General features: G+C 47.7%; 2 protein-coding genes across 2 annotated transcripts; both read right to left on the bottom strand.

The window, feature by feature from the left end:
* Nucleotides 1-5,365: 5,365 nt before the first annotated feature.
* TMEM89 (transmembrane protein 89) lies at nucleotides 5,366-10,463 on the bottom strand. The gene is made up of 4 exons (XM_044000855.1): nucleotides 10,417-10,463; nucleotides 7,015-7,098; nucleotides 5,912-6,221; nucleotides 5,366-5,548 (listed from the first exon to the last, which is right to left on the bottom strand). Exons 1-4 carry the CDS (start codon nucleotides 10,461-10,463, stop codon nucleotides 5,366-5,368), a joined length of 624 nt encoding a protein of 207 aa, XP_043856790.1.
* A 9,486-nt stretch (nucleotides 10,464-19,949) lies between these two features.
* CELSR3 (cadherin EGF LAG seven-pass G-type receptor 3) lies at nucleotides 19,950-95,543 on the bottom strand. The gene is given in 56 exon segments (XM_043984976.1): nucleotides 19,950-20,246; nucleotides 20,437-20,573; nucleotides 20,740-20,794; nucleotides 21,029-21,190; nucleotides 22,797-22,898; nucleotides 23,966-24,070; nucleotides 24,209-24,301; nucleotides 27,828-27,897; nucleotides 28,142-28,248; nucleotides 28,442-28,537; nucleotides 28,691-28,768; nucleotides 29,166-29,279; nucleotides 29,501-29,648; nucleotides 29,876-29,958; nucleotides 30,694-30,846; nucleotides 30,985-31,149; nucleotides 31,382-31,545; nucleotides 31,922-32,032; nucleotides 32,261-32,400; nucleotides 32,667-32,849; nucleotides 57,439-58,492; nucleotides 59,180-59,395; nucleotides 59,768-59,941; nucleotides 60,154-60,223; nucleotides 60,225-60,239; nucleotides 60,241-60,271; nucleotides 64,520-64,665; nucleotides 64,792-64,908; nucleotides 65,094-65,205; nucleotides 65,979-66,058; nucleotides 66,458-66,570; nucleotides 68,175-68,709; nucleotides 69,012-69,138; nucleotides 69,534-69,701; nucleotides 70,352-70,520; nucleotides 70,741-70,896; nucleotides 71,057-71,261; nucleotides 72,522-72,731; nucleotides 73,531-73,625; nucleotides 74,367-74,381; nucleotides 74,665-74,766; nucleotides 76,019-76,202; nucleotides 76,623-76,743; nucleotides 76,910-77,051; nucleotides 77,443-77,614; nucleotides 78,296-78,406; nucleotides 79,709-79,894; nucleotides 80,112-80,281; nucleotides 80,537-80,662; nucleotides 81,005-81,168; nucleotides 81,385-81,542; nucleotides 83,805-83,893; nucleotides 84,259-84,374; nucleotides 85,558-85,783; nucleotides 88,269-88,928; nucleotides 91,873-95,543. Coding segments are annotated over 56 exon segments (12,471 nt in total). The 5' UTR covers nucleotides 95,528-95,543; the 3' UTR covers nucleotides 19,950-20,231.
* Between the last annotated feature and the right edge of the window lie 6,760 nt (nucleotides 95,544-102,303).

Raw genomic sequence — 102,303 nt, forward strand, 5'->3', positions numbered from 1 at the left:
TAACCCCCATTGCCCTGCAAAAACAACAACAACAACAACAACAAAACATGGGTTGTAACTACTAAACTCCCTTCCCACCCCAAAATTCTATGTTCTATATAAACACATATGAGTCTATTATCTCTTTCTTTAGAGGGAAAGCCTTCAAATCCTAGAGTGACCCCCAAGGAATCACATGAGCCAGACCCTCAAAGCCACAGAGATGTCAGTGGCAGTAGTAAAGGGGAAGAATTTCTAGACCAAGTCTCCTAGACGTGGAGTCCCTGAATCAATCAAGAGCAGGAACCAAGGAGCAGCAAAGGGAGTCACAATGTAGAGGAATAAACTCAGACCTTTTTTTCACTGCTACTATGAGTAATACAGACCCTGAAATCATTTTCCTCTTTGTCTGATGGACATATAAGGCCCCGGGGGAGGTGAACATCTTTATATAGAAGAGTTGCCTTGACTTTTCACAAGCTTGGCAGTGAATCCTTTCTGCTTACTGTTGAATGAAATAAAACCTGTCCTGTATTTAATGTATTGTTAGCCCTAGTGCTCAAATAGGAGCTGAGAGGGTTTAACACTTTTTTTTTTATAAAAACCTAGACACAGACTATATTTTTTTCATTTTTAAAATTTTTCCCCAATTACATGTAAAAACAATTTAACATTAATTTTCAAATGATGAGTTCTATATTCTCTCCCTCTTTCCCCCTACCTCCTCATTAATAAGGCAAGCAGTTTGACATGGGTTATAGATGTACAGTCATGCAAAACACATTTCTAGGTAAGTCATATTGTGAAAGAAAACACAGACCAAAAAAACCCAAGAAAAATAAAGAAAAAATATCTTAAATTTGCATTCAGGCTCCATCAGATCTCTTTCTGGAAATGGATATAGGCCTAGTAGTGGTATGCAGGGTTTTATAGTTCCAAATTGCTCTTCAGAATGGTTATATCAGTATACAATTTCACCAATAGTGCATTAGTGTTTTTATTTTCCCACATCCCCTCCAACATGTCCCATTGTCCTTTTTTGTCATGTTAGCCAATCTTATAGGTGTGTGGTGGTAGCTCAGAGTTATTTTTATTTGCATTTCTCTAATCAATAGTGATTGAGAGGATTTTTTATGACTATAGATAGCTTTGATTACTTCATCTGAAAACTGTCTGTTCATATCCTTTGACTATCAATTGAAGAATGGCTCTTATATCTATACATTTGACTCAGTTTTCTATATATTTGAGAAATGAGGTCTTTATAAGAGAAACTTACTGTAAATTTTTTCATAGTCATTAACAACTAAGTATTTCCTCCCCCCATCCCATTTTCTGTTTGTCTTACTCTCTCTCTCTCTCTCTCTCTCTCTCTCTCTCCCTCTCTCTCTCTCTCTCTCTCTCTCTCTCTCTCTCTCTCCTTTCACCCTGTCTATTCTCAAAAGTGTTTTGCGGGGGTGGCTAGGTGGCACAGTGGATAAAGCACTGGTCCTGGATTCAAGAGTACCTGAGTTCAAATCCAGCCTCAGACACTTGACATTTACTAGCTGTGTAACCCTAGGCAAGTCACTTAACCCCCATTGTCCTGGAAAAAAAAAAAGTGTTTTGCTTCTGACTTTTATGTCCCTCTATCTGTCCTCCATTCTATCAATACCCCCCCTTTCTCTCATCCCCTTCCCTTCCTATTTTCCTTTCTGGTAAGATATATTTCTATATTCAACTGTGTATGATAATTCTCTCTTTGAGCCAATTCCAATGAGTAAGTTCATACACTTCCCCTTCTTCTCCCATCTTCTCCTCCACTGTAAAATCTTTCATGATAATTTATGCCATTCTACCTCTCCCTTTTCCCTTCTCCCAGTACATTCTTCTTTCTCAGCCCTTAACTTAATTTTTTTAGATAATCATCCCATCATATTCAACTCACACCTTTTTTCTATGTATATTCCTTCTAATTGCCCTAATAATGAGGAGTTATATGTATCATTTCCCTTGTAGAAATACAGTTTTAACTTTATTGAATTATCTATGATTCCTCCTTCCTGTCTACCTTTTTATGCTTCTTTTGAGTCCTGTATTTGAAAGTCAAATTTCCCATTGAGCTCTGGTCTTTTCATCAGCAATGCTTGAAAGTCCTCTATTTCATTAAATATCCATTTTTCCCCTGAAGGATTATATACAGTTTTGCTAAGTAGGTTATTATTAGTTATAATCCTAGCTCTTTTGCCCTTTGGAATATCATATTCCAAGCCCTCTGATCCTTTAATGTAGAAATTGCTACGTCTTGTGTTATCCTGACTGTAGCTCCACAATATCTTAATTGTTTATTTTTTGGCTTCTTGTAATATTTTCTTCTTGACCTGGGAGCTCTGGAATTTACTTATGATATTCCTGGGAGTTTTTATTTTGGGATCTCCTTCAGGAGATTGATTCTTCCCGTTTCTATTTTACCCTCTGGTTCTAGAATATCAGGGCAGTTTTCTTTAACTTCTGAAAGATGAAGTCTTGGTTCTGGAAACCACCACAGAGTCAATTGCCCTCAAGGCCTACTCCAGGTTTGCTGGGGCCTGGTCCACACTGAACAGCCCTCCACTCTTACCCTAGTATAACAGATCTCTCCTGCCAACCTTCTCAGTTGTTTTGGGCTGGAAAATTTCACTCTTTCCTTTTTTGATTTGTTTTGAGGCATTATTTAAAGGTATTTAGAGGGGTTTGGGGAGAGCTCTGACAAGTCCCTGCCTTTTTTCCACCATCTTGGCTCCACTTCCTGATTCTTTTTGACATAGACTATATCCTGATGCTCCAGGGAAAAAGCTGGATGGTAGGATGAGTCAAAGAATGATTCAAGGGGCAGCTAGGTGGTGCAGTGGATAGAGCACTGGCCCTGGATTCAGGAGGACCTGAGTTCAAATCTGGCCTCAGACACTAGACACTTACTAGCTGTGTGACCCTGGGCAAGTCACTTAACCCTCACTGCCCCGCAAAAAAAAAAAGAAAAAGAAAAAAGAAAAGAGAAAAAGAATGATTCATGACAGGTTTCCCCATCCAAGATTGAACCTTATCCTGTAACCCCTGGGTTTTAGTTCTGTATCATGTACATACAAAGATCTTCAGTGGTTATTTCCTACCAAATGAAGTTCCAAATTCTCAGCGCTCCACAATCTGGTTCCAACTAATCCTTCCAACATTATCTCATATTCCTTCCCTCCATGCCCTCTAAACTCCACCCAAATTGTACTACTATCTGCCCCCCGAATATGCCTTCTGTTTTGTGAGCCCTGTGCTGCTTTCTGGGCCTAGGACACCCCCCATCTCTCTCCTTATCTAGAGATGTGCCCAGCAGCTCTCCAACCAATTGTTAAACTGTCAAGGGTGAATTGTAATCAGCAGCTGCTACAAATCAGGGCTTGAATTATTATTTCGTTGATTGCCTAGACCTAAGAAAGTGATGGGGAAAATGTTAACAATGCAGATCAAACTTAAAAATGTTTTCCAAGTACATTTTGGGGGAGGATCCCTGTTGTGAAACATTTACCAGCACAGAAAGTTGTCTCTATCTAGCCTTTTAAAGCCCAACTCAGCTTTTGTCTTCCCCAGGACATCTTCTTATCTGATCTCTCTGGCCAATAAATCAGAATTCTCTCCTAGCATTCTTTTGTTGTTGTTCTATACCTATGATTTCATAAATGTAGGGAACTGCCAAAGTGGAAATTAGCCCGGACCCATCCAGAACAGCAGCCCATCTCTAGAGAACAGAATTAACTGCTTGAAGCAATGAGAAGTTGAATGATTTGCCCAGGGTCACACAGGTGTCAGAGTGGGATTCGAACTCAGCTCTGATTCCAAAGCTGTCCTTTTATCCACTGGGCACACTATTTTTAATAATAATAATTATTAATAATAAGGAGAATTTATATAGCATTTTAAGGTTTGTAAAATACTCTACATATATTAACTGATTTGATCTTCCACAACAAACCTACAGCCAGTTAGATAACCCAGTGAGTGGAACACTGGGCCATGAGTCTGAAAGACCTGAGTTTAAATGCAGCCTTAGGGGCAGTTAAGTGGCGCAGTGGATAGAGTGCCAGCCCTGGAGTCAGGAGGACCTGAGTTCAAATCCAACCTTAGCCACTTGACACTTACTAGCTGTGTGACCCTGGGCAAGTCACTTGGCCCCAGTTGCCTCACCAAAAAAAAAAAAAATCAGCCTTAGACACTTATAGGTTTATGTACTCACTATGCGACCGGGGGCAAGTCAATTAATCTCTCTCAGCCTCAGTTTCCCCACATGGAGATAATAATAGCACCTATCTCCCAGGGCTGTAGTGAGGCTCAAATGAGATATTTGCAAAACAGGTCTAGCCCATAGTAGGGACTTAATAAATGTTTGTTACCTTCCTAGGCGCTGTTATTACCCTTATTTTACAAATGAGGAAACTGAGGCTGAGGAAGGTTAGGTGATTTACCCAAGGTCACACAGTAATTGTGGAGGACAAGATTTGAACTTAGATCCCCCTGTATCCAAGTCATGTACCAGCAGTATTTTCATGAATTTATCAGGTATTATTGTATATTTCATAGTGTGATATGATTATTGGAATTTATGTGAATTCCATCATGGCAGGGACTGTGTCTTACAGAGATCTCACATATTCTCCATCTCTTAGCACAAAATTCTGTATAGATACACTAGTTACTTGCTGCAAAAAGGGGAAGTTTAGAGGATCAAGGCCTGTTCTGCCTCTAAAAAGTAAGTTCTTTTTTCCCTTGCCTATCCTCTTCCTGTCCTTCCCCTATTCTCCCACCCCCAGCCCAGATCCCAAGCTAGAATTTTTCCTTGTCCTCTACATGCTCAAAGAGCAGGGGAGGAGAAACAAAGATGATAGGGAGGAGGGATGGAAAGATAACTGAGTTAGGGGCAGCTAGGTGGCACAGTGGATAAGAGCACCGGCCCTGGATTCAGGCGGACCTGAGTTCAAATCCAGCCTCAGACATTTTACACACTTACTAGCTGTGTGACCCTGGGCAAGTCACTTAACCCCAATTGCCTCACAAAAAAAAATTAAAATTAAAATTAAAAAAGAAAGATAACTGAGATGATAGGAGCTTGGCATCGAGGAGGGAGGGCCCTAAAGACCTACAGACATAATAATAAGGCTGATTAGTCAGGACCAGCCCGAGGAGAGGGGAGGAGTAATCCAGGCCCCAAGGTTGGGAGCAGAATGGATCAATTACTCTGGAGCCTGATTCCAGGAGGTCCTTTGAAAGAGACAAGTGGGCATCTAAGAGAGTCTGCCATACTTGCTGCTTGTGCCTGGGAGGGGAAGCACAAAGGGAGGCCAGAGACCAGGGGTTACCCGCTAGATGCAGAAGGGCTCTTTATTCAGCTGGCAGAAGTTGAGGAAGGGGAATGTTTTGCCAGCTGCTGAAGTTGGCCCTCAATGTAGTTTAGGAGAGCATCTAACATGTGCAGCACATTGTAGAGCAGGGCCCGGTCGGAAAGCGGCGACCCCGAACTGGGGGGCAAAAGGAGCTCTGGAGGCACAATCGACTGCGTTCGGGTGGTCTGGAGGAGGGAGAAAGGGAGGATCAGAAGAGGGAAGGAGCTAGAGACCAAGGAGGCGTAGGGGAGAGCTGAGACTTCAGGGATTTCTCCATGGAAAGCACCTTAGAAACCATCTTTTACAAATGAGGAAACTGAGGTCATGGAGGTTAAAGAGCTCAGAGTCACATAACTAATTAGTACCAAAGTAGGATTTGAACTCAGGTCTTTCTGACTCTGAGTCCAGTGCTCTCTCCACTCCGCTTCTCTAAGACAACCTAGGGAGAGTATGAGACAGACAGAGCAAAGGAGAAAAGATTCAAGCAATGGGTTGAGGGTGGGGGGAAAGCAGAGTAGTGGGGGAGCCAGGATCATATTCACACTTACCAGCATTCGGGAGAAGAAGATTTGGTGTCTCTGGTAGACCAAGTGGGTAGCCACAATCAACACGGTGACTGTGAAGGCTGTCAGGGGGTAGACACTACCCATGGTGCTCAGGCCCATCCATCGGTGAGGGCAGGCCAGACCCCCACTACAGCCCACCAGGACGGGGGGTGGACATCCCCACGGCTGTAGGTCTAGCCCCACCTGGTACCAGACAGGTCTGCTCAAAGCCTGGCTTTGGGGTGGCAGCCGCAGGGTCAGCAGCAGGAACAGAAGCAGATACAGAGGTCCAGGCCCCATCACCAACAATGGCCTGTACCCCAGCCCTCCCCAGACCTCCCCTCAGAACCCTCTGTCTGTCACCTAGCAACCAGGCAAACTTCCCCTACCCCTCCCCTTTCCCATCCTCCCTCAGCATCTATGACCTTGACAGTCCTGGAGAAGAATCATGATAAAGCCCATTTCTCTAGTGCTCTGAAGCCCTCCTCATCGCGGCGCTTTGAGGTGGGTCATGCAAGTGTTAGTAACCCCATTTTACAGATGAGGAAACTGAAGACCACGGTGCAGCGTAGTCACATAGATAGGAAATATGAAAACCAGGATTCTAGCCAAGGCTTCCCAATTCCAAGTCCAGGGCAATTTTCACTCGCCCAAGTGTCCTCCCTTGGCTAGAGGAGGGGAGGGAATCTCCAGTCACTAACACCAACCAGCTGAGAATTTTCTCCATATGTTCCGACCTAAATTCCTCTCACTATCACCTTGTCACGTCCTCACTTGCTCAAAGAATGACCCTTCCCATGACTGGTCAGACAACTATGCCCAAGCTAATAGCCCAATGACTAGTCTCCAACCTCCACTCCCTCCCATGGTTTCCTCAGCCCCCTCCCACTAACTGCTACCCTCAGGTCACCCTTTCTGTTCACCACCCCTCCATCATGAACTAATTTCCTTCCAACTATTTTGCTGGGCCCCTTCCACAGTCTGTTTTCCCAGCCCCTCCCCCACACTGATCACTTCCCTGCCCACTAAATGCTCCAGTGGCCAACCCACTGTGGATCACTTTTCCAACCAACCCCCCACTGACCTTCCTCCATCCTCCCACTGACCATTTCCATAACCGTATGGACACATTAAGTCCACTGCTTGACTTCATCTCAAAGGTATCTTTCAGCTCTAATGATCTAATGATCCTAGGCAGGCATCAAGACCAAAAAGGGACAGACCCCAGAGCCACCCCACTTCACTCCCCACTTTATTCTGAGCCACGATAACTTGGACACACCCAACAAGACACCTGGGACTCTTCCTTATTCCCTGGTCAGAGACAGTGCTGTGTCCATCCCCCCTTGAACACTAACCTCCCACACAAGACCTCCACAGGGTCGCAGCTCACTGGGGACAGAAGGGAAGGCACCTGCCTGTGCCTGTGGTGGCACTGAGAATGGCCACCTGTGTCCTCCTTGGTTAATTAATTCATCTATTTGGTTAATTAACTCATCAAACTGGTTAACTAATTCATCAACCAATCAACAAGGACTTAAACAATCTCATACCTGTTCTGTTCTAGGCACCGAGCTAGGCACTGGGGTGCAAATACAAAGGAGCTTACAAGTGTAATGAGGTAGACAGGAGATGACCTGAGTTGTCCTAGGGCTGAGGAGTGAGCTAATGATTTTCACCACTTGGAGGCAGCAAGGAGCAAGGGAAGGAGCTCTACACTTGAAATCAGAGGATGTGGGTATAAATCCTGGTTGGCTCACTTATTAGCTTTGTGACCTTGAGCTTTTCCCTTCCCCTCTGGTCCAACTTCTTTCTCTGTAAAACCGGGGTGGGGAGGGGAGTGGAGAGGTTGGAGTTGATGGGCTCTAAGATCTCTTCCAGGTCTGATGGTCTTTGGCTGATTGATGCCCTGCACAGGAACAGTTTGGCTGATAATGATGGAAAACCTGGTGACTGATCCACAATCCCAACCCCAAACAGCAATAGAGCTCCAGGCCCATGGATTGGTGGCAGGGGAATTGGAGTGAGTTCCGGTTATTCCCTGCCAAGAACAAGGACTCTTTCTTCACAGGAGGGACATCATGGAAGAAGAAATTAGGGGAAAGAGCTACCAGAGGTGCATTGTGGGAGAGGGAAAAGATAGAGAGTGTCTAAGGGAGGCCCCATGAAGAAGGTCACAGAGCCAATGTTCTACAAACAGTGTTGCTATTGTTCAGTCATTTTTTCATTGGTTTCCAACTCTTCATGACCCCATTTGGGGTTTTCTTGGCAAAAATATTGGAGTGGATCACCATTTCCTTCTCCATTTATTTTACAGATGAGGAAACTGAGGCAAATAGGATAAGGTATCCTGCTCAGAATCACATAGCCAGCAAGCATCTAAGGCCAGATTTAAACTCAGGTCCTTCTGAGTCCAAGTCTGGTGTACCACCCACCCCACCCTTTTAAGTTTGATCAGCATTATTAACATTTAAAAATCACCAATTTCCAGGCAGTTTCAATGTTCACATGGAAAGTTTAGCAGTAGGCTTTCCAGAGCTGGCTCCAGGACACCCCAGGATATAAGGGTATAAGAGGTCTTGAACTCAAGGGACCCCTATAGCCAGAAAAAAGTTCTTTCTTAACTAAAGGGTCAGAATAAAATGTAGATTTGATTCTATTGCTGTGTAATCCTCCAGCTCTCTCCCTCCTCAGATTTCTCCTAGCCTTTTGCCTAAACATCTCCTTTGCATTTAAGCCACTCTCCTTTATATTATATCTTGGTGTTCACCTTCCTCTTACCCTTTCTAACTGCAAAGCTTCTCTTAAACCAGGGTTTGTGTTATATTTCAATAACTCAGTAGCAAGCATGAATGAGGCTCTGAACATACTAGACACTTGATTGAAAGTTAGTTGAAGTGGGGCAGCTAGGTGGCGCAGTGGATAGAGCACTGGCCCTGGAGTCAGGAGTACCTGAGTTCAAATCTGGCCTCAGACACTTAACACTTACTAGCTGTGTGACCCTGGGCAAGTCACTTAACCCCAATTGCCTCACTAAAAAAAAAAAAAAAAAAAAAAAAAAGTTAGTTGAAGTCAACAATTAAAAATGCCTGTTACTGTAATTTGGAACAATGCTCCATGGTCACCAAGCTGTGTATACCCTTGTGATATGAACTAAATCTATACTCCCAAAGAGACCAAAGAAAGAGGGAAAGTATCTATATGTACAAAAATATTTATAGCAGTTTTATTTGTGGAGGCAAAGAATTAGAAACTGAAGGTGTCCATCAACTGGGAAACAGCTAACTAAATAATGATTTATGAATATTGAAATACTATTGTGCCATAAGAAATTATGAAAGACAGAATTCATACAGAAAGGAAAATATGTATGAACTGATACAGAGTGAAGCACAGAGGACCAGAACAATCTGTCCAATAACAACCACTTAAGAGTTCTGATCAATGCAAAGACCAACCATGACTTCAGAAGACTCATAAGGAGCCATGCCACCCATCTCTTGACAGAGATGTTATGGATTCAGAATTAGATATACATTTTTCACATGAATAATTTGGATTTGTTTTCCTTGACTACATATTGATCACAAAGATTTTGTTTTTCTTTTAAATGAGAGTGGGTGATTGGGAGGGAGAGAAAATAAAGACTTGTTGGAAAACAGGGATGCTGGTGTGGGCCTGGGGTTGGAGCAGCCACCAGATAGGGAGATGCAAGTTCTCTTCTAGGTTACAGAAGGGAGCTAGAGGAAAGCCAGCTAGCCAGAGCGGCGGGGATGTTCTGATTGACCGCGGCCCATTGAAACGGAACTAATCTCATTCCCCGCTCCTCTTTGGCTGGATGTGACTGGAATTCATTTCTAAGCCTCATTCTTTTTTGGTTTTGTTTTTGTTAAGCCTCATTCTTTTTTTTCCGTTCTAAGTTGTGTTTTATTCCTCTAATTTTTAAATATCTGTGGATGACACCAACGTGTATTTCCTGCTTTCGGCAGGAGCGAGCAGTGCACAACCCTGGAAGCCGGGCACAAAGACAGTAAAAGGGCTAGGATCACGACCCCCAGCCGGCGGGTAGAGAATCTCTGTCTCTCTCCCTGTCTCTGTCTGTCTCTGTCTCTTTCTCTGTCTCTCTGTCTGTCTCTGTTTCTCTATCTCTTTGTCTCTGTCTCTGTCTCTCTCTCACACACACACGGCATAATCACGATCCATTCTTATATTTCATAACTAAACTCCCAAGCTCAGTGTTAAAAGGATTCTCCTGGGACTTTTTTCGTATCTGCCACTGGCCTCAGTCCACAAATTCAGTCTGGTGTCAAGAACACTAGGAGCAGCTGGCCCAGGGCGGGAGGGGGGGTGGTGCCGGGAGGGAGGGGGGGGGGCGGTGCGACTGGAGCTAAATCCTTTCTCTTCCTAGCTGAGAAGAAAGGGAGGAGGAGGGACTGGAGGAGAAGATCCTTTCTCCAAGCTGATCTCAGCTTGCTTGGTCTATAAAGCTTTCAGTCCCGCCCCCTTACTGGTTGGGAGGGGCACATGAGGCGAGCACAAACCTCGCCTGCTCCATAGCGACACCTAGCGTTGTCCCCCCCCCCCCAGCAAAGAGCGTTTGCCTAACAGGTGCATAATAAATGTTGGTGAATGAATGAAATGCATGATTTCCCAAGGGAGGAAGGTGCTCATCTGAGCTATGACGTTATCAGTATGGATGGAGCCAAGTCTTTGGGTTCAACCGCTGGCAAATGGAGGTGGGGGTTGCCCAAAGGCTGGTGAAAGGGGCTAAGGGGGAGGGCAAAGGTCTAGCTCTCACAGAGAGAAGCAGAAAGTGGATATTGGAATATTAAGGGTAAAGGTCATGCCGTGGGCTTCCCCCCTGTGATGTGAAGAAATGGAGTAGTCTTTTCTGTAAACAGTGTCAGATTGGATTATTCCTTTTTTTATGTCGCAGCCCCTTAGAGTGCAAAGGAACCTTACAAGATGGAATCTCGGAGTTGGGGGGTAGGGGTGGGGGAAGGGCCTTTAGAACACAGTCAAAATCCGAAGAGTCTTTAGACTGTAGAATGTCGGACCTGGGAGAAGCCTGAAACTTCATCTAGTCCGTCCCTCTCCTCTTAAAATAAAAACCTGAGGCCCGGAAAGGGGGATAACTTGCCCACCCTCATATAGGGAGTGGTAGAGGATTAACTCAAACCCCATCCTCTGACTTGGAAAGAACCCAAATCCAGTGTTCTTTTTACTCTAGCTCTTTCAGATTTACCCAATCTTCATCTAACAACTATTTTTCCAGATCAGATCTGTGATCTAGTCTGAATAGGCAGTTCCTAGTAAGGACCAGGACACCTTCTCTGCAACCTCTGGTCTCGTGGCAAGGAAATATGAAGTGCCAAGGGTTGCACAGCCAAGACCAGCTCTCTGTTCACTGAACCCGCGAGGCCCTTCCCTGCAAGTATTCTGGTCCCTGTTTGAGCAATGGGAAAACTGAAGCTTTGAGAATTTAGATAACTTGCCCATGGTGGCTCCCATGGGGAAATCATAGAATTGTGGGGTTGCCATCTCAACCATCCTGCACCTAAAGAAACCCTTCTTGAGTATCTCCAGTGAAAGAGAACTAGGGGCCTCCCAAGGCAGCCCCCTCCACTTCTGAACTGCTCTAATGGGAGATTATTGCCTTAAATCAAGCCTAAACTATCATCTCTGCAACTCCCACTCATTAGTCCTTATCCTGACCTCTAGGGTCATCCAGCCCAACCCCCTCCCCATATTAACAATGAGGACATAGAGACCCTGAGAGGTTTGACTTGGCCAGTCTTAAAATTGCTAAACAGTACAGTAAGGATTTCAGGGCAGCTAGGTGGTGTCATAGTGCATAGAGTGCCTCGAGTCAGGAAGACTCATCTTTGTAAATTCAAATCCAGCCTCAGACACGCACTAGTTGTGTGACCTTGGGCAAGTCACTTCACCCTGTTTGCCTCAGTTTCCTCATCTGTAAAATGAGCTGGAGAAGGAAATGGCAAGCCACCCCAGTATCTTTACCAAGACAACCCCACATGGGATCACGAAGAGTCAGACACAACTGAAATGACTCAACAACAAAAATAGAATTTGAGACCAGATCCTCTCCAAATCTAGTACTCTTTCCACTGTACAGCACTTCAACTAACTGACAAAAGTTATGTCCCCCCATAACCACATCTTCTCTTCCCCAGAATAAATCTGTCCCATTCCTTTAGTAGCTTCTCATAGGGTATATTTTCCACTCCTCTCACCATGCTCTCTTCTGAACACACTCCAGCTTGTCTATGTCCTACCTAAAATGTGGTGCACCCCCCCCCCAGCTGAATACACCACTCCAGATGTGGCCCAACCAGAACAGAGCATTGGAGAGCTATTCATTACCTCTCTTGTTCTAGACACTGTGGACTGTCCCTTCACACTCTCCACCTGGGATAGAGTTACTTTTTCTGACTGTGATGTCAAACCACTGGTTCATATTGAGGCTGTGATCCTCAAACTAGACTTTTCACAAAAACTGTTTTCAGTTACAACTCTTTCATCCTGTATTTCAGTTGATTTGTTTGAGCCTAAGTGTAGATCTTAGTATTTGTCCTCATTAAATTTCATCTCATTCAATTTGGCCCATGGTTCTAACCTTTCAAATCATTTTGGATTCTGACTCTGTAATCCATATTAGCTAAGATTTCAAGCTTTCTGTAATCTACAAATATGACAAATATGCCTTCTTTGACTATTCAAGTCATTGATAAAAAGGCAGAATAGCAAGGGCAGATCTCTGAGACACTCTACTAGAGTTGTCCCTCCAAGTTAGCATTGACTCATTACACAACTGCTCATGAGAACATTGGACATTGACCAAAAGTGGTTGGTCAGGGCAGCTAGGTGGCGCAGTGGATAGAGCACTGGCCCTGGATTCAGGAGGACCTGAGTTCAAATTCAGATTCAGACACATGACACTTACTATAAGAACACTGGCCCTGGATTCAGGAGGACCCGAGTTCAAATCCAGACTCAGACACATGACACTAGCTGTGTGACCCTGGGCAAGTCACTTAACCCTCATTGCTCTGCAAAAAGCAACAATGACAACAACAAAAGTGGTTAGTCAACCAATTCTAAATCTATAAAACTACATTCTCACCTAGCCCATCTCTCTTAAGCTTGTCCATAATGATAGAAAAAAGACTGTCAAAAGCCAAAAGTGATAGAAAGAAGGAAACACATTCTCCTCAACAACTAATGATCAAAGAGGGATGTTGGTTGAAACACCCAGTTGTTCCACTGGCTATCTGGAGGTTTCCTGATCTGATTGGTTAAGATTAAGACTGGGATCAAAGAATGGAAAAATGAACTTGGGCTGAGTTACCTAAGAGGACAATGTGTTCCATGTAGATAATGTATGCAATGGGGGAGGGAGTATTTTAGCAAATGAAATGTTATTTTCATTCAGGGGCCAGCAGCATTCTATAAGGTATGAACTTTAGGCTTAGAGAATCATGAGAACTGAGGCAGGAATGGGGAACTCTCCCTCCATACTAGTTTAGCAAATTCATGTTATTATCCAACATGAATATGGTAAAACTTTTTATTCAATTTTTATTATTCATTATCCTAGTGTGGATATTTCCTAGGATCATAAACTGGAAGTAGTCTAAGAGATCATCTAATTAACCAGGAGAAGTGGGAAAAGCACTGAATTTGAAGTCCAAAACCTAAGTTCAAATCCTAACTCTAATAATTACTAGCTGTGGCATCCTAATCAAATTACTTCCCCACTCTGGGCCTTGGTTTCCTTACTGTAAAATGGAAATAAACATTCTTACACTACCTTTGTTCAAAGGAAAACTACCAATAAATTTTATTTTTTAAACAAACTTGGCAAAGATCAACAATCATTTTGATATACAAAAAGAACAGAAAGTATTGTATATGAGATGATGAAGCTCTGTTATACACAGCCTGGTGGGGGGTTTTGACGCAATTGCTCTAAAACTATCCAGCTTGTTTGTGTCTCTTAGTGGACTGCCTCCTACTCTGTTCTATTTAAATGTTCCATTAATTCTTTTCTTTCTTTTCATGTTGGGGTTTTTTGTTTTTTGCCATCTCTATCACTACTTCTCTTTCCCCCAAAAATGTCTGAACACCCTTCCTTGTAATAAATATAAATATCAAACAGAACAAATCTACACATTGGCCATATCTGAAAAGGTACAACTCATTCTGTTTCTGTGTAGCCTATCCCCAATCAAGTTAGGAAGTATGAAACACCAACCATCTTCTGGAAACCTGGCTGTTCCATTGCATTGATCAGAGCTGGGTCTTTCAAAATGGTTTTTCTTTACAGTGGTGTAATTGTTGTATAAATTGTCCACCCGATTGTACTCATTGCACTCTGCATCAGTTCATACAAGTTTTTCCAGGCTTCCTTAGATTTTTAACAGCATAATATTCCAATACATTTATAATTTGTTTAGTCAGTCCCCAATTGATAAGAACTCACTTCATTTCCAGTTCTTTGATATGTATAATTTAAAATTCTAAATGTGGGTCCTAATCTGTTCCCCCAGATTTGGGGGAAACTAACTAAAATCACTGATAAAACAGTTTAGGTTTTTAAGGGTTTATTGAAAAATAGTAAAAGAAGAGAAAGATTGAGAATAGAATTCCTTCAACCTGGCAATCCTATCTTTTCTCAACTCCTCTGTTTTCCTCTGCCGCCACCACCACCACAGTGAAGTCAGGAACTCAGGAGACAGAGCTCTCCACGCAGGCCCTCCTTCCTCCTTCCTGTCTCCTCCCAGAAAATGGGAGGCTCCTCAAGTTGATTGGCTGGTAGCCTTGATAGACAGTACCCATGAGCAAATGTCACTTCCTGACGCCAAGGAAAAGCCACATGGCCTTGCCCTCAGAGGCATTCTCCTCGTGGTGGAGCTTTCCTATAGTAAGTCTCCAACAGGTGGCATCATTCCAATCATTATAGATATAACAAAAAAATGCTACGATGAATATTTTTGACATATGGATCTCTTCCCCTCTTACTTTTCTCTCTTTGTGTTATAATGGCTGGTGGTGATATCATTGGGCCAAAGGGCAAGTGTAGTTTAGTGACTTTGGGGGTACAATTCTACATTGTTTCCAGGACTGAACCAATTCACAGCTCCAGCACCAGGGCATTAGTAAAGTTCTCCCACAGCCCCTGCAACAACTACCATTTTCCTTTCATGTTATCTTTGCTGATGGAATCAGTATGATATAAAACCTCAGAGTTGTTTTAATTTGCATTTCTCATTCTCATTATTATTTCGAAGGATTTTTTCCTAAGGTTGTTGAAAAAGTGGATTTCTTCCCTTGAGAATTACATATTTCTAGTTGACCATCTGTCAACTAGTGAATGGCTTTTGGTTATATATCTCAAATACCTTATATTTATCAGAGAAGTTTACTGCAAAGATTTTTTTCTAGTTAACTGTTTCCGTCCTAGTTTTAACTACATTGATTTTGTCAAAAAAAAGTTTTTAACTTTATGCAAAAATTTTCTCATTTTATGTCCTGTGATTATCTCTATCCTTTGATTAAGAATTCATCTGAGTGGGCAGTTAGGTGGCACAGTGAAAAAAGCACCGACCCTGGATTCAAAAGGTCCTGAGTTCAAATCTGGCCTTAGCCACTTGACACTTACTAGCTGTGTGACCCTGGGCAAGTCACTTAACTCTCATTGCCCCACCCCAAAAAATTCATTTGTATTCATAGTTGTGAGTGATAATTCCTTTCCTGCTCCTCTAATTTGTTTATACTAACTTTTATATTTAAGTTTTTGTACCCATTTGAAGCTTATTGTGGCATATGATGTGAGATGCTAGTCTAAATTAATTTTCTGCCAGATTGCTTTCCAGCAGCTTTTCTCAAATAGTGGGTTGGGGTCCTTGTATTTATTTAAAAAAAAAAACATGCTATAAGCCCCCCTTTTAAAATAAGTAAACCCCTGGTAATTTGATTCAATAAATTAATTTAGATAGTATTGTCATTTTTATTATATTGGCTTGGCCTCTCTATGAGCAGTTAACATTTCTCTCATCACTTAAGTCTATATTTCCAAAGTGTTTTGTAGTCATTTTCATATAGTTCCTATATGAACCTGGGTAGGTAGAATCCTATTTTATATATTATATAGTTACTTTTAAATGTACTTTTTTTTCTATCTCTTCTTTCTGGGTTTTGTTAGTAATATGTGGGTTTATTTTCTAGCCTGTTTCTTTACTGAAGTTTGTTTCAATTAATTTTTAGTTGAATCTTTAGAGTTCTCAAAGTAAACCATCATATCATTAACAAAAGATTACAATTTTGTTTATTGTCTATGCTTAATCCCTGTTTATTTTTTATATATTGTTATACTTCCAGAATTATATCAAATAACACTATTGATATTAGACATTCATTGTCACATTATCAATACCTTACCCCTGACCTTACTGGAAAGGCATCTAGAATTTCTCCATTACAGATAATGCTAGCCCTTTATTCTAGATAGAAACTATTCTATTGAGGAAGATCCTATACTTTTCCATGGTTTTGTCATTGGAGTGCTGCACTTTGTCAAAAACCTTTTCTGCATTTATTTATGTAATCTGTTGGGTTTTATTGTTTTGATATTAATAGGATCTCTTTTGTTTATAATTTTCCTAATACTGATAATCCTGCATTCCTGCTATAAATCCAAGTTGCTCATCTTTGTAGTATGTTGTTTTTGCTAGTTTTATTCAATATTTTTATGTTGGTATTCATTAGAGATATTGCTTGGTAGTTTTTCCCCCATACTTTACCTATTTGTTTCATAGAAGGAATTTCACTTGGCAAATTTGTTTTTTGTTGTTGTTTTTTAATTTTTATTTATTTTTTGGTGAGGCAATTGGGGTTAAGTGACTTGCCCAGGGTCACACAGCTAGTAAGTGTTAAGTGTCTGAGGCCGGATTTGAACTCAGGTCCTCCTGACTCCAGGGGCGGTGCTCTACCCACTGCGCCACCAAGCTGCCCCATCACTTGGCAAATTTTTAAGCATTCAAGAAATGGGAGTTATTCAGCCAATTCTCCTTTTATGGATGAGGAAACAGAGGCTCCGAAAGAGAAAATGACTGGTCAAAAGTCATATAACTAGCTAAGGGTGGAGTCATAATTTGAAACCGTGTCCTCTTCCATTCCTATAGTCTGTAAACTCTTTCCTTTTCTTGTGGCTTACTTAGACTTTCTTTGGAAGCTGGGGGGTGGAGGGTTCAAGAAAATAGAATATTCCCAAGCTCCCATTTCTAGAGCACTTTTCTCACAATATTTTTGTGAGGTAGGTAGTGTGAGGATTATTGTCCTTGTTTTGTTCAATTAGAGGCACTGGAAATGCAAAGACAAAAAAAAAAAAAAAGAAATGGTCCTTGCTGCCTAGGACTGATATTCTACTGAAGGAATGGAATATGAAAATAGTTAAGTTAGATAAATAAAATCCACGGTGATCTGAGAAGAGACAGAGAGATGCAGAAAGAGAAAGTATAAGTGAGGGAAGTCAGGAAGGCTTCCCATAGGACCGGACCTCTAAAGCTGAGTGAGCCTAGAAGGAAGCCAAGGATTCTGATCCTTGGCAGTGAGGAGGAAGGCATTCAGAGCATGGGGTTTTCACCTGTATGAAGGCACAGAGATGATTTGGAGAAACAACTACTAGACCAGAGTGACTGACGAGAGTGTATGCTGGCCATAAATAGGAAACAAAGCAGGAAAGGTAATTTGCAGCTAAAATGTGTAAGGCTTTGAGTGCCGGCCTAGTGAATTCCAATTTTATCATAAAAAGAATGAAGGTGAAAGAAAATTTTTGAATAAGGGAGTGATAGGGTCAGACTTTTGTCTTGGGATTATTATTTTGGCAGCTATGTGGAGGATGGCTTGAAGAAAGGAAAGAAATGGATACAAGGAGACTAATTGGAAAAGGTAAAAGGTAATGAGGGACAGAATTGGGGTGACAGCTGAGTGACACATGAGAAATGTTGTGGCAGCTCAAATGACTCCAAGCCAACAGGGCATGGAGCTGATGATGTGGAACTTGAGTTCAGAACAGAGATGAAGGCTGGACAGGTCATCTGTGGGGATCAGTGAACCTATGGGATTGATGAGGGTATAGATCAAGAGAAAAGAGCCCAAGGCAGACAAGACCAGACAACCTTAGGCAATACACGGAGTAGGGGGAAAAGGAGAGTTACAGAAAACGAGAAATAGGTGATGACCTAAAAAACCAAGACACTGTGGAAACAGCCCCAGAGAGATACAGTGATTTGCCCAAATTCACACAAGTAGTAAGTGGAAGAGCTGAGATGGAGCTCAGGTTTTCAGAATCCAAATCCAGGGCTCTTTCTACCACCATTCAAAGCTGCTCTGCTGAGCTCCATGAACTGACAATTCTGAGCTATGCTCTTTCAAAGTGTGGTTTTTATAGATAACTTCCTTTTTCCTAATTGCTTCTAAAGTCCTTTTTTTAAAATCTCACCCAATCAAAAAAAGTTACAATATATTTGCCCAGTAGAATTGTATCATTATAATAAAAAAGGATACTATCTAAATTCAGTGACAGTTTCAGTGCTAAACCAGACAAACTCCAAAGGGGCTACTTTATAAATAGAAACAAAATAATAAAATCAATTTAAAAAAACAAAAATTTAGACCCTTAAGGTAAATAACAAAAAAAAAGTAGAAATGGAGAGAGAATACTTTGAGACCTCCAATTAGAACCATAAAGCAGCAATCACCAAAAACTACTTAGCACTGGTTAAAAAAACAGAAAATTAGATCAGTGGAACAGATTAAGGAAGAATCAGAAACAACTGAACTTAATAACCCAGTGTTTAAGAAACTCTAGAATATAAAATTCTTGGGGAAGAATTCCCTATTTGACAAGGACTTCTGGGAAAATTCACAAACATTCTGGCAGAAAATAGGTTTAGACCAATAACTTACAACATACCATATATACCAAAATATTTACAAGACCACTTTTGGTAGTAACAAATAAATGGAAACAAAGTAGACCCCCATGAAAGAGGGATGGCTAAATGAGTTGTGGTACAAACTAATGGAAGATTACTGCATCATAAGAAGTGATAAATATGAGGAATTCAGGGAATCATGAGACAACTTCTAGGAACAGACAAAGAGTCAAGTAAGCAGACCCAGGAATGTCTTCATACACAGTGACTACAACAATGTAAATAGAAAGACAACAACGACAACAAAGTGATATTGTGGAATCATGATAACCAAAAAGGGAAGAGTAAAGCCTGAACACTATAGGCCTCTGGAGTGTAAGCTTCAGGAACAAGATCCCAAAGGAGCCAGGACCCAAGAGATGCAGGAGCCCAGGAGTGGAGGTAGAGTGCTGAGAAAGAAGAATGGAAGACCCAAGGCAGAGTCTAGCAAGCAAAGCCCAACTACTGTCCTGGTTGGCCCTGGTCTCACTGAACCTTGGTGGGGCCTGGCCAGGGCCCATGTCTGAAGGAAAGGTGGACTCTGGCCCTGGAATGGCTGGGTACCCAGATGACCCTAGAGTGGGCATTATGGGGAGACTCAATTGCCTTTGGAGAAAGTCAAGAGTCAGGTTCTGTTGTACCAGAGTTATTCTGGGTGCCCTTTGTGAAAGATGTCGTCTAAAGAGCTCTACTCGGGAGGCAGAGAACCTCGGTTTGAAGCCTGGCTTTCTATCATTCACTCACTACCCATGTGACCTTGGGAAAATCATTCAAGCTCCTGTTTCAGTTTCCTCATGAAAGAAGGTAAAATAAAATGGAGAGGCTGATGATTCCTCACTGATGCCCCAAACCCTGACAAACCCCAGATGTTCCCAGGCCACTTCTCCCTCCATCTCCAAACCATCCCATAGCTTCTAGGTACAGAATAAATCCTGAGCTCGTAGGGTAACAGATGGAGTTTCACTGACTTCCATCTCTCCCCCCTTTGTAGGCTGGCCAAGACCCTGGAGCATGCATGGAACTAGGCCAAGACCAAAGCTGAATACTTTATTCTCATAAAGACATATAAAACCTGTCCCCAGCCACTCAACAGCAATGTGCAGTTGGGCTGGGCCAGAGTAAGGACACTTCCATCTAGCCGCATGTCTTGGCTCGATGTCCCCCACATCCAGACTCCAAAGTCTCCATCCTGAAGTGCTGAAGAGGAGGGTGATGCTCCGTGAGGATGGAAGAGGACATCTCTCTCCACAGAGCAAGTTATGAATCTCCCCATACCCCCATCAAGGGGTGTGTAGGTCACACAGCAACAGCAGCTTGGAGGGGTGTCACATTCTAGTGGCCTGCAGGGATGGTCACAGAGAACAAGACCTCAATTCCTGAAAAGAGCTATTTATTCCACTGCTTCACACACCCTTCTCCCTAGCCCAGGCCTGAGGGGCCACAACATCCTCCCCCCTCCTCCTAACAGAGTCCTAAGGCTGTGTGGGGCCTCATGCCAGGAGGGAGTCCCAGGTAGAACAGTACACTCACCAGGTTAATCTGTGTCGTTTGTTGTCTTGATCGCATAAGGGCAAAGGTGACAGCATCATGGATGGAAACAAAGAGGTGGCCCTTGGTAATGGAGTCTCCAAAGAAGTTCCCAGACTCAAATTGGGTGATCATAGTGCCTGGTGTGGGGAGAGGGAGAAATGCCATGGCCCCCAAGGGCAGACCCTCCCTGCCCCCTAGGTAGGACTAGCATGCCCCCAACCCCAGGGCCAACCCCCCAGAGGAGACAAAATAACTCCCTCTCCCACCCTGCCTAGGGTTAGATCCACAATCCCACACACGCACCATGACAGCCAGCCAAATACACATTCACCTCAACCTCCTGGAAATCACGGAAAATCTACAACGGAATCAGAGCCCCCCATTCAGGAGAGAATTGACTACTCAGGCCAGACGCTCCTATGTGCCTCCCAATTCCAAACCACACAAACCTCATTGGTCTCCATTATACATCCCCATCACCCAGCCCTCAGTACCTCATCATCCCCCCAGATTCACCATCTTAGGGTCTCACAACCCTCTCCCCTCCTCCCCAAATCAATCGAATCCCCCTTTGACCCTGAATTGGCCTCACATTCTTCAAGGTCTTGATACACACAGTATCCACAAAGTTGAAGGCCCCCAAATCCAAAATAAGTGTGTGGAAGTGGGGCTGGGGGAGGCCCAGTGTCTCCAGGGTGAGCATGGACCCTTTGTCATTGACCACTGCCTTATGTGGCTGGTCCACAACACCATCCTAGTAGAGAATCAGATACAAAGGAGGGGTGACTTGAGAAGGGCAAACAAGTTAATCAATATTACCTAGCACCCCTCCACACACACACAGAATTATGAAGAGTTGGAAGACACCCTAGAGACCATCCAGCCCAAAGTCCTGCCTGAATGAATTTCTCCTCAGCAACATGCCTGACACACGGCCTTCCAGCCTTAGCTTGAAGACCTCCAGGGCAGGAGGGCACTATCACCTTTTTTTGTTTTTTATTTTTTGTTTTGTTTTGTTTTGTTTTGTTTTTTTGCGGGGCAATGGGGGTTAAGTGACTTGCCCAGGGTCACACAGCTAGTGTTAGGTGTCTGAGGCCGGATTTGAACTCAGGTCCTCCTGACTCCAGGGCCGGTGCTTTACCCACTGCGCCATCTAGCTGCCCCGGGCACTATCACCTTAAAGGCAGCTCATCTCCCATTTTGCCAAGCCTTGGTTTGCTTCTCTAGAAATCCCACCCACTGGTCCTACTTCTACCCTCTGAGAACAAGGAGGCCAGGTCTAATCCCTCTTCCATATGACATCCCTTCCAATTCTTGGAGACAGTTCTCCCATCCCCCCATTTTCTCCAGTTCCTTCAGAAGACCCTTGTAGGATGGGGTTCTGACTCCTAAGAAATCCACTGATTTCAGGAAGGTCCATGACCTTGGATTAGAAAAAATTCACATCTTTATTTTCACTAACCTCTAATTAAAAAGTTAACATTTATTTCAATTGTGAATTTTCTTTTTTTTAAATAGTGTTTTTTTTTAATTTAGTTTTTGCAGGGCAATGAGGGTTAAGTGACTTGTCCAGGGTCACACAGCTAGTAAGTGTCAAGTGTCTGAGGCCAGATTTGAACTCAGGTCCTCCTGAATCTAGGGCCAGTGCTCTATCCACTGCGCCACCTAGCTGCCCCTCTCAGATGTTTTTGATGTGTGTGGATCAGCCATGTTGATTTTTTCCTTCCTTTTTTGGAGGGAGGTGGGGCTTAATAAACGCCATTTGTTACATGGGATGGGTCTTGAGGAAACAGAGAGGAGAGGGAGCCTGGGAGGAATCACAGTTGATGTAAAAGAATGAAAAACACGAATAAAAAACTCATTTAAAAAAATTATTTCATGCAGAGGCTTCAGCGGACAACCAAAGGAACCTGCAATCCCCCTAAATGGTGAAGGAATCCAAGAGGCTCCAGGAGATGTTCTCTGGGCCTCTTGCCCTCCTGGTTGCCCCAACTCTGGACATTCTCCAGCTTATCAAGGTCCTTCCTAAGATGGAGTGGCCCAAACCCAGCACTGCAGACGTGGCCCACCCTAGACATAGGAGAGGGAACAATCCCTTCCCTAGCCCCGAGCCCTCTACCTTCTCTTGATGCAAGGCAGACAACGATCACATTAGCTTTTCTGACTGCTCCATCACACTGGTGCCTCCCACGGACCTTAGAGGCCACTCGAATCCCCGTCCCACCTCCATTTTGTCATTGTGAAGTTACTTTCTTTAGCCCAGGCATAAGCCTTTACATTTACCTCTTAAGTCCTTCCCCACCCTGATTCATTCACACATCCCCATTCTGAGCTCCCCACCTCAGTTCCCTCCTCCAAACCTGGACACTGGGCTCCTTGGCATTCCCAATCTCCATTTCCTCAAATTTAAAGTTCATACTATTAGGTTCTGAGGAATCTAAGGGCACTTTTTGGGCAGCAACCTGTGGAAAGGGAAGAAGACAGGAAGCTTGATGTCCTAATGATTTTGTGATGTAGCAAAACTAGAGGAACCCAGGGTGGGGCAGCTAGAAAGGCCTGGGTTCAGGTCCTGCCCCTGATCCACACTGGCTGCCTAACCCTTGGCAAACCTCTTCATCTCTCCATGCTCCCAGGACTCTCTCTAAGAGTATGAGGTGCTGAGCAGGTATGAGCCTGCATTAGTAAAGGAAGTATCCTTAGGAAGCTCCTTTTACCAATTAAGTCAAAGGTCCAGTCCCTATCCTTACTGTTTTAAATTACCCATTAACTTAGCTAAGGGCCTGTATATAGGGAGCCAAGTTCTGCTGACCTCTCTCTGGGCTAATGAAGTTACTATTTCAGAAAGACGTGCTAAAGGCACTGGGGTGAGTCGTGTTTGGGAGTGGAGTTAAAGAAAGCTGCAACAAAACAGAAACACTGAGAAAGAGACTGGAGTAGGGGAATTCAGATGTGTGGCAAAGGAGTGAGCTACCACAGGAGGTCTGAGCCAGTAAAGGTCAGATTGGTAGAGTTATTCTTTTTTTTTTTTTGTGAGGCAATTGGGGTTACATGACTTGCCCAGGGTCACACAGCTAGTAAGTGTTATGTGTCTGAGGCCGGATTTGAACTCAGGTCCTCCTGACTCCTGGGCCGGTGCTCTATCCACTGCGCCATCTAGCTGCCCCTGGTAGAGTTATTCTTACAAGAGAAGGGGGGATCTGAACACAGTTCTAGCAGCAGAAGGAATTTCAGAAGGCATGAGGAAACTGAGATCCAAAGAGGTTATGATTTGCTTAAGGTAGTAAGTGGAAGAACTTGGATTTGAAGGCAGATCTTTTGAATCTAAATTCCACACTTTCTCTACTACACCATGTAGGAAAGACTCAAGGGTTGGGGCTGTGGAGGTCGAGGACCAGGGAGGGTCATTGAAGCAGAAATCAAAGGTGGAAGTCATGTGTTCAAAAGCTAAGGGGAGAGAAATGGGGGATCAGAGGGACAGAGTTGATGGGGGTGGGGGAAGAAAAGAATCTGAGCTGAAGCTAGGTCCTACTTTCTTCTGTCGGTTTTCTTCCTTCTGCAATCTCTTTGTCTTCCATTTTTGCTTCTTGATCAGTTTCTTCTTCTTGGCGATGAGGTGGTCCACATCCAGACCAATCTGGAAGCAAAGAGGAATGGAAGGATGGAGAAGAACCTGTGGGCCTGAGGTGGGAGGGTGGCAGGCTCTGGGAGCCCTGTCCTATGGGAGATGTGTGGATGGGCATGGGAAAGGCTCCCCAATCCTGACCCATCTCACCTTGTCCTTGAGGGCCTGCCTGTAGAACTCAGCGTTGGCAAAGTACAAGGTGGCTGAACAGCTGAAAATCTTCACTCCTGGAACTTCCTTGGCCTAGAACCCAAACAGAAAAGTGGCCGGATGGAAAGACAGCCCTGGAATCCTGAGCTCTCCATTCTTTTCCCTCAAATGCTCTACTAATCCCATGGTACCAACCAGCCATGACTTCCAACTCTGCCTCCATCTCCATCTACCCAGTTGCTCCCCTCATCACTAGTCTTATACTTATGAACATCACACCTAGAACCAGAAGGGAACCTAAGAGATCATCTAGTCCAACTCCCCTCATTGTATAGACTGAGAAAACAAAGGCCCACAGAGAAGTGATTTGTCCAACCTCAGACAGCTGGTAAGAAAGTCAGAATTGGAGCATGTGTCCTTAGACTCAGGCTCTTTCTACCACACCACAGGGATATCTCTCCTGGATACTTCTGCTTGGGTACCTGCCACCATCCTCTCCATCACACTTGTTCAAATCTTCCCAAGTTATCTTGGACCCTCTCCTCTTCCTCACAGCCAATCAATCAGTTGTCAGATCTGTTTTCTTTCCCAGGACTTCCTCAATCTCTTCCTTTCTCCCCTCCCAATGGCACCACCATAGTTCTTCTTGCCTGGCCTACTTTAATAGCCTTTAAACTGGTCCATTTCCTTCCAGGCTCTCCCTTCTCTAAGGCATCCTTCCATAGTTTCTAGACTGTCAGAACAACTATGACCACACCATTCCTTACTCAAAAACCTTCAGTGGCTCACTATTACTTATAGGATAAAATACTAACTCTTTTTTTTTTTAATTTCCAAAAGCAAAGAATGATTAACAAAATTAATTTATTAAATATATTTTCATATAAAATATATGCACACAATGTATATACATGTATAAATGTGTGTACATGTAATATTTACATATATAATACACACGTACATATATGCATACATACTACACATTTCTTCCACTAAAATCTTTCTCCAATGCTTAACTATGATATGAACGTGAACTTGGATTCTCACAGACTTATGTCATTGACTTGGATCTTGAAGGAAATGTTTTCAGTCCAGATATAACAACAAACCCTGTTTTGTCCAAGAAATAGCCTAAAAACCTGGACAGTATGAACACCAAAGTCTAGCCACCTGGTGATGATATTTTTAAGTCATAAACATTCTTAGAAAAAATACAAAGTTGTGAAGTTTGAGGGAATATCCACATTGATAAATGAGTGATAAAATGTTAAAACCACAGATTTTAAAGGAGATTATATGTAATTATATGTTATATGCATAAAACAAATAATTTTTAAAATGTAAACATTTATATATAATCTTCAAAAATCTGTGATTATATCTATATAGATTGTTCTTCTGTCATTTCAGTCATGTCCAATTTTTGTGATCCCATTTGGGATTTCCTTGACAAAGATATTGGAGTTATTTGCTATTTCTGTCTCCAGATGATTTTTACAGATGAGGAACTGAGGCAACAGGGTAAAGTAACTTGCCTAGGGTCACAACAGCCAGCAAGTGTCTGGGGCAAAATACTCTTTTATTTTTATTTTGGTGAGGCAATTGGGGTTGTGACTTGCCCAGGGTCACACAAGTAGTAAGTGTTAAGTGTCTGAGGCCAGATTTGAACTTAGGTCCTCCTGACTCCAGGGCCAGTGCTCTATCCACTTTGCCACCTAGCTGCCCCAAAATACTAACTCTTAAAACTGCCCTTCACAGCCTGGGTCCCACCAATTCTACCAGCCTTGTCTCTCACAGCTTGCACATGTCTCCTCTGCTTTGGTCAGATCACTCATTATCTACTCACACTCAGCTAGAATGTATTCTTCCCTACTGAAATCTTCCTAGTGAATCTTCCTGCCTTTAAGGCCCACTTCAGTCACACCTCCTCAAAGAAATCTTCTCTCATCCGTGGAGCCCACAGTGACTCTCCCCTTCTGAGTTCCTTTAGAATCTGAAACCTGAGCCACAGAACTTGGTCTTTGTCTGGATCAGGGTCCTTCCCTGCCACCCCAGCCTAGCCCACACAAAGCATGAGCTCCTCCAGGACCAGGTCTACCTCTCACAGGTCTGTCTCTCCCACATCATCATCTTCATCACCATCATCATAGGAGCTAACACTTAAAGAGTACTTACTATGTGCCAGGCACTGTGCTAAGTGCTTCCTAATTATTATCTCATTTGAGCCTCACAACAGTCCTGGGAGTAAGGTTATATTATTTTCTCCATTTTACAGATGTGGAAACTGAGGCAAACATCGGTTAAGTGACTGGCCCAGGGTCACACAGCTAGGAGGTGTCTGAGGTCAGATTTGAACTTAGGTCTTCCTGACTCCAGGCTGAGTGCACTATCCATTGGGCCACCAGCTGCCTCAAGGCTGGACACAAAAGTGGTGCCAATAAATGCTTATTGGATGGGCAGTTGGGCAGGCAAATGAGTGGACGGACAAGTAGGCCTGAACAGAAGGTTGATGAGAAGATTGGTAGGTGGGTGGGGAGATGAATAGGTATGCTGGTAAGTAGACAGATGGGTGAATGGATGGATAGGTGAATGAACTTAGGGAAAAGAGGCTGGGCTCAAAAAGTCAATTAAGGAAGGGAAATCATCCCCAAATCAAACACACGATTTCCAAACAGGGTTCTGGGAAGACCAGAGGTTAGGTGTGCCCACCTCATAGCTCAACTTTGGCTCCCAAAAGGCTCCTGTACCACTTCACCCAATGCCCCCATCTGAGGATAGGAGGGGAAGCAGTGTCCTCCACACAAAGCACACTCCTAACATCTCTTCTCCTCTCTCTCCCCTGCCTTTTCCCCACCTTTTCCCACCCACTATTCCTGTCAGTCTCTCCTCCCTTCCCTCAAAGGGCTCCTCTTGCTCAGGCCAGGAAGCCAGTCATCCCTGCTCGCAGCTGCTCTGCTCTCCCTCCCGGCACTCTGCCAGTCTGGTCCATTCTGGAATTTCTCTCTCTGGTCCCCATTGCTGGGGCCAGTTCTGTAGTTCACATGAGGGACCATGGGCACACCACAGCTTCTCTGGGTCTCTTTTCTCACTGGGTACTAACGCCTGTCCTCCCTCTCTCACAGGGATGCTATAACAAATTTTAAAGTGCTATTCGTGGCAACTGTTAGTCCTCCTGCTAATGATGGTCACCTCCCTAACTGCACTGTCCTCCTTGACAATGCTTCTGCCCCCAGCATCTACATCCACTAGTTATCGTCATGACTATAGCTCTTCCCATTTCTTCAACATCTTAGGACATGCAAAGTAGTTTCCTCAAAACAATCCCATGAGGCACAGAAGTAGCCCCATTTTGCAGAAAAAGAAACTCAAGAGATGGGAAAGACCTTACCCAAAGCAACCCAGCAAGTAAGTGACGGAGACAGGATTCAAGTCTACCTTCTGACTCATCCCATCCTCTTCTCCACTGCATTACACTGTCTCTCACCACATTTAACAGAGAAACCTCCCTTCCCTGGCCTCCTGCCACTTCTGAGGAAGGACAAGCTACTACCCACAGGGCCCAGAAGATCCTGGCAGTCCCCCTACCCCTGGGCCTACCCCATGGCCCTTCCCAGATCACCTCCTTGTATTGAGTCACATCTCTGTAAATGTCCGTGTCTGGCACCTGCCCCAGGATAGAGTAATGTGGTCTGTAGTAGAGATAACAAGGAGAGATGGAGATAAGTAGAGATCAAGGAAGACACAGGTATCAGAATCTGTTGGAATTCCTCATTCCACACCCCAACACACACACACACACACACACACACACACACGAGCGAGGCCCAGATACCCTTACCACTGGATTCTGTTGGGGAGGGGGATGTGGAGTGAGGAGAGGAACAAAGACACTAGCACGGCCTGCCCCACTACACCTCTCACATACGCACTCACAACTGGGTGCGGAAGATGACAGAAATCAGGGAAAAGGCTACAGCAACAGCCAGACCAATGTCCAGGTTCAACAAGATGGTGGCCACAAAGGTCACCAACCAGATCATCTGTGGGGAAGGAAGTTGAGAGGTCAGGAAGCTTCCTCCCTCTCCTTCCTCTTCCCCTTCTGCCCTTCCCCACTTCCATCTTTTGTATCCCACCTTCCTAATTCCCTTCCTCCTTCTCCTTCCCTCCTATTTTCCAGCTTGCCCTCATACCTTCCTCTTCCCACCCCCTCCCCATCCTTCCCAGGCCCCTCACCAGGTCCACCCTGTTCGCCTTCCATAGATAACAAATATCAGAAAACTGGATGAACATGCCCTTGAGGTTGACAATGATAATAGCAGCCAGAATAGCCTGGGGAGTAGAAGGAAGAAGGGGACATGGGGTTAGCCCAGGCAATTCAAGCAGCCCCCATCAGTCCTCAGAAACCCCAAAGCTGATTCCACCAACCCTGCATCCAACACCCAAGTCCCCACGCCAGAAGGAGAGCCAGGGAATGAGACTTACTTTGGGAAGGGCATAAAAAAGCTCCCCCAGCTTGACAATGACAATCAGGATGAGGAGTGAGGAGACAGCCCCAGCAATCTGAGCATGGATGAGAAGGGTGGAGACGGGACCCCTAAAGCCCTCCTCTCATTACTTCCTCAACTGGCTAAACCCCCACCCCCACTTTGCATGTCACCCCACATCCTTCTCATATCTGTGTGTTCTCCCTCCTTCCCAACTTGCCTTTTTCTCAAATTTCATTTTATTAAAATGAACAATCATTTCTTTTCTCTCCCTCCAGCCCCCTCCCATCCCCCCAAAAACAAAAACAAAAGCTCTCTGACAAATGTGCCCAAATAAACAAGTTCCCGAGTTGGCCATGCACCAACTGTCTCTTCCAGGTTCCCCGGCATCCTTCCCGCACCCTCAATGTTTCTCCCACCTGTACCACCCATGTCTCCTTATTCCCACTCTGCCCAACATATTCCCCTACTACCTGTGTGTTCCCCCCTGAACCTTCTTGCACCAAACTCCGGGACATGGAGCAGCTTATAGGGAAACAGTGAAAAAAGCTGCCAACGAAGTTACTGAGGCCAAGAGCAATCAGTTCCTAGGGAGATTTTGGGCATGGGGGGGGGGTGTAAATTAGATTCAATGGCAATTCCCATTGAGATCACTCCTCCCAGCAATCAGGCCCTTCCATCCTTCTGGGTATCCCCAGCCAATATGCTCTTCCAGTCACATAGAGCAGGCTCCCCTACCTTGGACAGGCTCCTGGTCCCCCCAACCCCTCCAAACCTTCCCCCCCCAACCCCCGGTCCCATGACACACCTGGTTGTTATCCACCTCATAGCCATACTTCATTCCAAAGATCTTGCCAAGGGAGATGGCAATAGCAAAACCAACCACAGCGATGGCAAATGCATTCCCCACTAACTTTCCAAAAAGGTGGTGGTCAGGCAACCGAGGAAGCACCAGTCTTGGGGGAAGGAAGCACAGGACCTTCCATCTTCAAGCCTTTTCTGTCATTCACCCCCAAACCAAACCCAAACCAACAAAGACCGAGGGAGGTAGAGCCAAAGACAGGGTGTTTCTCCATTTCATCCCCATACCCAGCTTTGGGTTGTGGCCCCAAAAAGGAAAAAAAGGATAGGGCAGGCTCAGGGCTTTGGGAAAATCCACCCAGGGCCCTTGCTGGTCCCTCACCCTGCAGGGATGTCACCCACGATGCCCACCCCAAACTTGTCTTGCAGGCCGACTCCATAAGAGATCGCTGTGGCTCCGATGAGCTGGGATGGAGGGAAGAAGAAGGAAGCAGAGAGCATCACAGATCTAGAGTTGGAAGGAACTTTAGAGGCTATCCAGTCCAACCCCCTCATTTTACAGTTGAGGAAACTGAGGCCCAGTGAAACTAAGTGACTGGCCCAAGGTCCCATAAGTAGTCAGCATCAGAGGTGGGACTTGAACCTAGGTTGTGAGTCTAGAACAAGCATTCTTTCTACTGTACCATGCTGCCTCTATCATATCAGTATGGAATCTCCCTTTCTCCTGTTGGGGGAGATCTTGGATCTCCAAAGGTCAGAAGAAAGCTCTTCCCCTCTGGACAGAGTGCAATTTACCACCAGGTCAACAGCCCTGTCCTATGTCCTCCAGACGAACCTTTGTCCCTCCCACATTCCTACCCCCCTTACCCTGAACCATGCCCAAGATGAGAATAAATCCCCCCCCAATCACTCCCATTTCTATTGTACTAGGAGGATTAAAATGTACTGTTCCCATTTTACAGATGAGGAAAATAAGCCTCAGGGAGGGAAAGCAATTTGTCCAGAGGCAAAGTACCAGTAAAGAGGAAGTAAAGCTACTTTGTCAGAGCCAAGATCTGAACCCGGATCATCAGCCTCTGAGTCCAGAGCCTATGCTTTTACATCATGCTCCTCTTCTTCCACACCTCTGGTGCCCCCCATTCCCCAAGGATTTCTGTCAGGATGGGTTAGGGTAGTGCCTCCTCCCTGTGCCCACCATACCATGATGAGTTCACCCGGTATAGGCATGGGCAGCTTCCGGCCCAGTTTTTGGTTCATAATCTTCATGGCCAGGAGCAGGATGGAAGCTATGAAAGCAGTGACTATGGTGCCCACATTGCTTTTTGGCAGCTTCCAGAAGATATCCAACAGTGCCTGTGGGATGCAATGGGGTTGTGAAGGGGCCCCAAGAGCCCAGGGACTTCCCTCCTGTTCCCCCCACCCCTATCCCAAGGCCTCCTCTTTCCTGGGCCCAAGTATGACCCCCTCCCCTGCTTCCTCCCAGTGACTTACATAGATCAAGGACAGGGGCCCCGAAAAGTCTTCAGGATTGAGGCCAAACACATGCTTGAGCTGGGACACAAGCACGTGGACAGAGGCGGCCGTGGTATAGCCACGAACCAGTGGTTCTGACAGGTAGGTCACCATGAAGCCAAACTGTAACAGGCCCAGTCCTATCTAGGTACAGAGAGACAAACAAGCAAGGGATGAAAAGAAGGGATGGTTGGGGACAGACAGATGGACTAATGGTCAGGAACACGGACACAAAGAGTCACAGGTCCATAACCAATGATCAAGGCATTGCCAGACAAGTGAACAATCTTGGGGGGGAAGGGAAGGTCAGAGAGTCAGGCAACAAAGTTAAGGAGACAAGAGCAGCAGGTACATAGAATGCCCCCTCCAACTTCACCTGGAAAGCACCAACTAGAAGGCTCAGGGCTGAGGCCACTTGCACGCGGGCATCATCTCTGGCTGTCACATTCACTGTACTATTTCCCAAGTCTGGGAAAGCATCATTGGGAACCAGGGCCTCAGTCACACTGCCCACCATCACCGACATAACAGCAAAGGTCCCTGCAGACCAGAGACTACAATGGGACCTTGATCCCAGGAATCTCAATGACTGCACTTGACCCTCAGGAAGCCTTCACGCTCACAGGGGAGCTAGGGTTCTGGAAACCCACTGTCGGACATCCCAGCAGAGGGACACAGGCCAAAAGAGAGGAGCAAAACATGGTGGGCCTCTAAGAGAAGAACTCCTAATCATGCATCTCTCCTCATTCTTTGGCTCATGTGTGAGCCTCATCTCCCACCACAGACCCCAAAGGCATGGCCTAAGGCCTGCTCCCATTCTTCCGCACAATGTGCTCTCTCAGGGCCATGGAGTAGGAAGAGCTCATTACTGATTAGGCGAGGGACAACTCCTTCTGGGTTTGGGGACCCTACTTACCCACAGAAATGTGCCGGGAGGTACCAAATAAAAAGTAGACAAAGACAGGGTAGAAAGAGCTATAGAGGCCAAAGACAGGAGGCAGCCCAGCTAGGAGGGCATAGGCCAGTCCTGGGGAAGGCAAGAAGAACATCACTGTCAGGCCCATCCCCACCCACCTACAACCAATGCAGCAGCACATTGCCAGCCACTCCGTACACCTCCACCTCCACCTCCACAGGGTGTTATGGTCCCTTCACACTGCCAACTCTTTCCTCCACCCAACCTGCTGTAGAGCACTTTGAGGCTCACAGACCAATGGGAATAAAGCTGCCAAGCCATCTGCCCACCCCAACTCGCCCTGTGGCAGCTGGACGATGCCCACACTGAGGCCAGACAGCAGGTCCCCCAGGAGAAACTCGCGTGCTGGGTACTTGGGCAGCCAGGTCAGGATGGGCAGGAAGCGGCGTAGGACAGCCCAGGCTACAGCTTTTGAACATCTGTCAGGAAGAAAGGGGTTCAGGATGAAGGGGGAATCACTGCCTCTCCCCATTCCTTCAGTGCCTGCTCTGGGTCTCCCCAAGGCAGGGTGGACAGAAAAATCAATATCTGAAGGCAGACATCATTGGTCAAGTGGAAAAGTGAGGGAATGGTTGGAGAGATAAGTAAATGAATGGCAAGGATAAATCAACAGTCAGTGCCTGGACAGGCAAAGTGGCAAATGGTACTGCTCAACTCTCTCCCCTCCCCACCATCCCTCTCCAACCTGGGTGGAGTACACCATCGGGAAGCCTTTGGGCTCTGGCTCCTCTGCCCCATCTCCTCCAGCGCCTGCTCATTTAGTACCCGTCGGTCCACATGATAGTCACATTGCAGGGGACCCGGCTCCACCTCCGGCTTCTCCATAGACAGATCCTGAGAAGCCAATAAGGCCTGTGTGTCCCTAGGCCTGGGGTCAAGGATAAAAGGATGATTTAATAATAAAAATATTTATCATTTCTAATAGCACAGCAATAAAAAAAGATGAACACAGGAAAGCATGAGAAAGCTTATGTGAACTGATGCAAAGTGAAGTGGGCAGAACTGGGGAAAATATAGATGCAATGTAAATGAAAGAACCACCACCAAAACCAAAGGCTGGGACCCTGTGATGACTAAGCTTGGTTCCTGAGGACAAGCTACAAGAATGCATCTTTCCTCTCTTGGCCTCCCCCCTTCCCTGACCTACCCCACCCCCCATCCCACCCCACCCCTATTCTTCTTGGCAGAAAGAGGGGGTGGGACACAGGCAGAGAAGAACACAATATGGGACTCACACTTTTTTTTGATATGTTGATTTGTCTGAACAGTTTGTCTCGGTTTTCTTTGTTATAAGGGAAGACTCTCACCAGGAGGGGAGGGGAGGGGAAGGATGAAGTAGATGACGGGAAATGTAGGGGATGTAAAAAGATATCAATAAAATTTACTTTAAAATAATTCACCTTAAGGTTGACAAAGTCCTTTAGCCCCACAAAGTTAGCTGAGGGCAGCTGCTGTTTAGTTTTTCTATCTCCAGCACCTACCACAGTATGGTGCCCTTCACCGAGGAGGCAGCTGATAAATGCTTATTAAAATGAACCCCCTCCCTTAAGGGAGGGAAGTTAAGGATTACATTCCCATTTTACAGATGAGGAAACTGAGGCTCTGGAAGGTAAATGACTTTGCCAGGGTTCCAGACCTAACAAATAAAGAGCTAGCACTGGAATCTAGGTCTCCTTGCTCTAAGGGTTTGGGCAGTTGGTGATACAGGACACAGAAGCGCTTGCTAGGTCTGTGACCCTGGGCAAGTCATTTAACTTCCGCTGCCTCAGTTCCCTTATCTGTAAAAAAAGGATAATAACCACACCTACCTTGAAAGATATTTGTGAGGATACAGTGCTCTGTAACCCCCTGAAGTGCTTATCCACATGCCATTATTATTATTATTATTACTATACCATAAAATTGCAGTGTCACAGAGTGGGAGGGGGGGCAGAAGTACTCAGTCAGCAGAGTGATCAAGCCCTCCCCCCTCCCTCCTCCCCTCAGGGAGAACCCCAGATAACCCCAGTGGTATAACCTCCAGACTTCCCTCTCACCCACGCCACCCCCCTTCCCCTGAGTCTGGCAAAGACACGGACTTTGGCTAGGATGGAGCTTCCTTGGGAACAAAGTCCTTCACAGACAGTAGGATGAGCTGCTTCTCTGAACCCCTGACCCACAGCCTGTCACACCCCTTCTTTCCCATTTTCTTCAGGCTCAGCCGAGTCCCTTTTCATCAGCCATCATTCATAATCTTCTTCCCCCAGACCTGCCCATGGTCCCACCTCTCAATTCTTATCCCCAACACTCCAAATACCAATTGTGCCCTCTCCTCAGCCATATCCCTCAGTCTTTCCCCTCTACACCCAGATACAAGTGGAAGCCCATACTACCCAGCCTTGTGTCCAGCTGTGCCCTCCACTTCCCCTTCCCCCAGGCTAGACACTGACCACACAGGGGCTCTGCCCCATCTCTAGTCTAAGTGTGTGCATAGGAGTAGGGGGTCCCCAGTCCCCCGACAGAAGAACTTAGATCAGAGGAACCCAGCGACCTCTTCTGTGTCCAGCCCTTTAAAGGGCTGAAGAAGCCAAGGACCTAGAGAGGAAGATCTGCTCTAGACAACTGCCACTCAGGAGGCTTTCCCTACCCACAGCCTGGAGAGGTGAGTAAAAGAAGCCCAAGAGCACTGTCTGCTTCTCACGCTGAGCCTAAGTGAAGACGGTGCTAAGGAAGGGAGGTGACATAGCAGAGGAGAGTCAATGCCAAGTCCATATGACTGACCCGGGGCCTGAGACAGAATAGAGGTGGATCTCACCTGAGAAGGGAAGGCCCTGCTGGATGCTCCTGGCCCAGAGGCTGAGCTTGGGCTGTGAGGACTAGGTCCACACAGAGACTGAAAAGGCTCAGCTGCTCAGAGAAAGGTCTCAGGAGAGATCTTTGAATCCCTCATCCCAACCCCTGCTCGGTGAGTCATTATCATTCTTAAAGGGCCCCTGCTACCACTGAGAGCCCCAGGCCTCTAGGCCATCCCCCCACTCAGGTAGAAGAGGGAGGGGAGGAGACTTAGACCCCTCCCCCTCCCACCTCTCTCCCCATGTTAACAAATCCTTGAGACCAAGGGAGGCAAATGTCCATCTAGTTCCTCTAGAGAAAGGGGTTGTTAGCATTCTTTCACCTTCTTGCCTGAACTACTTGCATTATGGTCTTAGCGGGTCTCCCTCCAACCCACTCTGGCCAGCCTGCCAAAGCCACCTTCTGGACCTTCAATGACCTTCTACCTACAGGATACAGCCAAACTCCTCAGTCAGGCAGTAGAGACTTCTCAAGGTACCGAGCCACCTTTCCGTCTTGACTTCACACTATTTCCATCATGCTTTCTAGGCAAACTGCAGCCCCTGCTCCCACAAACACCATTCCCTAAACCTAGAATATCCCGCAGTCACAACCATGCACTCTGGGATCCCAAAACACACCGGAGCCAAGGAGAGCCTGAATGCTCAGTGCCCCCTCTCGGCCACCCCACCCCCACTCTGTGACAAGGGGAAGGGGATTTGTATCCCCTGCCAGAAAGCTCAACACACCTGCAGCAAGGAAGAAAGGAGCCACAGCAACACCAGGAGTCCCCAAACCACCTGCTGCTCAGACTGGGAGGAACTGGGACCAGGAACAAAGGAACGATACCCTTCCTTTACAAGAAAGACTGGGGGGTGGGGGGAATGGGGGATGGGAGGAGCAAGGTTTCTCCGGAGGTGATTTCCTGAAGGTTTACAGGCTGGGAAGGGCCTGACCCTCAGCTCCCTATCAGAGATACCCAGGATGGGCCACGTCTCAACTATCAAGATCATTATCAGGCACTGTCACTCACTGTCACTCACTATCTTATAATTAGCCATTGGGGAGTAAGGTCCCCTGGAGGATCCAAGAATGGGGAGAACTGGAACCTCCCCTCCTGCTGAGTATTTAAGGGCCCAGAGCCCTCTCAGAGACCAAGCCCAGTTGTGGGGGGAGAAGGTAGTATTTTTTAGATACCTTTAGTATCTCTACTGCTGCTTCTCTAGACTAAGGATGAATCTCTGGGGGCCAAGAGAACAGAGTCCCACCCCAACTCCCCCCTCCTTTCCCATGCCCCACCTCAATTAAACAGCAGCTCAAAGGGAGAAGATGGAGGAAGGAGTGGAGGGGGGCATAGGGGAGCAGAACCAGGATCCTTTCCTTTGGGCTTCATCCTCCCCATCTCTGGCCTCTCCAGCTGTCCCCACTCAGTCTCTTCTGACTTCCCACTTCCTTCAATCACCCCCAGCCCCAGTTGTCAGAGTCTGGCCCACTAAAACTTCAATTCAACACAACAAAAATGTGTTAAGCTGTATATGAGCATCCCACGCGCATTTGGCTGGAATTTAAGAGTGAATGATTGGGTAGATGGCTAGCTCAAGGGCTGTGACTGGTTCCCCACAGGCTCTCTGAAAGTAGAGAACCCACTATGAAGTTTAATCTGCATTGGTGACCTTTTTCTCCATCACTTTCTTAAGTCTAGAAAAAAGAGATATATATCTCTATCTATCTATCTAAGGTGTTACACAGCTCTAGGTGGACATTTCATGGCAAAAAGAAAAGTTCAAATCAGTCTACCAGGAGGCAAAACTCTGTTCCTTAACTTATTTGAGAGGCTGAGTAATTGGGATAAGAAGTCAGATGATATGGGGAAGAATGTATTAACCTTGGGGTCTCAGGAGTTGTTCCAATGGGAAGGTTTTCTCTGGAGTTAATCTCATCAGAGTATCCTGATGGAGCAAGAGATCTTGAAGACAATGGGGGCTTCCTTCAGGATAGAATCAGTGTTGTATAAAATACACACCGAGGGTCTGTCTCTATACAATCATGTAGCTGGTTCTTTGCCCTCTAAGATTACTTTTTTTTCCCCTGGAGAAAAGATGTTTCTCCCAAACTCAACAGTACACAGGTTTGATCCATCTCCTCCACAACTTCAGTGGGGCCATGATAGCTCTTTTCAAGGATTTGAAAACCGGTTTTATGAAAAATGGATGCTCCTTGTTCTACTCATCTGCTCTACCAGAGGGCAGAACTAGGCACAGTATGTGTATGTGGCAGAGAGGCAGACTTCAGCTTAGGCAAAGCCTCCTCAAAAGCAGCCCTAGGCAAAAGTGAAAAAGGACTGGTTGCCTTTGAAGACTGGGAATTACCCACCACTGGGAAGCTTCCTATTCAAGCACAGATTTGGAATAGAAAACTTCCACCTCAGAGATTTTGTGAGAGCTAAGCTAGCTAGGTGGGAAGACAGGTAGATGTAGATGGGGGGGGGGGGGGGAAGGGTGCTGGATAGAGCATCATTAAATGCTTACCACATGCTAAGTTCTAGAGATACAAACAAGCAGACAGTCCCTGCCCTCAGGAAGTTTAAATTCTAACATATAAATCAAAGCTGGAAGCTTGGGGAGGGGAAAGTAAGGCAAGTGTGCGAAAGCCTGTTCCAGGAAGAATATGGGCAAAATCTTATCAAGGAGATGCCCAGGTTACTGGTGTCTGAGTAAAGACAATATTACAAGGGGGCAGCTAGATGGCGCAGTGGATAAAGCACAGGCCCTGGAGTCAGAAGGACCTGAGTTCAAATTCAGCCTCAGACACTTGACACTTACTAGCTGTGTGACCCTGGGCAAGTCACTTAACCCTCATTGCCCTGCAAAAAAAAAAGGGTGATACTTGTTCTTGTTTGTTTGCCCTGAGGGCAGAAATAGGCACAGTGGTTGCTCGTGGCTGAGGCAGTCTTCAGCTTAGGCAAAGCCTCCTCAAAAGCAGCCCTATACAAAAATGAAATGGAGGGTAAGAATGAGGGGCTGAGGACGACACAGAGGTCACAAACTTGGGGGGAATGAAGGAATGGTAGTACCTCCAACAGAAAGAGAGAAGAGGGACAAGTTTTGGCAAAAAGTTTTATACATTTTGAGTTTGAGATGCTTACAGGACATCCAGCTCGAAGGGTCAGATATAGTTGGTGAACAGAGACGAGAGCTCAGGAGATAGATTGAGGTTCGATATCTCGTTCTGGGAGTCATCTGCATATATTTAATAATTAAAGCCACAGGAGCTTCTCTGTTCCCCAAGCAAGAGAGGATAGTTAGAAGAAGTCCTAGGAAGTCTTGGGGCATGCCCACAATTAGGGGGCATGACATGAATGAAAATCCAGCAAAGGAGATTGAGAAAAAGGAGTCTCAGACAGGTAGAAAGAGAGCCAAGAGAAAGCAGGGTCACAAAACCCAGAGAGTATGTTTAGGAAGAGAGGATTGCTAACATTGTCAAGAACTTCAGAAAGGCCAAGAAGCATGAAACTTTAGAAAAGGCCATTAGATTGGGCAATTAAGAGAACCCTAGCAATTTTGAAAGGAAGATTTCATGAAAGAAAATGCTGTGTAAGTTGGACTTTAAAGGATAGGCAGGAGTTTGACAAATGGAGGGGAAGAGGCAGAGGGCATTCCAGGTATGGGAAATGACACTAACAAAGACATCGAGTTGAGAAGTCTAGGACATATTAGTGAAACAGAGAAGTCCAATGGGTCTGGTGGTGAAGTATGTGGCAGGAATACTGTGAAACAAGGCTAGAAAGGTAGGTTGGCTCTGGTGGAGCCTTGAATGCCAGACCAAAGAATTTGAATTTTATCCTACAAGCAACAAGGACTCATTGAAACTTTCTGACCAGAGAAGTAATGTGTTCAGACCAGTGGATGATGAGAAAGATACCTCTAGCAGGTAGTTCAGGATGGACCAAAAGGGGAAAAGATAGAGAGATCAGGTAGGAGCCAATGATTAGGAGGGAGTCCCAGCAAGAAGCAATGAGCTAATGATGATAATAATAGATTCCCTTTTTATAGAGTTTCACAGTTTCCAAATTAATCTCCTTACAACAGTCTTGTAATGACTAAGAGATTGGAGAGGAGGCGATGGGATGGATGGTGGGAAATGAGGGAGGTAGTGTGGTGCATAGGAAAGCACACTGTGCTTGAAGATATAGTACTTGGGCCCATCCCTTAACATTTAATAATGAACAATTCCTAGTTGTATGACTTTAAACAAGCCCCTTCCCTTCTTGAAACCCCAATTTTCCAATCAGTAAAATGAGGATCATGACACACTACCTACCTCATCTGGTTGTTTTGAAGAAAATTTGGGGGAAGGTGGTCACCTTTAGAAATATGAATTATTGGGGGCAGCTAGTTGGCACAGTGGATAGAGCATTGGCCCTGTATTCAGGAGGACCTGAGTTCAAATCCCGCCTCAGACACTTGACACTTAACTAGCTGTATGACCTTGGGCAAGTCACTTAACCCCAAGTGCCTCACACACACACAAAAAAGAAAATGTGAATTATTTAGTTACTCAGCTGTTGTTTTTTCCAGTCCTGTCTGCCTCTTCATGACTGATCTGGGGTTTTCTTAGCCAAGGTACCGGAGTGGTTTGCCGTCTCCTTCTCTAGTTCATTTGATAGATGAGGAAACTGAGGCAAATGGGGTTAGTGACTTGTCCAGGGTCACACAGCTAGGAGGTGTCTGAGGCTGGATTTGAACTCAGGTCTTCCTGATTCTAAGACCAGCATTCTGCTAAGGTGAAAACTTTACTCTCCTGCTATCTGACTTTAACGTCTCATCCTCAAAATAAAAATAACTAACAACTGACATTTATATAGCACTTTAAATGCACTTCTTATTCCATTTGAACTTCAACAACCCTTTGAAATATTACCCCAATTTTACAGACAGTAAATGTGAGGCAGGATTTGAACCCAAGGCCAGTGTTCTTTTCACTATGCCACATTCTCAGCCATTCCCAACTCGCCATTCACTGCTCCCCCCTTCCACTCTGCCCTCTGTGACCCACTTTATCCTTTACTAAACTTGCTTTCACTTTTCTTTCACACTCCTTTGATCTTCTTGTGCTCATGGAAACTGGGTCTTCTCCTAAAGACACCTTATCCCTCACCATCTTCTCCATTAGGAGTCACTACTTTTCTCATGTCCTTCAGTACTTTGGGTCAGGAAGAGAAGTGGACATACTCACCACTCCCTCCTCTCAGACCCCCGCCCCAGCTTCTCTTCAGAGATTTCAATATCTATTTTGAAGACCCTTCTAGCTCCCTGAACTCTCCTTCCTTGGCTCCTTTGGCATCCACTCTATATCAGCCACCAACAGAAATGGCCCCACTTCAGATCTCACCAATGCCATGAAAACTGTTCAATTTCGATGAATCTTCAACTCTGAAATTCTCTTCTTTAATCAAAACCTCCTGAACCTTCTACTTCTCCTATTACCCCACTCCTCCTAAATCTCTTCCTTATTTTCACTAAAACCTCTAGTCCTTCACTTCTTCCCTGTTCTCCTAACCTATCACTCCTGATATGAACCCCACATCCTTCCCTTCAGCTTTGACCCTATAATTAGCCATTTCTTTTTTTTTATTTTAATTTTTTTTGCGGGCCAGTGAGGTTTAAGTGACTTGCCCAGAGTCACACAACTAGTAAGTGTCAAGTGTCTGAGGCTGGATTTACTCAGGTCCTCCTGAATCCAGGGCCAATACTCTATCCACTGCACCACCTAGCTGCCTCCATATAATTAGCCATTTCTACAAGCCATTGCCCTCTACCTTTGAATGCTTTGCCCCTTGCCTAGTATTTCTGCCATCTGTGCCTTGCTAATCGTTAATCCTGAGTTACCCCCATGGGGCTGAACTCTACAAGAGAAAATCACTAAGCTTTGCAAACTGGGTCTATCACAATCCTCTTATCTAATAATAAACAGATCCTCACTGCTGGATGGCAATCTTTTTATTCTTCCCTGATTGATTTCTTATCACACCCTCTAGCATCTGACATTAATTGCTACCCTTTGCTCCTAGATATTCTCATCTCTAAATCTCTGTGATACTGCTCTCTCTTGGCCCTCCTCCTACCCTTTCACCAATGCCCAGTTTCCTTTACTGAATCATCATCTATGTCATGCCTCTATCTGTGGGTGTACCCCACAGAAGGTACTATTCTGAACCTCCTCTTCTCTCAAGATTCTTCCAGTGGTGTCAAAACAGAAATAGATCCCTGAAGCCTCATTTCAACTTAGAAAACTACAAATTAACATTATCTGTGTTGCATCATATTTTTATTTATTTTGTTAAACACCAGGCTTTGAAGGACCATGAGTTTGACACCTCCTGCCATAAACTACCAATCCCTATCCCCCTCAAAGTGGAGGACTTTGCCCCCTTTTTTCACTGAAAAAAAAACCCAGAACCCATGCATTACTAACCTCTTTTCCCCTATTCCATACCTCAAAAACTCCCCTCCCTCCTCCTCCTCCCCTCCCCCCCCCATCTCTCTCTTTCCCTCCTCTTTTGTTCCTATCTCTGGAAAAAGGTGGCCCTTGGTACACAGGCTCTAAGTCAAAGGACCTGGGTTTCAATTTTGCCTCTGTCAAATCACTTCCTGTATGACCTTATAGACAGGGCACTGGACTTCATGAAGTCTTAAGTTCAAATCCAGCCCCAGACAGTAGCTGTGTTGACTCTAGGCAAGTACCTAACCTCTGTCTGCCTGTTTCCTCTAATAGCACCTACCTCACCTGGTTGTTTTGAGGATCAAATGAGAGCTAAGTGCTAAAGCATTTTGCATAGTGCCTAACACCTAGTAGGCACTTCATAAACAGTTGTTCCCTGCCCTCCCTTGCCCCCCACCTTAACCTTTTCTCTGAAACTCAATTTCTTCATCTCTAAAATGAGGAGGTTAGACTAGATAGTCCCTTTCCTGTTCTAAATGAGTAACCCTAGGATCTTTACCAAGCCCAGCTCCTTAACTTGTGCTACCGATCAATCAATCAATAAGCATTTATTATGTGCTAGGCTATAGGTATGATTCCATTCCTTCCCATTTCCTCCCCCAATCATTTCCTCTCCATTTTAATTTCTCCTTCTCCACTGGCTCCTTCTCTGCCACCTACAAACATACCCAATACTTAAAAGAAAAAAAAAAACCGGGGGCACCTAGGTGGCGCAGTGGATAAAGCAATGCCCCTGGATTCAGGAGGACCTGAGTTCAAACCTGACCTCAGACACTTGACACTTGCTAGCTGTGTGACCCTGGGCAAGTCACTTAACCCTCATTGCCCCACAAAAACAAAAGCCAATAATAATTTACATTTATCCCAATTAAATATACTTTGCCCTGAAAAAACAAACAAAGCAAACCTTCATTTGACCCTGCCACTCGCTCAGCCTACCGTCTTCTCTTTCTTATCCCTTTGGTAAGGCTAGCTCCCAAGCCTAGAACACACCCCATCCAAACTGCCCCCTTCTTCCTAGTTTTCTGCAAGGCTCAGGTGCAACATCCTTTGGGAATGAAGCCTTTACAGAACCCCTAATTGTTGGCATTTTCTCTCACCTCAGATTACTTTGTATTAACTCATCTGTGGCTACCTTGTATCCCTTCTCCCCAAATGTACCCTCTTTGTGGGCAGGAACAGTTTACATTTTTGTCTGTGTATCCCCAGTGACTAGCACACAGTAGATACTTAGTAAAGAATAATGTTTCCAAAAATTGAACTGTATTCCCCCAGCCCACAGGGCTCTCTTTCTCTTGAGCTTCTTGAGTCCTTAGTTTATGGCTTAGCTTCAGTCCTTAACTGATTCTTCCTTCCTCCTATTAGAGCTCTTTCATCAGGACAAGACCCCAGAGAAAGAAGGAAGAGACTGGGAGGGCATAACTCAGTGGCCACCTGCTGACTATTCAGCTTAAAATAATTTGGTGGCTTATAGTACTATAGTACTATACAGGTGGTTCCCAACAAGGTTCCCCACAAAGAACACAGGAACAACCTCTGGAGTCCAAGGACAGATCAGTGATGGACCAAAGGCAGGAATCCCCTACTACCACATGGTCAAGTTACCATCTAGCCTCTGCTGGGGGATCTCAAGCAATAGGGAACCTACCACCCAGGGAGGCAGCCCAGTGGACTTTGGGATAGCCCTCGTTCCTGTGCTAAATAAGGGCTGGAGTCAGGACGCTGATCTTGGGGGGTCGGGGGTCGGGGTAAAGGGAATCCTGAGCAGAGGATGAAAGCCTGTGTGGGGGAATCCACCCTCCTTGGATCAGCACGGGGTACCAGAAGTGCAGCAGCCCCTGTCCTCTTGTCTCTGTCCCTCTCCACCCCGCAACAAGGTTCTTCCACCACAGACAATCCACATAAGTCTGAGCATCTCAAGGCCTGGATTGGACCTGCCTCCCACATTCCCCCAAATCAGAACCACAGGCTTGGGGGGGAGGGGAAGGGAACCACAGGAAAGACCTGAGTTTGAGGAGTTAAGAAAAACCTAGAAGAATCACTTGGGTAGTCAAAGGTCAGGCGTAAGGTCAAAGGTCAGAATAGGACCGCAACGCGCGGTGGGCTGGGGTCCAAAGTCAGGACCGGGTCTGAGACTGGGGGGGGGGGTCATAGGTAAAGGTTGGGTTATCAGGATTGGGAGTCAGAGGTTACAAATATAGAGGGCAAGGTTGGAATCGGCTGGGGTCAGAGGTCACATAAGCAGTTCTGGGGAGAAGAGTAGGAATCCACTCGGGGGTCCAGGCGGAGAAGGCGCTTAGCGGTCAAAGTTCAAGTTTAGGTGACCAGGACTCGAGGGTCAGAAACCAAGTCACTTTGGAGTCGGAGCCAGAAAGATCAGCCCAGTCGGACCCACAGGGCCAGAGCTGCACCAGCGCTGCGGGCACCACTCACCCCGGCGGCTCCTGAGGCCCCATAGCTGGGCAGAGTCCAGGTTCAAGGTTCAGAATTGTCCCCGCCGGCTCGGCTCGGCTTCGTTTCACTTGGGCTCCTAGCCGGCCAAGGAGGGGGCGGGTCCCGACGGTGTGCCATGCGCGCTCCCAACGGCCAATCAGCGCGCCACACAAGAGGACGTCTACCAATCAGAGCTAGAGTCTGGGGCGGGTCCTTTGACGCAAGGGGAAGCGGGGCTGACAGGAGGGAGCTTTAACTCCTTCCTCTCCGGAAGCCCTCTTTGGATCAGACTCGGAAGGCGAGGGGCTGAATGGCAAGTCGGGAGTCGACAACAACTCCGGGCTCCTCCCAACCCAGGTCGTGGTCGTCCCCATTTGTCCCTCCCAGAGACCCGTAGTCGAAGAACCCTTGTGGTTCCAACACGTGCTCGCTACCAAGCCACCTTTCGCCTTAGGGTAGCCACCCACACCCCCAGCTTCCCTTTAAACCTTTTTCTGAGCGTCCTTCACGTGGATAGCTGTGTCCTCAATTTTAAAAAACATTTTAGGGGCAACTAGGTGGCGCAGAGGATAAAGCACCAGCCCTGGATTGAGGAGTACCTGGGTTCAAATGTGGCCTCAGGTACTGAACACTTACTATCTGTGTGACCCTGGGCAAGTCACTTAACCCTCATTATCCCGCGCAAAAAAAAAAAGAAAGAAAGAAATACTTTAACAACTATATTTCCATATATATTGGTTTTCTTTGTAATCCTATACACTTTATTTTACGCATTTAAAAACATTATTCTGAGATAGAGAGCCCTTAGGCTTCACCAGACTGCCAGAGGGGTCCCTGGAAAAAAGAGAAAAGAAAAGAAAAAATATTAAGAACCCTTAAGGGGCAGCTGGGTGACAGTGGATGGAGTGCAGGGCATCTTCAGGAGTTCAAATCTGCCCTCAAACACTTCCTGGCTGTGTGACCCTGGACAGGCCACTTCACCCTGTTTGCCTCAGTTTCCTCATCTGTAAAATGAACTGGAGGAGGAAATAGCAAGCCATTCCAGTATCTCTGCCAAGAAAACCCCAAATGGGGTCACAACGGAAACAATGAACAACAATAAGAACCCTTGCTCTAAATCAATTATCTGGGGAAAGGATTCAACATTTTTCTCCAGACAAGTGTGGGAGACCAAATTCTGATCAGGAAAATCAAGAAAAAGTCACAGTGAGTCATTTTTCTAAGTCCAGAGCAGCTTGGGAGGACAGATAGAGAAGTCTTTGTATGGCACTGCAATGGGGGCTGGCCAGTGATAGTTGCTGCAGCTGGCAGGGCTGGAAACATTCCAGCACTCAGGAATGAAAGGTAACTGAGAGAACACCAGAGCAGGAAGCACTGGAATCCCTGAGGATCCCTAAAGGAGCACTGGAACAGGAATGGGTTTACATGTAAATGGAAAAATATAAAAGTTTAAAAACAACAACAACAAGAGGCTGGGAAAAAATGAGGAAAAAAGTGAAGAACTTGGCCATAAAGAGCTAATAAGGTGACAGGGAAGCTCAAGACACAAACACAGAAGACAATGATTTGAAAACATCTACAAGCAAAGCCTCAAAGAGAAATGCAGATTGGGCTCAAGTCTACATCACTTATCCAGAGTTTGGAAGGAGGCCTGGAGAGTTAGCTGGGAGGAGGACTTCATAAGAGTACCTCCCTTATGCCCAACTGATTAGTCCTCCACCCGCTTCAGTCCCCTTTGGAGCACCAAACACTACCACCACCACCACCTCCACCACCACCACCATCCTTTACTCTATATCTACACACACCTACCAATGATTAGAAAACTGTAGGTCTTCCCCAGGAAGCAGTCTCCTGAAAGAACACAAGCTACTGTCACTCCTGGGAATTTAAGATGGACAGGGAAAGGCAAACCCACCAATGGAAGCAGGGGATGGAAGCCCTCTGGAGCCCTGGGGTCTGGTCCAGACTCTAGCATTGGTCAGCTGGATGACCTTCGAAAATGTCCTTTTCAGACTTTGGCTGTTGGAATGTAGAGGCTAGGCTAGGAATGCAGCTTAGCTGGTAGGTTAAACCCTGCTGCAGAGAAAATTGTCCCCCCGGGCTTAGTGATTCCTCTTGGTGCTTTTCTCCACTCACTTATCTGCTTGGAAGAAGAGACTCAGGGTTTGAACAAACAGGAATCCCCAATTTAAGAACTGTTTGGTAATTACTGGGGAAATAGCCATTACTGGAACTGTGAAGATTGTGACATGAATAGAATATTCACTATTTTTTTTTAATTTAATTTAATTTTTTTTTAGTGAGGCAATTGGGGTTAAGCGACTTGCCCAGAGTCACACAGCTAGTAAGTGTTAAGTGTCTGAGGCCAGATTTGAACTCAGGTACTCCTGACTCCAGGGCTGGTGCTCTATCCACTGCGCCACCTAGCTGCCCCCAGAATATTCACTATTAACTAGGAAAAGGTAGCTGGATGAGGGCTTCAAGTTCCTAACTGGGAAGAGACATTCAAAGGAAAGAGTAAGCCCAGGAGTGGGCTGTTTGTGCTAGAGCTCAGCAGTTTGTGGCTGAGGTTCTCCTGCCAAGAACATGAGGGGCCTCAGTAGCCAGGACTGAGGGAACAAGACAAGGGGAGGCATTCTGCTGGTTCTGGGGCAAAAGTTCTGCCTTTTCCAAAAGAGCCAGAGAAAAGCCTCCCCTTTAGGCTTTAAACTAAGAAAGTAGGACAGCTCCCACTCTCCCCATTGAAAGAGATAGTGCACAGTAGTCCAACAGAGCAGCAGCTGGCAGATCATCACATGTTCAGTGGAGACCAGAGACCAGCAGCTCCTGGTGAGCACAGTGCAGCAACAATCTTGAGAGACATTTGGGCATTGTTAGAGGGCTGGATACAGGGACACCTTGACCTCATTTTCCCTCCCTATATTCGCACACACCCACACACACCCTGTTCCCTTTGTTGAGTGTTCCCCATGGGTGTGCATTCTTTCCACTGATGCAATGTGTATTATAGGCCCCTAGATTTATGGGAGACATATTTCATTGCTACTTTTCTTGCTATGCAATTTTGCTAAGTGCCTGGGCTTTGAATTAATCGTGTCCCCTGGCCACCACATTAATATCTGGGGTAATAATGATATAAGTTATTTGCAAAAGGCTTTACAAATATCTTCACATTTTATTCTCACAACCACCTGGGGAAGTAGATGCTATTGTTATCCCCATTTTACAGATGAAGAAACTGAGGCAGACAGAGGTTATTTACTTGCTATTAGGTGACTTGCCCAGGGTCCCACAGTTTTTTAAAGGCCTCTTGCCAGGTCTGAGCTGAGGTCTTCCTAGCTTCAGATCCATCAGCTCCCACACCCCACCACCTAGCTGCTTGCCTAGGTAAACGCCTTAGTGGGAGTTTATTAACTAATTTCAGGGGCTACAGACCCACAAAAAGTAGTGCCATGAACCTGAAGTAACCATCAAATTTCCTTGTGAGTAATGCTGGGAGGTTGCCCCCAGACACTGCACTAGTTTCTTCTTCTGTAAACATGTGGAATAGCCTAGATTATCTTTAAAATCCTTTCTAATTCTGATATTCTATGATTGATTAGAAACAGCCTTCTCTACCCCCTGCCCCACAGCTCCATGAGAATTTGGCCTAAATAAGGAGAGCAGAAGAGATCATTCCCAGGCCAAGCCTTGCCAGTCAGATGAGGCATGGAGCTAGGTAGTCAATCAGTCACCATCAGGCCTCTTGGCCTAGAGCTACAGTTATAGCTGCAGCCAGATCAGAACAGAGGCATCTAGGCCAAACCTGATCAGGGGAAGGGGTCCTAGATCTCTGAGGGATAAATTTGCCAGTGTCTCTAGGGGTGGGAATTCAGACCAGAGTTACCCTAGGGAAAGAAAGGAAGGGCAGGAGGTTGATTTGCGGAGTACAGGTAAGGTCAGCAATGTTCATGGAATGGGTGTTGCCTCTTGGCCAGGCCCCAGGTCCTCTGGCCAACGCCCTATCTTCTGCCTATTCCTAGAGGCAGAGATAGGGTATAAATCTGTGACCCTAGGGACTTGGAATACCCACACTTTTCCCCTTGCAATGTTTTCAGAAGGCCCCCTCCTCCTCTTGCTTTTATCCAGTGGTTGGGTATACAATATTCAGCTTCTTAGCACTAACCCCTGTGTGTGGAGATGGGAATGATAGTAGAAGGAAAGGCTGAAGGAAAATCAGGGTTGACAGAACCAGTTGGAATAAGAGGTTAGGGTATCCAGGGTTACTGCAGGGGCAATATGGAAACAAAGAGCTCTTCAGCTAATCAAAGATTGCAGCCTTTCAACTCATTTCAGATCTCAGGACTGGATATAGGATGAGAAATCAAAACATCTAAATTGAAAGGGCCCTCCAAACCAAATCCTGCCACCTGGCAACCCGTAAAACTTTGAAGAGGAAATGTAAACGGCTCTCTAGCCTAAGCTTGAACATGTCCAATCAATAAATTTAAAAGTAATTATTATGTTTACTATGTGCAAGAAGTCTTTCTGTGTTCCCGGTAAACAATTTACATTTCAATGAGGGGTAAAATATGTAAATGACAAGATATACATGGGATTAGATAGGAGGTAATCTCCAAAAAGAGATTTAGCTTAGCTAAAGGGCACTAGAAAGGGCCTCCTGCAAAGGAAGTTTACAATTTACCTACACAGTATCTTCCACTGTTGGGAAAGTTTTAGATAGAAATGCTTCCTTATATGAAGACAAAATCTGCCTTGTGTTACTTCCCCTCCCCCCACATGGCCCTTCCTCCTACCTTCCAGGGCAGAGTAGAAGTAGCCAAATTCCTCCTCCCCATGACCAGCCCTTCAGGTATTTGAAGATGGCTACAGTGTCATGCCAGTCTTCTCTGCAGCATAAACTGCATCTTTCAATGGATCCTTATAGAACAGGGTCTTCAATCCAACCCTGCACCCCCACTCCATCCTGGTCACCTTGTTCTGCACAAGCTCAAATTTGGTCATTTCCTTCCTAAAGTGGGGCAGCCAGAACTGAATGTGATACTCCACAGGTGATCTGGCTAGAACAGAAAACTGCAGGACCACGGCCTTGGCCACCCCAGACTCCACACTTCATTTGATACAACCGTAGTCTTTTGACTGCCATGTCATATTACAAGCCCAAGACACAGCCTCTTACCCCTACTTTCGTGACAATCCCAGGATTATATTTAGTCAAATTATCTGAGGAATCCATCTAAAATTTGACAGTAACATTATTTGCATTGTTCTTATTCTCATAGACTTTTTATATTCATATAATTTTCAAGTGAATGTCAATTACAGGAAAAATTGCTAATATTACTAGCTGAGTCCCTCCAAAAATACTGAAAATGAAATGATGTGCAAGGAAAAAAGGTGCTAAGGGAGATACCACTCTCCCCAGCATTTTTAAACATGGTGGGTGTAGTGAAGAGAAATATTGCCCATTGGGCATGATGGAAAGGGACGGAGGGAAGTGCAGGCCTGGAAAAGCAATTTGCTACCCTTGTCTTGATAATTCATCCTGAAGAAGAGAGTGTAAAAAAAAGATGATTCTTTTCCCCAGTGATGAAATTATGAATGTGTCATTATAACCAGTGTTTCTAAGGCCCTCAGCCCTGGAGGAAGTTTGAGAGCTATCTTAGGACCATGATGTGCCATGGACCATCAAAACAATTTTGGATGAGGTTCCCCATCTTTTTTCCAGTGCTTTATTGAAACTGCCCCAGGCTAATTTGTGTGAGCCAGCCAGCTGCCTCAAAGAAAGACAGGAGTATAAGGGCAAATGGAATATCCTTTTAATGTCCCCAAGATTCAGGAGAAGGTACTGAAGCTGGAAGTGGGAGATAAGTGAAATGACTTCACCCTGACTCAACCAGGAATGGGAGACTCTGACTTGAGCAGGGCACATAAAAGGTAATGATTCACACAGCTTCCATGAGGTCTTTTGTTGGTAGGATAGGGCATTGGGACCCTTTATAAACAGAGGAGGAAATAGCCTGGAACCTTGACACTGGCAGCCTAAAACCCAAGTATCTTCCCCACAAATCAGCTGTTAGGAGCATTGGGACCATCTCTTGGGGGAGAATAACCAAGGAGCAACTATGGAAGGAGACCTAAATAGGAGAAACCCCTATTGGAATTGTACAGATCTCTAGAGTGAAGAAAAGGAGTATTCTTGCCTCTGTAAAGGCAACACTCAGCTCTAAGTCCTTTCTGTATCCTTTACTGCATAATTAGAACCCGTTCTATGTTTGATGCTTTATGAGCCTCAGTGCTTTCAAGGGGACCTTGTGCCATTAATGGAGAAGTGTTACTGACATTTCCAGACTCTACCAGGTAGGGGCAAAGAGAAGTTTAGAGGTCCCTGAAGTATACCTTTTGTGTCACAAGCAAGGGTTAGTTCATTATTAAAATGCTCAAATCTTAGTCACATGAAATGCTGTCTAGCTGCTAGATTTTTTTAAACTGACTTTTTAAAAAAGCCAATAATTGGGCAGCTAGGTGGTGCAGTGGATAGAGCACCAGCCCTGGATTCAGGAGTACCTGAGTTCAACTCCAGCCTCAGACACTTGACACTTACTAGCTGTGTGACCGGGGGCAAGTCACTTAACCCCCATTGCCCCACAAAAACAAAAGCCAATAATAATTTACATTTATCCCAATTAAATATACTTTTCTTAGATTCACCCTATGGTTCCAACCTGTTGCAATATTTTTGGATCCCAATTCTGGTATCCTTTATCACCCTGTTTATTCACTAGACCTTGATTCTGAATGTCACAGTGTAGTGGAAAGAACCCTGGAGACAAGAGACCTGGGTTCTAATGCTGAAGTTGCTACTAACTCAGTATGTGATCTTAGGCAAATCAGTTACCCTCTCTGGGCTCCCAGCTCCCCCATCTATAACGTTAGAGTTAGAAGAAATTCTCTTGAAGGCTCCTTCTCTGCAAGTCCAATTCCATGATTCCAAATGTACCTTCCAGCTTTGTATCATCTACAAATTTGATGAGCAAGTTTTCTAATGCTTTTACAAAAACTAAAGGAAAAAGTATTGAGTTTGGAGTCAGATCATCCGGATGTGAGTTCTAATTGTGACATCAGGCAATTCAGCTGGTTTGGGCTTCAGAGTCTTCCCCTGTGCAATGAGAGGTTTAGGCTAGAAAATCTCTAAGGTCTCTAGTTGTTAGTCTATTGCCCAGTGACTAAAGACATAAAAGGAGAAAAGTAGTAGAGATTATGTTATCAGATGTAAAAGACTGAAGGGTAAAATCCAACCCAGGAAAGGTAGCTTGGCTGAAGCCTGGACTGGGGTTTTCTGAGGTGGGGGTGGGGTGAGGAATGAAGCTAAAAATAGTTCAGGATTCCTTCAGGAGGGAAGTCCTGCTTCAAGCCCATCGCTCACAGAAGCCAGGTTCCCCCTGGCTTAACACATCTTAACACTATGGTTAGAAATCTCCCAGCACCCTTACCCACCCTCCCCTTTTCTCTCCTCAGGACAGATGGAGGCTGAAGCTGTTTTCTAGAGAAGTTTATTCCCAACCCCCTCCCCGGGCTTTCACAATTTATACAGATAGGGAAGTGGCTGCTGGGGGAGCAGGAGAGGGAAACAGCCTCCCCTTTCTGTGGCTGTCTACAGAATCCGAGACATGGAAGGACAGTCCAGGGGGCAGGATGGTGTAGTGGAAAGAGCGTTAACTTGGGATTTGAGCCCCAGCTCTGCCACTTCTTAGCTGTGAACTCAGAGAAGTCATTTAACCACTCTGAATATTTCCCCTCCCTGCCCCCCACCATAACATGAGACAGTTGGATTCCATGATTCCAGCCCAGAATCATACTTTCTCCGAGGGATCGATCAGACCTGGTTCCCCCAATCCAATCTAGGATACAATCAGCACTGACGTGGGGGAGCAACAAGGTGAGGTGAATGGGTGACCAGGAATGTGGCTGGAAGGGGGATTTGGCACTCACAGGTGACAGAATTTTTAATCTCCTTGGCAAATGGTGTTTCCCCCCACCCCACCCCCACCAATTTCGCACTGTCCTATTCAAGTAGGAGGCTGAGAGCCTCCTTCCTCTAAAGACAAAGACACCTTATTCCCCATGAGCCAGGGGTACAAATGCACTGGGGCCTTTTCAGTGGTGTATGGAAGCAAGGGAGAATGAATGACCTTTGGGCTGACAGAAATTTAGGGGAAGGGGGTAGTACAGAGCCCCAGCTTGAGATCTAAACTGGGGATCCTCACATTTTGTTCTTCCCAATCCCTTATGTCTTCCCCTCCCCTCCCTCCCTCAACTGTAAACAAAGTAACCTGAAGTCCAAAAATCTAAGTTGTAAACAAAGTAACAAAATGCAAAAACCTTAACAGTAAACAAAGTAAAAAAATTTCAAAGTTCCATAAACAAAGTCCCATAGATGCATAACGTAAACAAAGTCCCAAAAGTCCAAAATCCCATACTGTAAACAAAACCAAAAAACCACCATGTTATGAAAGAAGCCCTAACAAGCATGTTTCCTCTTTTTAAGAAAACATAAAAGACAGGAAGAACTGAGTCACCAGAGGACTAAGCCTGAGGGATTTCCTGTAAACATAGTTGGGGGAGGTAGTAGTCCCCAGTTTGTACCCCCATCCAACCATAAACAGCCGGGCAGAGGGGTGTGTGTAGGGGACTGAGAAAAATCAAACCGCCCCATCCTAGGCTATTCATCCTTTCCCTATCATCCATAAGGGGGGGGAGGGAAGAATCACTACCTCCCTCCTCTCCAGTTTCAGAGTGTAGGGGTCAATCCCAGCCTGGGCCATCCTGGGGGACAGGAGGATACCATGGAATGTATCTGAATAAAGGCCTGGCATCCCCTCCCCCAAGGGGGTAGAGCCCTCCCCCCCCCACCCCCCAACAATGGAGGAAGGCAAGCCTTGCTCTGTAAACATTATGTCTGCTGCTTGAATAAATATTGAACTCCGCTTGGGCCCGGAGGGTTATAAGGCAGTAAATGGTGGGGATGGGGGTTAGGGTGACTCCACAATACATACATACATGTAGCTTAGGATGGGGCCTGGGGGTGGTCTGTGGTTAGCACCCCCTCCCCAAGCTGAGTCTGGGGACGTGCTCCACCCTAACCTGAAGGCCAGGACTTGGGGTCCTGGGGCAGGAGAGAAAAGTTCTCCCCAGCCCTGTCAGGCTCAGGTATGAGAAAGGACTGAGGCTTCTCCTCAGCCCAGGAAGGAACCATCCCCCCACAACCTCTGTCCTGGGAAAGAGCAGGCTCTAGAGTCCATATTCCCCTCAGGAGGAGTTTGGCTCTCAGGCCACCAGAGAGGAAAACAAAATAGGAAGCTAATGGTACAAATAAAAATCTCATGAACAACAGCACACATGAGAGATGGGGGAGAGAAAGGCTGCCCACCTCATCCCACCAGTTTCTAAGATGAGAGAAAAAAGGCTGAAGGCAGGGGCTTCCTTCGCAGGGGCCCCACCTCCAGGGAAGACCCTGAAGAGGAAAGGGAGAGCCCCCCCCCCACAAGGGCTGGAGGGGGGGGGTAGCAGGAGAAGAGTATAATGGAAAGAGCCCTGGATTGACGGCCAGAAGATATGGGTCCAAATTCTGACTCTTGCCGCCATGTAACCAAGCTGTGAGATCTGAAGCAAATCACTTTCCCTCTCCATAAAATAGGGCTGGGGGTAGGATTAGATGATGTCTAAGGTCCTTCCCAGTTCCATGATGATCCTATGGTATGGTAGAGCTTGGAAGAAGGGTATGTAGAGAACTTAACAGGGGGTAAGGGAAAAGGGAAAAGACTGATGGGGCTGAAGAAAGGAACACTGGTGCCGGGGGACAGAAAGAGGGGGCTAAATGCAGAAAGATGAGGGGTCAATGGAATTTTAGCAATGGATGGAGGGAGACCACAGACCCTGCTAGCTCCTCACTCTGTCCTAACCCAACCCCTTTTCCCCAGACCAGACCAGCTCAACCTAGCCCAGGAAAGCTTAAAAATAAGGATAGACATCTTTCTCTCTGATTACAAAGGTACAAAATATATAAAAGTCCTCCCAGGCCCTGGCCCCTCCCCAAACACGCACTCGCATGCACACTCATGCACACACAGTGCCCAAGTGTTACAGAAAGGAAGATCCAGTTTGGGACGGGCCAGTGGGAGCCCCTCTCTCACAATCGAGTGGGTCTAGGGGCAAGGGATCCTGGCACCCCAGACTCTCCTCTGTCTACTCCAGGGCTGGGAGACAGGAGAAACCCCAAACGTGTGTTGGAGATGCCCATCTGTGCCTCCTTCCAAAGCCCCTCCTGCTCCTTTCCTCCTCCTCTGCCAGCATCTGCTTTTCAGGAGTGGCCTTCACTTCTGGTGACTCTGCAAAGGATAGAAGTCAAAAAGGTGAAAAAAGGTTAGACATTTCCCAGGGATCAAAGGTCATAAGTCATAAGTGATCAAGCAAAGGTCATCGATGAATGTCAGAAGTTGGGAGGAAGACTTATGGGAAAGCGGATAAACAAATTAATGGCACAGGAATGTGATGAAATACTAAGCCCAAGAAATGGTGAAATGGACAGTTTCCTAGGAAACTAGGAAGACCTGTATGAACTAATGCAGAATGAAGTGAGCAGAACCAGAGCAATTTATACAGTAACAACACTAGAAAGAAAAACAACTCTGAGAGACTTGATCCATTTTGTTTAACTATATGTTTCTAACGGGTTTTGTTTTCCTTGCTTTCTCAATGGAGGGGGAGAGAATTTGTAGCTGAAAATCAAATCAAATTGAATTTTAAAAAAGAAGAAAGATTTGAGAAGTCTGTTTGATGAAAGGATAAACCACAATTCCAGCAAACCAAAGATTTGGCATGCTACCCGCTCCTGGCAGACAGGTGAGGGACTCAAAATGCAGGATGAAGCACGCATTTTTGGACACAGCCAAATTTGCTTCAATTGTGCATATTTGTTTTGAGGGGCTTCCTTTTCTTTCTTTCTTTCTTTTTGGTTTTTGTCCAATAGCGGGGAGAGGGGATGCAGAAATAGGGGGGAGCCTGTTAATTGAAAAATAAAATTATATCTAAAGAATGAGGTCAGTGGAAAGTCAGGTTGACTAACAAAGTCACCAGCAAGGAGACAAAGGTTGGTCAGCTTGCTTTTTGCTCCCCAGCCACACTAGGGGCCTTCTCTAACCTCTCTTCTCTTCTAACATGGACCTTGTCATGCTCTGTCCCTCCGCTCTGTACCCTCACCAATATACACCTCCCATTTTTGAGAGCACTCCCAGCTCTGCTTTGGATCCCTCTTCTCTCCTTTCTCTAGACTCTCTCCTGATGACCTCATCAATTCACCTGGGGAGGTGAAAGTATCCCCTCAGTAGAGATTGCTCCCAAACATAATGTCTGCCATCCTGCTCTTCTGAGTTCCAGGCCCGCGTTGCCAACTGCCTTCGGATAATAGCAACATTTAAGGTCTGAAAAGCACTTGACACTTACTCTATCATGACCCTACCATGACAATGTTCCTCTGCACTCAACATGCCTTCACTGGAACTCATTCCCCTGAACATGCTCCTCCTCTCAGCTTTCTCATTCCTGGCAGGGATACTTCCTTCCTTCTAATCACCCAGGCCTGAAATAATCCCCAAGTTATCCCCGCCTCTTCTGTCTCTCCCTTACCTCCTATGTTGAGTAGTTGCCAGGTCCTAGCTATGATACCTCCAAAATATCCCCTACAATTATGTTTTTTGGTTTGTTTTTTTTTTTAGTGAGGTAATTGGGGTTAAGTGACTTGCCCAGGGTCACACAGCTAGTAAGTGTTAAGTGTCTGAGGCCAGATTTGAACTCAGGTACACCTGACTCCAGGACCGGTGCTCTATCTACTGTGCTACCTAGCTGCCCCTACAATTATGAAACCAGAAAAGACAGGGACTTCAGAGGGGGTCCAGTCTCAATGGCTGCTGAGCAGAAATCATCTCTATGCCTAATCTTCACTTAAAAGACCTCCAATGAGAGGAGGGGAGCCCCCCTGCTCCCAAGGCTGTGCATTCTCCTTTTGGACATCTATGATTATTAGAAAGTTGGTCTTTTTTTTTTTTTAAGTGAGGCAACTGAGGTTAAGTGACTTGCCTAGGGTCACACAGCTAGTAAGTGTTAAGTGTCTGAGGCCAGATTTGAGCTTAGGTCCTCCTGACTCCAGGGCAGGTGCTCTATCCACTGCAGCACCTAGCTGCCCTTAGAAAGTTGGTCCTTCTAATGAATTGAACCATGCCCCTCCCATCCCTTAACAACACCTAGTCATTGTCCTTTGGGGCTAAACAACAATTCTCATAGAATCACAGAATCTCATTGCTGGAAGAGACTGGAGGGGCCATTCTGTCCAATCTCTACCTGACCTAGAATCACTCTGCAGCTTCCCCAAGAAGTCGTCAACTAGTTTTCTCTTGAAGGCATCCACAGAGTAAGCCCACTACCTCTTAAAGTAGCCCATTCCACTTTTCGTGGCCCTGATTTTTAACAAGTTTTGTCCTGCATTGGGCTTAAATCTGCCTCTTTGTAACTTCTCCCTTATTACTCATGGTTCTTTCTGGGGACAAGGAGAGAAAGTCCAATCCCTTTTTTGCACAACAGCCTTCCAAATCCTGGAAGGCAGCTTATCCATTCCCAAGTATGCCTGCTTTACTCAAAGCTAAACATCCCAACTTCATCCAACTAATTCTCCTCATATAATCAATACCTCAGGGCCTTTCACCCTCCTGGGTTATTGTACTCAGGACAGGCTCCAGGCGGGTTGTTCACACAGTTAATTTGTTCAATGTCCTTCCTAAAATGTGGTGCCCAGCTCTGAATGCACCTCACTAGACGGGCCTGAAAAGGGCAAGACATGAAAGAGCCCCCTCCCTCAATCTGGACACTCTATGGATCTTCATGCAGCTTGCTGGATTGCCTTGTCTCACTGTTGTTTCCCATGGAGCTTTAAGCTCACTACATCCCACCCCATTAGATTTCAAGAGTTTTTTGAGTTGTAAATATGTCCTCCAACATGTTAGCTACCCCTACACCAGCTTTCTGTCATCTATGAATCTGATAAGCACGCCATCTGTGCCTATATTCAATCCACTAACAAAGATGTTAAGTGGTATGGGGCCAAGCATAGATTCCCAGGGTATGCAGCTTGAAACCTTTCAGGTTGTCATAGACACCATGCTTTGGATCTGGAGATGCACATCCTGTTCCATGTGTACCTAAAAGTATCATCTAGCATTCTGCCATCTTGTCCACAAAGCAAGCATGAGTGATTCGCCTCTCTCCTCCACCCCCACTGCTGCCATCCTGGTTTGGGGACCACTGTAATAGCTTAGTCAGTTTCCTTGCTTCTGGTCTCTCCTCTCTCTGACCCAACCTTCACACAACTGCCAGTGCATCATTTTTACTGGATCATAGTGTAAATCAGCTTATGTTGTCAGTTAACTTTTCAAGTGTGTGTCTTATCTGTCCTGCTAAGGTCCCAAGGATCACTTCTCATTCACCTCTGTTTCCCTGGTGGCAGCATTGATGCTTGGGCTTGACCAGGGCATATATGCATATAGCAGGTTATCGATCCATAAATACCTTTTGGAGGGAGGGATGGGACAGTGGGTGGATGGCTGAGTGATTGGACAGATGCACACAGTGGTTTCAATGGCTCTTGGTCCCCTACTTACTCTGAGTCTGGTGACAACTCTGAGATACTATGGGATGTAGCTGAGCGAGGTGTGGAGTGCCCTGGTACTGAGGCTGTGGCAGAAGGCGTAGCGGTGGTGTGAGGGCCTGAAGGCGTGCTGGAGGACTGCACAGAGGAGGAGAGAGCAGAGGAGTTGAAGGAGGCCAGAATGGAGGAGAGGATGTCTAACTGTTCAGTGGAAGGGGGCCTGCTTGGACAGGCCGCCACATTCTCCCTTGACAGGAGCTGCCTAGAGAGGGGTTCCAGGTTCTCCCTTGATGGATGCCGACAGGGCCTCATGTCCAGCTGTTCTGGAGAGTTTGAGCTTCTAGCTAAGCAATCCAGCTGTTCCCGGGACCTCTGACTTGTAGGCAAGAGCTGGTCTCTGGAGCCCCTGAGGTGGGGCAGTGGGCTTGGCCACTCCTGAGATGCCCCAGAGTCCAGGGGCTCCCGGGAACCAAACCGGGTGGCCAGGGAATCGAGATGGTCCCTGGGTGGCTGCCTGCGAGGCAGTGTGCTCCCCCGGAACCTTGGCTCTGGGCCTCCAAGACAGGCTTCTAGATGTTCCCAGGAGCCATGTCGGCTATTGGAGCTCTCCAGATGTTCCCGGGAGCCATGGCGACTGAGAATGGTCTCCAGATGTTCCCGGGAGCCATGGCGACTGGGAATGGACTCCAGATGCTCCCGGGAGGCATGGCGGCTAGGGATGGTTTCCAGGTGTTCCCGAGAGCTATGACAGCTAGAGACCCTCTCCAGCTGTTCCCGGGAGCCATGGCGGCTAGTGGAGTACATGGGAAGAGGGGTGGCCTCCTCCAGCTGTTCTCGAGACATCTGCCGACGAAGCAGCAGATCCAACTGTTCCCGAGAAGAGTAGCGACTAGCTGGCTGGGAGAGGCTACCTGTGCCAGAGTAGATGCGGCCATAGGAGGCAGCCGGTACTGCCCGGTGGCCCAAGGTAGAGGACCGGTACCAGGCCAGCTCAGGAGCCCCTCGAGCACTGGCAGAAGGAAGCCCATGTAGAGCCAATGGGTATTGCAGGCGGTTCTTCAGTATACCTGCAGGTGGAAAGGGTATAAGCTAGTGGTGGCTGGGGGTGAGGAAGCATGAATACCAAAGGGACAACAGGGCTGGGCCCAGAAAGCCACTTCCGGGGATGGATGTCTGGATGTCCAGCATCCCCTCTAAGGCAACCTGGGAGAAGGCACTTTCAGGGAATGGGAAAAGAGATTTCAGAGGCACTATGACAATCCCAAGCATCTTTAGGGGGACATCTAGTAGGTTTCCAAGGAAAGTATCAGGGTACTATGGGGAGGGGGAAGCCTGGGACTCCAAGGAGATGATTTTAAGGGGAATTCCAGGGAACTCTAGGGGGAGAGTTTGGGATGAGAGGATCCAAGGATTCTAAGGGAAGAGTCAAATCTAAGAAATCTCAAGAAGAGCACTTCTAGCTGGCTTTGGGAGCTGATCTCAAGAGGGAGGGTTGTTACTAAGAGAGTGTAAGGGCATGTGTGTTGGAGTTGGGGGGGAATCTGAGGGAGTGCTCCCCATGGGGAAAGACTTTGGAAGAGCACCAGGGACAAACCTTGGAAGCAATCTGAAGGAATCCTGAGGTAGACAGGATATAGGAGGTCTGGAGAAGGGCCTATGGGTCACAGTAAATGGATCTGGTAGGAAGATGATTCCCAAGGGAAAGATGGGAGGGTTAATGAAGGTTAGTCTAATGAGCTCTTTAATACTCTTACCTTTCCTCTGTCGCTGGGTGTGGCTGAGCTGGGTGTGGCTGATTGTGTTCTCATCCCCACTGGTTAGTGCCAGTTCAGTCTGGTTATTGTTGGCCGCATCCTTGCTGGTATCCAGCCCAAGTCGACGCTCAGATCCCCAGGTCTGCAGGGAGCAGGGGTGCACCTCACAATCCCCCAGGGCCGGCCAGTAGGACAGTAGGTCGTTACCGTCCACATCTGCAGGTGGGGATTTGGGTTACACTCTGACCAAAACTTCCTTATGACCCCTAACAGGTCCCCCAAGCCATGAATAGAACTCAGCTAAGGGAATCCAAACCAGAGAAGAAGAAGAATGGTCCTACATGGAGAAAGGTCATGGATCCATAGAGGCCACATAAAAATTCTACCAATAGTAGCAGGGCTTGACAGGGGGTGGGGGGATGAAGGAGAAGGGGAGGGGGCGCCTAGGAGAGGAGAACTAGGACTAGTAAATTGCTTGTTATTATAATCATTTGGGGGAGTTTAGAGGGTTCTATGAGAGCATGTGGGAGCCAATAATATTATCTTTGGGAAGCCATGTGGGAAGTGTTTGGGAGTCACTGGGGTCACCTTTGGGAGTGCTGCTGGCTGGGTGAGTGAGAAGCCGTTCACTGTGGGCCGCCCGTCGAAGAGGGTGCTGGAATCGGCCACGGGGCCGGACGTTATCCTCACTTTCTGAGGATGGGATGGACAAGCTGCGGTCTTCCTCCAGGGACAGGTCACTGTCTGAGTCTGAGTCCATGCCTGCGGGACAGTGGATGTCAGAAGTGACTAATTGAGAACAGGGGCTAGAACAGACTTGGAAGATCCAGGAGTAAGAGGGAACTGGTCAGGGATACGAGGAAGACAGAAAAAATGGCATTCCCAGTCATGCTTGGGCTCTCTCAGGCCTGCATCTGCTAGCTGAATACTAATTACAAGGTGCTTCCTGAACCAACCACTCCCCAAAGCCCTACCTCCCCCAGCGTCCCGATGGAACATGGCCACATCCAGGTCTGTGGGCCCACCGTGGGCCAGGAGGCTCCTGGTCAGTGTGATCAGCAGGCTGAGCCATGTTTTGCCAAAACATTCTCCCTAGAAGAGACATGACAAGTCAGGGTGGCCTTGTTTATACATTGTTTTAAATATTTCTCATCTATTTAGCAAAGACCTTATCAGAGAATCCCAGATTAACCTCAGGGCTGGAAGGACCCTTCAAGGGCATCTTCTCCATCCCATTTGAGTAGGAATCTCTTCCTCAACACTCATTATAAGTGGTTATCCAACCTCCCTACATCAGAAAAATCACTGTCTCCATTCCAGAGACAGGGGCCAGTGCTCTATCCACTGCGCCACCTAGCTGTCCCCATTTATTTATTTTTAACATTTAAAAAGAAAATTTGAGTTCCAAATTCTCTCTCTCCCACCCCTCCTCCACCTGTTGAGAATGTAAGCAAACACAATAGCACATCCCCAAGTCTTTTAAGTATCCCTCATAGAGTATATTCTCCAGACCCCCAACCATGCAGGTTTCCCTCTGGGCACACTACAATCTTTCTCATATCCTTCCTGAAATGTGGTCCACAGAACTGGACCCCAAACTCCTGCCAGATGGGCCTTTGTCATCGCACAATAATCTTTTTTTTTTTTTTTTTAGTGAGGCAATTGGGGTTAAGTGACTTGCCCAGGGTCACACAGCTAGTAAGTGTTAAGTGTCTGAGGTCGGATTTGAACTCAGGTCCTCCTGACCCCAGGGCCGGTGCTCTATCCACTGCACCACCTAGCTGCCCCGACAATAATCTTTTTTTACTTCTGAAAGCCCATCATTCTCTACAGAGACTGTTCCAAACCTGCTCCTATTTCCTTGAGCCTGAAACTTCACTGTCCATACCTCTCAGCAGATAATCTTACTTCCTCCCTTACTAAAAAAGTTTGAAAAAATCACTCACTGTGAGCTCCTTCATCTCCCTTGAGTCTTCCTCTAAACTACTATGTCACATGATCAAAAATGCTCTCCACCTCCAGAGAAAGAACTAATGGAGTCTGAATGCAGATCGAAGCATACTGTTTTTGCTTTCTTTATTCTTGGGTTTTTGGGTCTGCGTTTTCTTCTGCAATGTGGCTAATGTGGAAATGTTTTGCATGACTGCACATGTATAATCTATATCAAATTGGTTGCCTTCTCAGGGAGGAGGGAAGGGACGGAGAGAACTGGGAACTCAAAATGTCAAAAAAGAATGTTAAAGGTTTTTATTTACATGTAATTGAGAAGAGAAAAAAAAGAGAAAATCATACAGTACATCTCTGTCCTGTCTCCCCTTTTCTCCTTTCATGCTCTGGTTTCAGGGAGGTGGGTAGCCTTCTCCCAAGGCTAAGCCCTCCATTTTGTGCCATCCTTTCCCATCTCATTCCAGGCTTTGCTCTATCCCTCTTTCTCTAGTCTCTCCCTCTCACTAGCTACTGGTTCCTTTCCCTCTACCTACAAACATGTCCAAGCCAACCTTAACTAAAAAATCTTCCCTCAAGAGCTTGTTATCCTATTAAGTTGCAATTCTCTTTCTCCTTTCCTCGACTGCCAGATTTGGATAGAATTCTATTGCACCCATTCTCTTATTCTCTTCTCAGCCCCCCCACCCCACCCCTCCTCCCCCTTGGTCTGGCTTCCATCCCTACCATTGCTTTCTTCAGTAAACCTTTCTCTTTAGACTTCCTAATCAAGCATTCCAATGGTGTTTTTTCAGTCTTCATCTTCCTTCAACTTCCAAGAGGATTTGATGCTGCTGACCACTGCCTTCTGGTCTCTATGTCTTCATGTCTATATCTACTGGTGAGACCTCAATCATCCTCTTTTTTGGTGAGGCAATTGGAGTTAAGTGACTTGCCTAGGATCACACAGCTAGTAAGTATAAAGTGTCTGAGGCTGGATTTGAACTCAGGTCCTCCTGAATCCAGGGCTGGTGCTCTATCCACTGCGCCACCTAGCTGCCCTCTCCTGCATCTTTAATCTCTCCTCTCTACAGAATCTTCTCCCATGGCTAACAAAATATACAGGTCACTCCGACCCTAAACACCTTTACTCTACTTTGCTGTCCCCTCCCTTACAAAAAGGTGTGCCCTATGTAGGATGTGACTGTGTAACACACCCACACCACTGGAGATCTGAAATGTTCTCTGATTGGGAGAGAAGGGGCTAATCAAGGGTGAATCAAACTTAATGGAGTCCAATGAAAGGAGTGCTAAGAGGGTTTGAAGAGTGTGGGGGGGGGGCGGGGGGTGTTGAGGGAGTGTAGGTGTGTGTGCACATGCTTGCTCTTGTGCTGGGTTTTCTCTTGCAGTAAAACATCATCCCAGAGAAATGCTAACTCCCTGCCTCCAGTCTCCTTCCTCTTGTGCCCATCCTCCCTAGCTTTGCCAAAGTGATTACTATAATGCACCATGATGACTTGCTCAAAAGACTTCATTGACTCCCCACTGCCTTACTTGTTGAAATATCCGTTCTCAATCCTGGAATCCAAAGCCTTCCATCATTTGGTTTTGTCCCATCTTCCCAGCTTTACGTCTCACTGTTGCCCAACCTCCTTCTGGCTTTTTGACCTTGTGTGCATTGGTATCCATCAGGCCTTGTGGCTAGGGTGTGATCTGACTCCCAATCTCCCACAATCTCTGTTGAAATCCTCCTCCTTCAAGGCCCAGCTCAGGAGCTTCCACCTTCATGAGGCCTTCTTTGATTCTATCACCGCCACCCCCACCTTATCCCCAGCAAGAAGAGAAACCTCTCACTGGAACCTCTTAAGCCTTTGTTTCATCTGTTGTGCAGTTAAACATATTCTAACATTCATAGTTACTTGTGTACAGATCTCATCTTCCTACTGTTGGTAGGAGGCAGCTACACTAATGTGGAGAGAGTATAGGAACTTGGAGTCAAAATTTGGGTTTAAGTCCTGGTTCTGTCACTATGTGACCTTGGGTAAATCACTTCCTAAACTGAGCCTCAGATTACTAATCCATAAAATGGGGATGATCTTTACACTACTTTCCTTAGAGGGAAATTATCAAATGAAATAAACACATGCAAAGTACTTTTAAATCATAAGGTACTATATAAATGCCAGCTGGGTGGTGCAGTCCCTATTTCTTTAACTTGAAATTCTCCACTAGACCTGGAGCCAGGAAGACCTATGTTCCAATCTGGCCTCAGACACCCACTAGCTGAGTGACCCTAGTCAAGGTATTTAACCCCCATCTGCCTCTGTATCTTCATCTGAAAAATGGGGATAACAGCATGGCTGTCTCCCAGGGTTATTGGGAGGATCCAATGATAGAATTATTATTTTTGTTTGTTTGTTTGTTTTTTAGTGAGGAAATTGAGGTTAACTGACTTGCCCAGGGTCACATAGCTAGTAAGTGTTAAGTGTCTGAGGCCAGATTTGAACTCAGGTACTCCTGAATCCAGGGCCAGTGCTCTATCCACTGCGCCATCTAGCTGCCCCTCAATGATATAATTATGGAGCATTGGGCACAGTTATTGGCACAAAGTAAGTACCATACAAATGCTGGCTATTGCCTCATTGTTGATGTCACTTCCAGGGCTGGTTGGGAGGATCAAATGAGACAATATGCTTGGTGTTTCGCAAACCTTAAAGAGATATAGAAATGCCATTTTGTTGTTGGTTACTGCTACTGTTCTTGTTATGATTTCAAGCCATTTGTTTTCCCATCATTGTACGTGCATGCCCAACACAGGGCCCGGGCACATTCGTGTGTGTTGAACTGAATTGGGGGAGAGGGCACTCAGATGTAAAGTTGGGCCAGAGAAGCAGCAGGTAGTTCACACAGGCGGTTGACCTTGTGCCTGTCCCAGGGCTTTCTCTAAATTAGCTCTTAGTTTCTTTGTCCTGGACGGTAATAACAGCACTAACTTTTATTTGATGGTGATTTAAGTTTTACATATATTATCTCATTTGATCCTCACCATAACCCTGGAAGAGAGGTAATACAATTCTTATGACTCCCATTTTATAGAAGAGAAAATGGAGGCTCAGAGAAGGGAAATCATTGGCTCTATGATGGTAGTACTTTGTAAAAATTCAGACTGTCTCAGGCTAAGCTTAAGGGAACAGAAGATGACTTTCCACACTTTGGCCAGGAATCCTCCCCAGGTCCTTTTTCAAGGAAGCCACAGTAAGAATTCCTGATCTTATCCCGAAGGAATAAGAAAAGATGACATAGGATGTTCTTCCAGCCCTCAAGTCCAAGGTCTAAAAAGACCACAGGGCTCCTGATGTTCCTCAAAGTCTGGTCCACCCTGCACGGACTGCCAAATTAACCCTGTTCCTGCCGTACCTGAGGAGGCCACCTCTGCCCCGCTGACTGTCCTGTGTCCTGGCTGACCGAGCACTGCTAACAGAAGACACTGTGGAGGCCCCCAGAGTGATGCGGATGAGGCCACTTTCCTCAAAGAGGGCTGTGTTGTTGTAAGCACCAGGGGCCTGTGAGGGAGAAGCACGGTCAATCAGGACCCAAAAGCCTGCAGTACCCTTAGATTTCTCCAATGCTCTCCCTCAGCAGTGAAGCAACACAGCCACCAGCACCAATGCCCCCCAAGGTCGCCTCACCGTGCCCGCAGCCGGCCTTGCCTCCTCTGTTCCAGCTTTCCTGCCCAGACAGGCTGAAGCCCAGGCCCCTCGGGTCTCCTCATTCAGGACACAAAAAAGCAACAACACAGCTGGGCCCTGTGGCAATGGTAGAGGATGGGGGTAGTCAGTGAAGGGACAGTAAATGGCAGTGAGAAGGACATCAGGGGAGCATGGGGGGAAAGTTAGGGAGGGGAGAACTGTGACAAAAGGGTAGGGCAGGGTCACATGCTTCCCCACATGGTAGCCAGCCCCCTGGCTTTCCCCTGCAGGTCCAGGGTCACCTGAAGGCCGCAGAACCCAGCATGGAGGTAGTGGAAGGCCAGGACGCTATGGTTGACCGCCAGAAGACCGAAGAGCCAGGAGGCACTGATGAGCAGGAGCAGCAGGAAGGAGCTACAGAAGGTCACATGTGGAGGAGATGCAGAGACGGGGGCAGAGAAACAGGAGAAGATGGAGAGAGAGAGAGACGAGAAGGAGGACACGGACAAGGAGACACAAGCAGGGCCAGAGAGACAAAGGGAAGGAGAGATAAGGACAAAGAGACAGAGAAAGCCAGGGAAAGAGACAAAGATGGCACCCAAACTCAGACAAAAACAAAGAGAGACAACCCAAGATAGGGATGAAGGAATGAAGAGAACGATAGAAAGAGAAATAAAAACAAAGGGAAAGACAAAAGAGGCAGAGAGAGAAAATGACAAAGTCAAGAAGAGGAATAGAAACAGATGCCCAAAGAAGTGAATTTGTACCAGTGGAGTTTCCTTCCAGAGAGAGGAGTCTAGGGGGCAGCTAGGTGTTGCAGTGGATAAAGCACCGGCCCAGGATTCAGGAGGACCTGAGTTCTAATCTGACCTCAGACACTTGACACTTACTAGCTGTGTGACTCTGGGCAAGTCACTTAACCCTCATTGCCCCACCCAAAAAAAATCAAGAGAGAGAAGTCTAATGGGGGAGTTGAGGGAAGAAGGAGAGTCTTGTGGAGGGAGGGAGGAGAGTGGACAGGGGAGGCACAGTCCCTTTCCTAACCTTCCCTCCTACCCCCACTCTCCCAAACCCCCTCCACAATGATATATTCTAGGCCTCAGGCACATCTCCCATACCCTCTGTACAGCCTAGCAGGGTTCAATCTGGACCAACATGGTCCCACCCAAGCCCTGACATTAACTCACAGCACAGACGTCCTCTTGGCTTCCTTCTGCCCAGGGGAGCAGGACATCCTTGCCACCAGCAGGAACAAGACCCCATTCATCTGGACACAGGTTGGGCAGGGAAACATAGATATAGGGGGAGCAAGACATGGCAAGATGGGAACAGAAAGGGGCACACAAGAACAGAGAGAGAGAGGGGAGAGAGATGCAACAGAGACATGGAGAAACAGACAGGGCATCAGTTGGATATGGAAAAAGACAAACATTCAGACACAAAGGGTTGGGTGTGGCCACGGAGACAGAGAAAGGAAAAGATTCAGAAAGACAAACAGATGGAGAGAAATAGAGACCTAAGTCAGTGTCTGCTCTCACCAAACACCCAAAGCCCCCAGCCCCAGCCCAGATCCCAGGGGAAGCAAACAGCTAGGTGTCAGAATGAGAGATGGAATTAGGGTTGGGGGGGGTGAAGATGGGACTGGGGGGAGACTTCAGGGCCTCACCGAAATGACCAGGACAATAGGACCAGCGAAGCTCCAAACCAGTTTATCATGGATGGAAATCCAACAGAAGTCCGAGTTCCCGTAGCCCCCAGGGTCAAGGCCTACGGCAAGGCCTGGAGAAAAGAGGGCTCAGAGCAGGAAGCAATTCCCTCCCCACAACCCCTGACCGGCTCATCACTCTGAAGAAAGGCTGTAGTGATGGGGGGAAGGAGGAGAGGGAGTGAAAGGGGCAAAGATGGGCACAAGGTGCCCAATGGGATCACATTCCACACCCACTGTCCCAATATGTCTGAGAGGTGGAAAACTTCTTCCTCCTTCCTGATCAAGGGAAAAGGGAGTCCATGCATCCCAAATTAAAGAGGGAGAGAAGCTTTAGGAGACAGAGACCTCCCCTGACCAATCTATTAATATTAAGATCAACAATCTTAATGAATCAAATGTGCTTTATCATTTATAGAAGCCTGCCCCAAGAATAACTCTGTCAAGTAGCTAGTGAAAGGTTTCTCTTGTCCATTCATTAGATGAAGAAACCAAGGCTCAGGGAGGTCATGGGATTTAGAGATCCAACAACCTCATCTTGGAGAGGGGAAGGACTCAGGAGACCCTGACCTCGCTGACCTTTTTTTTTTTTTTTGTGAGGCAATTGGGGTTAAGTGACTTGTCCAGGGTCACACAGCTAGTAAATGTTAAGTGTCTGAGACCGGATTTGAACTCAGGTACTCCTGACTCCAGGGCCGGTCCTCTATCCACTGCACCACCTAGCTGCCCTCAGTCGCCGACCTTTTTTAAAAGGGTTCTCCTCTCTCCAAGTTCCTCTGGCCCCAGCTGTTCCTCTATGTCCCCAACAGTCCTGAACCCTATGGAAAGTCTGGGGCTTGTTCTGTGGGAGCTCTGAGGGGAAAAGAGCCAAGTGTGTGAAGGGCTGCCTGAGTTTCATGGACTTTAGAGGAAGAAACTGAGGTTCTGAAAAGGAAATGGATTTTACTCAAGTTCCACAAGACATAGATGAACTGGGATCTGAACGAAGGTGTCCTTGATCAAAAGCAAGTTTTCTTTCCACTCTATTTTTTTGGTGAGGCAATTGGAGTTAAGTGACTTGCGCAGGGTCACACAGCTAGTGATTGTTAAGTGTCTGAGGGCGGATTTGAACTCAGGTCCTCCTGAATCCGGGGTCAGTGCTCTATCCACTGCACCACCTAGCTGCCCCTCCTTTCTACTCTATTCCACTTGGTGATCAAGAAGCCAACAGGCCAGGGGATCAAAGAGAAGAAAATGGGGCAACATGGAAGTCTGGGGTTCAAGCCCTTCAAAGAATTAAAAGATGGCAGGAGGCCTCAAGGACCCTCTCATTCCCTGAGGACAGGGCCATGTCTCTCCCTCAGATGCTGTGGCCGAGCTGGTTTGGACAGTGATGATAGGGTGGGGGCTTGCATTATCTGGGATGGCTGGGGGCACTGCCTATGTTACCAACCAGGGTAAGGAGAGTGCCCAGGGTAATGTGTGCTTTATGATATAGACTCACAACCAAAAGACTTGGATTTGAATCCCACTTCTCACTTGGCCTCAAGCTTTCTTCATCTACAGAATGGGTAATAATCATTCTTGTGCTAAAAGGGCCCCTTTTAGTTGTCGAGGGGAAAGTGCTTTGTAAGTCTTACATAAAAGCAAGAGCTATAATTACTCTGATAATTCTTAGGGGAGAAGGGGTTCACTTTACCCAGAAGGATGGCTGGAACACCCCAGCCCAGAGCATAGTAGAAGCGCATTGCCCCAAGGTCCACATTTCGAGCCTCTGCCTGCATGCGATAGAGGTGCAGCCCCTGCACAAAGAGCCAGGAGAAGGTGCCCAAGAAGAGGTAATGTAGGACTATGGCAATCACAGTGCACAGGAACTGGAGAAAAGAGAGGAAATCAGAAGGTAAACTCAGCTCCCCAGGGTGGACCCCCGCTTCTTCTGCCCACCTTTCCCCCAAATTCCCTGCCATCACCACCACCAGGCCTCAGACAGCTTTCTGGCTTTGGACCCTCCCCCCCTAGCCAAGCACCTGGTTGTGGGTGCGGTAAATCCCCAGGAAGAAGAGCAGCTCTGCCAGGCCCAGAGCTGCAGCCACGTTAGCGTGGATCCCACGGGTGTTGGACTTGAGGCCTCGAAGGCTGAGCAGGACAGCCACGGTCAGGAGCGAGGAAGCCACGGTCACTGACACGGTCACATGAGTAACTACCGCCAGGAGGGCCAGGTCACCTTCCAGACGCTGTGGGCATGGGGAAGGGCAATCAGGAAGGGATGGCACCTTTTACAGAGACAGCTCCTGTATGACCTCCATCCCTGCCAGCCTATCCACGCTGTCTTGTCTCCCCAGCCTGACATCTAGCCCTCAATTCTCTGATAGAGTAAAACTTTCATTCTGATGTCACACTCCCATTCTGGGTTTTACCAGAGCCTCCCTCCCACCAAAGGGCCCTGAGGGATTTAGACAATCGTTCCCCACTCCCATTTGACTCAGGAACAGTTTGGAAGGTTCCTTGACATCCAGGAAAATGGATGTGGTCCTACCTCTCGATGGGAAGCATCCATGAGCACCCCAAAAGTACCAAGCCGGGAACACTGGCAACGTACATGGGTACCATTCCTGTGCACAAGCTCACAATCACGGGCTGTCCACACACCCCAAGGGTCGCTCCTGTGGAGAGTCACATCAGGGTTCAGAGTCTAGATGCCCAGTCTGGCAACTGAGAGTACTGTGCCTGCACCCATATTGGGTGGGAAAGAAGGACAAATGTATGGACCTCTTCATGAGCTAATAATAAGATCAAAGACTCTAGAATTACAAAGGCCCTTAGAGACCAGCAAATCCAGCCTCTTTAAAGATAACGATCCAAAGCTGAGCAAGATTAAGTGGATTTGGGGTATTGGGTTAGGGTGGACATCCCTATGGGCTGGACCAGTTCAACCACACACAGGATGATCCTGGGCTGGGTTGGACAGGTCCTCCAAGGCTAAGCCAACTTGTCATTCAAGAGATGGTTCTGAGGGCCACCCAGAGGGTTGCCAGGGGAAGAAGGGATGCATTCTCACTGGCTGGGCCGCTCCCACTGTACACAGAGGGGTTTGCTTCGATTTGCCGTCTGCAGCAGGCGGAACTCAAGGGTGATAGGTGACTCCAGAACACCCTGCAGGAAGCTGCGCTCCCTGAACACGGACACACTGACCACTGGAGAGTTCATGACTGGGTTCCGGGGAAGCCTGAAGGAACATTATTGCCTGAGTCCTAGAATTGTCATGCCAGGTCCATGCCCACACCTACCCACCCCCCAAGGACAACAACAAAATCTTGTAATCATCTAGTCTGTGGTCCTCACTGTATGGGTGGGAAAACCAATGCTCAGAGAGCAGATAAGACTTCATCGACTTCTAAGCTATCTCAAGTAACTAATGCAATCTACATCTAAACAGAAACACTCCCCTCCTGCATCCTGGCAGTGGGCATCCACAACCTCAGGGCCCCAGACGTTCTTGGAATAACAGACACCCCCATGAGAGCTCCTTCCCTCCCCTGGACCCCACCAGATGAGAGGACAACCTGCTTTATAAAGAACACGCAGGGAACAGATCTAGAGAACCTGGAATGTCAATTTCTAGACCATGTCTAGAAATTGAGACCTAGAGGTCACTCATTCAGCAAAGAAAAGAACCCAGATCCTCTTATTCCAGATTAATTTGTCCTACCACGATACTACACTGATAAAGGATTAGGCCCTAGACCTGGGAGTATCCTTAAGTAGGAGATCTCTTGCCCTGACATCTTGTTCTGATAGAACCCAGAGTGCAGGTGGCCCCAGACATGGCCCACTCAGCCTCCCCTTTATAGCAAGCCCTTCACCCGGCCCCCATACCTAACACTTCGGCGTTCTGCCTGGTATCGGGCAGGGAGTAGCCCCCCCAGGGTTCGGTAGATGAGGAGGATAACAATGGTGAGACCTGGTTCTGCCTCCAAGGGCCCCCCTTGGGCTGCCACGCTCTCTGTTGTCCCATTGGCATCACTGCTGCCACCTGTGGGCAGAGCTGGGGGAGGCAAAGGGTAAGCCACAGTCAGTGACCCTGCAGGACAATTAGCCAGTGCTCCCAGCCCTACCACTGCCACACAATTGGTGACCCTTCTTATCATGGCTGTGACTCCCAAGGAAGGTGCTGTTCTATGGGAGCAGAAGGGAAATGTTTGAGATGGTGGCCTGAGAACATCTTCCTGGTTAGTGCTGCTTGCACTCCCACTTACGGGACTTACCTTCTGGCTGTGGGGGTCGGGGCACTGGAGGGGGCAGCACTACATGCGTATGAGGGTCCCAAGCATCTTGGCCCCGGAAAAGGCTACCATGGTAACGAGGATATCGATGTCCCCCCAATGTGGGAACAGGAGGTTCCATTCGATCAATGCTAAGCACTGGGGACAGGGGAAGGAAGTGTCATCAGTCATTGGCCAAGGTCCACTTTCTCCCCCCAGAAGAGTGTCCCTTCCCCTCCTCCTCCTCCTCCTCCTCCTCCTCCTCCCTCACTGGGAAGTCCTGATTCTGACCTGCCCACCCACTGGAGTCCCTGCTTACTGATATTAGGTGCCACCAAGCCCACAGGGTTCAAATATGTGAGCTCCATATTCTGGGCCAATGTCGCTGTGTACTCCTCTAGCTGTTCAATGAGGCCTGCGCTGCTCCCCCGGGCTGGGGTCCCACCTAGGGCTTGTGGCCATGGAGAATCCCACAGCTTACGGGTCTCAGGGGCCAGCACAGCTGAGCCGGCCCAGAGTAGATTCTGGGGATGGGAAGGTTACGGTGAGGAGGGCTCCTGTGACCCTTTCCCACTCACAACCCCAGGACCACCCAACACAAAGATCCCCAGAGTGAGGGCCGCTGAAATACAGTAAACAGACTACAGGACTTGGAATCAGCCGAGATCTGGGCTCAGTCTTGCCTCTGGCATGTAATAGCTATGGCACCCAAGGTGAGTCACTTAGCCTCAGATGCAGCTTCCCCCACTCTAAACAAGGCTCAATAACATCCATGACTACCTGGCAAGTCAGTTGTGAGGATGAAATCTGATAATACACATAAAGTACCTTGTAAAAAGGCCACATAAATGTCAGCTATCATTAGAGTGTGACCTTCTCCCTGGGCTCGAGTTTCCTCATCCTTAAAATCCGGAAACTGGACCAGGCCCTAAACTCTCATCCAGCTCTAGTTTCCCTGATCCCATGACTTTACTATTTCTGTCTGTGGCTCCGCCCTTCATCTGGTTTCATGTTCAAAACCCCGCGGTTCTCTGTGACTTTTCCTTCCCTTACCTATCAAGCACAAACAAGATTAAATCAGTTCTGGGGCAGCTAGGTGGCGCAGTAGATAAAGCACTGGCCCTGGATTCAGGAGGACCTGAGTTCAAATCTGGCCTCAGACACTTGACACTTACTAGCTGTGTGACCCTGGGCAAGTCACTTAACCCTCACCGCCCTGAATAATAATAATAATAATAATAATAATAATAATAATAATAATAAAAAATCAGTTCTGTCAATTCCACCTTCACAGTATCTCAGAAATGCCCCTCAGACTATGGCCTAGAAGGATGCAGCGACCTACAGAGGCCACCAGGCCTCAGTGTTTGAGATGGAGCTGGGCCAGAGCTCACCAGTTCTCCCTCCTAGCTCAAAGGTCTTTTCCCCAGAACAAAGGGAGACAGAAAGCAAGAAGCCTGATTTCCCTAAAGCAAAGCTCTGAGTATGGCCTTCTTATAGGATAAAGCTCAAACTCCAGCTTGTTGAGGGACACATTTTCAGTGATCTTGTTAGGGGAGGGGGTGTCACTGTGGTGACCAGGATGCTGTGGTCAGTGGGTCAGAGGTATGTCTAGGGTGTCCTTATTAGAGTGGGAGTCCTATGTGACCCCAGGGATGTCATGAGCTAGGGTGCTTTAGGGATCACTGGGACTAGAGTGATGATCAGAAGGGTCAGGGTCAGCAGAAATGGCCAGGAACAGAGAAGCAGCAAGGAGAGTGGGTCAGCAGGGTAGCCAGGGTCACCTCATTAAAATGGGCATCCTGTGTGGCAGTCAACCCAAAGCCCTGCTGATGACTCTCGAAGGTCAGGAGCCGGCCCAAAAGACGAGCAGCAATGTGGACATCATTGCCAAAGTACCGCTCAGTGTGCCCAGTTACTGTGCGAAGCCGTTGGGCCAACTTCTTGGCCTCGATGGTGTCCAGCTCCGTTTCATTGCGCTCTAGGTCTTCCAGCTGCCCAGGAGGAAGCAGAAGAGACAAGGGTCACACTGAAGCCCCCTCTTTGTTCCTCTCCACCTCCACCTGACCTTAGGATCCCCAAAGTTATCCCATTTCTACCAATCCTCCGGTACCTGCACCAAAAGGCAAGGAGTAAGGACCACCGGCCGACTGAGAATATCAACAGGGATGACCCTAACAGGTGGCAGAAAGCCTCTGCTGGATGAGCATCTAGCAGTCACCTCTCCTAACTTGCTTCTTTACAGAGAGCAAAATTGACTCAGAAGAGGCAGAGGGGGCAGCTAGATGGCGCAGTGGATAAAGCACCAGCCCTGGAGTCAGGAGGACCTGAGTTCAAATCTGGCCTCAGACACTTGACACTTACTAGCTGTGTGACCCTGGGCAAGTCACTTAACCCTCATTGCCCTGCAAAAAAAAAAAGAAAAGAAAAGGCAGAGGGACTTGGCCAGTCACAAAACCAGGATCTGACCTCATTCCAAATGAGAAATGGCTGCTCATCTCACAGGAAGCAAAGAAATCAGCATTTATGATGCTCCTCCTAGAGATAAGGCTGCACTGCGTACTGTGTACGCATGGGCTTCACAAACAATTTCATTTGGTCCTCAAAACAAACCCGGGAAGTACACGGTTTTTGTTGTTGTTTTAAACTGCTGAAGAAACCGAGGTAGGTGGAGGTTAAGTGACCTGACCAGGTTCACAGAGCTAGTAAGTGTCTGAGGCTAGATTTGAACTCAGGGCTTCCTAACTCTAGTCCCCAAGTTCTATCTGGTGAGGGAGGTGAGGGAAATATTACCAGCAAGCCCAGTTCCCGGAAGGCAGGTGAGGTACAATTAAAGAGGTCTGGCTCCAGCCACCCCCTGTCCTCATCACAGCGCCGGATGGCAGCACCTATGCAAAGATAAGAAGTCATCACTGTCAGAGCCCAGGGGGTGGGTAGCCAGAACCTCCAGGCTCCAGGCTCCAGGCACTAGTCACAAGCCAAGCCTATACAGCCTGAGGCCAGGGCCAGCTCAGGGTCAGAGAAGCCAGTGATCTCTGACCACTGACCTCCCCAGGTCTCTACAGGGAAAATCTCCCTTCCCCCCCATCCCCCCAGAACCTCCAGGTCCTGAAGCTTACTGGCACCCAAAGCAGAAGAGGAAAACATTGGTGGGAGGGGGATCATAAGCATTGTCAGTTCTCAATCACCTGTACTAATAAAGCAGGGCAGAGGCAAGAATAATACCAAACTATCAGATAATTCAAAAACTATTTAGAACTGAATTTAAGAAGCAGGGACGTATAGGCAAACCCAAACACAGTGCCCCCCACAAACAGACACATCCACTCCCAGACACACAGAGACACCCATCCACATCCAGCCCTACAATCCCATCTGTGGAAGGAGGCAGTAGCCCTATATAATCCACACTACACTGTGGATAATTGAGAACCAACTGATTTGGTAGTGCTAAGAAGAGCAGGGATTTGTGGGGACTTCAGGCAATAAGGGAGATGGCAAAGAATTTAGGCAGCAAGTGGGGAAGGGGAAGGATTGCAGGCGGGGCTTCAGCCAGCAAAGGAGTCTGCGGGGACCTCAGGCAGCAGGAGAGCCCAAAGCATCCCTGAGCAAAAAGTGGGGGGACTTACCTGTTCCCCGCAAACCTGCCCAGGAACCAAGAGAAATGGAAAAATGACAGGGTGAGGGGGCTAGGGGCAACAGAGGTGGGGGAGGAGAGGCTCCAAACCAAATTCCCCTCAATTCTCATCTCCCCCTCCCTTTCCTATCCCCCAAAGAGGAATGTCCCCTAAGGGACAACTTGTCACACGTTATAGGGCCCCCCTAAGTTAGCAGGATCCCAGGGCCCCATTCTCCCCTTTCTCTGGCTGTTTCCTCCCTCTCCCAGGTCCCACTGAGAACCTGTCACTCCCAACCACAGTCACTCACCCAGGGACCCTTTAGGGCAAGGCACTGTGGCCAGGAGCCCAAACTTGGTCTGTGGCCACCACACACCACCTTTCAGTGACTTGGGGCATCCATCATAAAGTACTGGAAAGGAAAGAAGAGACAGGTAAAGTCAGGAGCAGAGAGGGCTACCAAGCGTTGGCATAATCACTCAGACAATTCTGCAGAGCCCGCTGACCCCTGGAAAGCTTAGGGATGAGCCCAGCCTTGGAGTCAGGGGGGCCATGTTGGCATCCTGTGTTTTTGTCTTCCAGACATTAGCTATCTGACAACAGACAGGTCTCTTGACTTCCCTGAGACCATTTCCCCCCATCCGTCAAAAGGAGACAATTATACTTGTACTACCAAATGGCACAAAGTTGTGAAGAAAGCTCTTTGTGTAAAAGTTTCCAGCCCAGAAAGATACTAGCGATTATAAAGAAAACAATCCCATTCAAGTCTACATCTAAGACTGGGGCTTGATAAAGCAAATACTAATAACCACCAGCACTTGTATAGCACTTGAAAGCTTGCGAAGCATTTTACATATGTTACCTCATTTGATCCTCGCAACAAGCCTCTAAGGTAGGTGCTATTATTACCCCCATTTTACAGATGAGGAAACAGGCTGAGAGCAGTACAGTGACTTGCTCAGGTTCACAGAGCTAAGTGTCTGAGGCAAGATTCAAACTCAGGTCTTCCTGACTCCAGTTCCTGCACTCTATCCACTGCGCCACCTCGCTAATAAAGGAAATGTTAAGCTAGAGAACAAGCTATGTCAAAGATTTTATTTCCCTGGATCTCAAATTCTCCTTCTCTGATCTAGACAGTCTTTGAAGGTCGCTTTCTACATTTCATGTTTTAAACCTCTGCATTCTAACGTTCTGTGTTCTCAGGTTCCTTCCAGCTCGGATGGTCTATGTTCCATGTCTCTTCTAGGGTTATGTTTTAAGGTTCTTGCTTGCTGACCTTGTATAGTTCTTTCTACGATGGATGATCTCTGAGATTCTCAGATCCCTCCTCTCTTTAAGAATTTTTATCTGAAAGCATCATTTTCCCACACATGATCTACTGTTGTTCATTTGCCAAACAGATCCAAGATCTGTGTGTCAACAGTGGAAGAAAGCTCCTATTTAAGTAGCGATTTCCAAAAGCAGAGCTAACATCTTGCGACCCAGAGGAAGCCTTACTGCTCAAGATTGCAGCACACTACTGCCACCTGGTGGCACTGCACCCAAACTAACTGAGCAAGGATTTGAACACCAAACTTGAGTATGTTGCATGTCCCACCTCAGGCCAGAGTTTATGGTTATATCTAAATCCCTAAAACCAACTGTTTCTGGGGACCCCAGCTCACCCCGGCAGCCGCTGGCGGTGACTTCAGCAAAGGGGCTGTCGCAGCTGTTGCACTGCCGGCCGATGACTCCGGGCCGGCAGGGGCATTGCCCGCTATCCTGGGAGCAGGAGCGTGAAGAGGAGCCCACAGGATAGCAGTCACAGGGGAGGCAGGTGTCAGTCCCCCGGGGTCGGTAATGGAACTCCTGAAGGGGGGACGGGGTCAGGGGCCTGGGGTCAGAGGTCAGGGCTTAGGGAAGGGGTCATAGGAGCTGGGGTCAGAAGTCAGGGCAGGTATTGAGGTTAGGGGTCAAAGGTCATGGACAAGCCGAAACCAGGACCTGAGGATTATTGGGTCAGAAGAATTAAGGTCAGGGCCAGGGTGTCTGAATCTGGAGTCAGAGGTGAGGTGTAAGGGTCAAGGTCAGAGGTCAAGAGTCAGAAGAAGAAAATCAGGATATAGGTCTAAAATTTGGGTATGGAGTCATAGGTCAAAGCAAAAACAAGTTCAAGGATCAAAGGAAGAGTCGAGGACACTAGTGGTGGGCCTTAGAGGCAGGAGGTCAAAGGTCAAAGCCAGGATAAAGAATCAAGGTCTGAAACCTGGCGCCCCCCACCCCATTTACCTTACAATAACACTGCCCATTGGTCTTGTTACAATCTGGATCAAAGCCCTTGTTGACATCACAGTTGCAGGGGCCACAGGCTGGGCTCCCCCACCAGCCCCGAGGACACTGTTGGTCCACTCTACAGAGGAATAGGGAGCAGAAGTTACTCTAAGAACTTGCCCAACAACCGAATTCTCCTCCTGGAGTTTATCTCCAGTGTCTCTCGGGCCTGCATGTCAAGAACCATTCCTCCCAACCTTCTCCTTCAGCCCCAAGGACCACTAAAAACCTCTCCACTTCCTCACCTGTGCTCACAGTGGGGTCCAAAGTGGCCATCTTCACACTCACAAGTGTAACCATGAGGCGCACCCGCCCGCCGCTGGCAGGAACCCTTGTTCTTACAGGGATTCAGGTGGCAGGCATCCACGCAGGCCTGCCCATAGTAACCTGGGCAATCAGAAGGGTGTCAGCATGCTGATCCCATCCTCAGGAAAGCAGCATCAAGGCATTTGGTGGTTGTCCCAACTCACAGGATTTAGAGTAGGTAAGGACTGCAAAAATCATCCAGTCCTAGCCCCTTGTTGGTGAGAGGGGGGAAACTGAGGCCCCAAGTGGTCAACTGACTCGCCCGAGATTATGTCACAGATCCAGGTTTTGAACCCAGGTCTCTCTGACTTCAAATTCAGTACACTACACTGTCACGCCTTGGACCCTGGTCATTCTGTCTGTTAGCCACCGCTCTAAGCTGGACCCCCAGGACACCTGCCACACTACCCTTACAGTCTCCCCATCCCAGCCCTGAGGATACCTCCCTTCTCTCCCCAAGAGGAAATCCTACCTGGGTGGCAGACGCAGGAGAAGGTCTGCCACTCGTCTCGGCAGTCAGCGTGCAGAGGGCAGGGCTTGGAGGCACAGGCACTAAGCACACTGCAACCCGGCTCTGCGTTCACCTTACTGCTGGGTGGAGGGAGGGCTGGGGCCCCTGATGGCACAGTGCCCAGCCACACTCCCTGCCAGAAGATGGGTCACTGAGGGATACAGCACTGTACCCCAAATTCTGGAGCCACAAAGCCTACCTAAGCCCCGAGTGGGAGCAACTGTCCTGATCCCAAATGCCCCAGGACTGCCCAACATCCTCCCCAAACATGAGACAGAACTATTCCATTCCCAAAATGAGACCTCTGAACTCCACCAAGAGTGCCCTGTGCGGGGCAGCTAGGTGTCACAGTGGATAAAGCACTGGCCCTGGATTCAGAAGGACCTGAGTTCAAATCTGGCCTCAGACACTTGACACTTACTAGCTGTGTGACCCTGGGCAAGTCACTTAACCCTCATTGTCCCGCCAAAAAAAAAAAAAGTGTCCCTCAAAGCTCAAGAAATCCCTTACTCCAACTCTTCCAGATTGACCCCTTCCATTCTCACACTCAAAACCAAGCCCCATCCATACTCTACCCTCAGAACCCCAAGACTCACCCCCTAGCCCTGAGCACATCTCTCCCAGCACTGGGACAAAGCACGCTCTCTTAAAGAAGACAGAGTCCTCCTCTAGCCATTCTGACACCAGACCAAACCCTCTCCTGGGAAGCTAGAGCTTCCTGCCCCCAAGTTTCCGGGTCACCTGATACCCCTTCCCAGCTGGATTCCCCTTCAGTACCCCATGGCTTTTGGGGGAGACTAGGTAGACTCCTTACCTGGATACATCCATCAAGGCCCCGGTGGGCATCATGGGCCTTGAGCAGACCCCCAATGTGGAGGTGCTTCACCTTGAGCCCATGCAGCTCACTCCCCACTGCCATGGTGTCCTGAGCGGGGGAAGGACAAGCTTCAGGTCAACATAAGATTAGGCCATAGAGCAGCAGGAACAAGCTGGGGTAGGGGCAGAACTGGGGGATGAGGGAGAATAGCTCTGAGTGCCCTTCTGCTCAGAGGAAAACTCCAGACAGCTCAGTTGCTGTTTGCCTGACTCCTCATCCCCAAAACAAACAGGATAGACAGTCCAGAACCTAAATACGCTGGCCAGGGGTAGACCCCACGGACACCAGCCTAATTCACATTCTTATCCTCTCCTACGGGGATTACTGTTGTAGCCTAACTGGTCTCTCAACCTGTCTTCCCTCCACTCCCCAATCCATGGTACACACAGCTGAACTTCAGGATGCTAATCCTCCTAACAATGCCCAGCCAGGTCTGGCCACGTCCCACTTCTGCCCCAAACTCTTCAGGGGCTCCAGTCTTCATTCCTAGCCTTCCTTCACACACTCTCCAGTTCAGCCACATCGGGCTATTCTCTAATCTCACCCCTCAATCTGTCCCTCTGTATTAGTCACACAGTGGGGCTACTTCCCCCATTCCGGAGTCCTTCCCTCCTGGACTTTGCAAGCAGAAAGCCTCCCCTTCCTCCAAGGTCTATATCAGGTACTACCTCTTCTCTTCTGTCCTCCCTGACTACGCCAGTAGCAGCCCCTCCACAAACTGCCCTAAAGCATTCAGCCCCCACTGCATGTTTGCTTGTATTACACTTATTTAAAAATAAGCGCTTTCCCCTGCCCCTATCAGGAGATCCGGTCTTCAGGGATGGTATCTCCTATTTCATCTCTGCAGCCTCAGACCAAGCACCTGAACAGAGTCAGCATTTGCTGAATGAGTGAATGAATGAATGGAACTCAGGCAGTTCTTACAAGGAGAGGGAACAAGAGACCAAGCTCATCTCCCACCTCAGGGGACAGTTACCACCCTGGTGTTTTGGACCTTCCACAACCTTCATAGTTATAGTCTCCTCTAGAGACAGCTTAGTTTTCCCTCCTCTCCAGACAGCCTTTGATACTTTGACAGCTCAACTCTCTGCCCTCCCCTGGTGGGGAGCCAGGGCTGGTGGTAGCAGTGACTTGAGCAGCCAGTGGCTCATCCCTGGGTTACAAGGAACAGGAGCATATAGGAACCCAATGAAACTAGTGAGGAATTGGGGATGGGGACAATGAGGGGGCTTAGTGTTAGGAGCAAGGCTGGAGGTCCTGAATGCCCGTGGAAACAAAGTCCAGGCTAGAATTAGAGACGTGTCATAGGGGCAGAGGATAGGAAAGGGTGACAGGGAAGTGGCCTCAGACCTGGAAGAGGCCAAAATCCACTGTGATGGTGAGAAGATAGTGTCCAGACCGACCAGCTCGTCCATCCTGCAGTTCCAGCCGGATATCATGCCACCTCCCGTCATTGAGTGTCACCTGGTCCAGCAGAAGGCGGGCAGTTCGGCCGGAGCCCCTGTCCACCACCAAGGACAAGAGTCCCCTTTCCAGCTGTGGATAGAGAAAGCCAATCCTATGGTGGGTGACACTCAATGATACAGAAATCTGGATGTTCCCAGTTACCAAGGGGTAAGAATGGGAGCACATCAGCACTGGGCACCAGTCCTTAGGAAGGGTCAGGAGAATTACAACTCGCAAGGGGGGAAGGAAGGATATTGCCTAGCTTAGATGTGCAGTGATGGTTGGGGATCAGGAGTCATGGTCACACCTGGCACAGGAGGGAACTGTGCTGTCCAGCCTGAATCTGCAGCAAGACCCCATGTGGCGCCCGTGTCCGGAATGCTAGCCCCACGTACCAGGGCACAGAAATAGTCACTTCACTCCCAAAGTCCCAGCTCAGGGCTCCATTGCCACGGAAATGGTAGGGATGGACCATGGCTGGGGATTGAAAGAGGAAGAAGGGATATCCAAGCCCTCCCCATCAGAGTGTGAGTTTGTGTTTCCCCTCTCTGTGTCACTTCTAACCATCTGTCCTCTAACTCCCTCCCCCATGCCCTCCTTCCTGAGCCTGCAGTATCCCACCCTCCCACCCAAATCCTCTTCCACACCCCCACATCTCCTCCATCCTCCATCCTGAGCCTGCGGCCCCTGCCCACCCCCCTTGCACCGCCCTCTCCCTGCAGTGTCCCTCACCAAGCCCACAGTCTTTTCCCCCGAAGCCCACAGGGCAATCACATCGGAAGCCAGCCCAGCCATCAGAGCAGGTACCACCATTGTGGCAGGGGCCAGATACACAGAAGGCTCGTTTGGCCTGGCAGCCTGTGGCAAGCAAGGAAGCAAAACACAGGTATGAGCAGGGCACCATTTGCCCTCTGCTTGGGCTCCCCTGCTCCTTGGGCAGGACCCCAAACTCAGTTCCTGTGCTCCAACCTCCTAGGTAGGGGAATAGATGATGAGGGGGACATTCTACTGATTGACGGGAGGGATGTTACTAAAGGTCAGTGCTCAACAGGGGCTTGGGGTTACTAAGCAGCTCCTAGGGGGCCATACTAGAAGAAATGCCACCATTGGCTATGATAAGGGGGTAAGGTGGAACTGTCAGGGAGGTTCCCAATGGGGTTTGGGACATGGGAGTTCCTCTGAGTACGGATGGGGTCATACCAGGAGTGGTGCCATTGTTGGCCACAAATGCTGCCATATCCACACGGCGGCTGTCGATGAACAAATCTCTCATGCAGCCTACAAACTCCTTGTGGGACACAGGGAAATTCTCAGGCAGGTTGGGGACCCCACCCAAGAGCAAGGGTCCAGTCAGATCCAGTGACCTAAGGAGGAGGAGCTGTGAGACCCAGGGCCTGGGAGGGCCTGCCCTTCCTGGGACTGATCTGGGCATTCCTTGAGAAGAGATGGATGGGAGGATGACTGAGGGGGATGAGGAAAAGGGAAGATCAAAGAGATGGGAAGGGAATGGAAGGAGTTCAGGGCTAGGAGGACAAGAAATAGGGAGCCAAGGGAATCAGGGAAATACACAGAAGGCTCACTTCTTGGAACTGGTCTGGACACCCTCAGCTGCACATGAGTAGTTGCTGATCTCGGCCCCAAATTGCAGGGCCACGGGAGTGTCACACTCATCCACGCTCAGCACAGCCACTTTGTCCTTGGAAGGGCCCTGAACCCCACCTAGGGCACTGGTCCGGGGCTGAGGACACAGCATTATTAGAGACTCAGAGGGGACCAGGATGACAGGGATAAGACACCCCACCCTCTGGACAGGGTTTCCCTAGAGTATCTGTCTCTGCCCTCCATACCCCATCCATGTGACAATACTAGAACAACAAGAACTTCCTTTTCTACAGTAATTATTATTAATAGTAATTACTGAGTGTTCCCAGGCACTATCCTAGCTCTTCACTGTCCCCACTGATGAGGATTTGGCTCTGGTATTGACAAGTATCCTTAACAAGGTATGAAATTGCCTTGGCAAGGTTACCTCCTTGATAAGGTGTGAATTCCTTGCCTTGTCCTAGGTTGCTCCATTGACACCACATGAGGATGACTGATTGATTCATGGTCAGTTCATACACCTGGGCTACACCTTTGGACTTGGCCTTTAAAGGGGAGAGCAGAAACACAGGGGCAGAGAAAGAGAGAGAGGGGACCAGAGCTGGGAGGTCAGATACACTTAGACTGGTCCCCTAGGAGGAAGTCTCTGCAGTCATGCGTCCCCTTCACGGAAGCATGAAGCCCAGGGGTAGCAGCAGATAAAAGCAGTGACCAAGTTGGGAGCTGCAAGATCTTGGGTCAGCATCAGTGGCAGAGTGATGGAGGAGCTCTGGGACCAAGCCTCCTAAACCAACTGCAGGAGAGCTTATGACCAGAAGGAACCAAAGCCAAGGTACAGCAAGAGACTCTAGAACCAAAATGTAGAGGAGCAAACACACACCTTGCTCTATACTGGTGAGTTACGTGGACTGTGCAGAATGGATTGACTCTCAAAAGACCACAAATTTTTGTAGTACTCTAAGGATGGGGGAAGTGTTACCAACTAAAGGCATTGGTTGCTATACGTCTAGAGGACTGAATAAGTTCCTTGGGGGCGGTGGGACTAAAGCAGAGGTGTCTACCGTGACCCAAATCATATTAAGATGTAATTAGGAAGGGGCTGCTAGGTGGCGCAGTGGATAAAGCACCGGCCCTGGATTCAGGAGTACCTGAGTTCAAATCCGGCCTCAGACACTTGACACTTACTAGCTATGTGACCCTGGGCAAGTCACTTAACCCCCATTGCCCCACAAAAAAAAAAAAAAAAAAAGATGTAATTAGGAGAGGGCAGCTAGGTGGCACAGTAGATTAAGCACTGGCCCTGGATTCAGGAGGACCTGAGTTTAAATCTGGTCTCAAGACACTTGACATGTACTAGCTGTGTGACCCTGGGCCAGTTACTTAACCCTCATTGCCCCACAAAAAAATGTTTTAATGTAATTAGGAAATATTTAACAAAATGAAAACATAACGGAACATGAGGAGCAACAGAACAGTAGATGATGTTCATAGTAGCCTTTGTTTCTATTTGAGTTTAATACCACTGGTCTAGAGAATTAAGCAAATTTTCTCTCCAAAAAGCCCTAGATCCTCTAGGGACCTATATTGTCCTCCTGGCTTATAACATTATTCTGAGGCTGAGGACCCCTAAAGTGGGGAAAGAACTTAGGGAGGCTTGAGTTCTCTTCCTTGAACCTGTGTAAACCACATTTGAATTGTGTCCCTTGCCATGCCTCAGCTCCAGCTCTCACTTGGTCCAGAATCTCCACCACTAGGTACAAGAGGCTTGCTCTGGTAATTCCTTGCTACTTGGCCAATGTCTCCTTTCATGCCATCCTTGGGACTTCATGGTTTCCTAGAGCACGTGATTCTCTAGAAACTACAATCCAGGACAGGCTTCCCCCAGGGAATTGAGCCTACATGAATCTAACTGGCTTCTCTCAATCTGACCTTCCAGCTCCGGTTCTTACTCTCTCTGCCCTGTGTCTCTGTTCTCTCCTTCAAAGACCAAGTCCAAAGGTGCAGCCTAAGTGTATGGACTGGCCATGAATCAATCATCCTCAATGTGGTGTTAATGAAGCAACCCAGAACAAAGCAAGGAATTCACATCATATCAAGGAAATAACTGTGCCAAGATAATCTCATACTTTGCTAGGGATACATCAAAGGCAAAGTCCTTATAGTAGGGCCAATAAGAACCCAGGAAAATACCTGGGCACCTTCACTCCAATCATTATTAAAATTACCCAGTATCCCTTGGGCTCATCCTCCCACCAGGACTGGGGGAAGGGAAAGTCAGAAGGACTGGAGGGATTATGGAACTGTCTGAGGAATTAAGGGATTGAGATAGGACTGGCCCAAAAGGAATGAGGAGATTTAAGGAGAGTTGAAGGTCTGGAAGGCAACAAAAAATATTCACCTTGTTGTAGTATCTCAACTGCACTGTATGCCACTGCCCATCACTCACACCACTGGGCACTATGGGGCTCACTACCGTGCTTGATTCCCCTATGATGAGGGAGACATGGGGTCAGCTATGGGGTAGAGAACACCTACTGCCTATACACATGCCCTACACAGACAGACATGCTCAGTACTATATACTAACATTTACAAGAACCACCATCTCCTCTAAGAAAAGATGCCATGCCCCCCAAAGAATTGCTAACTGTGTGACCTTGGTCAAGTCATTTGCCCTCTCTGGACCTCAGTTCCCCCATCTATAAAATGAGAGCACTGGACTGAATTATATATAAGGTCCTTCTCAGTTCTTACAGTTTACGTTCCCAAGTTCTGCCCAATTCTAATATTTTATGAATCCATAAGGATACACAAACACACATGCAGGGATACACACGTGGATATGCACACACCCGTGGAGTAGGTGAGCCTCACTTGTCCTGCAACAATTTCCAAGGCAAGAAAATCATGTTTCTCATTGAGGCGGCCATTGTAGAAGAGGAGTCCATGGGACCGCACTGTGGCAAACCTTGGGAGAGAAGGAAAAACACAACAGTCCAGGGACCTCTAGGGGATTTCAAACTCATATACCCGATACCTTTCAGAAGGATTACAAAAATTAGCCCCCTTTCCCCTGCCCCTAACACTGGAGCTTAGAACTGCTCATCCTTGTGCCCACCAGGTGTCACCCTTACGAATCAACCTCCTCACTCAGTTCTAAAATACCCTTGACCCCATATTGGTATGAGCCCCTTGGCCACCAAGGAAAAGAGACTGGAGGGAGGAGGGAGATAGAGTATGCTGGAAAAATAAAGGCTGATGGACTAGTGGGTAGAGGAGATCTGAGAACGACAGGTTTGAGGGGTGACAAGTTAAATGAGGTATTTAAAATCAGTAACATTTGGGGGTGATAGATCAGGGAAGTAACAGGCTGGGGACAGTGACACAGGGTTGACAGGCTGGAAGTTATTTCAGGGCAGTGCTGTTTGGGGGTAATTAGATTAGAGGCACTGACATCTGGGGGCTGCTTGGGAGAAGTGACTTTTGGGGTGACAGGTTTGGAAGATGGTGAGCAGGGGCAATAATGATGATGGGATAGGCTGGGGGCTGAGTGGGGGAGTGATAGTCTGAAAAGGTGATGGGTTGTGACGAGGACAGATTGAGAATAGTGATATTGGGAGGAAGTAGGTTTGAAAGTGGTATTTGGGGGCAACAGGTTGAAGACTGTTTAGCAGTAAAAAGTCTGGGATTGATAGCCTATAGTACTAGCTAGTTTGGAAGTATCAAGAACAGGGGATAGGGGCAGCTAGGTGGCACAGTGGATAGAGCATGGGCCCTGGAGTCAGGAGTACCTGAGTTCAAATCTGGCCTCAGACACTTAACACTTACTAGCTGTGTGACCCTGGGCAAGTCACTTAACCCCAATTGCCTCACTAAAAAAAAAAAAAAAAAGAAGGGGGGGGGATAAGCTAACCTTTCCTTTATCCCCAGCTCCCATCCCTCTTCCTTGGTGGCCAAGGGGCTCATAGGAGTATGGAGTCTAGGGCATTTTAGAACTGAGTGAGAAAGGGTTGATAAATAGGAATGTTACCTGGTGGGCACAAGGATGGGTTCTAGTGCTTTGGGCAAAGGAAAGGAAGCAGCACATTGTTAGGGGTGATAAGTTAGAAATGATAGGTGACGTGTAAGGGACACAAGGGGAGGACACTTACGAGAGGGATAGAGTGAGGTGAAATCGTTGGCGCAGGCCCCGGAACATGAGGAAGGAGTTAGGAGGGAAGGATCGGACAGCTACCTCACAGTAGGGCCCCTCGAAGCCCCCGCCCCCTGGGCACTGGCAACGGAAGCCACCAGAAGGTGTATTGGTGCAAGTCCCACCATTTCGGCATACACCAGGCACACATCGGCCAGCTCGGCTATCCAGTTCACAGTTCTCACCTAGGGGCCAACAACATCAATTATCTAGAGCAGTGGTGTCAAATTCAAACAGAAATGAGGAGGTCACTAAATCGTCCATAAGGATCTCTGCTGGCTATGTATTGACTTAGAAAACCACATGTTAACATTATCTATCTTCTATTGTACTTTTATTTATTTTTGTTAAATATTTCCCAATTACATTGTAATCTGGTTCGGGCGGCACCCCAATGGGCAAGTGACTGACACCTTTAACCTATAGCATCTATGAGGCACCTCAGGCTATCATAGGGTCAAGGACTCAGTAAAGAGCCTCTTGGTTAGGTCAAGCACAATCCAAGCAAGTGAAGAACAGAGCTCTATTGGAGAGTCAGAGGACCTAGGTTTAAATCCTACCTTTGACCCTTACTATCTGCATGACTCTGGACAAGCCACCTAACCTTCCTGGGGCTCAGTCTCCTCAACTGTAAAGCATACTAGACGCCCTCTGAAGTCCCTTTCAGGTCTAAAGAGCCATAAACGTAGATCCTGGGAGCACACAAAGCTTTGTGCTGGATCCAGCTATAAAACACAAGTCGTACCCACCTTACTAGATACTAGGCTCCTTAAAGGCAGATTCATTTATTTTGTATCTCCTGTGACTAAACTTAGTCCCTAATAAATGTCTTAAATTTAGGGGAGGGGCAGCTAGGTGGCGCAGTGGATAGAGCACCGGCCCTGGAGTCAGGAGTACCTGAGTTCAAATCCGGCCTCAGACACTTAACACTTACTAGCTGTGTGACCCTGGGCAAGTCACTTAACCCCAATTGCCTCACTAAAAAAAAAAAAAAAAATTTAGGGGAAAGTGAGTTGGTGAGAGAGCCATGAAAAGAAACTCCTGGGCAGGGCTGACTGGAGCTAAGTAGAGGAATCAATGAAGGAAGAGCCCACAGACCTGAAGACAAAGGGGAGGGTGCAGAGAGGGATGTCATTGAATTATAGATTCAGAACTGGCAGGGACCTCAAAGTTCATCACCTCCAAAACCCTCATTTTACAGATGAGCAAACTGAGGACTGCACATAGGGTTTAAATGACTTTTCTCAGTCATAGACCTTGTGTCTGAGGCAACATTCAAACCTTGGTCTTTCTGAGGCCAAGGCTAGCACCCTATCATTTCACCATTTTGCTCAGTATCAGAAAGAGACAATGGGATGGCCTTGGATGCTGAGGGTGTGTGAGATGCTGCCCTTAGTTTGGGATCTGAGATGACGAAGTAAATGAGTAGGCAGGTAGGTACCCAAGGAAAGAAGCATGGAATTTATGACCATCTTCTTTTGCAGAAGAGCTGAGAATACAGGAGCACAAGAGGGAAGTAAAGGAGGGGGACTGGCCCCAACAGTTGAAACAAAGGCATAAAGAACCCAAAGCGCCAAAGACCAGGAAGCATGGGGATAATGGAAAGAGCCCTGGTATTGGAGTCAGGAAGATCTGGGTTCAAATCTCCACCTCAGACACTCACTAAGTACATGACCTTGGGCAGTCCCTTAACTTCCCTGGACCTCAGTTTCCTCACCTGTAAAATGAACTATAATAATAACAGCTAGTGAGATTTTAAATTTACTAGGCACTTTATATGTGCCATCTCATTTGATCCTCACAACAATCCTGTGAAGTAGGTATCATTATCTGCATCTTACAAATGAGGAAAGTAGGGGCAAATAGGTGGGGAAGTGGTTAGAGCACCGGCCCTAGATTCAGGAGGACCTGAGTTCAAATCCGGCCTCAGACACTTAACACTTAGCTAGCTGTGTGACCCTGGGCAAGTCACTTAACCCCAATTGCCTCAAAAATAAAATAAAATAAAATAAAAACAAATGAGGAAAGTGGAGGTTTATGGGACTGGTCCAGGGTCACAATAAGTGACAGAGACAAAATTTGTACTCGAGACTTCCTCTTGACTCCAAGTCCGGCAATCTAACTAATACTTTCTTCCAGCTCTAAACCTGAATTTGCTCAGACTCGGTCATCTCCTGTCCCACCGCCCCGAAGAGAGGCCCCCTCCTCCTCTTAAGACCAGCTCTCTACCCCAGGGAGCAAAAAGGTCAGAGGAGGCGTGCAAGGTTCCCACTCCGCCAGCCCCAAACTCTCTCCTCAGACAGGGGCTGTGGCCGAGGCGCCTGCATCTGCCCTGGTACCGAGACTTTTCGCCGCACCCCTTCCCTCCCCCCGCCCCAACCCATCCAGCAAGCCCTCGCTGGGTTCCACCTTTCTCACCAGTTCAGAACAGGGAAACAAACCAGGCGAAGAAGGCCCCACCCCTCTCCGCCCCTCCCTGCTCCCAGGACCCTACCCCCTACCCCACTGCACTCCCAGGCCACAGGATGGAGACTCCCGCGCCCCCGCGCCCCTCAAGTTCTGCCTCTTAGCCTGGGCCCCTCGGAGGAGCTCCTAGCCCCGCCCACTTGGCGTCCTCAGAGAGTGGGCGGTCCGGGTACGGGCCGCCTCGTTCGGCCCCGCCCCGCTCACCTGTGAAGTGCGGGCGGCAGATGCAGGTGTAGCCGCCTTCGCGCCGCGCGCAGGCGCCCCCGTTGCGGCACGGGTTGGAGTAGCACAGGTTGATCTCGGTCTCGCAGTAGTCGCCCGTGAAGCCCGGCGGGCAGCGGCAGCGAAGGCCGGCGATGGGGTGGATGGGCCGGAAGAGGGTGGAGGCGGAGGCCAGGAAGGGCGCGGACGAGTCGAAGCGCAGCACGGAGATGCACTTCATGTAGTTCTCGCAGGGCTCCCGCAGGCAGACGTTGTCGTCGAAGGGCAGCACGTCGAGGAGCGAGGCGGCAGCCAGGGCGGCTCGGCGCACGTACAGCTGCTCCTGTAGCTCCTCGGAGCTGAAGAAGGGGCCCCCGCCACCACCTGCCCCGGGGGCTCCCCCTCCCGGCGCCAGCGCCGAGAAACTCACGTTGAGCACCGAGCCGCCCACGTCCGTGTCGTTTTGGATGTTAAAGATGAACACGTCCTCCTTGGGCGTAGCCAGCACGGTGGCGACCCCCTCCAGGAAGCTGGCCAGGAGCGGGGACAGGAAGCGCTCCTGCCACATGTTCTCCAAGCGCACAGTCAGGCTGTTGGCCAGCATGTCCTCAGTGATGATGGTCACCCGCAACACGCACTGTGCCGTCACGCTATGGAGACCGTCTGCAGAGACAGGGGGCGGAGGTGGGGTCAGCAGAAGCCCTGGTCTAGGGCCTTGGGGGGTGGGAAGGAACCTCCTAGGAAACCCTGACTCCTCCTGGGAGACAGCGTCAACTCTCTGGGAGCCCCTGACAGGCAGACATGAAACTGAAGGCAGAAACAGATGCAGGGAAATTTGTTCTGTACTAATGTAGAAGAGACGTCCAAAGAATACAAACGGGCAGAAAATCACAAAATCTAATGTTTGGTCTAGGAGAACTGTCACACTGTCACTCAACTGCTCCATCACCCCCACCTCCTTCACTAAGGCTTCAGCTGTCTTCTCAGGGCATCCCCCCCTCCCCAAGGGAGCAGCAGATGGTCATAGATATTCCCTTCACAGAAAGAAGCACAAAAGGGATTGGATCCTACTCCCAGGGGATGTGCCAGGTCTCAGAACTAGTCTCATGAATATTCCTAGGGATCATAGACCAGAGAACGCCAAAGAGCTCTTACATAGCAACCAGGACAGTAACCACTGCCTCCTCCTCCCTCAAACCTGAGTCTTGATGCACTAGATTAAAATTAAGTTCCTTGCCTACCTCCACCCCCATCTGGTTGGCTTCCTGACAGAATGCTCTGTGGCTTTTCAACCACAGCTGCAGACCTTCTGCCTCTACCTCCTGGAGCCAAACACCAGGGTTTAGCGATACAAGAAACCTTAGAAACCATGTAGTCCAACCTCCTCATTTAATGATACTAACTGACATTATTATTCAACAGCCTGACAGTATGCTTAGAGAAGCAGCCTACCATGGTGGATAGACCCAAGCTTAGAGCCAAGACAAGCTGAGTTCAAGTCTCACTTCTGACACTGAGTCATTTAACCCCTCATTGCTCTAGTCATTTAAGTCTATATATACCTAGAGAAGGTACCAAGCAGTATTGGTAGAGGGCGTTTGATTATTAGTGATTCCTTTTACCAATGAAATCACAAATCCAGTCCCCATCCCTGATACTAACTTATATTTATACAGCAGGGCAGTGTGGTAGCACAGCAGATGGAGTGCTGGGCCTGGAGTCAGGAAATCCTGAGTTCAAATCCAGCCCCAGACACTTATTAGCTATGTGACCCTGGGCAAGTCGCTTAACCCCTATTTGCCTCAGTTCCTCATCTGTAAAATGGGGGGACACTGGAGAAGGAAATGGCAAACCACTCCAATATCTTTTCCAAGAAAACCCCATGGACACAACTGAACAATTCATACAATCCTTTAAGGTTTGCAAATGCTTTGCATACATCATCTTATTTGAGCCTCACAACAACCCAAGATGGAAGGTAGTACAGTATTATCTCTTTATTACCAATGAAGAAAATTAAGTAAGTCCAGAGAAGTTACTGACTTGCCTATGATCACACAACAAATGTCTAGACAGGGCTGGAGCCTAGATCTTCCCAACACTGGGAGAACACTCTATCTATTAAAGTTGAAAAGCATGTTGCCACCTCAGTGAAGAGATTAGGAAATGGAAGCCAGGAAAATGAAAGGAGCTTGCCCAAAGTCACATAGCTAGGAAGTCTCAGGGTCAGGACTTGTGATAAAGTCTTCTGCCTGCACTACGTTCTCTCCACTGTACCATACTGGCTTATTTTTCCACTTCACTGCCCAACAATTCCTTTCCCAAATGGGGTGGGGGAGTAGGGGACTCACTGGGCCCTTCATTCATGTGAGAGAGGATGTCAAGTGGGAAAGAAGTGAGAGTTTAAGGGAGGGGACAGTTATGGATCTCCAAGCACTTTACATACATCACCTTAGGTCAGTAACAGTCTCCTGTGTTATGGGTGGGGAAAGTGAGGTACTAAAGGGACCTTAAGAAAAGCTGATGGGGCAGCTAGGTGGCGCAGTGGATAAAGCACCAGCCCTGGATTCAGGAGGACCTGAGTTCAGATCCGACCTCAGACACCTGACACTTACTAGCTGTGTGACCATGGGCAAGTCACTTAACCCCAATTGCCCAGCAAAAAACAAACAAAAAAAAAACAAAGAAAAGCTGATGAGTGATTCGAGATACCCCATCTTCCACCCCTCTGTAGGTTTTATATTCTTTCCCCACCCCAGCACAGTGTCCTAATTCATTAATCCAGGTGGGTTATCAAATGACTACTCTACACAATGCACTGGTGCTAGGCACAGAGGGAGGTATCCAGGGATTTCTTTTTCCTGTATGACCTGGAAAATGGCGATTGGCCTCCTGGGAAGAGGTCCAGCCATCTCTTCCCCAGTCACCAGAGTTCTTGAGTCCCTGAACTCATGAAAAGGATATAAGAGATCATCTAGTCTGACTTCCTCATTTTACAAATAATGAATTTGAGGCCCAGAGAAGGAAAGTGTCCACAACTCACTGTCACACATCTAGTGGAGGAAGGAGCAGACCCAGAATTCAGATAGATTCCAAACCTAGGCCTTCACTCACACACACACACACACACACACACCACATTGACCCAGAAAATAGTCCCCTTCTTAGAAAGGCCCAATTTAGCTTCAGACCACAATACAACTCATGAAATCACAGACTTCTGAACTATGTGGGAGTTAGTGGCAGAGAAGCTGTAACCAGAAAAAGACAAGCAGGGCATCATAGGATTTCCCTACTATTCCTTGCTACAAATCTCCCAACCCTATACCACTTAACTTAATTAAGGAGCAACTATTACAGACAGACTCTTAGATGATCTCTAAGGGTCTTTTCGGCTCCAAATTCTATAATACCATGATGACCACTGACCCAGACTGTCTGTATGGCAAACCTTGCTGTACCAATGGCTATCTGAGTTATTCCCCTAAAGGAGAAGGGAAGCCTAATGCTAAGTCCATCCTAGCCCGGCCTGCCTTCTCTAGAACCAACTCTGCAGAGGCTTTTTTTTTTCCATTTCCCTCCCCATGAGCATAGTTGGGCCCTTTACCTGTGACTGTCACAAGCATGGAAGCCACCAGTGGACGATTATTATCCAACTTCCGGCTGAGTCGAAGCTCCCCGCTGGTCTGGTTTACTACAAGCAGCTCTAGTTCATTGCCTCGCTCAAAGGTATAAAAAAGTCGGTCAGAGACATCAGGGTCATAGGCCGGGATCTTCCCAATGATGCCAGATGGAAAAGTGTTAGACCGGTTGGACACATAATTATTGAAAAGAATTTGGAAGTTCTTGAGGACAGGGCTATTGTCATTCTGGTCTATGAGGCGGATATGGACAGTAGCCCTGCTGACCAGGGGAGCTGAGGTTGCTTGCACCACAATCACATACTCAGGTCGTACCTCATAGTCCAGGTCAATGAGAGTTGTCAGCTCTCCAGAGAAGATGTCCATCTGGAAGAGTTCTGGGATGTTGCCCTCTACAATCTGATACATGACCTGGGCATTAGGGCCCTCATCAGGGTCAATCGCAGTGATCTGGGCCACGACTGAGCCTACTATGCTGTTCTCCTTCACCCTGACCTCAAACTCTTCTGCTGGGAAGACTGGGGCATTGTCATTAACATCCTGGACAGTTACTTGAATGTTAACAGGGGTCCTAAGTGGGGGAACACCCCGGTCCACAGCATAGGCAGTAAGTTCATACACAGGAACACTCTCCCTATCTAGCCGCCGTACTGTTCGGACAATACCTGAGGTGGGCTCAATAGTGAAGTCACCATCACCATCCTCGCCATTCTGGAAAGTGTACTGAACACGGCCATTGGCATGGGCATCCCGGTCAGTAGCTGAGATTTGCAGTACACTGGTGAAGGGAGGAGCGTCTTCAGAAATAACACCAGGGTAGTAAGAGGCCACAAACTGAGGAGCATTGTCATTCACATCATTGACCATGATCTCTACATAGGTGGTATCAGCCTTCTGAGGGATACCATTATCCTTAGCTGTTATGGCAAGTGTATAAGTCACCTGGTCCTCATAGTCTAGCTCAGCCTGCAGTGTGATAGCTCCAGAGTCCACATCAATTCGAAACTGGGGAAGGTTGTCCTCCAAGAGATAGGTGATTCGAGCATTCTCACCCACATCATCATCTGTGGCACTGATGACCACCACTGTGCTGCCCACAGGCCTGTCCTCATTCACACTGACCGAATAGTGGGCACTTTGGAAGACTGGTCTGTGAGTATTGGCATCAGTGATGTTGATGTGCACATAGCAGTTGTCATGGAGGGTACGGTCTGAAGCAGTCAATATTAGCTTGTAGTACCTCTCCTGCTTATAGTCTAAGGGCAAGGCCAATGTGACCAGTCCCATACCCCCCTGTGTGCTGATAGCAAAACGATTCCGGGTATTGCCCCCCGTGATCTGGTAGCTGATAGCACTGTTGATATCTCGATCTACAGCAGTCACACTAAGGACACTGGTGCCCACAGCTGCATCCTCATTCAGCCGAAGGTGATACTCCTTCTGGGTGAATTCTGGTCGATTGTCATTCACATCCATAACAGTAATAGTAACACTAGCTGAGGCAGAAAGTGGGGGTGAACCATGATCCAGGGCCTCCACCCCAAAAAAGTAATGCTCTACAGATTCCCGGTCCAGGGGCCCACTTACTGTAATCCAGCCTGTGGCACTGTTGACTACAAAGGGTGTGTCCAGGGCCATGCCAGTCAGTTTGTATTCCAGCCGGGCATTCTCCCCATGGTCAGCATCCACAGCTTGGATGTGAATGACTGAGTGGCCCAGAGGGGCATTTTCTAGTACAGACACCTGGAAGGGGGTGCTGACAAAGATGGGAGCATGATCATTGATGTCCACCACCTGAATACTAGCTAAGCCAGTATTGTTGGATAGAGGAGGTCTCCCTGAGTCCTGAGCTCGGATCCTCAAGGCATACTCTCGCTCTACTTCAAAGTCTAGTGGGGCCACCACCTGGATCTCACCAGTGAGACTGTCAATGGCAAAGTGACCCCGACTATTGCCACTGATGATATTGTAATGGACCAGGGCATTAGTGTCCTTGTCGAGGTCTGTGGCTGTAACCCGGAGCACCTCTGTATGTGGACGCACATCCTCCCTTACTTGGGCCAGGTATCGTTTTTCACTAAACTGGGGGGCATTGTCATTCTCATCTAGGACAGTGATATGCACACGCACGGTGGCAGAACGGGGCCCTGGCTCCCCGCCCTGGTCACTGGCTTCCACAGCCAGCTCATAGTTCTCCTTCTGCTCCCTGTCCACTCTACCGCTAGTGGTAATGAGACCTGAGCGAGGGTCAATCTCAAAGACAGCCTGTGCAGCAGGTGGGTCCACAAAACGGTATCGAATATTGGCATTTGCGGCTGCATCACCGTCAGTGGCTCGCAACTGCAGTATGGGGTACCCCTCCTCCACATTCTCCCGAATTGTCTCCCGATATTCTGCCTGCTCGAATACGGGTGAATGATCGTTACGATCAGCCACCGTGACAGCCACCATGGTAGTGGCAGACAAGCGCGGAGAGCCATGATCCAGAGCTGTCACTCGGAAGTAGTGTAGGTCCATGCTCTCGCGGTCCAGTGGCTCGGCAGTGCTAATCAGGCCGCTTGTGGCATCAATGCGGAACAGTTCCATGGAGCGACTGTTCATCAGCGCTGCCATGGAGTAGATCAGCCTGCCGGCCTCCCCTGCGTCCGGGTCCTGGGCTGCCACGATCAGCACGGGAGTGCCTGGTGCTTGGTTCTCCGCCACCTGTGCTTGGTAATTGTACTGGGGAAAGTGAGGGTGGCGGTTCGCGGCACGTCGGGAACGGGCACGGGGGACGCTGGGGGGCGCACAGCAGAGCAAGCCGGGCGGGCGGAGGCGCCTGCGCTGGGCTCCGGTCTCGGGAGCTGTCCCCGCCGCTCGTGGTGCTGAATCCGGCTCTCCAACTCGCCGCAGCCGGGATGCTTCCGCGCCACAGCTCACAGCCTGCGCCGTCCCCAGCCGCTCCCGGCCACCTCTACGCACTTTCTGACCAGGCTCTGAAGCCTGAGGGGACCTGGGAAAGCGGAGCCTGGAGGGAAGAGCCGTGGAGAGACTACCGGCATGGGGCGGGCCTCCCCGCCCAGAGGCCAAGGGCCCCGGGGACTGACCCCCAAACGCTAGACAGCGCCCCGGACCCGGCCTTCCGCAGGATATGACCTCCCGAGCCCAACATAGCGGTAGACCGGACCCCGTTCCCGATGACCGCTCCTCCCTAGAGCCTGTCCCCGGGGACCCCTCCCCGGGCTGAGAGCCCTGTTCGATGTGGCGCAGACCCAAGGCACCCCGGCCACTCCTGGGGAGCCCTGAGGGTACACGGCCACCGCTCCTAGTTCCTGGGCCCTTCACTCCCTCCCCAGGCTGCTGTCCCTCCGGGGTCGTAGGGTTCCGGGGGGAGGCGACACCGCCGCCGCCAACAGCCTCCGGGGCTCCACGAATCTCGGGACAAAGAGCTAAGGTTCCACGGGCGCCCCGTTCCCCGGGTCCCTTGGCCCCTTCTTCCCGGGCCCTGAGGCCGCGGCCTTCGTCGCTGCTGCCCCCCGGCTCCTCCAGGCTGAGAGGGAACAAAGAGAGGAGGAGGAACAGGAGCAGCAGCAGTAGCCGCGGCCGGCTCTGGAGCCCCCTGCAAGGCGGCCGCTCCGCCATGGCCCCCCGCCCCCCGGCCTGGCCTCCGCTGCCCCCGTCCCTCTCTCCGGCTCCGGGCCCACCCCACCGCCCGGGCCCCCGCCGCCGCCGCCCCCGCCGCCGCCCGGGCCCCCACTCCAGCCCCCTGACCCCCACCCTGTCTCTCCACGCCCCCGCCACCGCTGCCCCTCGGGCACCATCTACTCCGCCACCGGTGCAGCCCGAGCCCACTGCCCCGGCCCCTGCTGCCCCCGCCACAGCATCCCCGCCGCCGCCGCCGCCTCCCGCAGCTCCAACATGGCTCCCGGTAGCCCCGATGGTCCGCTCCGCCCCCGCCCCGATCCTCGACGCCCGGTGGTACGGCCCGCCGCGCATGGCAGCCTGTGCACCAGATGCTTCTGCCGCCATCTTGGTTGAGGGCATTAGCGCTGGCTATGGTGCTGAATGGATCTGTTTGGTTTGAGTCCCTCAACGATCCGCCTTCTTCCGCTCTCCAAGTCACCCGCCTCCTACCACTACTACCAACTTAAGCCGCTTAAGTTCTTCCTAGCGAACTTTGTTCCTGCTCGATTAGTTCTCTTCCCGTGACTCCACCTTTCCCGGAGCCTCAGGGGGGCTGAAGAGTTTGTGCCCAGAACCGTCCAGCCCAGCCTACCGCGTCCGTAGGGTCCCTTCTTTTGCATCTAAAATTGGAGAGTGTAAGGGGACATAACGTGTGCCTTTTGGGGAGTTGCCCCTGGGAATATCGGAAGGGCAATAGGAAAAGGGATAAGGGTTCTCTCCTTCAGTCCAAAGTGGGTAAGACCCCTTTAAATAATGAAGGGGAAAGTGTGAATTAGAAAAGGACAACTATCCCGGAGAGAAGGATCCCAAACAGAGACAAAAAGGGTAGAGAAACCTCCTCTTCCTTCTCTACTTCCATGACCTCCTATCGACTCTTCATGTGACCCCACCCCAAATGTATAGAAATATGATAAGTAACCACAAAGCTCTAACTACTTTGAAGGGTATAGTCCGAGCAAAGTATGAAACTCGGAGCTGGACCACTTCCCCAGTCGATGCGGGGCGGGGCATCTACGGGGTGCTGTCTTGGGCACTGAACTAAGCCAGCAACAGTTTGGCCCCGGCTCTCTGGAAGCTGCTAACCCAACGTTCGCCAAGTCTGCTGGAGACCATGCGATGATATGCTTCCCCACACCCATTCTTCCTGGTCAAGTTTGGGTTGGGCGTGGAGATTTAGGAGTGAAGACTTCGATTTCGACCGGAGCTCTAAAGCAAGAGAGGAGCCTGAGGCCTCCTAGTGGCAGGCTGGATAAACAGCACTTGGAATTCACTGGCCTGGTAGGGTCGTCCAGAAAGAGGCTGCTCCAAGAACACAGTGATCTGAGCCCCCTCATTTAACTCTTTAAGAGATAGAAGACACTATCGTAACCCTCCGTTCCCTAATCCCATTGGTGATGGCTAATGGTACAGTCCCACTCCTCCCAGATCGTGGCTGCTCTTGGCACCATCCGTACTCAGTGGGCTAATGAGCGGAGGCGCAAATAGAAGAGAAGGTCGATTTCCAAAGTTCCAATCAGAAATACATTGTTTCATTAGCACAATAAGAGACCCCGCCCCCCAGAGGCGCTTGCCTCTTTGTCTTCGGGACTTAGTGGGAAGAAGGCGATGGCCAGCCGGTTTAGACTTCCGATAGCTCGAGGCCAGCTTGAGTCCCTCTGCAGCAAGCTTCATATGCAGATGTTGGGCAGGGAAGAGCCAGACCCTAGGGCTGGGAGGGTGGCGCCAGAGGTCTTGACGCGGGGAAAGGGTGGAGGAAGTAATGGGTAATCCGGGTCCAGGATCCCGGGGATGCGATCCGAGAATCCTAAAGCTTTAGCTCCCCTCCCTACAGAGCTCATGGCTGTCTGGGCTGTGGTATCTATGACATCATCGCCAGCCAATCACAGCTTCTCTCGTGTTCCTACCTCCACCTCCTGGGTTGGGGAAGGTATGGGCGGAAATAAAGAGCCCGGACAAGTATTCCCACTGGGCGTTGGCTACTCTCTCGGACCCCTCCCGCAGTCCATTCTAGTGGTTGCCTTTGCTGTGTATGGCAAAGGGAAGGACTCCGTGGAGGTACTTGGCCTCTGTTAAAGTGTATAGAGGTCTTGTTCTAAACACAGGTCGGATTCTTCCTTTTCTTTATATATTAGGGGGGAAAACTGGATTTTGATTCAAAAGGACCAGGGTTCATATCAAGTTCTCAATAGCTGTGCGGCACTAACTACCTCTTTCTGAATCTCAATTTCCTCCTGAGTAAAATGGGGAATACCTGTACTACCTCTTCACCGAGACGTTTTAAGGACAGCGCTTATTTCATCTTTGTAGGGCATTTTCTCTATTGAAGCAGATCATCACCTATCCTGAAATTTATAGTCCTAAAGAGCTGTCTGGGGGGATTGAGAGGTTAAATGACTTGGGAAGGGCCATATATCCAGTAGGTGCCAGGAACAGCTTTTAAACCCAGGATTCCTTGCATGTGAGGCTAGATCTCTCTCCATTGAGCCACACTATCTCTGTGGTAGTCAGTGTTGTAAATAATCCCTCACTTCCTTCAAGAATCCACTTAAGCATCACCTTCTACACCAAATCTTTCTACCCCCAACTTCAAGTGCCCTCCCTCTTTAACTACTTTGTGTTTATTTTGCATTTATCCGGAAATGTTTATTCTGTATATATTTATGTATGTATATGTTGTGTTGTCTTCCAGTGTACAGAGTAAATTCCTTGAGAATACAGGTTGTTTCGGTTTTTTGTTTTGTATGCCAAGCATCCAGCACAGTGCCTGCCACATAGTAAATGCTTAATAATATTTTTATGGTAATACAACAGCAGTAGCAGCAGTAGTGGTAGTAATGCTAAACTTAAACTTTCACTCCCTTAGGAAGCCCTAATCACCCCTCCCATAATCCCTTGAGACGTGATGTACTTACCATGTAATGTTCTATATTAGGGATATCTGTTTTCGACTTATCTCCATAAGGACAGGGACTATGAGTTAGCACTCAAGATGAGGTACAATGTAGGGTAAAGGCCATTTGAGTTAGAAATCTAAATATTTACTTTCAAGTTCCACCCCTGCCTACTCCTATTCCTGAGCTGCACCTGCCCAACCCCCAAACACGTCTCCAATCTTTCCACCTGCTCAGATACATGTAACTCTGACCTTTTTAACAGACACACAAAACTTCATCTCTGCCCCCAACTCCTTTACTCAGGCTCATGAATACTCTCTCTTCCCCAAACATTAGACTCCCCTCTCCTTAATACACACAGCCTCAATCTTCCAAACCTTCCCTCCATGGCTCCAGCTATCCCTCCAATTCCCCTCCAATCATTTATTACTCTGGCCCCTGGTGTCTGTCCTTCCACCAAACAACTCCAGCTCCCCAACCCCCCAACCTTACTTTAAGGAGACATCCCTCTGGCTCCTGAAGGAGCTTAATAAATGCTTGTTGATTCCCTGACATGCACAATTTCTCCACACACAGCTCTGACCCACAGTCTTGCCCTCAAACAGACAGAGCTAGCCCCTAACCCTTCTACCTGAATACCCATGAGGTCCAGCCACTACCCCAGATATTCACAGCTCTGGGTCCTTCTCTCCAAATTCATATACCTTTGGCTCCACCTTCCTGGTATACACTGCTCTTACTTCCTCTAAGGTCCCAAATGCTCAGATTTCAAGTCCTTTTCCCAACGCACATACACAGGGTTCTGACCCATCTAGACATGCAGAGGGCTCTGCCTCCCTCTGCTGCTGAGAAGCAGACTTGCCACAGAAGCAGGAGGCTTATGAAGGAAGGGGAGAACACAAAATACAAGGAAGCTAAGGTGAAGCTGCCCAGATTCCATACACAAGAGCCAGCATCCTACAGGCAGACTATCATCAAAGTCACAATCTAGCAGATGACTTTTATAACAAAGTTCAATTCAAGAAGTGTTTGTTGAACACTTCCAGTATTCCAGGAACTCTTCTAGATGTTGAGGACACAAAGACAAAATAAAAAATAGTTCTTGTAGTCAAGGATCTTACATTCAAAGTGAAGTCAACAGAAACAGGAGAAAAACAGAAATACAAGAAATACAATAATACAAATGAAAATAACACTAAAAGAAAGCTTACCAGTCTTTGTCATTGTAATGACCAATGATGAACATAGCCACCATCCAAGAAGGATTGTGGAATGATGGGAAAAAAATACTGGATTTAAAGTCAAAGGACATAGATTCAAATTCTGATTCTGCCTGTGTGACTTTGAACAAGTTTCTTCCCCAACCTTGGCCTCAGTTTTCTCATCTGCCCTCAACAAAGCAGCTGATGGCTCTGGTGACAGCATTTTGTCCTCCTCCCTTAGACAAAGGAAATTGAGAGAGACTATCCCTATTAAAGTGGCAAGGAGGTAGAGTAGATAAAGCACTGGGTTTAGAATCAAGAAGACCTGAGTTCAAAACTGACCTCAGCCACTTACTAGCTATGTGACCTTGGGCAAATTACTTAACCTCTGTTTCCTCAGTTTCTCCAACTGTAAAATGGGGATAATAATAGCACTTGCTTCACAGGGTTCTTGTCAAGATCAAGTGAAATAATATTTGTAAAAAGTTCCTATCACAGAGCTGGCAAATGGGAGGCACTATGTAAATGCTTATTCCCTAATCTATATTGGTATCAGTAAAATGAGAGACTTGGAGGGAGATCTCTCCAAAGCCTATTTCAGATCTATGGAACAAACAAGACAGCTGTCTCCAAATAGTCGAAAGAATGTATTTGGAAGAAGGAATTTGATTTGTTCTGTTTGACCCTAGAGGACAGAACTAAAAGTGAAAAGAATAACAGTAGCAAGCACTTCTATGGTACTTTAAGGTTTGCAAAGCATTTAACTAATATTATCTCATTTTATCCTCATGACAACCCTGTGAGGTAAGTGCTATTATTATCCTCATTTTCCAGATGAGGAAACTGAGGCTAGGAGAGGTTCAGTGGCTTACCCAGAGGTACAGTTTGTATGTGTCTGGTGTTGGATTTTAACTCAGATTTTCCTGATTCCAGGAGCAGTGCACCAGCTACCTGCATAAAAGTTGTGAAGTCAATTTAGGTTTGACTTCAAGCAAAACGTCCTAACCACCAGTGCTATCCAAACGTGGAATAGCAAAAGAAGTGTTTATCCATTTCATCTAAAAGAGTTTTTGGAAAATATCATTTTAATTAGAGGAGAGGGGACTGCCCTGGGCAGCATTAGCCTCCAGGGCTACCTGTCAGCTAACCTCAAATCCAATAATTCAGGGATCTGGTTTTCTCTCTTTTTTTTTTCCTAATATTTTCCCCCTACTTATAACAGATATTTCCTGACATATGCTCAAGCATTTAGTATTGTGGAAAGGAAGATATAGCCTCTTGTTTATTTTATTTATTATTATTATTGTTATTAATTATTTTGCAGGGTAATGACTTCATCTGGCTTTCTCTTAAGAGAAAAGGAATTTCCTGAGCCTCTTGTTAAGAGAAGAGGATTAAATAGTAATTAATAGTTTGATATCAAAGCTTGCCTGCTTCCAGGTACTTGGCCCTTGACTATTATCACACTTGGATAAAAGCATAGATGTCATAATCATCAAATTTGCAGATGGAACAAGAGTGGGAGTTAACATCCTGGATAAGGGAATCAGAATTCCAAAAACATACTGACAGACCGAATTTAATAAGGTGAAATTTAATATCAATAAAAGTAAAGTCCTATGTTTGGGTCTAAAAAAATTAATTTTCCAAGTATAAGTTGGGGAAGACATAGCTACAGGGTTTTCAGTGTTATTATATACTATGCCACTTCCCTCACTCTTTATTCCAGTTAAACTGGCCTGTTATAACTGTGACTTGCCAAAGATCAGACAGAGAGAGAGTATCTGAGGCTGGATTTGAACTCATGAAGATGAATCTTCCTGATTCCAAGCCCAGTGCTTTATCCACTCTACTTCCTTGTTGCTGCAATGAGGACAATAGTCTCTCTCAATTGCCTGCATCCAAGGGAGGAAAACAAAACACCATAACCCTTGAGGTGGAAAGAAAGGCCTCAGACCTTTATCACCCAAACTGGTGCCCATGAATGCCTCAGCCCTGTTCATGCTTCAGTCTCTTTTGTGTCTATTCCTTCCTATTCTAAGGTGAAGGAATCTGAGTTTATGAGCTTCAAAAGATCCATAGAATATGCCACCAGAGGTCCAGGAACTGGAGACCATCCCAGAGTTTTCTGGCAGCGAGCCTGTTATAAAAAGACCTACAGTATTCAGCACAGTCATGAATCAGAGCCAACAGCTCTGATGCTGTTTTCTGGGGTGACTTCATCCATTGGCCATGCCACATTTTGGCATGAATTTGGGGAGACAAATACTTTGTAGAAACCACTTTAAGTATGAGCCCACTCTTCCCAGGGACTAAGGTGGCATAGGAGTGTGCCCCCAGTTCAAGAGGATGTTTTGTACTTCTGATTCTTGCTGTAGCCTCTCAGTAAATCTCTGTAAAAGGTAAGTGATGTTGGGGGCAGCTAGGTGGCGCAGTGAATAGAGTACTGGCCCTGGATTCAGGAGGACCTGAGTTCAAATCCGGCCTCAGACACTTGACACTTACTGGCTGTGTGACCTTGGGCAAGTCATTTAACCCTCATTGCCCAACCAAAAAAAAAAAAAAGCTAAGTGATGTTAATTGGTTAAATTGATAATGAAGCACTAAGTACTGGGTCAGGGTAAGACTAAGTCTAATT

The sequence above is a fragment of the Dromiciops gliroides genome, chromosome 1 (genome assembly GCF_019393635.1).
Source record: "Dromiciops gliroides isolate mDroGli1 chromosome 1, mDroGli1.pri, whole genome shotgun sequence".
NCBI lineage: Eukaryota > Metazoa > Chordata > Mammalia > Microbiotheria > Microbiotheriidae > Dromiciops > Dromiciops gliroides.

Bases quoted from the DNA above. Each gene is read 5' to 3' on its own strand.
- TMEM89 (XM_044000855.1), bottom strand. From the start codon at position 10,463: ATGGAGCAGGCGAGGTTTGTGCTCGCCTCATGTGCCCCTCCCAACCA. The intron at 7,099-10,416 runs GTAAGGGGGCGG...ATGCCTGCCTAG, and splicing joins TCATGTGCCCCTCCCAACCA to GATCATTAGATCATTAGAGC. The intron at 6,222-7,014 runs GTCAGTGGGAGG...GCTGGGGTACAG, and splicing joins TCCATACGGTTATGGAAATG to GCCATTGTTGGTGATGGGGC.